This window comes from Arvicanthis niloticus, unplaced genomic scaffold, assembly GCF_011762505.2.
Source record: "Arvicanthis niloticus isolate mArvNil1 unplaced genomic scaffold, mArvNil1.pat.X S36, whole genome shotgun sequence".
Lineage (NCBI taxonomy): Eukaryota > Metazoa > Chordata > Mammalia > Rodentia > Muridae > Arvicanthis > Arvicanthis niloticus.
In genome coordinates, this window is record NW_023044984.1 from 294,128 (window position 1) to 438,306 (window position 144,179).

The 144,179-nt window shown below is 46.3% G+C and overlaps 1 pseudogene; it reads right to left on the reverse strand.

Annotated features, from left to right (window-relative positions):
* Window positions 1-46,824: 46,824 nt before the first annotated feature.
* Window positions 46,825-120,251, reverse strand: LOC117696085 (Y-box-binding protein 3 pseudogene; annotated as a pseudogene).
* Window positions 120,252-144,179: the final 23,928 nt, after the last annotated feature.

Genomic DNA, 144,179 nt, shown 5'->3' on the forward strand with positions numbered 1-144,179 from the left:
GGAATGACAGAATGCCATCAAGAGGGAGGAGAGAACAGAAGGGCATACAGGGAGAGGAGAATACAGTAGGGCATCAATAGACAGGAGAAGACAGAAGAGCCTCAAGAGAGAGGAAAGAACAGAAAGGAATTTGGAGAGAGGAGAAGACTAAAGGGCATCCAGAGAGAGGAGAGAAGAGAAGAGCCTCTCGAGGGAGGAGTATATAAGAGGGCATCCAGAGAGAGGAGAGGACAGAAGAGCATCCAGAGAGATGAGAATACAGAAAAGCATCCATAGAGAGAAGAGAACTGAAGGGCAACCAGAGAGATTAGAGGACAGAAGGTAATCCAGAGAGAGGAGAGGACAGAAGGTTATCTAGAGAGAGGAGAGGACAGAAGGGCATCCAGAGAGAGGAGAGGACAGAAGGGCATCCAGAGAGAGGAGAAGACAGAAGGGCATCCAGAGAGAGGAGCCTACAGAAGGGCATCCAGATAGAAGAGAGAAAATAATGACATCCAGAGAGAGGAGAGGACAGAAAGGCATCCAGAAAGAGGAGAGGACAGAAGGAACATCCAGAGAGAGGAGAGGACAGAAGGGCATCAGGAGAGAGGAGAGAACAGAAGGGAATCCAGAGAGAGGAAAAGGACAGAAGAGAATCTAGAGAGAGGAGAAGACAAAAGGGCATCCAGAGTGGAGAGAACAGAACGGCATCTGGAGAGAGGAGAGAACAGAAGGGCATCCAGAGAGAAGAGAGAACAGAATTGCATCCAGAGAGAGGAGAAGACAGAAGGACATTCAAAGAGATGAGAAAACAGAAGGGCATCAATAAAGAGGAGAAGACAGAAGGGCATCCAGAGAAAGGAGAGAACAGAAGGGAATTCAGAGAGAGGAAAGAACCGAAGAGCATATAGAGAGAGGAGAGAACAGAAGGGCATCCAGAGAGAAGAGAGAACATAATTGCATCCAGAGAGAGGAGAAGCCAGAAGGACATTCATAGAGAGGAGAGAACAGAAGGGCATCCAGAAAGAGGAGAAGACAGTAGGCCATCCAGAGAGAGGAGAGAACAGAAGGGCATCTGGTGATAGGAGAAGACTGAAGGGCATAGAGAGAGAGGAGTGGACAGAACAGCATCCAGAGAGAGGAGAGGACCGAAAAGGCATCCATAGAGCGGAGAGAACAGAAGGGCATCCATTGAGAGGAGAGGACAGAAGTCCTACCAAGGAAAGAATAGAACAGAAGGGCATCCAGAGAGAGGAGAGAACAGAAGGCCATCCAGAGAAAGGAGAGAACAGAAGGGAATCCAGAGAAAGGAAAGTATAGAAGGGTATGTGGGGAGAAGAGAAGAGAGAATGGCATACACAGAGAGGAGAAGACAGAAGGGCATCCAATGAGAGGAGAAGACAGAAGGGCATCAGAGAAAGGAAAGGACAATAGGTAATGTGGGGAGAGGAGAAGTGAGAAGGGCATCCAGAGAGAGGAGAGGACAGAAGGACATCCAGAGAGAAAAGAGAACAGAAGGGAATGCGTAGAGCGGAGAAGACTGAAGATCATTCAGAGAGAGGAGAGAACAGATCGTCTGGAGAGAGAATTGAATAGAAGGGCATTCAAAGAGAAGAGTGAACAGAATGGCATCCAGAGAGAGGAGTGAACAGAAGGGCATCCATTGAGAGGAGAAGACAGAAGGGTATCCAGACAGATGAGAGGAAAAAGGGTCATCTAGATAGAGAAGAAAACAGAAGTGCATCCAGGGAGAGGAGATTAAAAGGAAATCCAGAGAGAAGAGAGAACAGAAGGGCATCAAGAGTGAGGAGAAGCAGAAAGCCATCCAGAGAGATGAGAGAACAGAAGGGCATCCAGAGAGAGTAGAATACAGAAGGGCACCCAGAAAGAGGAGAGAACACAAGGGAATCCAGAGTGAGGAGAGAACAGAATTGCATCCAGAGAGAGGAGAAGACAGAAGGACATTCAAAGAGAGGAGAAAACAGAAGAGCATCCAGAAAGAGGAGAAGACAGAAGGGCATCCAGAGAGAGGAGAGAACAGTAGGGCATTCAGAAAGAGGAAAGAACAGAAGAGCATCTAGAGAGAGGAGAGAACAGAAGGGCATCCAGAGAGAAGAGAAGACAGAAGGACATTCAAAGACAGGAGAGAACAGTAGGGCATTCAGAAAGAGGAAAGAACAGAAGAGCATCTAGAGAGAGGAGAGAACAGAAGGGCATCCAGAGAGAAGAGAAGACAGAAGGACATTCAAAGACAGGAGAGAACAGAAGGGCATCCAGAAAGAAGAGAAGACAGTAGGCCATGCAGAGAGAGGAGAGAACAGAAGGGCATCCGGGGATGGGAGAATTCTGAAGGGCATACAGAGAGAGGAGAGGACAGAACAGCATCCAGAGAGAGGCGAGGACCAAAAAGGCATACAGAGAGCTGAGAGAACAGAAGGGCATCCATTGAGAGGAGAGGACAGAAGTGCTTCCAGAGAGCGGATAGAAGAGAAGGGCATCCAGAGAGAGGAGAGAACAGAAGGCCATCCAGAGAAAGGAGAGAACAGAAGGGAATCCAGAGAAAGGAAAGTACAGCAGGGCATGTGGGTAGAGGAGAAGAGAGAAGGGCATCCAGAGAGAATAGAAGACAGAAGGGCATCCAGAGTGAGAAGAGAATAGAAAGGCATCCAGGTAGAGGAGAGAACAGAAGGGCATCCAGAGAGAAAAGAAGAGGAAAAAACAGAAAAGCATCCAGAGAGAGATTAGAAGGGCATCCAGAGAGAAGAGAGAACAGAAGGGCATCTGGAGAAAGGAGAGAACAGAAGGGAATCCAGAGAAAGGAGAAGACTGAAGGGCATCCAGTGAGAGGAGAGGACAGACAGACATCAAGATATAGGAAAGAACAGAAGGTAATTCGGAGCTGGAAGAAGACTGAAGGGCATCCAGAAAGGGGAGAGGACAGAAAATCATCCAGAGAGAGAAGAGAAAAGAAGTGCATCCAGAGAGAAGAGAGGAGAGAAGGACATCTAAAGAGAGGAGACAACAGATGGGCATCCAGAGAGAGGAAAGACAGAAGGGCATCCGTAGAGAGAAGAGAACAGAAGAGCATCCAGAGAGAAAGAGGAGAGAAGAGCATCGAGGGAGAAGAAAAAACAGAAAAGCTTAAAGAGAGAGGAGATTAGAAGGGCATCTAGAGAGAGAAGAGTAGAGAAGGCCATCCAGATATAGGAAAGAACAGAAGGTAATTCATAGCTGGAAGAAGACTGAAAGGCATCCAGAAAGGGGAGAGGACAGAAGGGCATCCAGAGAAAGAAGAGAAAAGAAGTGCCTCCAGATAGAAGAGAGGACAGAAGGACATCTAAAGAGAGGAGACAACAGATGGGCATCCAGAGAGAGGAAAGACAGAAGGGCATCCAGAGACAGAAGAGACCAGAAGAGCATCCAGAGATAAAGAGGAGAGAAGAGCATCGAGAGAGAAGAAAAAACAGAAAAGCTTAAAGAGAGAGGAGATTAGAAGGGCATCTGGAGAGAGAAGAGTACAGAAGGGCATCCAGAGAGAGGAGAGAACAGAAGGGCATCCAGAGAGAAGAGAAGACAGAACGTTATCCATAGAGAGGAGAGAACAGAAGGCCATCCAGAGAGATGAAAGAACAGAAGGGCATCCAGAGAGAGGAGAATATAGAAGGTCAACCAGGGAGAGGAGAACACTGAAGGGCATACAGAGAGAGGAGAGGACAGAAGGGCATCCAGAGAGAGAGGAGAGAAGTGAAAGTCATCCAGAGAGAGGAGAATAGAAAAGGGCATTCAAAGAGAGGAGAAAAGAAAAGGCCATCCAGAGAGAGGAGAAGACAGAAGGCAAGCCAGAGAGAGGAGAGTACCAAAAAGCATCCGGGGAGAGGAGAAGACAAAAGGACATCCAGAGAGAGGAGAGGACAGAAGGGCATCCAGAGAGAAAAGGGAAATGAAGGGCATCTAGCGAGAGGAAAAAACAGGAAAGCATCAAGAGAGAGGAGATTATAAGGGCATCCAGAGAGAGGAGAAGAAATATGGGCATCAAGAGAGAGGAGAGGATATAAGGGTATCCAGAGAGAGGAGAGAAAAGAAGGGAATTAGGAGAAAGGAGAAGACTCAAGGGCATCCAGAAAGAGGAGAGGACAGACAGACATCCAGATATAGAAAAGAACAGAAGGTAATTCATAGCTGGAAGAAGACTGAAGGGCATCCAGAAAGGGGAGAGGACAGAAGGGCATCCAGAGAGAGAAGAGAAAAGAAGTGCCTCCAGAGAGAAGAGAGGACAGAAGGAGGAGACAACAGATGGGCATACAGAGAGAGAAGAGAACAGAAGAGCATCCAGAGATAAAGAGGAGAGAAGAGCATTGAGAGAGAAGAAAAAAACAGAAAAGCTTAAAGAGAGAGGAGATTAGAAGGGCATCTAGAGAGAGAAGAGTACAGAAGGGCATCCAGAGAGAGAAGAGAACAGAAGGGCATCCAGAGAGAAGAGAAGACAGAACGTTATCCATAGAGAGGAGAGAACAGTAAGGCATTGAGAGAGAGAAGAGGACACAAGAGCATCCAGAGAGAGGAGAATACAGAAGGGCAACCGGGTAGAGGAGAACACTGAAGGGCATACAGAGAGAGGAGAGGACAGAAGGGCATCCATAGAGGAGAGAGTACAGAAGGACATCCAGAGACAGAAGAGAACAGAAGGGCATCCAGAGAGAGAGGAGAGAACTGAAAGTCATCCAGAGAGAGGAGAATAGAAAAGGGCATTCAAAGAGAGGAGAAAACAGAAGGCCATCCAGAGAGAGGAGAAGACAGAAGGCAATCCAGAGATAGGAGAGTACCAAAAAGCATCCGGGGAGAGGAGAAGACAGAAGGACATCCAGAGAGAGGAGAGGACAGAAGGGCATCCACAGAGAGGAGAGGAAGAAGGGCATCCAGAGAGAAAAGGGAAATGAAGGGCATCTAGCGAGAGGAAAAAAACAGAAAAGCATCCAGAGAGAGGAGATTAGAAGGGCATCCAGAGAGAAGAGAGAACAGAAGGGCATCCAGAGAGAGGAGAAGAAATATGGGCATCAAGAGAGAGGAGAGGACAAAAGGATATCCAGAGAGAGGAGAGAAAAGAAGAGAAAGGAGAATACTGAAGGGCATCCAGAGACAGGAGAGGACAGATGGACATCCAGATATAGGAAAGAACAGAAGGTAATTCAGAGCTGGAAGAAGACTGAAGGGCATCCAGAAAGGGGAGAGGACAGAAAGGCATCCATAAAGAGAAGAGAACAGAAGAGCATCCGGATAGAGGAGAGAATAGAAGGGCATCCATAGAGAGGTGAGAACAGAAGGGCATCCGGAAAAACTAGAGAACTGAAGGGCATCCAGGGAGAGTAGAGAACAGAAGGGCATCCACAGAGAGGAGAGGACAGATGGACATCCAGATATAGGAAAGAACAGAAGGTAATCTGGAGCTGGAAGAAGACTGAAGGGCATCCAGAAAAGGGAGAGGACAGAGAGGCATCCAGAGAGAGAAGAGAAAAGAAGTGCCTCCAGAGAGAAGAGAGGACAGAAGGACATCTAAAGAGAGGAGACAACAGATGGGCATCCAGAGAGAGGAAAGACAGAAGGGCATAGAGAGACAAGAGAAGAGAAGAGCATCCATAGAGAGAGGAGAGAAGAGCATTGAGGGAGAAGAAAAAACAGAAAAGCTTAAAGAGAGAGGAGATTAGAAGGGCATCTAGAGAGAGAAGAGTACAGAAGGGCATCCAGAGAGAGGAAAGAACATTAGGGCATCCATAAAGAGGAGAGAACAGAAGGCCATCCAGAGAGACAATCGAACAGAATGGCATTCAGAGAGAGGAGAAGGTGGAAGGGCAACCAGAGAGGGGAGAAAACAGAAGGGCATCAAGAGAGAGAAAATTAAAAGGGCTTATAGAGAGAGAATAGAACAGAGGTGCATCTAGATAGAGTAGAAGACATAAGGGCATCCAGAGAGTGGAGAGAACAAAAGGACATCCAGAGATAGAATATTAGAAGGGCTTCCAGAGAGAGGAGAAAACAAAAGGGCATCCAGAGAGAGGAGAGAACAGAATTGGATCCAGAGAGAGGAAAAGGCAAAAGGACATTCAAAGAGATGAGAGAACAGATGGGCATCCAGAGAGAGGAGAAGACCATCCAGAGAGAGGATAGAACAGAAGGGCATGCGGGGGAAGGAGAATACTGAAGGGCATACAAAGGGAGGAGAGGACAGAAGGGCGTCCAGAGAGAGGAGAGGATATAAGGGCATGCAGAGAAAGGGGAGGACAGAAGGGCATCCAGAGAGAGGAGAATACAGAATGGCATTCAAAAAGAGGAGAGGAAAGAAGGGCATCAAGAGATAGGAGAGAACAGAATGCCATCCAGATAGAAGAGAAAACAGAAGGGCATCCAGAGAAAGAAAAGGACAAAAAGGCATGTGGGGAGAGGAGAAGAGAGAAGAGCATTCAGAGAGAGGAGAGGACAGAATGGCATCCAGAGAGAGAAGAGAACATAAAGGCATCCAGAGAGATGAGAGGACTAAAGGGCATATATAGAGAGAAGAAAACTGAAGTGCATCCAGAGATAGGAGATTAGAATGGAATCCAGAGAGAGGAGAGAAAAGAAGGGCATCCAAAGAGAGGAGAGGACAGAAGGGCATCCAGACAGAGGAGAAAACAGAAGAGCGTACTGAGAGAGAACAGAATAGAAGGGCATCCACAGAGAGGAGAGGACAGAAGGGCATCCATAAAGAGCAGAGTACAGAAGGGCTTCCAGAGATAGGAGAAAAAAGAAAGGCATCCAGAGAGAGAAGAGAACAGAAGGGCATCCATTGAGAGGAGAAGACAGAAGTGCATCCAGAGAGAGGAGAGAACAGCACAGCATCCAGAGCGAAGAGAACAGAGGGGCATCCATAGTAAGGAAAGGACAGAAGTACATCTGGGGAGAGGAGAAGAGAGAAGGGCATCCAGAGAGAGGAGAGAACAGGAGAACATCCAGAGAGAGAAGAGTACAAAAGGCATCCAGAGAGAGGAGAGAACAGAAGGGCATCCAGAGAGAGGAGAAGACTGAAGGGCCTCCTGAAAGAGAAGAACACAGAATGACATCCGAAGATAGGAGAGAATAGAAGGGCATCCAGAGAGAGAAGAGAAAAGAAGAGAATCCAGAAGGAGGAGAGGACCAAAGGGCATCCAGTGTGAGCAGAGATCAGAAGGGCATCCAGAAAGAGGAGAAGACAGAATGGCATCTGCAGAGAGAAGAAGAGTGAAGGGCATCCAAGGAAAGGAGAGGATAGAAGAGCATCCAGAGAGAGGAGAGAATAGAAGAGCATCCAGGGAGACGAGAAGACAGAAGGGCATCCAGAGAGCAGAGAAGGAAGGGTATCCACAGAGAGAGAGAAGAAAATTACGTCCAGAGTGAGGAGAAGACAGAAGGGCATCCAAAAAGAGGAAAGGAGAGAAGAGGATCTGGAAAGAGGAGAAGAAAAGTGCATCCAGAGGAGAAGAAAACAGAAGAGTATCCAGTAAGAGGAGAGGAGAGAAGGGCATCCAGAGAGAGAATACAGAAGGGCATTCTGAAAAAGGAGAACACTAAAGGACATCCAAAGAGAGGAGAGTATAGAAGGGCATCCAGAGAGAGGAGAGTAAAGAAGAGAAACTTGAAAGAGGGGAGGACAGAAAAACACCAAGAAGGAGGAGGAGACAGTATGGCATCTGGGGAGAGAAGAAGAGAGAAGGGCATCCAGAGAGAGGAGAGGACAGAAGGACATCCATAGAGAGGAGAGAACAGAAGGGCATCCAGAGAGACGAGAAAACAGAAGGGCATCCATAGGTAAGAGAGAAAAAAGGGCATTCAGATAATGGAGCGAAGAGAATTGCCTCCAGAGAGAGAAGACAGAAGGGCATCCAAAAAAAGTAGAGGACAGAAGGGCATCCGGAGAGAGGAGAAGAAAGAGGGCATCCAGAGGGAGAAGAGAACAGAAGAGAATCCAGTAAGAAAAGAGGGCAGAAGGGCATCCAGAGAGAGGAGAATACAGAAGGGCATCCAGAGAGAAAGAGAAAAGAAGGGCATCCAGAGACAGGAAAAAACAGAATGGCATTCAGGGAGAGGAGAAGACAGAAGGCCATTTAGAGAGAGGAGAGAACAGAAGGGCATCCAGGGATAGGAGAAGACAGAAGGGCATCATTAAAAAGGAGAGAACAGAAGGTCATCCAGAAGGGAATTCGTAGAGAGGAGAAGACTGAAGATCATCCAGAGACAGGAGAAAACAGAAGAGCATCTAAAGAGAGAAGTGAATAGAAGGGCATCCAGAGAGACAAGAGGACAGAAGGGCATCCAGAGAGAGGAGAGAACAGAAGGGCATCCAGAGAGAGGATTGAACAGAAGGGCATACATACAGAGGAAAAGACAGAAGGGCATCCAGAGAAAGAAGAGAACAGAACGACATCCAGAGAGAAGAGAGAGCAGAAGGGCATCCAGAGAGAGGAAAGGACAGAAGAGCATCTGGAAAGAGGATAGAACAGATGGCCATCCAGAGTGAGGAGAGAACAAAGGGCATCCGTGGAGAGGAGAAGACATAAGAGCATCTAGAAAGAGTAGAGGACAGAAGGGCATCCAGAGACATGAGAGGACAATGGGCATCTAGAGAGAGAAGAAACCTGAAAGGCATGGAGAAAGAGGAGATTAGAAGGGCATCCAGAGAGAGGAGAGAACAGAAGGGCATCCAGAGAGAAGAGAAGACAGAAGGGCATCCAGAGAGAGGATAAAACAGAAGGTCATTTAGAGAGAGGAGAATACAGAAGGAAATCTGGGGAGAGGAGAACACTGAAGGGCATACAGAGAGAGGAGAGGACCAAGCAGCATCCAGAGAGGAGAGAGTATAGAAGGACATCCAGAGAGAGAAGAGAACAGAAAGGCATCCAGAGAGAGAGGAGAGAACTGAAAGTCATCCAGAGAGAGGAGAATAGAAAGGGCATTCAAAGAGAAGAGAAAAGAGAAGGCCATCCAGAGAGAGGAGAAGACAGAAGGTAATCCATAGAGATCAGTGAACAGAAGGGCATCCGGGAAGAGGAGAAGACAGAAGGACATGCAGAGAGAGGAGAGGACAGAAGGGCATTCCCTGAGTGGAGAGGACAGAAGGGCATCCAGAGAGGATATTGTACAGAAGGACATCCAGAGAGAGAAGAGAAGAGAAGGGCATCCAGAGAGAGAGAGGAGAGAACTGAAAGTCATCCAGAGAGAGGAGAATAGAAAAGGGCATCCAGAGAGAAGAGAGAAGAGAAGGGCATCCAGAGAGAAGAGAAGACAGAAGGGCATCCAGAGAGAGGATAAAACAGAAGGGCATCCAGAGAGAGGAGAAGACATAAGGCCATCCATTGAGAATAGAAAACAGAAGGGAATACCGGGAGAAAAGAACACTGAAGGGCATCCAGAGAGAGGACAGGACAGAGCAGCATCCAGAGAGGAGAGAGCACAGAGGGACATCCAGAGAGAGAAGAGAACAGAAGGGCATCCAGAGAGAGAGAGGAGAGAACTGAACATCATCCAGAGGGAGGAGAATAGAAAAGGGCATTCAAAGAGAGGAGAAAAGAGAAGGCCATCCAGAGAGAGGAGAAGACAGAAGGCAATCCAGAGAGAGGAGAGAACAGAAGAGCATCCAGAGAGAGAAGAGAATAGAAGGGCATCCAAAGAGAGAAGAGAGGTCAGAAGGGCATCCTGAGAGAAGAGAGAACAGAAGGGCATCCAGAGAGAGGAGAATACATATGGGCATCAAGAGAGAGGAGAGGACAAAAGGGCATCCAGAGAGAGGAGAGAAAAGTAGGGAATTCAGAGAGAGGAGAAGACTGAAGGGCATCCAGTGAGAGGAAAGGACAGAAGGGCATCCAGAGAGAAAAGAACATAAAGGCATCCAGAGAGATAAGAGAACAAAAGGGCATCTAGAGAGAAAAGAAAACAGAAGTACATCCAGAGATAAGAGATTCGAATGGAATACAGAGAGGAGAGAACAGAAGGGCATCCAGAGAGAGGAGAGGACAGAAGGGCATCCAGACAGAGAAGAAAACAGAAGAGCATCCTGAAAGAGAAGAGAATTGAAGGGCATCCAGAGAGAGGAGAGGTCAGAAGGGCATCCAGAGAGAGCAGAATACAGAAGGAAATCCAGAGAGAGGAGAAAAAAGAAAGGCACCCGGAGAGAGAAGAGAACAGAAGGGCATCCATTGAGAGGAGAAGACAGAAGGGCATCCAGATAGATGAGAGAACAGCACGGCATTTAGAGCAGAGAAAACAGAAGGGCATCCAGAGAAAGGAAAGGACAGAAGTGCATCTGAGGAGAGGAGAAGAGAGAAGGGCATCCAGAGAGAGGAGAGGACAGAAGGGCATCCAGAGAGAGGAGAAGACAGAATGGCATCTGGGGAGAGAAGAAAAGTGAAGAGCATCCAGAGAGAGGAGAGGACAGAAGGGCATCCTGAGAAAGGAGAGAACAGAAGGGCATCAAGAGAGACGAGAAGACAGAAGGGCATCAAGAGAGAGGAGAGAAGGAATGCCATCCAGAGAGAAGAGAGAAGAAAATTGCATCCAGAGAACGGAAAAGACGGAAGGGCATCCAAAAAGAGGAGAGGACAGAAGGTCATCTGGAGAGAGGAGAAGACTGAAGGCCATGCAGAGGAGAAGAGAACAGAAGAGTATCCAGTAAAAAGTGAGGACAATACAGAAGGGCATCCAGAGAAAGGAGAGAACAGAAGGACATTCAGAGATAGGAAAGAACTGAAGAGCATCCAGAGAGAGGAGAGGACAGAACGGCATCAAGATATAGGAAAGAACAGAAGGTAATTCGGAGCTGGAAGAAGACTGAAGGGCATCCAGAAAAAGGAGAGGACAGAAAGGCATACAGAGAGAGAAGAGAAAAGAAGTGCATCGAGAGAGAAGAGAGGACAGAAGGACATCTAAAGAGAGGAGACAATAGATGGGCATCCAGAGAGAGGACAGACAGAAGGGCATCCAGAGAGATAAGAGAACAGAAGAGCATCGAGAGAGAAAGAGGAGAGAAGAGCATTGAGAGAGATGAAAAAACAGAGAAGCTTAAAGAGAGAGGAGATTAGAAGGGCATCTAGAGAGAGAAGAGTACAGAAGGGTATCCAGAGAGGGGAGAGAACAGAAGGGCATCCAGAGAGAGGAAAGGACATTAGGGCATCCAGAAAGAGGAGAGAACAGAAGGCCATCCAGAGAGACGAGAGAACTAATGGGCATCCAGAGAGAGGAGAAGGCAGAAGGGCATCCAGAGAGAGGAGAGAATAGAAGGGCATCAAGAGAGAATATTAGAAGGGCTTACAGAGAGAGAAGAGAACAGAGGTGCATCTAGATAGAGTAGAAGACAAAAGAGCATCCAGAGAGAGGAGAGAACAGAAGGACCTCCAGAGAGAGAATATTAGATGGGCTTCCAGAGAGGAGAAAATAGAAGGGCATCCAGAGAGAGGAGAGAACAGAATTGCATCCAGAGAGAGGAAAAGACAGAAGGACATTCAAAGAGACGAGAGAACAGATGGGCATCCAGAGAGAGGAGATAACAGAAGGGTATGCAGGGAGAGGAGAATACTGAAGGGCGTACAGAGGGAGGACATAACAGACGGGCATCCAGAGAGAGGAGAGGACATAAGGGCATCCAGAGAGAGGAGAGAACAGTAGGGCATCCAGAGAAAGAAGAATACAGAATGGAATTCAAAAAGAGGACAGGAAAGAAGGGCATACAGAGAGAGGAGAAGACACAAGGCCATCCAGAGAGAGGATAAGACAGAAGGGCATCAATAGAGAGGAGAGAACAGAAGGGCATCCAGAGAGAGAAAAAAACAGAAGAGCATCCAGAAAGAGGAGAGAACAGATGGCCATCCAGAGTGAGGAGAGTACAAAGGGCATCTGTGGAGAGGAGAAGACAGACGAGCTTCCAGAAAGTGTAGAGGACAGAAGGGCATCCAGAAAGTTAAGAGAACAGAAGGGTATCGAGAGAGATGAGAGGACAATGGGCATCTAGAGAGTGAAGAAAATAGAAGGGCATAGAAAGAGGAGATTAGAAGGTCATCCAGAGAGAGGAGAGAACAGAAGGGCACCCAAGGAGAAGAGAAGACAGAAGGGTATCCGTAGAGAGGTGCGAACAGTAAGGCATTCAGAGAGAGGAGAATACAGAAGGGCATCTGGGGAGAGGAGAACACTGAAGGGCATACAGAGATAGAGGAGAGGACAGAAGGGCATCCAGAGAGGAGAGAGTACAGAAGGACATCCAGCGAGAGAGAGAGAAGAGAACAGAAGGGCATCCAGAGAGAGAGGAGAGAACTGAAAGTCATCCAGAGAAAGGAGAATAGAAAAGGGCATTCAAAGAGAGGAGAAAAGAGAAGGCCATCCATAGAGAGGAGAAGACAGAAGGCAATCCAGAGAGAGCAGAGAACAGAAGGGCATCTGGTGAGAGGAGAAGACAGAAGGACATGCAGAGAGAGGAGAGGACAGAAGGGCATCCACAGAGAAGAGAGGACAGAAGGGCATCCAGAGACAAAAGAGAAATGATGGGCATCTAGGGAGAGGAAAAAACAGAAAAGCATCCAGAGAGAGGAGATTAGAAGGGCATCCAGAGAGAAGAGAGAACAGAAGGGCATCCAGAGAGAAGAGAAGACATATGGGCATCAAGAGAGAGGAGAGGACTAAATGGTATCCAGAGAGAGGAGAGGACAGATGGACATCCAGATATAGGAAAGAACAGAAGGTAATTCGGAGCTGGAAGAAGACTGAAGGGCATCCAGAAAGGGGAGAGGACAGAAAGGCATCCATAAAGAGAAGAGAACAGAAGAGCATCCGGATAGAGGAGAGAATAGAAGGGCGTTCATAGAGAGGTGAAAAAAATGGGCATCCGCAAAAAGGAGAGAACTGAAGGGCATCCAGTGAGAGGAGAGAACAAAAGGGCAACCAGAGAGAGGAGAGGACAGATGGACATCCAGATATAGGAAAGAACAGAAGGTAATTTGGAGCTGGAAGAAGACTGAAGGGCATCCAGAAAGGGGAGATGACAGAAAATCATCCAGAGAGAGAAGAGAAAAGAAGTGCATGCAGAGAGAAGAGAGGAGAGAAGGATATCTAAAGAGAGGAGACAACAGATGGGCATCCTGAGAGAGGAAACACATAAGGGCATCCATAGAGATAAGAGAACAGAAGAGCATCCAGAGAGAAAGAGGAGAGAAGAGCATCGAGGGAGAAGAAAAAACAGAAAAGCTTAAAGAGAGAGGAGATTAGAAGGGCATCTAGAGAGAGAAGAGTAGAGAAGGCCATCCAGAGAGAGGAGAGAAAAGAAGGTCATCCAGAGATAGGAAAGGACATTAGGGCATCCAGAAAGATGAGAGAACAGAAGGCCATCCAGAAAGAGGAGAAGGCAGAAGGGCATCCAAAGAGAAAATATTAGAAGGGCTTCCAGAGACAGAAGAGAACAGAGGTACATCTAGAGAGAGTAGAAGACAAAAGGGCATACAGAGAGAGGAGAGAACAGAAGGACATCCAGAGAAAGAATATTAGAAGTGCTTCCAGAGAGAGAAGAAAACAGAAGAGCATCCAGAGAGAGAAGAGAACAGAATTGCATTCAGAGAGAGCAGAGAACAGAAGGACATCCAGAAATAGGAGAATACAGAAGGGCATACAGAGACAGGAGAGAACAGAAGGGCATCCAGAGAGAGGAGAGAACACTATTGCTTCCAGAGACAGGAAAAGAGAGAAGGACATTCAAAGAGACGAGAGAACAGATGGGCATCCATAAAGAGGTGAAGACCATCAAGAGAGAGGAGAGAACAGACGGACAGGGACAGAAGAGCATCCACAGAGAGGCATCCAGAAAGAGGAGAGAACAGAAGGTCATCCAGAGAGAGGAGAGGACAGAAGGACATCCAGAGAGAGGAGAGAATAAAATTGCATCCAGAGAGAGGAGAATACAGAAGGCATCCAATAAGAGGAGAGGACAGAAGGGCATCTGGAAAGAGGAGAAGAAAGAAAGGCATTTAGAGGGAGAAGAGGACAGAAGAGAATCCAGTGAGAGGAGAGGACAGAAGGGCATCCAGAGAGAGGAGAGGACTGAAGGGCATCCAGAGGAAAGAGAAAACAGAAGGGCATCCAGCGAGAGGATAATACAGAAGAGCATCCAGAGAGGGAAGAGAACAGAAGGGCATACAGAGAAATGAGAGAACATAATTCATCCAGAGAGAGGAGAAGACAGAAGGGCATTTAAATATAGGAGAGAAATAAGGGTATCCAGAGAGAGGAAAGACTGAAGGCCATCCAGAGGGAGGAGAGCACAGAAAGGCATACATGGAGAGGAGAAGACAGAAGAGTATCAATAGAGAGGAGAGTAGAGGAGGGCCTCCAGTGTGAGGAAAGAACAGAAGGGAATTTGGAGAGAGGAGAAGTCTGAAGGGCATCCAGAGAGAGGAGAGGACAGAAGAGGAAACAGAGAGAGAAGAGAACAGAAGGGCATCCAGAGACAGAAGAGAAGAGATCGGCATCCTCAGACAGGAGAAGACAAAAGGGCATCCTGAGAGAGGAGATAATAGAAGGGCATCCAGAGAGAGGAGAAGACAAAAGGGCATCCAGAGAGAGGAGAGCACAGAAGGGAATCCAGAGAGAGGAGATAATAGAATTACATCCAGAGAGAGGAGAAGAAAGAAGGGCATTTAGAGGGAGAAGGGAACAGAAGAGAATCTAGTAAGAGCAGAGGACTGAAGAGCATCCAAAAGAGGAGAGGACCGAAGGGCATCCAGAGAGAGGAGAGAACAGAAGGGCATCCCGAGCGTGAAAATTACAGAAGAGCATTCACAGAGAGGAGAGAACAGAAGGGCATCCAGAGAGATGAGGAGACAGAGGCCATCGAGAGAGAGGAGAGAACAGAGGGTCATCCAGAGAGAGGAGAGAAAAGAAGGGCATCCCGGGAGAGGAGAACACAGAAGGACATCAATAGAGAAGAGAGGAGAGAAGGGAATCCAGAGAGAGGAAAGAACAGAAGGGAATTTGGAGAGAGGAGAAGACTGAAGGGCATACAGTGAGAGGAGTGAAGAGAAGAACATCTGGAGAGAGGAGTGACTAGAATTTCATCCAGAGAGAAGAGAGAACAGAAGGGCATCCTGAAAAAGGAGAAGTCAAAAGGGCATTCAGAGAGAGGAGAGAAGTGAACAGAAGAGAATCCAGTAAGAGGAGAGGACAGAAGGGCATCCAGAGATTGGAGAGGACCAAAAGGCATCTAGAGGGAGCAGAAAACAGAAGGGCATTTAGGGAGAGGAGAATACAGAAGAGCATCCAGAGAGAGGAGAGAACAGAATTGCATCCAGAGAGAGGAGAGAACAGAATTGCATCCAGAGAGAGGAGAAGACAGAAGGGCATTTTAAGATAGGAGAGGAAAAAAAGGGAATTAAGAGAGAGGAAAGACAGAAGGCCATCAAGAGAGAGAAGAGGACTGAAGGGCATCCAGAGGGATGAGAAAACAGAAGGGCATCCTGGAGAGGAGAGAACAGAAGGGAATCCAGAGAGAGGAGAGAAATGAAGTACATCCACAGAGAGGGGAAGAGAGGAGAGAATTTCATCCAGAGAGAGGAGAATACAGAAGGGCATCCAGAAAGAGGAGAGAACTGAAAGGCATCCAGAGAGAGGAGAGAACAGAATTGCATCCAGAGAGAGGAGAAGACAGAAGACCATGCAGAGATAGGAGAGGACAGAGGGCATCCCGAGAAAGGAGAAGAGAGAAAAACATCCAGAGAGGAGAGGACAGAAGGGCATCAGGAGAGAGGATAGAACAAAAGGGCAAACAGGGATAGAAAAAGACAGAAGGGCATCCAGAGAGAGAAGAGGACAGAAAGGCATCCAGAGAGAGGAGAAGACAGAAGGGCATCCAGCGAGAGAAGAGTACAGAAGGGCATCCAGTGAGAGGAGAGGACAGAAGGGCATCCAGAAAGAGGAGAGAACAGAAGGACATCCAGGGAGAGGAGAAGAAAGAAGGACATCCAGAGAGAGGAGAGGACAGAAGGTCATCCAGAAAGAGGCGAGAAAGGAAGGCCATCTAGAGAGACAAGAGAACAGAGGGGCATCCAAAGAGAATAGAAGACAGAAGGGCATCAAGAGAGAAAATATGACAGAAGGGAATACAGCGAGGGGAGAGTAACAAAGGAAATTCTAAGAGAGGAGAAAACTGAAGGGCATCCAGGGAGAGGAGAGAATTGAAGGGCATCCAGAGAGGGGAGAGAACATAAGGGCATTCAGAGAGACGGGAGAACATAAGGGCATGGAGAGAGAGGAGAGTACAGAAGGGCATCCAGAGAGAGGAGAAAACAGAAGGGCATCCAGAGAGAGAAAATGACAGAAGGGCATCCAGAGAGAGGAGAGGACAGAAGGGCTTCCAGAAAGACGACAGAACAGAAGGGCATCCGGTGAGAGGAGAAGACTGAGGGGAATCCAGAGAGATGAGAGAATAGAAAAGCCTCCGGAGAGATGAGAGAACAGAAGGGTATCCTGAGCGAGGAAAGTACATTAGGGCAACTGGAAAGAGGAGATAATAGAAGTCCATCGAGAGAGAGGAGACAACAGAAGGGCATCCAGAGAGATGAGTGGACAAATGGGCATCTAGAGGGAGAAGAAAACGGAAGGGCATCCAGAGAGAGGAGATTAGAAGGGCTTCCATAAAGAGGAAAAAACCAAAGGGCATCCAGACCGAAGGGGAACGCAGAATGGCATCAAGAGGGAGGAGAAAACAGAACTGCATCCAGAGAGAGGAGAATACAGAAAAAGATCCAGAGAGTGGAGAGAACAGAAGAGCATCCAGAGAGAGGAGAAGACAGAAGGGCATTTAAAGATAGGAGAGAAAAAAGGGCATCAAGATAGTGGAAAGACAGAAGGCCATCCAGAGGGAGGAGAGCCCAGAAGGGCATGCAGGTATAGGAGAAGACTGAAGGGCATCAATAGAAAGGAGAGGACAGAAAGGCCTCCAGAGATAGGAAAGAACAGAAGGAAATATGGAGAGAGGAGAAGACTGAAGGGCATACAGCGAGAGGAGAGGGGATGAGGGCACCTGGATAAAAAAGTGAATAGAAGGGCATCCAGAGAGAGGAGAGGACCGAAGGGCATCCAGAGACAGTAGAGAACAGAAGGGCATCCAGAGAGAGGAGAAAACAGAAGTGTATCCAGAGAGAGGAGAGAACAGAAGGGCATCTGGGGAGAGGAGAAGACTGAAGGGAATCCAGAGAGATGAGAGAACAGACAGTTATCCGGAGAGATGAGAGAACAGAAGGGTATCCTGAGGAAGGAAAGTACATTAAGGCAACCTGAAAGAGGAGAGAATAGATGGCCATCCAGAGAGAGGAGACAACAGAAGGGCATCCTTAGAGATGAGTGGACAAAAGGGCATCTAGAGGGAGAAGAAAACGGAAGGGCATCCAGAGAGAGGAGATTAGAAGGGCTTCCATAGAGAGGAGAGAACAGAAGGGCATCCAGAGAAAGGGGAAGACAGAAGGGTATCAAGAGGGAGGAGAAAACAGAATGGCATCCAGAGAGAGTAGAAGACAGAAGGGCATCCAGAGAGTGGAGAGAACAGAAGGGCATCGAGAGAGGAGAAGACAGAAGGTCATTTAAAGATAGGAGAGAAAAAAAGGGCATCAAGAGAGAGGAAAGACAGAAGGCCATCCAGAGGCAGGAGAGCACAGAAGGGCATAGAGTGAGAGGAGAACACAGAAGGACATCAATAGAGAGGAGAGGACAGAAGGGTCTCCAGAGAGAGGAAAGAACAGAAGGGAATTTGGAGAGAGGAGAAGACAGAAGGGCATACAGAGAGAGCAGTGAAGAGAAGAGCATCTGGAGAGAGGAGTGACTAGAATTGCATCCAGAGAGAAGAGAGAACAGAAGGGCACCCTGAGAAAGGAGAAGACAAAAGGGCATCCAGAGAGAGGAGAGAAGTGAAGAGAAGAGAATCCAGTAAGAGGAGAGGACAGAAGGGCATCCAGAGAGAGGAGAGGACCCAAGGGCTTCCAGAGTGAGCAGAAAACAGAACGGCATCCAGGGAGAGGAGAATACAGAAGAGCATCCAGAGAGTGAAGAGAGCAGAAGGGCATCCAGGGAGAGGAGAAAACAGAATTGCATCCAGAGAGAGGAGAAGACAGAAGGGCATTTTAAGTTAGGAGAGAAACAAAGGGAATCAAGAGAGAGGAAAGATAGAAGGATATCCAGAGAGACGAGAGGACAGAAGGGCATCCAGAGGGAGGAGAAAACAGAAGGTCATCCAGGAGAGGAGAGAACAGAAGGGAGTCATGAGAGAGAAGAATACAGAAGGTCATCCAGAGAGAGGAGAGAATTGAAGTACATCCACAGAGAGAAGAACAGAGGAGAGAATTGCATCCAGAGAGAGGAGAATACAGAAGGGCATCCAGAGAGAGGAGAGAAGTGAAGGGCATCCAGAGAGAGGAGAGACCAGAATTGCATCCAGAGAGAGGAGAAGACAGAAGGGTATTCCAAGAGAGGAGAGAACAAAGGGCATCCAGAGAGAGGAGAAGACAGAAGACCATGCAAAGAGAGGAGAGGACAGAGGGCATCCCGAGACAGGAGAAGACAGAAAAACATCCAGAGAAGAGAGGACAGAAGGGCATCTGGAGAGAGGATAGAACAGAAAGGCAAACAGGGATAGAAGAAGACAGAAGGGCATCCAGAGAGAGTAGAGGACAGAAAGGCATCCGGAGAGAGGAGAAGACAGAAGGGCATCCGGCAAGAGAAGAGAACAGAAGGGCATCCAGTGAGAGGAGAGGACAGAAGGGCATCCAGAAAGAAGAGAGAACAGAAGGGCATCCAGGGAGAGGAGAAGAAAGAAGGACATCCAGAGAGAGGAGAGGACAGAAGGTCATCCAGAAAGAGGCGAGAAAGGAAGGCCATCTAGAGAGACAGGAGAACAGAGGGGCATCCAAAGAGAATAGAAGACAGAAGGGCATCAAGAGAGAAAATATGACAGAAGGGAATACAATGAGGGAAGATTAACAAAGGAAATTCTAAAAGAGGAGAAAACTGAAGGTCATCCAGAGAGAGGAGAGAACTGAAGTACATCCAGAGAGAGGGGAAGAGAGAAGAGAATTGCATCCAGAGAGAGGAGAGAACAGAACTGTATCCAGAGAGAGGAGAAGATAGAAGGGCATTCAAAGAGAGGATAGAACAGAAGGGCATCCAGAGAGAGGAGAAGACAGAAGACCATGCAGAGAGAGGAGAGGACAGAGGGCATCCCGAGACAGGAGAAGACAGAAAAATATCCAGAGAGGAGAGGACAGAAGGGCATCCAGAGAGAGGAGATGACAGAAGGGCATCCAGAGAGAGGACAAGAGAGAAGGGCATCCAGAGAGAGGAGAGCACAGAAGGGCATCCAGAGAGAGGGTAGAACAGAAGGGCATCCAGAGAGAGGAGAAGACAGGAGGACATAGAGTGAGAGGAGAGGATAGAAGGGCATCCAGAGAGAGGAGATACAGAAGGGCATCCAGAGAGAGGAGAGAATAGAGGGCATCCGGAGGGATGAGAGAACAGAAGGGCATCCGTTTAGAGGAGAGAACAGATGGACTTCCAGAGAGAGGAGAGGACAGAAGGGCATCTGGAGAGATGAGAGAATAGAAGGTCATCCAGAGAGAGGAGATGAGAGTAGGGTATCCAGAGAGAGGACAAGAGAGAAGGGCATCAGGAGAGAGGAGAGAAAAGAAGTGCATCCAGAGAGGGGAGAAGACAGAAAGGCATCCAGAGAGAGGAGAAGATAGAAGTGCATCCAGGGATAAAATAGTACATAAGAGCACCCAAAGAGATGAGAGAACAGAAGAGCATACAGAGAGAGGAGAGGATAGAAGGCATCCAGAGAGATGAGAGAACAGAAGAGCATCCAGAGGGAGGAGAAATAGAAGGGCATCCAGAGACAGGAGAGAACAGAAGAACATCCATTGAGAGGAGAAGACAGAAAAACATACAGAGTGATGAGAGGACAGAAGGGCATCCAGAGAGAGGATAGAACAGAATGGCATCCAGAGAGAGGAGAAGACAGAAGGGCATCCAGAGAAAGGAGAAGACAGAAGGGAATCAAGAGAAAGAAGGGTACAGAAGGTATCCAGATAGAGGAGAGTACAGAAGGGCATCCAGAGTGAGGAGAGAACAGAAGGGCATTCGGAGTGAGGAGAGAACAGAAGAGCATCCAGAGAGGTGAGAGAACAGAAGGGCATCCAGATACAGGACAGAACAGAATGGCATCTAAAGAATGGATAGTACAAAAGGGCATCTAGAGAGAGAGGAGGACAAAAGGGCATCCAGAGAGAGGAGAAGACAGAAGGGCATCTAGAGAGAAGAGACAACAGAAGGGTATCCAGGGAGATGAGAGAACAGAAGATCATACAGAGAGAAAAGAGAACAGAAGGACATCCAGAGAAATGACAGAACAGAAGGACATCCAGAGAGAGGAGAAGATAGAAGGCCATCCAGAGAGAGGACAAGACAGAAGGGCATTCAGAGAGGGGAGAGAACAGAAGGGCATCCAGAAAGAGGAGAGAGCAAAAAGGCATCCAGAGAGAGGAGAATACATATGGGCATCCACAGAAAGGACAGGACAGATGGGCTTCAAGAGTGATGAGAGAACAGAAGGGCATCCAGAGAGGGCAATTAAGAAAAGGGCATCAAGAGAGAAGTGAGGACAGACGGGTATCCATAGAGAAGAGAAGTCAAAAGGGAATTCAGCGAGAAAAGAGGACAGCAGGGCATTCTGAGAAAGAAGAGAACTGAAGAGCATACGGAGAGAGGAGACAACAGAAGAGCATCCAGATGGAGGAGAGGACAGAATGGCATCCAGAGAGAGCTGAAGACAGAAGGGCATCCAGAGACAGGACAAGACAGAAGGGCTTCCAGACAGAGGAGAAAACAGAAGGGCATCCAGACAGAGGAGAAAACAGAAGGGCAACCAGAGAGATTGGAGAAGAGAAGGGCATCCAGAGAGAGGAGATGACAGAAGGGAATCCAGAGAGAGCACAAGAGAGAAGGGCATCCAGAGAGAGAAGAGAACAGAAGGGCATCCAGAGAGAGAAGAGAACAGAAGGGCATCCAGAGAGGGCAGAAGACAGAAGGGCTTCTAGGGATAGGGGAGTACATAAGGGAACCAAGAGAGATGAAAGAACAGAAGAGCATCCAGAGAGAGGAGATACAGAATGGCATCCAGAGAAAGGAGAGTATAGAATGCATCCCGAGAGAGGAAAGAACAGAGGGGCATCTGGTGAGAGGAGAGAACGGAAGGCCATCTAAAGAGTGGAGACGACAAAAGGGCAACCAGAGAAAGAGGAGGACAAAAATGCATCCAGAGAGAGGAGAAGACAGAAGGGCATCCAGAAATGAGACAACAGAAAGGTATCCAGAGTTATGAGATTACAGAAGTTCATCCAGAGAGAAGTGAGTGGACAAAAGGGCAAACAGAGATATGAGAGGAAAGAAGGTAATCTAGAGAGAGGAGAAAACAGAAGGGCATCGAGAGTGAGGAGAGGACAGAAGGCATCCAGAGAGAGGAGTGAACAGAAGGGCATCCGGTGAGAGGAGAGAACAGAAGGACATCCAGAGAAAAGGACATACAGAGAGAGGAGAGTACAGAAGGGCATCCAGAGAGAGGAGAGGAAAGAAGGGCACCCAGAGAGAGGAGAGAACAGAATGGCATCTGGTGAGAGGAGAGAACAGAAGGGCATCCAGAGAGAGGAGAGTACAGATGGGCATCTAAAGAGTGGAGAGTACAAAAGGGCATCTAGAGAGAGAGGAGGACAAATGGGTATCCAGAGAGAGGAGAAGACAGAAGGGCATCCAGAGAGAGGAGACAACAGAAGGGCATGGAATGAGGTGAGAGAGCAGAAGATCATACAGATAGAAAAGAGAACAGAAGGACATCCAGAGAGATGAGAGAACTGAAGGACATCCAGAGAGAGGACAAGATAGAAGGGCATCCAGAGAGAGGACAAGACAGAAGGGCATCCAGAGAGAGAAGAGAACAGAAGGGCATCCAGAGAGTGGAGATAACAGAAGGGCATCCATAGAGAGGTGAGGACAGAAGAATTCTTTGGCCAGGAAGATTTCTCTACTGGGGCACAACAGGCAAGTCAGCCAGCAGGCTACTATGACCAGGTCCGCCTCTGTGCCATTCAAGCCTGGAATAGGCTTACTCCACCTTCAGGGTCACAAGACCCTGCCCACTCCCTGCTCTCCCTTCATCAGAAGCCTGGAGAATCCCTATCTGATTTTATTCTCAGAACTAAAATGAGCTTAGAAAAATAATCTCCAACCCCACAGCTAGAGACCTTCTTCTTAAAACCATTTTTTGGGAAGGCATGACTTCTGAGTCTAGGGTAGCTTGCCAGGGTCTCCGGGAGAAGCATCACGATAGGTGGATTGTAGCAACCAGAGAAATAGGAACCCCATCAAATCAGGTCACATCCATAGCTCAGGCATTTGTGGCAGCAATAAAAACAGAAAAAAGTCTGCTTCAAATGTGGGGAGACAAGACATTGGAAGGATGAATGCCCTACAGCCTGCCATCCCTGGGGCCGGGAGACACAGCAAGATGGTGAACGCTCGCGTCCCCTGCCCTCGAGCTACAAAGCAAGGATGGCGGGGCCAACACCAGTGGCACCACGCTCCCACAGGCTGTGGCCAACACCAAGACATCTGTGGAACCCCCAGACCCGTCGCCTAAGAGCCCTGAGGCCAGCAGTGTGCCCCAGGCCCAGGCACCTGCCAGGCTGCTTGCAGGGAGCCCTGGAGGAGACACAGTCCCCAGGCCAGCCCAGGCCTCATCAACTCCCACAGGCAGCGGGGACGCAGAGAAAAGTGTTCTCGCCACCAAAGTCCTTGGCACTGTCAAATGGTTCAATGTCAGAAACGGATATGGATTTATAAAATGAAATGACACCAAAGAAGATGTTTGTACACCAGACTGCCATCAAGAAGAATAGTCCACTCAAGTATCTTTGTAGTGTGTGTGTTGGGGGGCACAAATTGTAGAATTTGATGTGGTTGTAGGAAAAGGGGGTCCTAAAGCACCAAATGTGACTGGCTCAGATGAAGTTCCAGTAGAAGGGAGCTGCTATGGTGCTGATCGGCGCCGATATGGCAGGCGCCGTGGACCTCCCCATAATGTTGGTGAGATTAGACAGATGAAAGATGAAGTCCCCCAGGGAACAAAACTCCTGGTCAATAGGAATCCAACCTACTGCCCAAGGTTCCGCAGGGGACCTGCTCACCCATGCATGAGCCCATATCGTTCCCTACAGATGGTAGAGGACACGGAAAGAGCCAGCTCCAAGTGTTTCCCCCCTAGTTGTTGCCCACAGAAAACCTCTCCACGAAACTCCAGGACAGTGAATAATCCCCAGCCTAGTTCACAAGACTAGGCAGGCTACTTTCTGTCTCCCCCTCTCTTTCTCCATGTGTTCCTTGTTAGCTTCTTCTAATTTTTAGCTACCACTAGCTCCTGCCTAGTTCAAAAAACTAGGCCCCACTCTTTCTCCATGTGTTCCTGGTCAACTTCTCTACTTTAACTCCTCCTCCTCTTTCTCTCTGTCTCTTCCTCTCCACGTGCTCTCCAGCTCAAGGGCAAGATGGCATCGACCCCTTAGCCTCCACTTTGCCCATCCCCCAGCTCCACAGAGAGGGCTCCTTCACAGACAACAGCTGTCTTTTAAGTCACAGTGCCTGCTGTGACCCTCCTAAGACTCCTTCCTTAGGTGAGAGATTCGTACAGTCTTTCACTCTCTGACTCTTGGCTCTCCTATCAAGCCTATGTGTCTCTCCCTATAAACTTTCTTCAAGTTAGCCTTTTGATCCTTCTCTACAATTAAAATTTCTAAGAAAAAGAAAGGTGGAATACAGGTCCTCTCTGCCAGAGCACCCAGACGCCACATTGCAGAGCAAGGCTTCTCCCCACTGCTTCTAAACCTGCCATAATTCTTCTTCCCAACAGGAGGGCCTGCAACAAACTTTCCTGTTTTTCAACCAAAAATTTTTCCTTTTCTTTCTAACAGGAACACCTAGAGCAACAATGCTTGTGTTTTTCAACCAAAATTTTTGTTATTTCCTTTTATTTTAATGCTGCATTTTCTCTCTAATATTCATGACATATGTCCAACATTATTTTTTCAACCTTTAAAATTTTTTCAAGGTTTAAAACCCATCTAATTTCCTCCCACAGTTTAAGTCAACATGCTGATCACCATTTTTTTGAATCTTAAATAACAACTAATTTCTTTTACAGACAAACTGTTGCTGCCAATCCCAGATACAAAATTAACATTGTTTTTCTCCCTTGGCCATCCAAAAAGAGACTCAAAGATACCTTCCAGGACTAAACTTTCCTCAAACACCTTTGCTTTTCCAGGATCTTAATGACAGGCCATAAGGTACTTGTTCCCAAGCAATTTAATGCTCAGTATCCAGCCTACAGACATCTCCCTGCCGGAGATGCTGCTTCCCTACTGTGATTATCCTACAGGTATACCCACAGATCTACCAGAGTCCAGCCATCCTCTGGAACCTGCCTGAGATGCCAAACTACATTCTCCCAGCCACCTCATCTGACTGCAGGCTCCAGAGACAGGCTGAGATCCAGTGACAATGCCACCTCCTGGAACCTGCCAAGCTGCCTTCTTCCAGCCATCTCATCAGACTGAAGACCCCAGAACATGCTGAGATCCAGAGACCCACACCAGGCTCCAGAGATGCACGCCAGAACCCAGAGACTCTCACTACAGAAGACATATCCAGATCTTCCAGCTACAAATGAACTTTTTTGCCAAAGTCACATAGCTAAAGTTACATGTTAGTGAGGGAAGCATAATGTCTATTTAGATTAATCAGATGTTACTACCCTCAAACTGTACCACCTGTGTTCAATTGCTTCTATTATCCATTGCCTTCCTAACCCCCATTCACAACTTCCCTCACCCTTTGTCTTAATTGTGCCACACCCTATGGCCTTCATAGTGTTTTATTTTGACCACCTCATCCAAAATTTTCACTAAAAAACAGTGAGATGTTGGGCCGTGAAGACATGGTTTAGACATAGCCTGGTTGAATGAGCTTTGAACCCAGGAGACCCTTTAAGGGATGGTAGGCTGTTCAGCTCTGTACCTAGGCCCCCTTGATGGAGCGCTGGGTTTGAGATAGCCGAGGGACCCAACAGGACATTGCCTGTCTGGGACAACACATTATCTCCCAGCGATCCTGGATTCCAGAGTACTTCCATGTGGTCCACATCTCTCATTAACATAGAGTTTCCCCTCCTTTTATGAAAGAAAAGAGGGTAGGATGTTGGGCCTAACACGAGGTCTAATCTCCATTCCACCTTCAACCTTCAGTCATGTACACAGGTGGTGGGTGCTAACAGGCCCTAGAGAGATTTACATACTAATGAGGTACCTGAAAGCCAGAGGTGGAGCCATTAAACATTCCTCCACAGCCCCTCCCTCCTCTCTCCCCTCCCCTTTAAACTCAGGTCGAACCTGGGTTTATGGGGATATGCATCTAGATCCATCCACAATCTGCCATGTGAATAAAACACTTTTGGAAACCCAAGGGCTTCCTCGTGTGTTGGTGCCCCGCCACTATGAGGAACCATGAGGAGCCAGGGAGAGGCTTTTAGTTAATGAGCAGCCAGGCCCAACTTCTAGCTGGAGGAACCCAGAGCGTTCCCAGCCGAGGACCCACAGCATGGCGGAGGAACCGTGGGATCCCCAAGCCCTCCTTCCCAACAAAAGGGCATTCTGAGAAAGGAGAGAACAAAAGGGCATACGGAGAAAGGAGAGAACAGAAGAGCATCCAGATAGGGGAGAGGACAGAATGGCATCCAGAGAGAGCTGAAGACAGAAGGGCATCCAGAGACAGGACAAGACAGAAGGGCATCCAGACATAGGAGAAAAAAGAAGGGCATCCAGAGAGAGGAGAAAACAGAAGGGCATCCGGAGAGATTAGAGAAGAGAAGGGCATCCAGAGAGAGGAGATGACAGAAGGGCATCCAAGAGAGGACAAGAGAGAAGGGCATACAGAGAGAGAAAAGAACAGAAGGGCATCCAGAGAGGGGAGAAGACAGAAGGGCATCCAGAAAGAGGAGAGTACAGAAGGGCTTGCAGGGATGTGGGAGTACATAAGGGCACCCAGAGAGATGAGAGAACAGAAGAGCATCCAGAGAGAGGAGATACAGAAGGGCATCCAAAGAGAGGAGAGGATAGAAGGCATACCGAGAGAGGAGAGAACAGAGGGGCATCAGGTGAGAAGAGAGAACGGAAGGCCATCTAAAGAGTGGAGAGGAAAAAAGGGCAACAAGAGAAAGAGGAGAACAAAAATGCATCCAGAGACAGGAGTTGACAGAAGGGCATCCAGAGAGAAGAGATGACAGAAGGGTATCCAGAGATAGAAGATTACAGAAGTGCATTAAGAGAGAGAGAGGAGAGGCGAGAAGGACAAACAGAGAGATGAGAGGAAAGAAAGGAATCTAGAGAGAGGAGAAAACAGAAGGGCATCCAGAGTGAGGAGAGGATGGAAGGCATCCAGAGAGAAGAGTGAACAGAAGTACATCCGGTGAGAGGAGAAAACAGAAGGACATCCAGAGAGAGGAGAGGACAGAAGGGCATCCAGAGAGATTAGAGGACAGAAGGGCATCCAGAGAGAGAAGAAGACAGAAGGGCATCCTGTGAGAGGAGAGAAGAGAAGGACATCCAGAGCGAGAAGAGTACAGAAGGGCATCTAAAAAGTGGAGAGTACAAAAGGGCATCTAGAGAGAGAGGCGGACAAATGGGCATCCAGAGAGAGGAGAAGACAGAAGGGCATCCAGAGAGAGGAGACAACAGCAGGGCATGCAGAAAGATGAGAGAACAGAAGATCATAGAGATAGAAAGAGAACAGAAGGACATCCAGAGAGATGAGAGAACAGAAGGACATCCAGAGAGAGGAGAAGACCGAAGGACATCCAGAAAGAGGAGAGAACAATAGGGCTTCCAGAGAGAGGAGAATACAGAAGGGCATCCAGATAGAGGAGAAATCAGAAGTGAATCCAGACAGAGAAGAGGACAGCAGGGTATGCAGAGAGAGAAGAGAAGAGAAGAACATCCATTGAGAGGAGAAGACAGAAAAAACATACAGAGCAAAGAGAGGACAGAAGGGCATCCAGAGAGAGGATAGAAGAGAAGGGCATCCAGAGAGAGGAGAAGACAGAAGGGCACCCAGATAGATGAGAGGACAGAAGGGTATCCGGAGAGAAAAGAAGACTGAAGGGAATCAAGAGAGAGAAGGGTACTGAAGGGCATCCAGAGAGAGGAGAGAACAGAAGGGCATCCAGAGTGAGGAGAGAACAGGAGGGCATCCAGAGCGAGCTGAGGACAGAAGGGCATCCGGAAAGAGGAGAAGACAGAAGGGCATCCAGAAAGAGAATGGTACCGAAGGGAATCCAGAGAGAGGAGAGAACAGAAGGGCATCCAGAGAGGGGAGAGAACAGAAGGGCATCCAGAGCGAGCTGAGGACAGAAGGGTATCCAGAGAGAGGAGAAGACAAAAGGAAATCCAGAGAGAAAAGAGGACAGAAGGGAATTCTGAGAAAGGGGAAAACAGAAGGGCATACGGAGAGAGATGAGAACAGAAGAGCATCCAGATAGAGGAGAGGACAGAATGGCATCCAGAGAGAGCTGAAGACAGAAGGGCATCCAGAGACAGGGCAAGACAGAAGGACATCCAGACAGAGGAGAAAACAATAGGGCATCCAGACAGAGGAGAAAAGAGAAGGGCATCCAGAGAGATTAGAGAAGAGAAGGGCATACAGAGAGAGGAGATGACAGAAGGGCATCTAGAGAGAGGAAAAGAGTGAAGGGCATTCAGAGAGAGGAGAGAACAGAAGCGCATCCAGAGAGAGGAGAGAACAGAAGGGCATCCAGTGATAGGGGAGTACATAAGGGCACCCAGAGAGATGAGAGAACAGACAAGCATCCGGAGAGAGGAGATACAGAAGGGCATCCAAAGAGAGGAGAGGATAGAAGGCATCCCGAGAGAGGAGAGAACAGAGGGGCATCCAGTGAGAGGAGTGACTGGAAGGCTATCTAAAAAGTGGAGAGGACAAAAGGGCAACCAGAGAGAGAGGAGGACAAAAGGGAATAAAGAGAGAGGAGAAGACAGAAGGGCATCCAGAGAGAAGTGACAAAAGAAGGTGATCCAGAGATATGAGATTAAAGATGTGCATCCAGAGAGAGATACGAGTGGACAGAAGGGCAAATAGAGAGATGAGAGAAAAGAAGGGAATCTAGAGAGAGGAGAAAACAGGAGGGCATCCAGAGAGAGGAGAGGATAGAAGGCATCCAGATAGAGGAGAGAACAGAAGGGCATCCGGTGAGAGGAGAGAACAGAAGTACATCCAGAGAGAGGAGAGGACAGAAGGGCATCCGGAGAGAGGTGAGGACAGAAGGATAACCAGAGAGAGTAGAAGACAAAAGGGAATTCAGAGAGAAAAGAGGACAGAAGGGCATTTTGAGAAAGGGGAGAACAGAAGGGCATACAGAGAAAGGAGAGAACAAAAGAGCATCCAGATAGAGGAGGGAACAGAATGGCAGCCAGGGAGAGCTGAAGACAGAAGGGCATTAAGAGACAACACAAGACAGAAGGGCATTCAGAGAGAGGAGAAGACAGAGGGGCATCCGGTGAGAGGAGAGAACAGAAGGTCATCCAGGGAGAGAAAAGGACAGATGGACATCTAAGAGTGGAGAAAACAGAAGGACATCTAAAGAGTTGAGAGGACAAAAGAACATCTAAAGAGAGAGGAGGACAAAGGGCATCCAGAGGGGAGACAACAGAAGGGCATCCAAAGAGATGAGAAAACAGAAGATCATACAGAGAGAAAAGACAACAGAAGGACACCCAGATAGAGGACAAGACAGAAGGGCATCCAGCGAGCAGAAAGAAAAGAAGGGCATCCAGAGAGGAGAGAAGACAGAAGGGCATCCAGAGAGATGATAGAACAGAAGAGCATCCAGAGAGAAGATAAACAGAAAGGCATCCAGAGAGAGGAGAGAACAGAAGGGCATCCAGAGAGAGGAGAAGACAAAAGGGCATCTAGAGAGAAAAGAGGACAGAAGGGCATTCTGAGAAAGGAGAGAACAGATGGGAATATGGAGAGAGGAGAGAACAGAAGAGCATCCAGATAGAGTAGAGGACAGAATGGCATCCAGAGAGAAGAGAAGACAGAAGTGCATCCAGAGACAGGACAAGATAGAAGGGCATCTAGACAGTGGAAAAAACCTAAGGGCATCCAGAGAGAGGAGAACACAGAAGGGCATCCGAAGAGATGAGAGAATGGAAGGTCATCCAGAGAGAGGAAATGAGAGAAGTGCACCCAGAGAGAGGACAAAAGAGATGGGAATCCAGAGAGAGGAGAGAAAAGAAGCACATCCAGAGACGGGAGAAGACAGAAAGGCATCCAGAGAGAGGAGAAGATAGAAGGGCATCCAGGGATAGGAGAGTACATAAGAGCACACAAAGAGATGAGAGAAGAGAAGAGCATCAGGAGAGAGAAGAGAACAGAAGGGCATCCTGAGAGAGGAGAGGATAGAAGGCATCCAGAGAGATGAGAGAACAGAAGAGCCTCCAGAGAGAGGAGAAACAGAAGGGCATCCAGGGAGAGGAGAGGAAAGAAGTCATCCAGAGAGAGGAAAGAACAGAAGGGCATCCAGTGAGAGGAGAAACAGAAGGGCATTCAGAGAGAGGAGATAATAGAAGGCATCAAGAGAGAGGAGAGAACAGAGGGGCATCCGGTGAGAGGAGAGAACAGAAGTGCATCTAAAGAATGGAGAGGACAAAAGGGCATCCAGAGACAGAGGTGGACAAAAGGGCATCCAGAGAGAGGAGAAGACAGAATTGCATCCATAGAGAAGAGATGACAGAAGGGGATCCAGAGAAATGAGAGTACAGAAGTGCATCCAGAGAGAGGACAGGACAGAAGGGCAAACAGAGAGATGAGAGGAAAGAAGGGAATCTAGAGAGAGGAGAAAACAGAATGGCATCAAGAGGGAGGAGAAAACAGAAGAACATCCATTGATAGGAGAAGACAGAAAAACATACAGAGCAAGGAGAGGAAAGAAGGGCATCTAGAGAGAGGATAGAACAGTAGGGCATCCAGAGAGAGGTTAGAATAGAAGGGCATCCAGAGAAAGGAGAAAACAGAAGGTCATCCAGAGAGAGGAGAGGACAGAAGGGCATCCGGAGAGAGGAGAAGACAGAAGGGCATCCAGAGAGGAGAGAAGAGGAGGGCATTCCGAGAGGGGAGACAACAGAAGGACATCCAAACAGAGGTGAGGACAGAAGGGTGTCCAGAGAGAGGAGAAGACAAAAGGGAATCCAAAGAGAAAAGAGTTCAGAAAAACATTCTGAGAAATGGGAGAAGAGAAGGGCATATGGAGATAGGTGACAACAGAGGAGCATCCAGAGAGAGGAGACGACAGAATGGCATCCATTGAGAGCTGAAGACAGAAGAGCATTAAGAGACAGGACAAGAAAGAAGGGCATCCAGACAGAGGAGAAAACAGAAGGGCATCCAGAGAGAGGAGAAAACAGAAGGGCATCCGGAGAGATTAGAGAAGAGAAGGGCATCCAGAGAGAGGAGATGTCAGAAGGGCATCCAGAGAGAGGACAAGAGAGAAGGGCATGCAGAGAGAGGAGAGAACATAAGGGCATCCAGAGAGGGGAGAAGACAGAAGGGTATCCAGAGAGAGGAGAGAACAGAAGGGCATCCAGGGATATTGGAGTACATTAGGGCACCCAGAGAGATGAGAGAACAGAAGAGCATCCAGAGAGAGAAGATACAGAAGGGCATCCAGAGAGAGGAGAGAATAGAAGGCATCCTGAGAGAGAGGAGAGAACAGAGGGGTATCCGGTGAGAGGAGAGAACGGAAGGCCATATAAAGAGTGGAGAGGACAAAAGGGTAACCAGAGAAAGAGAGAAGGACAAAATGGCATACAGAGAGAGGAGAAGACAGTAGGGCATCCAGAGATGAGATGACAGAAGGGGATCCATAGATATGACATTACAGAATTGCATCCAGAGAGAGAGGAGAGGACAGAAGGGCAAACAGAGAGATGAGAAGAAAGAAGGGAATCTAGAGACATAAGAAAACAGAAGGGCATCCAGAGAGAGAAGAGGATAGAAGGCATCCAGAGAGAGGAGAAAACAGAATGGCATCCCGGGAGAGGAGAGCACAGAACTACATCCAGAGAGGGGAGAGGACAGAAGGGCATCCAGAGAGAGGAGAAAACAGAAGGGCATCTGGTGAGAGGAGAGAACAGAAGGGCATCCAGAGAGAGGAAAGGACAGAAAGGCATCTAGAGAGAGGAGAGAACAGAAGGGCATCTAAAGAGGGGAGAGGGCAAAAGGGCATCTAGAAGAGAGAGGAGCACAAAGGGCATCCAGAGAGAGGAGAAGACAGAAGGGCATCCAGAGAGAGGAGACAACAGAAGGGCATCCAGAAAGATGAGAGAACAGAAGATCATACAGAGAGAAAAGAGAATAGAAGGACATCCACAGAGAGAAGACAGAAGGGCATCCAGAGAGAGGACAAGACAGAAGGGCATCTAGAGAGAGGAGAGAACATAAGGTCATCCAGAAAGAGGAGAGAACAAAAGGTCATCCAGAGAGAGGAGAATACAGAAGGGCATCCAGAGAAAGGAGAGGACAGATGGGCATCGAGAGAAGCGAGAGAACAGAAGGGCATCCAGAGAGTGGAGAAAACAGAAGAGCATCCAGACAGTGAAGAGGACAACAGGACATCCATAGAAAGGAGAGAAGAAAGAACATCCATTGAGAGTAGAAGACAGAAAAACATCCAGAGCCAGGAGGGTACACAAGGGCATCCAGAGAGTGGATAGAACAGAAACGCATCCAGAGAGAGGAGAAGACAGACGGGCATCCGGTTAGAGGAGAGAACAGAAAGGCATTCAGAAAAAGGAGAGAACAGAAGGTCATCAAGAGAGAGGAGAAGACAGAAAGGAATCCAGAGAGAAGAGAGAACAAAAGGGCATCCAAAGAGAGGAGAGAGTAGAAGGGCATCCAGAGAGAGGAGGAGATAGTAGGGCATCCAGAGAGAGGATAGAACAGAAGGGCATCCGGAAAGAGGAGAGCAAAGAAGAGCATCCACATAAAATAGTACAGAAGGCCATACAGAGAGAAGAGAAGACAGAAGGCATCTAGATAGAGGAGAGAACAGAAGGGCAGGCAGAAAGAGGAGAGAACAGAAGGGCATCCATTAAAGGAGAAGACAGAAGTGAATGCAGAGAGAGAAGGGAACAGAAGAGCATTCGGAGAGAGGAGAGAACAGAAGTTCATCAAAAGAGAGAGTAAATGACAGAATGTCATCCAGAGAGAGTAGAGAACAAACATGAATCCAGAAAGAGGAGAAGACAGAAGGGCATCCAGAGAGAGGAGGGGACAGAATGGCATCCAGTGAGAGGAGAGAACAGAAGGGCATCCAATGTTAGGGGAGAATAGAAGGGCATCCAGAGAGAGGAGAAGACAGTAGGGCATCCAGAGAGAGGAAAAAACAGATGGGCATCCAGAGAGAGGAGAAGACAGAAGGGAATCCGGTGAGATGAGAGAACAGATGGGCATCCAGAGAGAAATAAGGACAGAAGGCCATCTAGAGAGAGGAGAGAACAGAAGGGCATCTAACAAGTGGAGAGGACAAAAGGGCATCTAGAGAGAGAGGAGGACAAAATGAATCCAGAGAGATGAGAAGACAGAAGGGCATCCAGAGAGAGGAGACAACAGAAGGGCATCCAGAGACATGAGAGAACAGAAGATCATATAGAGAGAAAAGAGAACAGGAGGACATCCAGAGAGAGGAGAAGACAGAATTGCATCCAGAGAGAGGACAAGCCAGAAGGGCATCCAGAGAGAGCAGAGAACAAAAGGGCATCCAGAAAGAGGAGAGAACAAAAGGACATCCAGAGAGAGGAGAATACAGAAGAGCATCCAGAGAGAGAAGAGAACAGAAGGGCATCCAGTGAGAGGAGCAGATAGAAGGCATCCAGAGAGAGGAGAGAACGGAAGGGCATTCAGTGTGAGGAGAGAACAGAAGGGCATCCAGAGAGAGGAGAAGACAGAAGGACATCCAGAGAGAGAAGAGGACAGAAGGGCATTCTGAGAGAAAAGATGATAGAATGCATCCAGAGAGAGGAGAGAACAGAAGGACATCCTGTGAGAGGAGAGAACAGAAGGACATCCAGAGAGAGGAGAGGACAGAAGGGCATTCAGAAAGAGGAGATGACAGAAGGGCATAAAGAGAGACGAGAAGACAGAATGAAATCCATTGAAAGGAGAGAACAGAAGGGCATCCAGAGAGAGGAAAGGACAGAATAGCATCTCGAGAGAGGAGAGTACAAAAGGGCATCCAGAAAGAGGAGAGAACAAAAGAACATCCAGAGAGAGGAGAGAAGAGAAGAACATCCATCGAGAGGAGAAGACAGAATAACATCCAGAGCCAGGAGAGAACAGAATGGAATCCCGAGAGAGAATAGAACAGAAGGGCATACAGAGAGAGGAGAGGACAGAAGGGCATCCGGAGACAGGAGAAGACAGAAGGGAATCCAGAGAGAGAAGGGTACAGATGGGCATCCAGGGAGAGGAAAGAAAAGAAGGGCATCCAGAGAGAGGAGAGAACAGAAGGGCATCCAGAGTGAGGTGAGGACAGAAGGGTATCCAGAGAGAGGAGAAGACAAGAGGGAATCCAGAGAGAAAAGAGGACAGAAGGGCATTCTGAGAAAGGAGAGAACAGAGGGGCATATGGAGAGAGGAGAGAACAGAAGAGCATCCAGATAAAGGAGAGGACTGAATGGCATCCAGAGAGAGGAGAGGATAGAAAGGCATCCAGAGACAGGACAAGACAGAAGGGCATCTAGACAGAGGATAAAACCTAAGGGCATCTAGTGAGAGGAGAAAACAGAAGGGCATCCAGAGAGATGAGAGAATGGAAGGTCATCCAGAGAGAGGAAATGAGAGAAGAGCATCCAGAGAGAGGACAAGAGAGAAGGGCATCCAGAGAGAGAAGAGAATAGAAGCGCATCCAGAGAGGGGAGAAGACAGAAAGGCATCCAGAGAGAGGAGAAGATAGAAGGACATCCAGGGATAAGAGAGTACATAACAGCACCCAAAGAGATGAGAGAACAGAATGAGAATGAGAGAGAGAGAAGAAAACAGAAGCGCATCTGGAGAGAATAGAGGATAGAAGGTATCCAGAGAGATGAGAGAACAGAAGTGCATCCAAAGAGAGGAGAAACAGAAGAGCATCCAGAGAGAGAGGAGAGGATAGAAGGCATCCAGATAGAGGAGAGAATAGAAGGCATCAAGAGAGAGGAGGGAACAGAGGAGCATCCTGTGTGATGAGAGAACAGAAGGACATCTAAAGAGTGGAGAGGACAAAAGGGCATCCAGAGACAGATGAGGACAAAAGGGCATCCAGAGAGAGGAGAAGACAGAAGGGCATCCAGAGAGAGGAGACGACAGAAGGGGATCCACAGATAAGAGAGTACAGAAGTGCATCCAGAGAGAAGAGAGGACAGAAGGGCAACCAGAGAGATGAGAGAAAAGAAGGGAATCTAGAGAGAGGAGAAAACACAAGGTCATCCAGTGGGAGGAGAAAACAGAAGGGCATCCAGAGTGAGGAGAGGATAGAAGGCATCCAGAGAGAGGAGAGAATAGAAGGGCAACTAGTGAGAGGAGAGAACAGAAGGACATCCAGAGAGAGGAGAAGACAGAAGGGCATCCATAGAGAGGAGAGTACAGAAGTGCATCCAGAGATAGGAGAGGACAGAAGGGTAACCAGAGAGCTGAGAGAAAAAAGGGAATCTAGAGAGAGAAGAGAACAGGAGGGCATACAGAGGGAGGAGAAAACAAAATGGCATCCAGAGAGCTGAGAGAACAGAAGAGCATCCAGGGAGAGGAGAAACAGAAGGGCATCCAGAGAGAGGAGAGGATAGAAAGCATCCAGAGAGAGGAGAGGACAGAAGGGCATCCAGAGAGAGCAGAGGACAGAAGGGCATCCAGAGAAAAGAGAGGACAGAAGGCATCCAGAAAGAGGAGAGAACAGAAGGGCATCATGTGAGAGGAGAGAACAGAGGGACATCCAAAGAGAGGAGAGGACATAAGGGCATCCAGATAGAGGAGATGACAGAAGGGCATAGAGACAGAGGAGAAGATAGAATGACATCGGTGAGAGGAGAGTACAGAAGGGCATCCAATGAGAGGAAAGGACAGAAAGGCATCTCGAGAGAGGAGAGAACAGAAGGGCATCTAAAGAGTCGAGAGGACAAAAGAGCATCTAGAGAGAGAGGAGGACAAAAAGGCATTTAGAGAGAGGAGAAGACATAAGGGAATCCAGAGTGAGGGGACAACAGAAGTGCAGACAGAAAGATGAAAGAACAGAAAATCATACAGAGAAAAAAGAGAACAGAGGGCATCCAGAGAGATGAGAGAACAGAAGGACATCCATAGAGAGGAGAGAACAGAAGGGCATCCAGAGAGGGGAGAAGACAGAAGGTCATCCAGAGAGAGGAGATACAGAATGGCATCCAGAGAAACGAGAGTATAGAAGGCATCCCGAGAGAGGAGAGAACAGAAGGGCATCTGGTGAGAGGAGAGAATGGAAGGCCATCTAAAGAGTGGAGAGGACAAAAGCTAAACCAGAGAGAGAGGAGGACAAATATGTATCCAGAGAGAGGAGAAGACAGAAGGGCATCCAGTGAGAGGAGAGAACAGAAGGACATCTAGGTAGAGGAGAGAACAGAAGGGCATCTAAAGAGTGGAGAGGACAAAAGGGCATCTAGAGAGAGAGGAGGACAAAAGGGCATTCAGAGAGAGGAGAAGACAGAAGGGCATCCAGAGAGAGGAGACAACAGAAGGGCATCCAGGAAGATGAGAGAACAGAAGATTATACAGAGAGAAAAGAGAACAGAAGGACATCCAGAGAGATGAGAGAACAGAAGGACATCCAGAGAGAGAAGACAGAAGTGCGTCCAGAGAGAGGAGAGGATAGAAAGCATCCCGAAAGAGGAGAAAACAGAGGGTCATCCGGTGAGAGGAGAGAACAGAAGGCCATCCAAAGAGTGGAGAAGACAAAATGGTAACCAGAGCGAGAGGAGGACAAAAGGGCATTGAGAGAGAGGAGAAGACTGAAGCGCATTCAGAGAGAGGAGAAAACAGAAGAGCATCCAGACAGAGAAGAGGACAACAGGGCATCCAGAGAGAGGAGAGAACAGAAGAACATCCATTGAGAGGTGAAGACAGAAATACATACTGAGTGAGGAGTGGACAGAAGGTCATCCAGAGAGAGCAGAAGACAGAAGGGCATCCAGAGAGAGGAGAGGACAGAAGGACATCCGGAGAAAGGAGAAGACAGAAGGGAATCAAGAGAGAGAAGGGTACAGAAGGGCATCCAGAAAGAGAAGGGTACAGAAGGGCATCCAGAGTGAGGAGAGAACAGAAGGGCATCCAGAGAGGGGAGAGAACAAAAGGGCACCCAGAGAGAGGTGAGGACATAAGGGTATCCAGAGAGAGGAGAAGACAAAAGGGAATCCAGACAGAAAAGTGGACTGAAGGGCATTCTGAAAAAGGGGAGAACAGAATGGCATACGGAGAGAGGAGAGAACAGAAGAGCTGAAGACAGAAGGGCATCCAGATAGAGGAGAAAACAGAAGGGCATCTAGAGATAGGAGAAAACAGAAGGGAATCTGGAGAGATTAGAGAAGAGAAGGGCATCCAGAGAGAGGAGATGACAGAAGGGCATCCAGAGAGAGGACAAGAGAGAAGGGCATCCAGAGAGAGGAGAGTACAGAAGGGCATCCAAGGATAGGGGAGTACATAAGGGCATCCTGCGAAATGAGAGAACAGAAGAGCATCCAGAGAGAGGAGATAAAGAAGGACATTCAGAGAGAGGACAGAACAAAAGGGCATCCAGAAAGAGGAGAGAAAAAAAGGCCATCCTGAGAGAGGAGAATACAGAAGTGCATGCAGAGAAAGGAGAGGACAGATGGGCATCGAGTTAGGAGAGAGAACAGAAGGGCATCGAGAGAGAGGAGAAGAATAAAGGTCATCCACACTGAGGACAGAACAGAAGGGCTTCCAGATAGAGAAGACAGATGGGCATCCAGAGAAAGGAGAGGACAGATGGGCATCTAGAGAGACGAAAGAACAGAAGGGTATCCAGAGAGAGGAGAAAACAGAAGGGCATCCAGATAGAGAAGAGGACAGAAGGGCATCCGGAGAGAGGAGAAGACAGAAAGGCATATAGAGACGAGAAGACAGAACGGCATCCAGAGAGAGGAAAGGTCAGAAGGGCATCTCAAGAGAGGAGATAATAGAAGAGCATTCAGAGAGAGAAGAGTACAGAAGGGAATCCAAAGAGAGGAGAGAAAAGAAGGGCATCAAAAGAGAGGAGGAAACAGAAGAGCATCCAGAAAGAGGAGAGGACAGAAGAGCATATAGAAAGAGGAGAAAACATAAACAAAATCCAGAGAGAGGATAGTAGAGAATGGCATCCTGAGAGATGATAGAACAGAAGGGCATCTGGAGAGAGGAGAGAACAGAAGGGCATTCAGAGAGAGGAGAGGATAGATGGGCATCCAGAGAAAGGAGAGAACAGAAGGGCATCCAGAGAAGGTAAAGAACAAAAGGGAATCTAGGGAGAGGAAAGAACAGAAGGGCATCCAGAATTAAGAGAGGACAGAAGGGCATCCAGAGAGATTACAAACAAAGGGGCATCCAGAGAGAGGAGAGCAGAGAAGGGCATCTGAAGAGAGAAGAATATAGAAGTTCATGCAGAGGGAGAAGAGTACAGACAAACTTGCAGAGAGAGGAGAGCACAGAAGGACATACAGAGAGAGGAGAGTACAGAAGGTCATCCGGAGAGAGGAGAGAACAGAAAGTCATCCACACAGATAGAGGATAGAAGGGCATCCTGAGTGTGAAGAGAACAGAAGGGCATCCAGAGAGATGGAGGAAAGAAGGGCATTCTGAGAATGGAGAGACGAGAATGTCATCCAGAGAGAGGAGAGAACAGAATGGCATCCAGAGAGAGTAGAAGAAAAAAAGGTCATCCATACATAGGAGAGGACAGAAGGGCATCCAAAGTTAGGAGAAAACAGAAGGTCATCTATTGAGATGAGCAAACATAAGATCATCCAGAGAGAGGAGAGGACAGAAGGGCATCCAGAGAGAGGAGAAAACAGAAAAACATCCAGAGAGAGGAGAGGACAGAAGGGCATCCAGAGAGAGGAGAAAACAGAAAAACATCCAGAGAGAGGAAGGGAAAGAAGGGCATCCAGAGAGAGGAGAAGCCAGAATGGAATCCAGAGAGAGGAGAAGACAGATGGGCATATGATGAGAGGAGAGAACAGAAAGGAATCCAAAGAGAGGACAAGACAGAAGGGCAACCAGAGAGAGGAGAGGACAGAAGAACATCCAGAATGAGGAGAATACAGAAAAACATACAGAGAGAGGAGAGGAGACAAGGGCATCTGGAGAAAGCACAGAACAGAAAGGCGTCAGAGAGAGGAGAGAACATAAGGGCATCCAGAAAGAGAAGAAAACAGAAAAACATCAAGAGATAGCAGACGACAGAAGGGCATCCGGAGAGATGATAGAACAGAAGGGCATCCACAGAGAGGATAGAACAGAAGGGGATCCAGAGAGAGGAAAGACAGAAAGGCATTCATACAGAAGAGAGAATCAAAGGCATCCAGAAAGAGGAGAGGACCGAAGGGCATCCAGAGAGAGGAGTGACCCGACCTGCAGGCCCTAGGTTATTCGTGAGGGATGAGGAGGATTGCAACCTGGAAGAACGGGAGAGAGAGAGAATGGACTCAAGGAAGCAGATGCTTATCAAGAGTCATATATTTGGGCACCAAGTGCTTATTTATAATACATTTTTCAAAGGGAGGGGTAAGAGGGATCCAGGTGATGGGAAAGTACAGTATCTTCTCGGACTGTGCCCTGAAACAATGGCGGTCCAACTGCCTACTTCAAAAGATACGGTATACTGCTTTACATCTAAAAACCTATTTGTAACTATCAAGCAGAACCTTGTGGTTGCTAGGGAGATGAAGCTGCAGGAGACATTGTGCAGGTGGGGAGAAGTAGGGGGTGAGGGTAAGAGGCAAGGGTCCTGGCTTCTGACATTTTACCCTTCTCTGTTTAGATGAAGAGGGCATCCTGTGATCAATCCCAACTACATGAGTTTAGAATTTGGAGGTCAAATTGTGGGGAGGTCTTAGACGAGTTCATAACCCCAAGACATTAATGTGAGACGAGTCATGTTGATGGTCGAAGGCTTTAGGCTATTGACAATGGGCAACATCAAGGGACCCCGAGGTGGATGAAAGGAGGGTGAGGACCCTGCCTTAGGCTATGTAGGCTGCACCCACTCCCAGCACCACGCACTCCTTTCCAGCTGCATTGGGTGGGCCCCTGGGAAGTGGACCTACAATAATCCCATCATTGGGCTAACTCACAGCCATCCTAATCCCTGTGTGAATGTCTAGGTTATCAGCCATTTGTCATTTGGGGTGTAATATTGTCATAATGGAAGACTCCCCGGTATTAGAGGGCCATATCAAAGCCAGGCCTTAGTTCAAGGAAAAGGCCAATTTTTGTCAGGATGATCAAGAGGCCAGGCTCCCTAGTGAGAGAAATGAGGGCAGAGCCAGGTATGCCAGGAACCTTTCTTGAGGGTGTGGAAATCTAGGGGTCGGCCATAGGGGGGGTGCAGGGGGATGGCAGTTGTGCCTGTCTCCGGCAGAGTCACTTCTGGATCTCCCTCAGTCTTCAGTTGATGGTAATGAACTTCAACCGGCTTCTTAATGGCAGCATCAATCTGGTTCTTAACAAAACTTGTGAGACGGTTAAAGGCCCAAAAGACAAAAGCAATAAAATACCAACAAAAGGTCCTAATAAACTAGGCAATAGGGTAGTAAGCCAAGGTGAAGTAGAGAACCAATTTTGATACCATGATTCTTGTTGTTCTCTGTCTTCTTTTCTTTCCTCTAAACTCTTTTTGACCTTGTCCAGGCTATTTTGGACAAGGCCTGTCTTATCAGAGTAAAAGCAACATTCTTCTCTGAGGGCTACACAGAGACCCCCTTCCTTAAGGAAGACAAGGTCAAGTCCTCTCCTGTTCTGTAACACCACCTAGGAAAGAGAAGCCACAGAGTCCTTAAGGTCTTGTATTCCTTCTCTCAAATTATTTAAATCTTTATCAATGAGAGACTGAAGATGGGCATAATGATTATTGGAGGTGACTAGAGAAGCAATGCCCATTCCTGCGCCAACAGCGCTGATTCCTAATATGACAGACAACATAAGGGCTGTCAGAAACTCTCGTTTGCTCCTAAGAGAAGGACCTTGATCTAGAATATTAAGAAAAGACTCTGAGTCATGAATAAGAAAATGAGGAAGAATGGTAACAACTACACAATAATCTCTGGTCCTTAAAAATTCAAAATTGGAAATATATAATGTCAATCCAGTGGCACAGGCAAAATATGTACCATTGGATGCAATGGTATATAAAAAGGTATTATTTAAAATCAATATCTGATTGCAAATAGCGACCAAATCTTGGGGGGGGGAAGCATAGAGGGCCCCAAAAGGCAGAGGCCCATGCCCGAAATGGAACCAAGAGTGAGACCTCCCTCAGGTGAAGTGGCCCATAATAAAAAATTGCTATTATCAGAAAAGAAGGGAGGGGTAAAAACAGCTATTCTCTCATAAAAAGGGTGAGTAGGTGAAAAACAAATCCAACATTCTCGATATTGATATTCACTGGTATTATGAATAGCTTCAAAGGAGGCATTTGCCAAAGAAATAATAAGGTCAGCAGAATTGGGAGGACCCGCAGGTATAGTGGGCTGGGATAAGGTAACCTGGGGGGAGGTGGGGAGAGATAAAATGGCTGGAGCAATAGTTCCAGGCCTGGTGACGGGCTTGGCCAGTGGCCGAGGGTGCTGTAGGGCAGGATTAGGGCCCACAGCAGCAACATTTTTATTAGGGATACTCTTAAGGAGCTTAATTCTAAAAATGAGTCCCGGGTCTGAGCAGGTGAGTGAAAAGGTCGAGAATTCTCTTAAACGTAGACACCATTCATACCCTTGGCCTGTCCAGTCTTTACTCTTTCCTACATCTGTAAAGGATATAAGAAGAGGAACACACCATTTGAATGCACACCAGGATCTAAATGGTTGGGCGGTCTTAATTCCTAGTTTATCCTGTAAATATGTATGTAGAAACTTTCTCCTTAAAGTGATATAATCCCAGGAAGAATGGGGTCTCCAATATGCATCTCCTCTGGTTTCACAGCCCCAGGATGCACAATAATTATCAGAGCTATAGCCACATTTATAATTTTGAGAGCGACCACGGTGAGTAGGCCCAGGGCATACATAAAGGCCAGATGGATCATTGGCCAAGGAGACTCTCCTATCAAAGGAATTACATCCTATAAGGTGGCCATCATAATTGGGGTTAGGTGCATCAACAGGCTGACGTTGGAGCCAATAATGAGAGGGGGTCCCCCAATCTGCACTGGCTCCCAGGGCAAGAGCACAAAGATCCACCTCTAAAGAGGGCCATGAAGGCTGGGTTCCAAGTGAAGATCTGGAATTAACAATGTCTCCTGCTTGATTTATTATGACCCAAGTAAAGTTATAAATATGATATAGGGAGTGTTCGGATTTAATACTCACAGTTGGATAAATCTGAAGTATGAGCAGAAGGACTAGGAGAAATAAGGCGACTGGATACATCTTTCTGAAAGGAAGCACAGTTAAGAACCATTCTCAGGGGGTATCCCTGGGGGAGAGTTAGCCAACTTTACCAGTCTTTCTGGTAGCCATCTGGCGTTTTGTTCCTTTGAATCATATATGCACGTGTGTCCCTTCCCCCAGATAAAGACTGGGTCAGGACCATTCCACTTATATGTCAATGGATCTTTCCACATGACTTTGGCATAGGAGTCTGCTGTAGTAGGATGCCAGAACCTATCTGCTGCAGACTTTCCTTTTTCATCAAGGGTCAAAAAGTGAGAACAAATAGTGCATGATTTAACAAAATTTTATGATTCCCCTTTTGTGGGTATAAAATGCCCCCTGAATGTTGTAATTTTAAGAGCATGTTCTTTAAGGTCTGATGTGCCCTTTCTACAATGCCTTGTCCTTGGGGGTTATATGGAATACCAGTGACATGTTTAATATTAAGCTGGGCACAGAACTGTTTAAAGGAGATGCTGGTATACCCAGGGCCGTTATCAGTCAAGTATCTTAGGTATGGGCATAAAGGCAAGGCAGGAAATCATATGACTAATAACATTTTTGGTAGCCTCACCAGATTGTAGTGAGGCACAAAGAAAACCACTAAAGCTATCAATAGAAACATGTATATATTTAAGCTTACCAAAAGGGGCAAAATAAGTAACATCCATTTGCCATATCTCTCCTGGGGTAAGGCCACGAGAGTTAACCCCTAAATGTAGTTCAGGTAGGAGGGTGAGACATCCCTGGCACTGACGCATTATCTGGCGTGCCTGTTCTCTGGTAATAGAGAACATCTGTCGGAGGGTATGGGCATTTAGATGATGCAATTGGTTGGGTTTTTTGTGCCTGTTGTATAGGTTCAGAAGGCAAGGCCAAGGTCGCCAAGACAAGTGGAGACCCTCGGGTGGCCCTATCAACGAGGTCATTTCTTTCACTTAAGGGTCTAGGAAAACCAGAGTGGGCACATATGTGACCCACAAAGAATGAATGGGACCTAGCCAAAATTATTTCTTGAAGCTCAGAAAACAGGGGGGAAGCGTGGGTAGACGGCCTTATAAAGGGAACGGTCTCTAACAAAGGCACTGATTGAGCTACATATGCACTGTCAGTAAAAAGATTAAAGGCACAATCTGGGAAGGTCTTAAAGACTTGAATAACAGCAACCAATTCTACCAACTGTGCTGAGGAAAATTTGGTCTGAAACTTAGAGACCTGTCCACCTATATTAAAGGCTGCAACCCCAGAGGAGGATCCATCTGTAAAAATCAGTGGTGCTTGAGGAATGGGAATGTTCTTAGTCACTTTAGGGAAAATCACCGATTGGTGTTCAAGGAACTGTACAAGTTTGTCAGAGGGACAGTGGTTATCTATCTTTCCCTGAAATGAAATACAGTTAATAGCCCAATCATCTGAGGTCTGAAGTAGCCACCGAACTTGAGCAGCATCATAGGGAACGCTGACAAGGTCAGGATCTTTACAAAAAAGCTTCAGGGAGGTCTCTCTTCCCATCCTTATGATCTGTGCCACCAAGGAGGGATAAACAGGTAGCACTTTAGAAGGGGTGGCAGGCAAATGAAGCCAATATAAAGGTTTAGTCTGCCACAATAATCCCGTGGGGGCAAACACAGTGGGAAGAACCAATAGCCACAAGAGGGAGGTTGGAGAATAATAGGTAACAGTTTGTTGTTGAATGGCTTTCTCTATGAGCTTAAGGGCAGAGGTGGCCTCAGGGGTTAAGGCTCAAGGGGAGGAGGGGTCAGAATCTCCTCGAAGAATATCAAATAGAGGCTTAAGTTCTCCAGTTGTTAATTTTAAATAAGGGCGCAGCCAATTTATGTCTCCCAAGAGGCGTTGAAAATCATTAAGTGTTTGTAAGGAATCTTTTCTAAGTTCAATTTTTTGAGAGAGAACCTCAGAGGGATGAAGCTCAAAACAAGAATAAATGTGGGGGCTGTGGCTGGACCTTCTCGGGGGCAATCTGCAGCCCGAGGTCTTGGAGGGCAGTTACCAACTCCTGGCCCATCCTGAGCAAGGAGGTCTCATCAGGGCTAGCCAGAAGAATATCATCCATATAATGTATAATATATCCATATAATATATAACTCAGGGTATTTAATGCGAAAAGGATCGATGGCCTGAGCCACAAACTTTTGGCAAAGGGTGGGACTATTGGCCATGCCTTGAGGTAGGACTCTCCACTGAAATCATGGAGATGGCCCAATGCAATTAACAACGGGAAGGCTAAAGGCAAAACGTTTACATTCCTCTGGGTGTAAGGGGATGCAGAAAAAGCAATCTTATCAATAACCATTTTATTGTAACCCTTAGGTATTGCCACGGGGGAGGGGAGGCCAGGCTGGAGGGCTCCCATTGGGACCATAGTCTTATTAATTTCTCTGAGGTCCTGGAGCACTCTCCATCTGCCCCCTTTCTTTTGTATAACAAAAATGGGTGTATTCCAAGGAGAAGCGGAGGGAAAAATCGGCCAGCATCTAATTGTTCCTGCACCAACTACATGGCCGCGCAAAGTTTGTGTTGAGGGAGGGACCATTGGTTGACACAGACAGGGGAATCTGACTTCCAGGTGATCTTATCTGCCTGGCGTGCAGGAGGAGCAATGGTCCTTAGGAAAAATTTGAATCATAACCTAGTCCTGAGCGTGAGGTCTTAGGTGTAATTGCAATTGGGGTGGGGATCCCTTGGTTTCATCTGCCCAAGCCTTGTCCAGGGATGAACCCCTGGTCCATCATCTGGTGGGTAACAATTGCAGAGGGGCTAAACATAAGAACTCCCATTTGACTCAATATATCTCGACCCCATAAGTTTATAGGGAGGCCAGGTACAATGAATGGTCTAACATGTCCAGTATTACCCTCAGGATCCTCCCAAGTGAGCAATTGGGAGCTTTGAAGGGTGTTGTTGGACTGGCCAATGCCCTGAAGGTGAGTTAAAGAAGGCTGGCAGGGCCAAGAGGAGGGCCAAAAGGCCTGTGAAATAACTGTGGAGTCGGCTCCTGAGTCAAGAATGCCCTCAAAGGTTCTGCCATTAAGTTTAAGTTTTAATTGTGGGTGCTCTTGTGAAAGTTTTTGGACCCAATAGACATCAGAGGACCCCGGTGTGGAAGCACCCCGGGACAGGCCCAAAGAGGGTGTGGAGGTGTCTAATGGAAGGGGAAGGGCCTGTGCAAGTCGCTGCCCCTGGCGAATGTGAAGGGGCCCTCTGGAGCTAGTGGCCAATACTTTAATTTCTGCAGAGTAATCGTTATCAACGATTGAAGGAAAGATGGTAATGCCTTGGAGTGTGGCAGAAGCTCTGCCCAGAATAAGATAATAAGTCTGGGGTGGGGGAGGCCCAAAGACACCAGTAGAGATTATCTGAACTCCTTCTCCAGCTTCTAATATTGTATTGGAGGAGGCACAGAGGTCCAATCCTGCACTCCCTGGCATAGCCCTACAAAGGGCTGAGGCTGGTTTGGGAGCTGTTGATGGAAGGTTTGATGTGGCCCTGCCTGGCTGTTCCCCGAGGCCAGCAGGGAGGAGGCTGGCTGAGGGGCCCGAGGCTGGCCCTGCATCCTGTTTCCCTGAAGGGGAGGGAGGCTATTGCCCAAAATATCAGTTTTGGAATGGCAGGCAGTAGCCCAATGTTTGCCTTGCCTGCAGCGAGGGCAAAGGGTCGTTGGAAGTGAATGCTCCCCCCTCCATTGAGGTGGGGGCTGAGCCATGGGTTTACCCTGAGGGCACTGTTTAGCAAAATGACCCAGTTGACCACATCTAAAACAGGTGGATACATTTGCCCCACTATTAGTGGCTGAAGTGGCTGCTCCCACAGCCAGATTGATGGCTTGTGAGACCCTCTGGGCAAAGGGATCTACATCCTTGCAAATACGAATCATCTCATCCAAATCCCTATTTTTATATTTCCCTTGAAGGGCAGCCCTACAGGCAGAATCAGCATTTTCATAAGCAAGCTGCTGAAGAAGTTTATTGTCTCCTTGGCCAGGCCCCAAGGACGTCTCAACTGCCTCCAGGAGGTGGGCAACAAATTCTGGAAATTTTTCCCGATTGCCCTGAATGATCTTAGTCAATAGGGAAAGGACGAAGCCTTTCATGGGAATGGCTCTCCAGGCACCCATAGCTGCTGAGGAAGACTGAGCCAAGAGACCCAGAGAAAATTTTTGCTGTATTTGGTTAGAGGCATATTTCCCTCAACCTAGGAGTTTGTCAAGTGTCCATTTATTGGAGGGCGAGCATAAACTTGAAAGATCGACTTGCACAATCAGCCTGCCAGGAGAGAAATTGTCCCCGAGTTAATACGGCCTGGGCAACTGTCAACTACTCATTGGGTGTTAAATAGCCACCTGCCCCAAGGCTTTCAAAAAGGGAAAGAGTGAAGGGAGCATTGGGCCCATAATTCCTGACAGCCGAATTTAATTTTTCTAACTGCTTAAAGCGGAGTTTTTTATAGAATGTAGGAATCTCCGCAGGGTCCACATTTACAGCTTCTGTCCCAGCTCCAACCTCATCCCCACTTCCATCCTCTGGCTCTGTGTCATCCTCATCTCCAGAAGTCTTAGCCTCGGTCCCCAATTGGGAGCAGGAAGGCTGAGAAGGTTTATGAGAGGAACGTGAAGAGGAAGGGGGCACGGGTCGCAAAGAAGAAGAAGGAGCTGCAGGCGTGTGACTGTGTGAACACTGAGTACTAGACCAGGAAGAGGGAGGGAGCGGTGGGGTCTGTGAGGAGCTAGAATCAGGAGCTGCGGGGGTCTGGGGAGGGATACCTTGAGACCGAGTGACAGGGAAAACCAAACATTGAGAGCCCTGCGCAGGAGAAGAGGAAAAACAAAGGGTTGAGAGCTGTGAAATTTGCTCCTGAAGGTGGAGGATCTCTGCCAAGTCATGAACCTGGGAAGAAAGGTGATTTTTTATTTCAGAGAGAAAAACAGGCAGGGTAGCAGGGAAAGGCAAAACCACAGAAGTAGGGAGCAATGTGGAAACTGAGGGAACTGGCGTTAGCGTGGGAACGGCAGTAATGGCAGGATGCAAAGGCTGTGAATCAGAAGTGGCAGTTTGGGCTGGAGTGGCCGGGGCAGGGCACGCTGAAGCTTCAGCTGGAGGGGCGGCGGCAGGGCACGCTGAAGCCGCAGCTGAAGGGGTGAGGGCGGAGACAAAGCAAGTCGGGTGGGGAGAGGGCAAATGCTGTGCAGCAATGGTAACAGCGGCGGGAGATGGAGGCGGGGGTGGGGGGAAACTCCAAGAAGCTGGTGAAGGCGAACACAGAGGTGGGGGCTTCCGAAGAACAGGATTACAGTAGGAAGTTTGAGAGTGAGGGATGTAAGGATTGCCAGTGGCTAAAGGCACATATTGTGGGGGCAAAGGAGCCATGGGCACAGAACTATGACAAGGGCGCACAGGTGAGGCCGGGGAGAAGAATCCAAAGCCGACAAATCAGGATAAATATGAGGAGAATCGGACGAGGAGGGAAGCTGAGACTCATGAGGCATATCAATAAGTGTAAAAGGAACAGAGGCCTGAGATGGCGGGCAGGAGAAACCAGCAGAGCCAGGACATGATTGTGATAAGCAGTATTCTGCAACCGAGAAGAGCTGGTGCTTACCCGAATCTTTGTCTGCATCCTCAATAACGTCCCTAATAATACCCCAGAATGAAAAAATTGTTGGATTAACTGCACCATCACCTTCACATTTAATTTTTTCATTTAGTTCAGGACCCACTTTTTGCCACTTCTTAGGGTGTATGACAGGACCGTCAAGCATAAACCAAGGACACTGTTCATCAATAAACACAAAAAAATCAATAAGATCTTTTTTCTTAACCCTAATTCCTCTCTCTCTGAGACTTTGTTTGAGGTCCTTTATAAAGGATGCCTCCTTCGACAATGAATGGCCCATTCTTATGGGATGGAATGAAACTTACCCTGAGGACAACAGGTCACGGGCGATGATCCTGTGTCACTCAATATAACGTGCGCACATCTTCTGCCAAAGCTCCGTCCAGAGGAATCCCCACATGATAGAACAAAAGGGCATCCAGAGAGAGGAGGAAACAGAAGATAATTCAGAGAGAGGAGGGAACAGAAGAAGATCCAGAGAGATGAGAGGACAGAAGAAAATCTAGAGAGAGTAGAGAAAAGAAGGGCATCCAGAGAGTGGAGTGAACAGGGAGCATCCGTAGAGAGAAGAGAACAGAAGGGCAATCAGAGATATGAGAGGACAGAAGGGAATCCAGAGAGAGGAGAGGACAGAAGGGCATCGGAAGAGAGGAGAGAAGAGAAGAGCATCCAGAGAGAGGATAGTACAGAGGGCATCCTGAGACAAGAGAAGACATAAGGACATCCCAAGAAAGGAGAGGACAAAAGGGCATCTGGAGAGAGGAGAAGACAGAAGGAAATCAAGAGACAGAAGCATACAGAAGGGCATCCAGAGAGATGAGAGGACAGAAGGGCATTCAGAGAGAAGAGAACAGAAGGGCATCCAGAGAGAGGAGAAGAAATAAGGGCATCCGGAGAGAGGAGAGAACAGAAGGGCATCCAGAGAGAGGACAGAACAGAAGGGCATACAGAGAGAGGAGAAGACAGAAAGGCAACCAGAAAGTGTTGAGGACAGAAGGATATCCGGAGAGAGGAGAGAAGAGAAAGGCATCCAGAGAGCAGAGAAGACGGAAGGGCATTCCATGATAGGAGAATACAGAAGGGCATCCCGAGAGAGGAGAGAACAGACGGGCATCCATAGAGATGAGAGGACAGGAGAGCATCAATAGAGAGAAGAGATCAGAAAGGCAACCAGAGAGATTAGAACACAGAAGGGAATCCAGAGAGAGGATAGAAGGGCATCCAAGAGAGGAGAGGACAAAATGGCATCCAGAGAGAAGAGAACAGTAGGGCATCCAGAGAGAGGAGAAGAAATAAGGGCATCCAGAGAGAGGAGAGAACAGAAGGGCATCCACAGATAGAACAGAACAGAAGGGCATAAAAAGAGAGGAGAGGACAGAAGGGCATCCACAGAGAGGGAAAACAGAAGAGCATGGGGCGAGAGGAGAAGACAGAAGGGCTTCCAAGGAGAGGAGAGAACAAAAGGGCAAGTAGAGAAATTAGAGAACAGAAGATCATCCAGTGAGAGGAGAGAACACAAGGGCATCCATCAAGATGAGAAGACAGAAAGGCATCCGGAAAGATTATAGAACAGAAGGGCCTCCAGAGATAGGAGAAGACAGAAGGACATTCAGAGATAGGAGAGGATAGAAGGGCATCAGGAGAGAGGAAAGAACAGAAGGGCCTCCAAAGAGAGGAGAAGATAGAAGGGCATCTAGAGAGAGGAGAAGACAGAAGGGCATTCGGGTAGAGGAGAGAAATGAAGGGCCTACAGACACAGGAGACTACAGAAGTGCATCCAGAGAGAGGAAAAGACAGAAGGGCATACAGAGAGAGGGAGGACAGAAGGGCATTCCGAGACTGGAGAGAACAGAAAATCATCCAGAGAGAGAAGAGAAGAGTAGCGCATAAAGAGAGAGGAGAAGAAAGAAGGTCATCCAGACAGAAGAGAGAACAGAAGGGAATCCAGAGAGAAGAGAAGACAGAAGAGCATCGAGAAAGAGGAGAGCACAGAAGATGATCCAGAGACAGAAGAGAACAGAAGGGCATCCAGAGAGAGGGGAAGACAGAAGGGAATCCAGTTATAGGAGAGGACAGAAGGGCATTCAGAGAGAGGAGCAGAGAGAGATGAGAGGATAGAAGAAAATCTAGAGAGAGAAGAGAACAGAAGAGCTTCCAGAGAGAGTAGACGACAGAAGGGCATCCAGAGATAGGAGTGAACAGAAGGGCATCCAGAGGGATGAGAGAACAGAAGAGCATTCAGAGAGAGAAGAGATCAGAAGGGCATCCAGAGAGAGGGAAAGACAGAAGGGCATCCAGTTATAGGAGAGGACAGAAGGGCAATCAGAGAGAGGAGCAGACAGAAGGGCATCCAGAGAGAGGAGAAGACAGAGAACATCCAGTGAGAGGAGAAACAGAAGGGCATCCAGAGAGATGAGAAGACAGAAGGGCATACAGAGAGAGGAGAGGACAGAAGGGCATCTGGAGAGAGGAGAGAATAGAAGAGCATCCGGAGAGAGGGACGACAGAAGTGCATCTTGAGACTGGAGAGAACCGTAGAGCATCTAGAAGGAGGAGCAGAAAGAAGGTCATTCAAAAATAGGAGACAACATAAGGTCATTCAAAGAGAGGAGAAAACAGAAGGGCATCCAGAGACAGGAGAGGACAGAACGGTATACAGAGAGAGGAGAAGACAGAAAAACATTTATACGAAGATAGAACAGAAGAGTATCCAGAGAGAGGATGAAACAAAAGATCATCCAGAGAGAGGAGAGAACAGAAGAAGATCTAGAGAGATGAGAGGACAGAAGAAAATCTAGAGAGAGTAGAGAAATGAAGGGCATCAGAGAGTGGAGTGAACAGGGAGCATCCGTAGAGAGAAGAGAACAGAAGAACAAACGGAGATATGAGAGGAGAGAAGGGAATCCAGAGAGAGAGGAGAGGACAGAAGGGCATCGGAAGAGAGGAGAGAAGAGAAGAGCATCCAGAGAGAGGATAGGACAGAGGGCATCCTGAGACAGGAGAAGACATAAGGACATCCCAAGAGAGGAGAGGAGAAAAGGGCATCCAGACAGAGGAGAGGACAGAAGGGCATCTAGAGAGAGGAGAGAATAGAAGGGCATCCCGAGAGAGGTGAGGACAAAAGGACATCCAGAGAAAGGAGAGGACAGGAGGGCATCCAGAGAGAGGAGAGAACAGAAGGACATGCAGAGAGAGGAGAAGATAGAAGGGCATCCAGAGATAGGAGATTACAGAATGGCATCCGGAGAGAGGAGCGGACAGAATGGCATCCAGATAGAAGAGAGTAAATGAGGGCGTCAGTAGAGAAGAGAGAACAGAAGGGCATCCAGAGAGAGGAGGAAACAGAAGATCATCCAGAGAGAGGAGGGAACAGAAGAAGATCCAGAGAGATGAGAGGACAGAAGAAAATCTAGAGAAAGTAGAGAAAAGAAGGGCATCCAGAGATGGAGCGAACAGGGAGCATCCATAGTAAGAAGATAACAGAAGGGCAAACAGAGATATGAGAGGACAGAAGAGAATCCAAAAAGAGGAGAGGACAGAAGGGCATCTGGAGAGAGGAGAGAACAGAAGAGCATCCAGAGAGAGGATAGGACAGAGGGCATCCTGAGACAGGAGAAGACATAAGGGCATCCCGAGAGAGGAGAAGACAAAGGGAATCCAGAGAGAGGAGAGGACAGAAGAGCATCCAGAGAGAAAAGAGAACAGAAGGGCAACCACAGAGAGGAGAAGACATAAGGGCATCCAGAGATAGGAGAGGACAGAAGGGCATCCGGAGAGAGAAGCGGACAGAAGGGCATCAAGATAGAAGAGAGTAAAGGAGGGCATCCAGAGAGACGAGAGAACAGAAGGGCATCCCGAGAAAGGAGAAGACTGAAAGGCATCCAGTGTGAGGAGAGAACAGAAGTGCATCCAGAAAGAGGAGAAGACAGAAGAACATCCAGACAGAGGAGAGAACTGAAGGGCATCCAGAGATATGAGAGTACTGAAGAGCATCTACAGTGAGAAGAGAACAGAAGAGCAAAGAGAGTGATAAGAGGACAGAAGGGAATCCAGAGTGAGGAGAGGACAGATGGCCATAGAGAGAGAAGAGAGGACAGAAGGCCATCCAGAGAGCGAAGAGAACAGAAGGGCATCCAGAGAGCGAAGAGAAGAGAAGGGCATCTGGAGAAAGGAGAGAACAGAAGGGCATAGAGAGAGAGAGGAGAGAACACAAGGGCAAGTATAGAAATGATAGAACAGAAGATCATCCAGTGAGAGAAGGGAAGGGCATCCAGAGAGATGAGAGGACAGAAGAAAATCTAGAGAGAGGAGAGAACAGAAGGGCATCCATCAAGATGAGAAGACATAAAGGCATTCAGAGAGATTAGAGAACAGAAGGGCCTTCAAAGAGAGGAGACGACAGAAGGGCATTCAGAGATAGGAGAGGAGAGAAGGATATCAGGAGAGAGGAGAGGACCAAAGGGCATCCAGAGATTAGAGACACAATAAGGACATCCCGAGAGAAAATAGAACAGAAGGGCATCCTGAGAGAAGAGAAGACTGAAGGGCATCCACAGAGAGAAGAGAAGAAAAGGCATCCAGAGTGCGGAGAAGTCATAAGGGCATGCAGTGAGAGTAGAAGACAGAAGGGCATCCAGAGATAGGAGGGAACAGAAGGGCATCCAGAGAGATGAAAGAACAGGAGAGCATCCATAGAGAGAAGAGAACAGAAGGGCAACCAGATATATGAGAGGGCAGAAGGAAATCCAGAAAGAGGAGAGGACAGAAGGGCATGCAGAGAGAGAAAATTACAGAAAGGCATCTGGAGAGAGGAGAGACCAAAGGGAATCCAGAGGGATGAGAAGACAGAAGGGCATCCAGAGAGAGGAGAGGAAAGTAGGGCATCCAGAGAGAGGAGAGAACAGAAGGGCATCCAAAGAAAGGAGAGGACACAAGGGCAATTAGAGAAATGCGAGAACAGAAGATCATCAAGTGAGAGAAGAGAACACAATAGCATCCAGAGAGATGAGAAGACAGAAGAAAATCTAGAGAGAGGAGAGAACAGAACGGGAACCATCAAGAGGAGAAGGCAGAAAGGCATCGAGAGAGGGAGGAGAGAATTTGAAGGACATCCAGAGAGATGAGAGAACAGGAGAGTATCCATAGAGAGAAGAGAACAGAAGGGCAACCAGAGATATGAGAGGACAGAAAAAAATCCAGAGAGAGATGAGAGGACAGAAGTGCATCCAGAGAAAGGAGAGAACAGAAGGACATCCAGAGCGAGGATAAAACAGAAGGGCATACAGAGGGAGGACCGACCAGAAGGGCATCCAGAGAAAAGAGAGAACAGAAGGGCATGTAGAGAGAGGAGAACACCAAAATGCATCAATAGAGAGATGAAAACAGAAGGGCATCCGGAGAGAGGAGAAGACAGACGGGCATCCAGATAGATGAGAGGAAAGAAAGGCATCTTGAGAGAAGAGAACAGAAGGGCATCCAGAGGAAGGAGAAGAAATAAGGGCATCCCGAGAGAGGAGAGAACATAAGGACATCCAGAGAGAGGACAGAACAGAAGGGCATACAGAGAGAGGAGAAGACAGAAAGTCATCCAGAGAGAGTTGAGGACAGAAGGATATCCGGAGAGAGGAGAGAACAGAAGGACATCCGGAGAGAGGAGAGAACAGAAGGGCATTCAGAGAAAGGAGAGAACAGAAGGGCACCCAGAGAGAGGAGAAGACAGAAGGGCATTCAGAGATAGGAGAGGACAGAAGGGCATCAGGAGAGAGGAGCGGACCATAGGGCATCCAGAAAGTAGAGACAAAATAAGGGCATTCAGAGAGACAAGAGAACAGAAGGGAATCCAGAGAGAGGAGAAGATTGAAGGGCTTCCAGAGAAAGAAGAGAAGAGAAAGGCATCCAGAGAGCGGAGAAGACAGAAGAGCATTCAGTGATAGGAGAAGACAGAAGGGCATCCAGAGAGAGGATAGAACAGAAGGGCATCTAGAGAGATGAGAGTACAGGAGAGCATCAATAGAGAGAAGAGAACAGAAATGCAGCCAGATATTAGAATACAGAAGGGAATCCAGAGAGAGGAGAGCATAGAAGGGCATCCAAGAGAGGACAGAAGGCATCCCGAGAGAGAAGAGGACAGAAGGGCATCCCAAGAGAGGAGAGGACAGAAGGGCATCCAGAGATAGGAGTGACAGAATGGCATCCAGAGAGAAGAGACCAGAAGTGCATCCAGAGAAAGAAGACAGAATGGCATCCAGAGAGAGGAGAGGAAAGAAGGGCATCAAGAGGGAGGAGAGAACAGAAAGCCATCCAGACAGAGGAGAGAACACAAGTGTATAAAAAGAGAGGAGAGGACAGAAGGGCATTCACAGTACAAGGGAGAAAAGAAGAGCATCAGGAGAAATGAGAGGGCAGAAGGGCAATGAAGGAGAGGAGAGAACACAAGGGCAATTAGAGAAATGAGTGAACAGAAGATCATCCAGAGATAGAAGAGAATAGAATGGCATTCAGAGAGATGAGAGGACAGAGGAAAATCTAGAGAGAGCAGAGACCAGTAGGGCATCCATCAAGAGGAGAAGACAGAAAGGCATCCAGAGAAAGGAGAGAACAGAAGGGCCTGCATAGATAGGAGAGGACAGAAGGGCATCCGGAGAGAGGAGCAGACAGAAGGGCATCCAGATAGAAGAGTTAAAATAAGGGCATCCCGAGAGACGAGAAAACAGAAGGGCATCCAGAGAGAGGAGAAGACTGAAGGGCATCCACAGAGAGGAGAGAACAGAAGGGCATCCAGAGAGATGAGTGTACAGGAGAGCATCCATAGAGAGAAGAGAACAGAAAGGGAACCAGAGAGATTTGATGACAGAAGGGAATCCAGAGAGAGGAGAGGACAAAAGGGCATCCAAGAGAGGAGAGGACAGAAGGGCAATCAGAGACAGGAGAGGACTGAAGGGCATCAAGAAAGAGGAGAGGACAGAAGGGCAACCAGAGAGAGGAAAGAACAGAAGTGCATGAAGAGACAGGAGAAGACAGAAGGGCATTCAGAGAGAGGAGACAACAGAAGGGCATCCAAAGAGAAGAGAACAGAAGGGCATCAAGAGAGATGAGAAGACAGAAGAGCATCCAGAGAGAGGAAAGTACAGAAAGGCATCCAGAGAGAGGAGAGACCAAAGGGCATCCAGAGAGAGTAGAAGACATAAGGGCATCCAGATAGAGGAGAGGAAAGTCGGGCATCCAAAGAGAGGTGAGAACAGAAGGGCATCCAGATAGTGGAGAGAATTGAAGGGAATAAAATGAGAGGAGAGGACAGAAAATCATCCAGAGAGAGGAGAGAACAAAAGGGCATCCAGATATCGGAGAAGACAGAAGGGCATCCAGAGAGAAGAGAAAAGAAAGGCATCCACAGAGAGGGGATAACAGAAGAGCATCGGGAGAGAGGAGAGAACAGAATCCCATCCAAGGAGAGGAGAGAACACAAGGGAGGGTAGAGAAATGAGAGAACAGAAGATCAACCATTGAGAGAAGAGAACAGAAGGGCATCCATCAAGATGAGAAGACAGAAAGGCATCCAGAGAGAGGAGAGAACAGAAGGGCATCCAGAGAGAGTAGAAAACAGAAGGGAATCCAGAGATAGGAGATGACAGAAGAGCATCCAGAGAGAAGAGAATAAAAGGGCATCCAGAGAGAGGAGAAGACAGAAGGGCATCAAGAGAGAAGAGAAGACAGAAGGCATCCAGAGAGTGGAGAGGACACAAGGTCATCCGGAGAAAGGAGAAAGTAGAAGTGAATCCAGTGAGAGGGGAGAATAGAAGGGCATCCAGAAATAGGAGAGGACATAAGGGTATCCACAGAGAGGAGAGAACTGTACGGCATCCAGAGAGAGGAGAAGACAGAAGGGCATACAGAAAGAGGGAAGGACAGAAGTGCATTCGGAGTGAGGAAAGAACAGAAGGGCATCCAGAGAGAGGAAAGAACAGAAGAGCATCCAGTGAGAGGAGAGGACAGAAGGGCTTCCAGATTGAGGAGAATACAGAGAAGCATCTAGAGAGAGGAGAGGACAGAAGGGCATCTAGAAAGAGGAGAAACCAGAAGGGCTTCCAGAGAGAGGAGTGGACAAAAGGGCATCCGGAGAGAGGAGAAGACAAATGGGTACCCAGAAAGAGTAGAGTACAGATGGGTTTCCTGAGAGAGGAGAGGATAGAAGGGCATCCAGAGAGAGGAAAAACAGAAGGGCATCCAGAGAGAGAGAGAGAGAGAGAGAGAGAGAGAGAGAGAGAGAGAGAGAGGCATTCAGAGAGAGAGAGAGAGAGAGAGAGAGAGAGAGAGAGAGAGAGAGAGACAGAAGGGCATTCAGAGAGAGGAGAAGAAGAAGGACATCCAGAAAGAGGAGAGGACAGAAGGCATCCAGAGAGAGTAGAGACCAGAAGGGCATCCAGAAATAGCAGAAGACAGAAGGGCATCCAGGGAGAGGAGAATACAGAAGGGCATCAGAGAGAGGAGAGGACAGAATCATCCAGAGAGAGGAGAGGAGACAAGGGCATCTGGAGAGAGCACAGAAAAGAAAGGCGTCGGAGAGAGGAGAGAACATAAGGGCATCCAGAAAGAGAAGAAAACAGAAAAACATCAAGAGATAGGAGATGACAGAAGGGCATCTGGAGAGATGATAGATCTGAAGGGCATCCAGAGAGAGGAGAGAACAGAAGGGGATCCAGAGGGAGGAAAGACATTCATACAGAGGAGAGAACCAAAGGCATCCAGAAAGAGGAGAGGACCGAAGGGCATCCAGAGAGAGGAGAAGACAGAAGGGCATCCAGAGAGAGGGAAGGACAGAAATGCATCCGGAATGAGGAGGGAACAGAAGGGCATCCAGAGAGAAAAGAGAACAGAAGGGCATCCGGAGATAGGAGAAGACAGAAGGGCATCCAGAGAGAGAAGAGTACAGATGGGCATACAGAGAGAGGAGAGGCCAGAAGGGCATCCATAGAGAGGAAAAACATAAGGGCATCCAGAGAGATGGAAAGACAGAAGGGCATCCAAAGAGAAGACAGAAGGGCATCCAGAGAGAGAAGAGGAAAGAAGGCATCCAGAGGGAGGAGAGGCCAGATGTGCATCCAGAAAGAGCAGAAAACAGAAGGGAATCCAGAATAGGAGAATATAGAAGTTCATCAGAGAGAGGAGAGGACAGAAAGGCATCGAGAGCGAGAAGAGAACAGAATGGCATCCAGAGAGAGAAGACAAAGGGTATCCAGAGAGAGGAGAAGACAGAAGAAAATCCAGAAAAAGGAGAAGACAATGGGCATCCATAGATATGAGAGTACCCTATGGCTTCCAGTGAGATGAGTGAACAAAAGCATATCCAGTGAGAGAAGAAAACAGAATGGCATCCAGAGAGATGAAAGCACAGAAGGGAATCTAGAGAGAGGAGAGAACAGAAGGGCATCAAGAGAGAGAAGAAAACACAAGGATATCCAGAAAGAAGAGAGGACAGAAGGGCATCCGGAGAGAGGAGAGAACAGAAGGTGATCCAGAGAGAGTAAAGACAGAAGGGCATTCATGTAGGGGAGAGAACAAAGAAATCCAGAGAGAGGAGAACACCAAAGAGCATCCAGAGAGAGGAGAGAAAAATGGTCACTCAGAGAGTGGAAAGAACAGAAGGGCATCCAGAGAGAGGAGAGGACAGAAGAGCATCCAGACTGAGAAGAAGACAGAAGGGCATCCAGAGAGAGGAGAGGACAGAAGGGCATCCAGAAAGAGGAGAAGGCAGAAGGGCATCCAGAGAGAAGAGAGAACAGAAGGTAATACAGAGAGAGGAGAGGACAGAAGGGCATCCATAGAGAGGAGAGGACAGAAAAGCTTCCTGAGTGAGGAGAGAACAGAAGGGCATCTGGAGAGAGGAGAGAACATAAATTCATCCAGAAAAAGGAGAGGACAAATGGGCATCCTGAGAGAGGAGAGAATAAAAGGGCATTCAGAGAGTGGAAAGAACAGAAGGGCATCCAGAGAGAGGAGAAAACAGAAGGGCATCTGGAGAAAGGAGAAAATAGAAGGGAATCCAGTTAGAGGAGAGAACAGAAGAGCATCCAGAGATAGGAGAAGACAGAAGGGCATCCACAGAGAGGAGAGAATCTTAGGGCATCCAGAGAGAGGAGAAGACAGAAGGCATCTGGGAGAGGAAAGAAGAGAAGGGCCTCAAGAAAGAGAAGAGAACAGAATAGCATCCATAGAGAGTTGAAGACAGAAGGTCATCCAAAGGGAGGAGAGGACAGAAGGTCCTCAAGCAAAAAGGGAAGACAAAAGGGTATCCCGAGAGAGGAGAGAACAGAAGGGCATCCCGAGGAAGAAGAAAGAAGTTCATCCAGACAATGGAGAGGAATGAAGGTCATCCAGAAATAGGAGAGAACAGAAGAGCATCCAGAAAGAGAAGAAGACAGAGGGGAATGCAGGGAGAGTATAATACAGAAGGGCATCAGAGAGAGGAGAGGACAGAAGGGAATCCAGAGTGAGGAGAGCACAGAAGTGCATCCAGAAAGAGAAGAATACTGAGGGACATTCAGAGATGAGAGGTCCGAATGGCATCCGGAGAGAGAAGAAAACAGAAGGGCATTTAGAGTGAGGAGAAGACAGAAAGGCATCCAGAATGAGGAGAGAACAGAAGCGCATCAAGAGAGAGGAGATTACAGAAGGGCATCCAGAGAGAGGACAAGACAGAAGGGCATCCAGAGATATGAGAGGACAGAAGGGCATCCACAGAGAGGAGAGAACCATAGGGCATCCAGAGAGAGAAGAAGACAGAAGGGCATCCAGAGAGAGAAGATGACAGAAGAGCATCCAGAGAGAGGAGAGAACAAAAGGGCATTCAGAGAGAGAAGACAGAAGGGCATCAAGAGAGATTATATACCAGAAGGGCATCTGGAGTGAGGAGAGAACATAAGGGCATCCAGAGAGATAGAGGACAGAATGGGAACAGAAAAAGGAGAGGATAGAAGGTATCCAGAGAGAGGAGATACCAGAAGGCCATCCAGAAGAGCAGAAGACAGAAAGGCATCCAGAGAGACGAGAATATAGAAGGGCATCAGAGAGAGGAGAGGACAGAAACACATCGAGAGCAAGAAGAGAACAGAAGGGCCTCCAGAGAGAGGAAAAGACAGAAGGGCAATTAGATTGAGGAGAAGACAGAAGGGCATCCAGAGAGAGGAAAGAACAGAAGGTAATACAGAGAGAGGAGAGGACAGAAGGGCATTCAGAGAGAGGAGAGGACAGAAAAGCTTCCGGAGAGAGGAGAGAACAGAAGGGCATCTGAAGGGTATCCAGAGAGCGAAGAGAAGAGAAGGGCATCTGGAGAGATGAGAGAATAGAAGGGCATATAGAGAGAGGAGAGAACAGAAGAGCATCCAGAGAGAAAAGAGGACATAAGGGAACCACAAAGAGGAGAAGACAGAAGGACATCCATATAGAAGAGAACAGAAGGACATTCAGATATAGGAGAGGACAGAAGGGCTACCAGAGAGAAGAGTGGAGTGAAGGATATCCAGATAGAAGAGAGAAAATAAGGGCATCCCAACAGAAAGAACAGAAGAGAATCCAGAAAACGGAGAGAAGACAAGCGCATCCAGAGAGAGGAACAGAAAGAAGGTCATCCAGACATAGGAGAGAACAGAAGCACATCCACAGAGATGAGAAGACAGAAGGGCATCGAGAGAGAGGAGAGGACTGAACGGCAACCATAGGGAGAAGGAAAAAGAAGATCATCGAGAGAGAGGAGAAGACGGAAGGGCATCCAGACATAGGAGAAGACAGAATGGCATCCAGACAGAGGGGAAGACAGAAGGAAACCCGGAGAGAGGAGAAAACATAAAAGCCTCCGAAGAGAGGAGAGAACAGAAGATCATCCAGAGAGAAAAGAGAAGAGAAGGGCAACCAGAGATAGGAGAGGACAGAAGGGAATCCATAAAGAGGAGAGGACAAAAGGGCATCTGGAGAAAGGAGAGAACAGAAGATCATCCAGAGAGAGGATAGAACAGAGGGCATCCTGAGACAGGAGAAGACATAAGGGCATCCCGAGAGAGGAGAAGACAAAGTGAATCCAGAGAGAGGAGAGGACAGAAGAGCATCTGGAGAGAGGAGAAGACAGAAGGGCATCCAGAGATAGGAGAGGACAGAAGGGCATCCAGAGAGAGGAGCGGAAAGAAGGGCATCAAGATAGAAGAGAGTAAATTAGGGCGTCCAGAGAGACGAAAGAATAGAAGGGCATTCAGAGAGAGGAGAAGACTGAGAGGCATCTAGTGAGAGGAGAGAACAGAAGGGCATCTGGAAAGAGGAGAGAACAGAAGATCATCCAGAGAGAGAAGACAAGAGAAGGGCATCAAGAGAGATGAGAGGACAGAAGAAAATCTAGAGAGAGAAGAGAACAGAAGGGCATGGGGGGAGAGTAGAAGACAGAAGGGCATCCAGAGATAGGAGGGAACACAAGAGCATCCAGAGAGATGAGAGAACATGAGAGCATCCATAAATAGAAGAGGACAGAAGGGCAACCAAAGATATGAGTGTACAGAAGGGCATCCAGAAAGAGGAGAGGACAGTAGGGCATCTGGAGAGAGGAGTGGACAGAATGGCATCCAGATAGAAGAGAGTAAATGAGGGCGTCCAGAGAGAAGAGAGAAGAGAAGGGCATCCAGAGAGAGGAGAAGACTGAAAGACATCAAGTGAGAGGAGAGAACAGAAGAGCATCCAGAGAAATGAGAAGACAGAAGGGCATACAGAGAGAAGAGAGGAAAGAAGGGCATCTGGAGAGAGGAGAGAAGAGAAGGGTATCCGGGGAGAGGGAGGAGAGAAGTGTATTTGAGACTGGAGAGAACTGAAGAACATACAGAGAGAGGAGCAGAAAGAAGGTCACTAAAAAAGAGGGGTGAAGAGAAGGGCATTTACAGAGAGGAGAAGACAGAAGGGCATTGAGAGAGAGGAGAGGACAGAATGGCATACAGAGAGAGGAGAAGACAGAAAAACATCCAGATGATGATAGAACAGAAGGGCTTCCAGAGAGAGGAGGAAACAGAAGATCATCCAGAGAGAAGAGAGAATAGAATGGGATCCAGAGAGATGAGAGGACAGAAGAAAATCTAGAGAGAGTAGAGAAAAGAAGGGCATCCAGAGAGAGGAGAGAACAGAGAGCATCTATAGAGAGAAGAGAACAGAAGGGCAACCAGAGATATGAGAGGACAGAAGGGAATCCAGGGAGAGGAGAGGACAGAAGGGCATCTGGAGAGAGGAGAGAAGAGAAGAGCATCCAGAGAGAGGATAGGACAGATGGCATCCTGAGACAGGAGAAGACATAAGGGCATCCCGAGAGAGGAGAGGATAAAGGGCATCAAGAGAGAGGAGAGGACAGAAGAGCATCCAGAGAGAGGAGAGAACAGAAGGGCATCCAGAGATAGGAGTGTACAGAAGGGCATCCGGAGAGTGGAGCAGACAGAAGGGCATCAAGATTGAAGAGAGTAAATGATTGCGTCCAGAGAGACGAGAGAACAGAAGGGCATCCAAAGAGAGGAGAAGAGTGAAAGGCATCTAGTGAGAGGAGAGAACAAAAGGGCATCCAGAGAGAGGAGAAGACAGAAGGGCATCCAGAGTTATGAGAGTTCAGAAGAGCATTTATAGTGAGAAGAGGACAGAAGGCCAAAGAGAGAGATAAGAGGACAGAAAGGAATCCAGAGAGAACAGAGGACAGAAGGGCATATAGAGAAAGGAGAGAACAGAAGGTCATCCAGAGAGAGAAGAAGACAGAAGGCCATCCAGAGAGTGGAGAGAACTGAAGGGCATCCACAGAGCAGAGAGAACAGAAGGGCATCTGGAGAGAGGAGAGAACAGAAGGGCATATATAGAGAGGAGAGAACAGAAGAGCATCCAGAGAGAAAAGAGGACATAAGGGAACGACAGAGAGGAGAAGAGAGAAGGGCATCCAGAGAGAAGAGAACAGAAGGGCATTCAGATATAGGAGAGGACAGAAGGGCTACCGGACAGAGGAGTGGACAGAAGGACATCCAGATAGAAGAGAGAGAATAAGGGCATCCAGACAGACAAAAGAACAGAAGGGCATCCAGAGAATGGAGAGAAGAGAAGCGCATCCAGAGAGAGGAGCAGAAAGAAGGTCATCCAGACAGAGGAGAGAACAGAAGCACATCCACAGAGATGAGAAGACAGAAGGACATTGAGAGAGAGGAGAGAACCGAACAGCATCCATAAGGAGGAGGAAACAGAAGATCATCCAGAAAGAGGAGAAGAAGGAAGGGCATCCAGACATTGGAGAAGACAGAATGGCATCCAGACAGAGGAGAGGACAGAAGGACATCCAAAGAGAGGAGAAAACAGAAGGGCATCCGGAGAGAGGAGAGAACAGAAGATCATCCAGAGAGAGAAGAGAAGAGAAGGGCATCCAGAGAGATGAGAAGACAGAAGAAAATCAAGAGAGAGAAGAGAACAGAAGGGAATCCAGAGAGAGTAGAAGACAGAAGGGCATCCAGAGAGATGAGAGAACATGAGAGCATCCATAAAGAGGTGAGGACAGAAGGGCAACCAGAGATATGAGAGACCAGAAGGGCATCCAGAGAGAGGAGAGGACAAAAGGGCATCCGGAGAGAGGTGCGGAATGAACAGCATCCAGATAGAAATGAGTACATGAGGGCGTCCAGAGAGAAGAGAGTACAGAAGGGCATTAATAGAGGGGAGAAGACTGAAAGGCATCCAGTGAGAGGAGAGAACAGAATGGCATCCAGAGAGAAGAGAAGACAGATGGGCATACAGAGAGAGAAGAGGACAGAAGGGCATTTGGAGAGAGGAGAGAAGAGAAAGGCATCTGGAGAGAGGGAGGACAGAAGTGCATCTTGAGACTGGAGAAAACCGAAGAGCATCAAGAGAGAGGAGAAGAAAGAAGGGCACTCAGAAAGAGGAGAGAACAGAAGTTCATTTACAGAGAGGAGAAGACAGAAGGGCATCGAGAGAGAGGAGAGTGCAGACCGGCATACAGAGAGAGGAGAAGACAGAAAAACATCCAGACAATGATAGAACAGAAAGGCACCCAGAGAGAGGAGGAAACAAAACATCATCCAGAGAGAGGAGAGAACAGAAAGGGATCCAGAGAGATGAGAGGACAAGAGAAAATCTAGAGAGAGTAGAGAAAAGAAGGGCATCCAGAGAGAGGAGAGAACAGGGTGCATCCATAGAGAGAAGAGAACAGAAGGGCAACGAGAGATATTAGAGGACAGAAGGGAATCCAGGGAGAGGAGAGGACAGATGGCCATCTGGAGAGTGGAGAGAACAGAAGAGCATTCAGAGAGAGGATAGGATAGAGGGCATCCTGAGACAGGAGTAGACATAATGGCATCCCGATAGAGGAGAGGACAAAGGCCATCCATAGAGAAGAGAGGAAAGAAAGGCATTAAGAGAGAGGAGAGAACAGAAGGGCATCCAGAGAGAGGAGAAGACAGAAGGGCATCCAGAGATAGGAGGGGACAGAAATGCATCTGGAGAGAGGAGCAGACAGAAGGGCATCAAGATAGAAGAGAGTAAATGACGGCATTCAGAGAGACTAGAGAACAGAAGAGCATCCAGAGAGAGGGGAAGACTGAAAGGCATCTAGTTAGAGGAGAGAACAGAAGGGCATCCAGAGAGAGGAGAAGACAGAAGGGCATCCAGACAGAGGAGAGAACAGAAGGGCATCCAGAGAGATGAGATTACAGAAGAGCATCTATAGTGAGAAGAGAACAGAAGGGCAAAGAGAGAGATAAGAGGACAGAAGGGAATCCAGAGAGAAGAGAAGACAGAAGGGCATCCAGAGAAAGGAGAGACCAGAAGGGCTTCCAGAGAGAGAAGAGTACAGAAGGGCATCCAGAGGGAGGAAAGGACACAAGGGCATCCAGAAAGAAGAGAAGACAGAAGGGCATTCAGAAAAAGGAGATGACACAAGGGCATCCAGAGATATGAGAGTACAGAAGACCATCCAGAGAGAGAAGAGAACAGAAGGGCATCCAGAGAAAGGAGAAGACCGAAGGGAATCCAGAGAGAGGAGAGGACAGAAGGGCCTCCAGAGAGTGGAAAGAACCGAAGGGCATCCAGAGAGTAGAGAAGACAGAAGGGCATCCAGAGAGAGGACACGACAGAAGGGCATCTGGAGAGAGAAGAGAACAGAAGGGCATATAGACAGAGGAGAGAACAGAAGAGCATCCAGAGAGAAAAGAGGACATGAGGGCAGCACAGAGAGGAGAAGACAGAATGGCATCCAGAGAGAAAAGAACAGATGGGCATTCAGAGATAAGAGAGGACAGAAGGTCTACCGGAGAGAGGAGTGGACAGAAGCCCATCCAGATAGAAGAGAGAAAATAAGAGCATCCTGACAGATGAAAGAACAGAAGAGCATCCAGAGAATGGAGAGAAGAGAAGCACATCCAGAGAGAGGAGCAGAAAGAAGGTCATCCAGACAGAGGAGAGAACAGAAGTGCATCCACAGAGATGAGAAGAAAGAAGGGCAACGAGAGAGAGGAGAGGAGTAAATGACATCCATAGAGAGGAGGAAACAGAAGATCATCCAGAGAGGAGAATATGGAAGAGCATCCAGACATAGGAGAAGACAGAAAGCCATCCAGACAGAGGAGAGGACAGAAGGACATCTGGAGAGAGGACAGAACAGAATGTCATCCAGAGAGAGAAGAGAACAGAAGGGCATCCAGAGAGATGAGCTGACAGAAGAAAATCTAGAGAGAGAAGAGAAGGGCATTGGGAGAGAGTAGAAGACAGAAGGTCATCCAGTGATAGGAGAGAACAGAACAGCATCCAGTGAGATGATAGAACATGAGAGCATCAATAAGAGGAGAGGACAGAAGGGCAACCAGAGATATGAGAGTACAGATGGGCATCCAGAGAGAGGAATGGACAGAAGGGCATCCTGAGAATGGAGAAAACGGAAGGACATCCAGAGAGAGTAGAAGACAGAAGGGCACCCAGAGAAACGGGAGACCAGAAGTGCATCCAGTGAGAAGAGAGTAGAAAAGGGAATCCCGAGGGAGAAGAAGACACAAGGGCATCCAGAGAGAAAAGAAGACAGATGGGCATCCAGAGAAAGGAGAGGACACAAGGACATTCAGAGAGATGAGAGAACAGAAGATAATCCAGAGAGAGAAAAGAACAGAAGGGCATCCAGAGAGATGAGAGGACAGAAGATCATCCAGAGAGAGAAGAGAACAGAAGGGCATCCAGAGAGATGAGAGGACAGAAGAGAATCTAGAGGGAGGAGAAACAGAAGGGGATTCAGAGAGAGAAGAAGACAGAAGGCCTCCAGAGAGAAATAGGAAAGAAGCACATCCAGAGAGAAGAGAGGTACAAGAGCATCCAGAGAGATGAGAGAACAGAAGCGCATCCTGAGAGAGGAGAGGACACAAGGCCAATTAGAGAGATGAGAGAACAGAAGTTCATCCACTGAGAGGAGAGAAGTGAAGGGCATGCAGAGAGATGAGAGAACAGAAGATCATCCAGAGAGCGAAGAGAAGAGAAGGGCATCCAGAGAGATGAGAGGACAGAAGAGAATCTAGAGACAGGAGAGGACAGAAGGGAATCAAGAGAGGAGAAGACAGAAGGGCATTCATAGAAAGGTGAAATCAGAAGGCCATCCAGAAAGAGGAGAATACAGAAGGAAATTGAGAGAGGAGAGGAGAGGACAGAAGGGCATTCGGAGAGAAAAGAGAACAGAAGGACATCCAGAGAGAGGAGACAACAGAAGGTCATCCAGAGGGAGGAGAAGACAGAAGGGCATACAGAGACAGGAGAGGATAGAAGGGCATCCAGAGAGAGGAGAAGACAGAAGGGCATACAGAGACAGGAGAGGACAGAAGGGCATCCAGAGAGAGGAAAGAACAGAAGGGCCTCCAGAGAGAGAAGATAGAAGGGCATCCAGGGAGGAGAAGACAGAAGGGCATCCAGATATAGGAGAGAAATGAAGGCCATACAGAGAGAGGAGACAATAGAAGGTCATCCAAAGAGAGAAGACAGAAGGGCATACAGAGAGAGGGAGTTCAGAAGGGCATCCAGAGACTGTAGAGAACAGAAAATCATCCTGAGAGAGGAGAGAAGAATTGCACATAAAGAGAGAGGAGAAGAAAGAAGGTTATCCAGACAGAGAAGAGAACAGAAGGGCATCCACAGAGAGGAGAAGACAGAAGGGTATCAAGAAGATACCATCCACAGAGAGGAGAGGACAGAAGGGCATCCAGAGAGAGGAGAGAACAGAAGAGCATCTAGAGAGAGAGAGGACACAACGGCATACAGAGAGAGGAGAAGACAGAAAAACATTCAGAGAGAGGATAGAACAGAAGGCAATCTGGAGAGAGGAGGAAACAGAAGGGCATCCGGAAAGTGGTGAGGACAGAAGGGCAACCAGAGTAAGGAGAGAACAGAAGAACGTCCAGAGAGAGGACAGAACAGAAGAGCATCCAGAAAACGGAGAGGACAAAAGGGCATCCAGAGAGAGGATAGAACAGAAGGGCATCTATGGAGAGGAGAAAACAGAAGGGCATCCAGAGAGAAGAGAAGACACAAGGGCATCCAGAGAGAGGAGAGGACAAAAGCGGGTCAAATGAGAGGAGAGACCAGAAAGGCAAACAGAGAAAGGAGAAGACAGAAGGACATCCAGAGAGGAGAGGACAGAAGAGCACCCAAGAGAGGAGAAGACAGAAAGAAGGGCATCCAGAGAGATCAGAAGACAGAAGGATATTCAGAGATAGGAGAGGACAGAAGGGTTACAGGAGAGAGGAGAAGACAGAAGGGCATCCAGATAGAAGAGAGAAAGTAAGGGCATCCAGACAGACGAGAGAACAGAAGAAAATCCAGAGAGAGGAGAGAAGAGAAGCACATTCAGAGAGAGGAGCAGATCCAGACAAAGGAAAGAACAGAAGCTTATCCACAGAGATGAGAAGAAAGAAGGGCATCGAGAGAGAGGAGAGGACAGAATGGCATCCAGAGAGAGAAGGAAACAGAAGATCATCCAGAGAGAAGAGAAGACAGAAGGGCATCCAGACATATTTGAAGACAGAATGGCATGCAGACAGAGAAGAGAACAGAAGGACATCCGGAGAGAGGAGAGAACAGAAGGGCATCCAGAGAGAGGAGGAGACAGAAAGGCATCCAGAGAGAGGAGAGAATAGAAGGGCATTTAGAGAGAGGAGCAGATAGAAGGTCATCCAGAGATAAGAGAAGACAGAAGGGCATCTGGAGAGAGGAGAGCAAAGAAGGGCATCCAGAGAGTAGAGGGCACTGAAGAGCATCCAGAGAGAGGAGAGGACATAAGGGCATCCATAGAGAGGAGAAGACAGCAGGACATCAAGATAGAGGCTACAGAAGGGCATGCATGAGAGGAGAAGTAGAATGGCATCCAGAAAGATGAAATGACAGAAGAGAATCTAGAGAGAGGATAGAACAGAAGGGCAAAAAGAGAGAGGAGAAGACAGAAGAGCATCCAGAGAGAAGAGAGGACAGAAGGGCATTCAGAGAGAGGAGAGGACACAAGGGCATCCATAGAGATGAAAGAACAGAAGATCATCCAGAGAGAGAAGAGAACAGAAGGGCATCCAGAGGCATGATAGGAAAGAAGGTCATGTAGAGAGAGGAGAAGACAGAAGGGCATCCACAGAGAGTTGAAAACAGATGGGCATCAAGAGAGAGGAGAAGACCGAAGGGCATCCAGAGAGATGAGAGGACAGAAGAGCTTCTCGAAAGCGGAGAGATCAGAAGGGCATCCAGAGAGAAGGGAAGACAGAAGGGAATACAGAGAGAAGAGAAGACAGAAGGGCATACGAAGAGAGGAGTGGACAGAAGTACATCCACAGAGTGGAGAAAACAGAAGGGCATCTGGAGAAAGGGAGGACAGAAGGGCATCCTGAGCCTGGAGAGAACAGAAAATCATCCAGACAAAGGAGAGAAGAATAGCGCATACAGAGAGAGGAGAAGAAAAAAGGTATTTCAGACAGAGTAGAGAACAGAAGGGCATCCACAGAGAGGAGAAGACAGAGGATCATCGAGAAATAAGAGAGGACAAAATTGCATCCAGAGAGAGGAGAGAAAAGAAAAGCATCTAGAGAAATGGGAGGACAGAAAAGAATATAGAGAGAGGAGAGAACAGAAGGGCATGTAGAGAAAGGAGAAGACAGAAGGGCATTCACAGAGAGGTGAAAACAGAAGCACATAAAGAGAGGAGAAGACAAAAGAGCATCCAGAGAGTGGAGAAGACAGAAGGGCATCCAGAGAGATAAGAGAACAGAAGAGCATCCAGAGAGATGAGAGGATAGAAGGGAATGAAGAGAGAGGTCAGAACAGAAGGGCATGTAGAGAGAGGAGAAGACAGAAGGGCATCCATAGAGAGGTGAAAACAGAAGGGCATCCAGAGAGAGGAGAAGACAGAAGAACATCAAGAGAGATGAAAGGACAGAAGAGCATCCGAAGAGAGGAGAGATCAAAAGGGCATCCAAAGAGAATGGAAAACAGAAGGACATCCAGAGACAGGAGAGAAAAAAAGGGCATCGAGAGAGAGGAAAGAACATAGGGACTCAAGAGAGAGGAGAAGACAGAAGGGCATCCAGAGAGAAGAGAAGACAGTAGTACATCCAGAGAGAGGAGAGGGCACAAGGGCATCCAGAGAGATGAGATAACAGAAGAGCATCCATAGAGAGAAGAGGACAGAAGCACATCCAGAGAGAGGAGAGGACAGAAGGGAAACTAGAGAGAGGAGTGAACAGAAGGGCATGTAGAGAGAGGAGAGAACAGAAGGGCGTCTGTAGAAAGGGAGGACAGAGGGGCATCCTGAGACTGGACAGAACAGAAAATCATCCAGACAGAGGAGAGAAGAGTAGCACATACAGAGAGAAGAGAAGAAAAAAGGTCATCTAGACAGAGGAGAGAACAGAAGGCCATCCACAGAGAGGAGAAGACAGAAGAGCATCGAGAGATAGGAGAGGACAGAAGGGCATCTGAAGAGAGGAGAGATCAAAAGGGCATCCAAAGAGAATGTAAGACAGAATGACATCCAGAGACAGGAGAGGACAGAAGGGCATCCAGAGAGAGGAAAGAACAGTAGGGCCTCCAGAGACTGGAGAACACAGAAGGCCATCCAGAGAGAAGAGAAGATAGAAGAGCATCCAGAGAGTAAAGAGGACACAAGGGCATCCAGAGAGATGAGAGCACAGAATAGCATCCATACAAAGAAGAGAACAGAAGCGTATCCAGAGAGATGAGTTTACAGAAGGGAATCTAGAGAGAGGATAAAACAGAAGGGAGGGTAGAGAGAGGAGAAGACAGAAGACATTCACAGAGAGGTGAAAAGAGATGCGCATCCAAAGAGAGGAGAAGACAGAAGGGCATCCACAGAGAGGAGAGGACTCAAGGGCATCCAGAGAGATAAGAGAACAGAAGAGCATCGAGAGAGAGGAGAGGACACAAGGGCAATTAGAGAGATGAGAGAACAGAATATCATCCACAGAGAGATGAGAGAACAGAAGATGATAAAGAGAGAGAAGAGAATAGATGGGCATCCAGAGAGATGAGAGGATAGAAGAGAATCTGTGGGGAAAAAGGCTTGAGGATCCCAGGGTTCCTCCCGCCATGCTGTGTGTAGTCGGCTGGGAATGCTCTGAGTTCCTCCAGCTGGAAGTTGTGGCTGGCTGCTCATTAACTAAAAGCCTCTCCCTGGCTCCTCACGGTTCCTCATAGCGGCACGGCCCCAACACACGAGGAAGCCCTTGGGTTTCCAAAACTGGTTTATTCACATGGTGGATCGTGGATGGATCTGGATGCATACCCCTCAAACCCAGGATCGCCCTGAGTTAAAAGGGGAGGGGAGAAGCGGGGATGCGCTGGGGAGGAATGTTTAATCGGCTCCACCTCTGGCCTTTAGATACCACATTAGTATGTAAATCTCTCTAGGGCCTGTTCATGCCCTCCACCTGTGTACATGACTGAAGGGTGGAGGTGGAATGGAGATTAGACCTCGTGTTAGGCCCAACATCCCACCCTTTTTTCTTTCATAAAAGGAGGGGCAACTCTGTGTTAATGAGAGATGTGGACCACGTGGAAGTAGGCCTAGGAACAGGGCTAAAATCCTACCGTCCTTAAAAGGGTCTCCGGGGTTTAAAGCTGGTTCAACCAGGCTATGTCCAAACCATCTCTTCACGGCCCAACATCTCACTTTTTTTGTGAAAATTTTGGATGAGGTGGTCAAAAGAAAACACTATGTAGGCCATAGAGTGTAGCATAACTAAATCAAGGGTAATGGGATTTGAGGGTAGGGTTTGGAAGGCAGGGAATCATTGAAACAATTTAATACAGGTTGTACAGTTTGAGGGTAATGACATCTGATTAATCTAAATAGGCATTATGTTTTCCTCACTAACATGTAACTTTAGCTATGTGACTTTGGCAAAAGAGTTCATTTGTAGCTGGAAGATCTGGATCTGTCTTCTGTAGTGAGTATCTCTGGGTTCCGGCGTGCATCTCTGGAGCCTAGTGTGGGTCTCTGGATCTCAGCATGTTCTGGGGTCTTCAGTCAGATGAGATGGCTGGAAGAAGGCAGCTTGGCAGGTTCCAGGAGGTGGCATTGTCACTGGATCTCAGCCTGTCTCTGGAGCCTGCAGTCAGATGAGGTGGCTGGGAGAATGTAGTTTGGCATCTCAGGCAGGTTCCAGAGGATGGCTGGACTCTGTTGGATCTGTGGGTATACCTGTAGGATAATCGCAGGAGGGAAGCAGCATCTCCGGCAGGGAGATGTCTGTAGGCTGGATACTGAGCATTAAATTACTTGGGAACAAGCACCTTATGGCCTGTCATTAAGATCCTGGAAAAGCAAAGGTGTTTGAGGAAAGTTCAGTCTTGGAAGGTATCTTTGAGTCTGTGTTTGGATGGCTGAGTGAGAAAAACAATGTTAATTTTGTATCTGGGATTGGCAACAACAGTTTGCCTGTAAAAGAAATTAGTTGTTAATTAAGACTCAAGAAATGGTGATCAGCACGTTCACTTAAACTGTGGAAAGGAATTAGATGGCTTTTAAACCTTGAAGAAATTATAAAGGTTGAAAAAAATAATGTTGGACATATATCACTAATATTAGAGAGAAAAGGCAGCATTAAAATAAAAATATAACAAAAATTTTGGTTGAAAAACACAAGCATTGTTGCTCTAGGTATTCCTGTTAGAAAGAAAAGGAAAATTTTTTGATTGAAAAACAGGAACGTTGCTGCAGGCCCTCCTGTTGGGGAGAAGCAGTATGGCGGGTTTAGAAGCAGTGGGGAGGGTCCTTGCTCTGCGATGTGGCGTCTGGGGGCTCTGGCAGAGAGGACCTGTATTCCACCTTTCTTTTTATTAGAAATTTTTATTGTAGAGTAGGATCAAAAGGCTAACTTGAAGAAAGTTTATAGGGAGAGACACATAGGCTTGATAGGAGAGTCAAGAGTCAGAGAGTGAAAGGCTGTAGGAATCTCTCACCTAAGGAAGGAGTCTTAGGAGGGTCACAGCAGGCACTGTGACTTGAAAGACAGCTGTTGTCTGTGAAGGAGCCCTCTCTGTGGAGGTGGGGTATGGGCAAAGTGGAGGCTAGGGGGTCGCCACCATCTTGCCCTTGAGCTGGAAAGCACATGGAGAGGGAGAGAAAGACAGAGAGAAAGAGGAGGAGTTAAAGTAGAGAAGTTGACCAGGAACACATGGAGTCTTTTGAACTAGGCAGGAGCTAGTGGTAGCTAATAATTAGAAGAAGCTAACAAGGAACACGTGGAGAAAGAGGGGGGAGACAGAAAAAACCTGCCTAGTTTTGTGAACTAGGCTGGGGATTACTCACTGTCCTGGAGTTTCGCGGAGAGGTTTTCTGTGGGCAATAACTGGGGGGAACACTCTTGGAGCTGGCTCTACCACCTGTAGGGAACGATATTGGCTCGTGCGTGGGTGAGCAGGTCCCCTGCGGAACCTCGGGTGGTAGGTTGGATTCCGATGGACCAGGAGTTGTGTTCCCTCGGGGACTCCATCTTTCATCTGTCTAATCTCACCAGCATTATGGGGAGGTCCACGGCGCACAGCACAGCGGCTCCCTTCTACTGGAACTCCATCTGGGCCAGTCACATTTGTTGCTTTAGGACCTCCTTTTCCTGCAACCACATCAAACTCTACAATTTCTCCCTCCCCCACATTACACAGATAATTGCGTGGATTATTCTTCTTGATGGCAGTCTGGTGTACAAACACATCTTCTTTGGTGTCATTTCGGTTTATAAATCCATATCTTTTTCTGACATTGAACTGTTTGACAGTTCCAAGGACTTTGGTGGCGAGAACCTTTTTCTCTGCGTCCCTGCTGCCTGTGGGAGGTGATGAGGCCTGGGCAGGCCTGGGGGCTGCGTCTCCTCCAGGGCTCCCTGCAAGCAGCCTGGTGGGCGCCGGGGCCTGGGGCACACCACTGGCCGCAGGGCTCTTAGGCGCCGGGTCTGGGGGTGTCACAGATGTCTCGGTGTTAGCCACAGCCTGTGGGAGCATGGTGCCACTGTTGGTGGCCCGCCAGCCTTGCTCTTGTAGCTCGAGGGCAGCGGACGCGAGCTTTCACTGTCTAGCTGTGTCTCCCAGCCCCAGGGATGGCAGGTTGTAGGGCATTCATCCTTCCAATGTCTTGTGTACCCACATTTGAGGCAGATTTTTTTCTGTTTTTATTGCTGCCACAAATGCGTGAGCTATGGATGCGACCTGATTTGATGGGGTTCCTATTTCTCTGGTTGCTACAATCCACCTATCATGATGCTCCTCCCGGAGACCCTTTCAAGCTAGCCTAGACTCAGAAGTCATGCCTTCCCAAACAATGGTTTTAAGAAGAAGGTCCCTAGCTGTGGGGTTGGAGATTTTTCTTTCTAAGCTCATTTTAGTTCTGAGGATAAAGACAGATAGGGGTTCTCCAGGCTTCTGATGAAGGGAGAGCAGGGAGTGGGCAGTGTCTTGTGACCCTGAAGGTGGAGTAAGCCTATTCCAGGCTTGAATGGCACAGAGGCGGACCTGGTCATAGTAGCCTGCTGGCTGACTTGCCTGTTGTGCACCAGTAGAGAAATCTTCCTGGCCAAAGAGTTCTTTAAAACCCCATGGAGTATCATCTTCCCTTCCCTGGTTTTGCCTGACTTGCTGAAAACACTCATCACGATAGTAGGCCTCCCATTCTAGAAACATTGGATCAGGAAGGGCAGAACGGCAAATATCTCTCCAATCTTGGGGAGTGTTTAAATTGGCAATATGGCTGTGTAGGAGGGATTTTGTCCACAGTGCATGAATGTCATCTTCCTTCACTGCCTGCCTGAGTTCTTTTAGGTCGGGGGCTTGGACTGGGTACCAATTAAGTGGTTTAGCTCGAGTAGGGTGGATATTAACTGGGAATGTTCAAGCAGTTTGGGTTTTATCTATGGATTTTGAAGGACTTCTACTTTTGTGGCTAAGAGGAGGGGGAGGGGACTTATCTCTCTTTGGTTGGGAGGTAAGAGGGAAGGCAGGGGAAAGCTCCTTTGGTATTTTAATGGAGCCTTGCCTTTGGATGGGGGAGGGAGGGACAGGAGGAGCACATGGTTTCATTTCCTCCAAGGCATAAGGTGGGAGGGGTGGGTATATGTATTTTATCTCTCTTATTAGTTGGGTAAGGGCCTTAAGGTCTGAAACAAGGTGATTTTTGGGACCTTGGTCTTTGGGTTCATTTAACTGAGGGGCCCCAGGAGCTGTGTTGTTCTCAGTCTGTCTTATTTTCGATGGTCCTATACATTGCCGAATTGCAGCTAAGATAGGCAAAAACTCACAAGGGGGGTTTTATCTCTGTTTTTGATAAGGGAAGCTACTTTGCTCTATGAGTCTGGACTGTAAATATTATCCTCTGCCATGCATGGTTCTATCTGAAGAACTTCTTCCCAAAACAAGGAGGCTTGCTTTTTGCCTATTCTTATTTCATGGGTCTTTAATAGGGAGTATATTTGCCTGGCCTGGGGTGAACATTTACTTGAGGTGGAGTTACTCATGATAGAAAAAGAGGAGAAACACCTTGTCCAATGGGAACGTTCCCTTGGCCTATTGGCTTTCAGGGATTCCACAATGGTCCAAGAGCGCCAAGCCTTCCCGCATATTTAAGAACTGGCAGCCACCCTTATGGGTTTTAAATGGCTGCTGCATCACCAGATTTTTTTTGTTTTAGAGAGTCTAGATAGAGTCTTTGCCAACGCCTGTTGAGGGCTGTCGGGATTTAAGCAGAGGCCAGGGAAGCTTTGAACCAGCACCAGAGAATGGCCATGGCCAGGAGGTAGCAAAAGCTCCCTTGGCTTACTTAAATCCACACGATGGCTTCCGACTGAAACACAGGAGGGAAAAAGAAATTGCTTGTTTCAAGAGTTCGGGGCTTACCCTTCCTGCGGTATTAGTAGCTGCATGGTTGTGTGGCTTCCAAGGCCCCACGTTGGGCGCCAGATGTGGGGAAAAAAGGCTTGGGGATCCCAGGGTTCCTCCCGCCATGCTGTGGGTAGTCGGCTGGGAATGCTCTGAGTTCCTCCAGCTGGAAGTTGGGCCCGGCTGCTCATTAACTAAAAGCCTCTCCCTGGCTCCTCATGGTTCCTCATAGTGGTGTGGCCCCAACACAGAAGGAAGCCCTTGGGTTTCCAAAACTGGTTTATTCACATGGCGGATCATGGATGGATCTGGATGTATATCCCTCAAAACCAGGATCGACCTGATTTAAAAGGGGAGTGGAGAAGAGGGGAGGAGCTGGGGAGGAATGTTTAATCGGCTGCACCTCTGGCCTTCAGATACCTCATTAGTATGTAAATCTCTCTAGGGCCTGTTCACACCCTCCACCTGTGTACATGACTGAAGGGTGGAGGTGGAATGGAGATTAGACCTCCTGTTAGGCCCAACAAGAACCTAGAGAGAGGAGAGAACAGAAGGGCATCCATAGAGATGAGAAGATAGAAGGGCATCCAGAGAGAAGATAAGACACAAGGGTACCCAGAGAGATGAGAGAACAGAAGAGCATCCATAGAGTGAAGAGAACCAAAGGACATCCTGAGAGATGAGAGCAAAGGAGGGAATCTAGAGAGAGGAGAGAACAGAAGGGCATGTAGACAGAGGAGAACAGAAGGACATCCAGAGAGAAGAGAAGACACAAGGGCCTCCAGAGAGGAGAAGACAGAAGGGCATTCACAGAGAGAAAAACAGAAGGGAATCCAGATAGAGGAGAGAACAGAAGGGCATCCAGGAAGAGGAGAGGACACAAAAGAATCCATAGAGATGAGAGAACAGAAGAGCATCCAGAGAGAGGAGAGGACACAATGGTATCCAGAGGGATGAGAGAACAGAAGATCTTAAAGAGAGGAGATAACAGCAGGGCATCCAGAGAGAGAAGAGAACAGAAGAGCATCCAGAGAGATGAGAGGACAGAAGAGAATTTAGAGAGAGGAGAGAACAGCAGGGCATCCTGAGAGAGGAGAATACAGAAGTGAATCCAGAGAGAAGAGAGGACAGAAAGGCTTCGAGAGGGAAGAGAGGACACAAGGGCATCCAGAGAGATGAGAGAACTGAAGAGCATCCATAGAGAGAATAGAACAGAAGTGTATCCAGAGAGATGAGAGAATAGAAGAGGATCCAGAGAGATAAAAGAACAGAAGGGCATCCAGAGAGATGAGAGGAAAGAAGGGAATCTAGAGAGAGGAGAGAACCGAAGGGCATCCAGTGGGAGCAGAAGACAGAATGGCATCCACAGAGAGGAGAGGACAGAAGGGCATCCTGAGTGTGGAGAGAAGAGGTCATCCAGAGAGGAGAGAACAGAAGGGAATCCAGATTGAGGAGATGACAGAAGGGCATCCAGAAAGAGAAGAGGACAGAAGGGCATCTAAAGGGAGGAAAGAACAGAAGGGCATCCAGAGAGAGGAGAAAACAGAAGAGCTTCCAGAGAGAGGAACGAACAGAAGCACACGCAGACAGAGGAGAATACAGAAAATTATCCAGAGAGAGGTGAGGACAGAAGGGCATCCTGAGAGAGGATAGAACACAAGGGCATCCCGAGAGAGGGTTGGATAGAAGTGCATCCAGAGAGAGGAGAGCACAGAAGGTCATCCAGACAGGAGAGAATATGTTCCATATGCATCCATAAAGAAGAGAAGACAGAAGGTAATCAAGAGAAAAGCGAGAACAAAAGGGCGTCCAGAGAGAGAAGAAGACAGAAAAGCATCCAGAGATGGAGAGTACAGAAGGGCATCCAGAGAGAGGAGAAGACAGAAGGGCATCCATAAAGAAGATAGTACAGAAGGGCATCCAGAGAGAAGAGAGAACAGAAGGGCATATGGACAGAGGAAAGAACAGAAGGTCTTCCAGAGAGATGGAGGACAGAAGGGCATCCTGAGAGAGGAGAGAACAGAAGGGCATCCAGAGAGAGGAGAGAACACAGAAGGGAATCCACAGAGAGGAAAGTATAGAAGGCATCAAGAAAGAGAAGAAAACAGAAGGGCATCCGGTGAGAGTAGAGAACAGAAGGACATCCATGGAGAGGAGAGGACAGAAGGGCATCAAGATAGAGGAGATGACAGAAGGGCATCCAGAGAGAGGAGAAGACAGCAGGGCATCCTGTGAGAGGAGAGAACAGAAGGGCATCCAGAGAGAGGAAAGGACAGAAGGGCATCTAGAGAGAGGAGAGAACAGAAGGGCACCTAAAGATTGGAGAGGACAAAAGGGCATCTAGAGACAGAGGAGAACAAATGGTCACCAGAGAGAGGAGAAGACAGAAGGGCATCCAGAGAGAAAAGAGTACAGAAGGGCATCTGGAGAAAGGAGAAGACTGAAGGGCATCCACAAAGAAAATAGTAGAGAAGGGCATCCAGAGAGAAGAGAGAACAGAAGGGCATATGGACAGAGGAGAGAACAGAAGATCTGCCAGAGAGATAGTGGGCAGAAGGGCATCCTGAGAGAGGACACAACAGAAGGGCAACCAGAGAAAGGAGAGGACAGAAGGGCATCCAGAGAGAAGAGAAGACAGAAGGGCATCTGGTGAGAGGAGAGAACAGAAGAGCATCCAGAGAGAGGAGAGAACAGAAGGGCATCTAAAGAGTGGAAAGTACAAAAGGGCATCTATTGAGAGAGGAGGACAAATGGACATCCAGAGAGAGGAGAAGACAGAAGGGCATCCTAAGAGAGGACGCAATAGAAGAGCAACCAGAGAAAGGAGAGGACAGATGGGCATCAAGAGAAACGAGAGAACAGAAGGGCATCCAGAGAGAGGAGAGGATAGAAGGGAATCAAGAGAGAGAAGGGTACAGAAGGGCATCCAGAGAGAGGAGAAGACAGAAGGGCATACAGAGAGAGGAGAAAACAGGCCATCCAGAGAGAGGAGATGCACAGAAGGGCATCCTGGGAGAGAAGAGAACAGAAGGGCATCCAGAGAGAGGAGAGTGCAGAAGGGCATCCAGAAAGAGGGGAAGACAGGCGGGCATCCAGATAGAGGAGGGAACAGAAGGGCATCCTGAGAGAGGAGAGTACAGAAGGGCATCTGGAGAGAGAAGAGGAAAGAAAGGCATCCATAGAGAGGAGAGGCCATTATAACATTCAGAGAGGAGAGAAAACAGAAGGGCATTTAGAGGGAAGAGAAGACAGAAGGGCATACAGAGAGAGGAGAGGACAGAAAGACATCTGGATAGAGGAGAGAACAGAAAGGAATCTGGAGAAAGGAGAGAACAGACAGGCATCTGGAGAGAGGAGATAACAAAAGGGCATCTAGAGAGAGGAGAAGAAAGAAAATCATCCAAGCAGAAGAGGGAACAGAAAGGCATCCACAGAGAGGAGAATACAGAAGGACATCCAGAGATAGGAGAGGACAGAAGGGCCTCCAGAGAGAGGAGAGAACAGAAGGGCATCCAGAGAGTGGTGAAAACAGAAGGGCATCTGGAGATAGGGCAGGACAGAAGTGCTTCTGGAGAAACGAGAGAACAGAAGGGCATATAGAGAGAGGAGAGAACAGAAGATCATCCATAGAGTTGAAAATCAGAAGGCCATCCAGAGATACAGGAGGAGAGACCGGCATACGGAGACAGGAGAAGCCTGAAGGGCATCGCAAGAGAGAAGAGGACAGAAGGGCATCCAGAGAGAGGAGAGGAGAGAAAGGCATCTAGAGAGAGGAGACTACAAAACATCATCCATAGAGAGAAAAATCAGAAGGGCATCCAGAGATAGTAGAGGACAGAAGGGCATCTAGATAGAAGAGAGAAAATAAGGAAATCCCATGAGATGAGAGAACAGTAGGGAATCCAGAGATAGGAGAAGAATGAAGGGCATCCAGGGAGAGGAGAGAAGAGAAGGGCATCCAGAGAGCAGAGAAGACAGTAGGGCATCCAGAGAGAGGAGAAGACAGAACACATACAGAGAGAGGAGATAACAGAAGGGCATCCATACGGAGAAGAGAACAGAAGGGTAACCAGAGAGATTAGAGGACAGAACGGCATCCAGAGAGAGGAGAGGAGAAAAGAGCATCCAGAGAGAGGAGAGGAGAAAAGTGCATCTAGAGAGAGGAGAGGCCAGAAAGGTACCCAGAGAGAGGAGAAGGCAGAAGTGCATCCAGAGAAAGGAGAGGAACAAAGGGCATCCAGAGAGAAGAGAAGACAGAAGGGCATACAGAGACAGGAGATGACAGAAACATATCCGGAGAGAGGAGAGAACAGAAGGGCATCGAGAGAGAAGAGAGGACAGAAGAGAATCTAGAGAAAGGGGAGAACAGAAGTGCATCCAGAGAAAGGAGAAGATAGAAGAGCATCAAGAGAGAAGAGAAGACAGAAGGGCATCCAGATAGAGGAAATGACACAAGGGCATTCAGAGATATGTCAGCACAGAAGAGCATCCATAGAGAGTAGAGAACAGAAGGGCATCCGGAGAGATGAGTGGACAGATGGGAATCTAGAGAGAAGAGAGTTCAAAAGGGCATGTAGAGAGAGGAGAAGATAGAAGGGCATCCATAGAGATGTGAAAAAGAATGGTATCCAGAGAGAGGAGAAGACAGAATGGCATCCAGAGAGATGAGAGGACAGAAGGGCATCCGGAATGAGGAGAGATAAGAAGGCCATCCAGAGAGAGGAGAGGACAGAAGGGCATCCGGAGAGAGGAAAGAACAGAAGTGAGATTCCAGAGAGAGGATAGAACAGAAGGGCATCCAGAGAGAGGAAAAGAGAGAAGGGCACCCAGAGAGAGGAGAGGACAGAAGGACATCAAGAGAGAAAAGAGAAGAGAAGGGCACCCGGAGAGAAGAGTGAACAGAAGGGCATCCAGAGAGAGGAGAGAAGAAAAGGGCATCCAAAGAGGTGATAACTGAAGGGCATTCAGAGTGCTTAGAAGACATAAGTGCATCCGGTGAGAGGAGAGAACAGAAGGGATATCCAGAGAGAGCACAGAACAGAAGGGCATCCAGAGAGAGGAGCGAACCAAAGGGCATCCAGAAAGAGGAGAAGACAAAAGAGCATCCAGATAGAGGAGTGTACAGAAGGGCATACAGAAAGAGTAGAAAACAGAAGGGCATCTTGAGAGAGGAATGGAAAGAACAACATTCATAGAGAGGACAGGCCAGTATGGAATCCTGAGAGGAGAGAAAACAGAAAGGCATTTAGAGAGAACAGAAGACAGAAGGGCATACAGAGAGAGGAGAGGAGAGAAAGACATCTAGAGAGAGGAGAGAACAGAAAGGCACCTGGAGAGAGGGGAGAGCAGACAGGCATCTGGAGAGAGGAGAGAACAGAAGGGCATCCAGAGAGAAGAGAAGAAAGAAGGTCATCCAAGCAGAAGAGAAAACAGAGAGGGACCACGGGGAGGAGAAGACAGAAGGACATCTGAGAGAGGAGAGGAAAGAAGGGCATTCATAGAGTGGAGAAGACAGAAGGACATCAAAGATAGGAGAGGACAGAAGGGCCTACAGAGAGAGGAGGTAACAGAAGGGCATCCAGAGAGTGGAGAAAACAGAAGGGCATCCAGAGATAGGACAAGACAGAAGGGCTTCTGGAGAGAGGAGAGAACAGAAGAGCATATAGAGAGAGGAGGGAACAGAAGATCAACCATAGAGGAAAACCAGAAGGGCATCCAGAGATACAAGAGGAGAGAAGGGCATCTGGAGAGAGGAGAGAACAGAAGGCTATCCAGAGAGATAGAGGACAGAAGGGCACCCTGAGAGAGAGGAGAACAGAAGGACATCCAGATAGAGAAGAAAAAAGAAGGGCATCCAGAGGGATGAGTGGACAGATGGGAATCTAGAGAGATGAGAGTACAGAAGGTCATGTAGAGAGAGAAGAGAACAGAAGGGCATCCAGAGAGAGGAGAAGACAGAAGGGCATCCAGAGAGAGGAGAGAACAGAAATGCATCCAAAAGAGGAGAGGACAGAAGGGCATCCTGAGAGAGAAGAGAACAGAAGGGCATCCAGAGAGAAAAGAGAACAGAAGAGCATCCATTGAGCGGAGAAGACAGAAGGGCATCCAGATAGAGAGGAGAGGACAGAAAGACAACCAGAGAGAGAAGAGAAGGGCATCCAAAGAGAAAAGAAGACAGAAGGGCATCCAGAGAGAGGAGAGAAGGAAAGGGCATCCAGAGAGCAGGGAAGACAGAATGGCATTCAGAGAGAGGAGAAGACTGAAGGGCATCCCGAGAGAGGAGAGAAAAGAAGGGCATCCAGAGAGCAGAGAAGACAGTAGGACATCCTGAGAGAGGAGAAAACAGAAGGGCATCCAGAGATAAGAGAGGACAGAAGGGCATCTAGAGAGTAGACAAGACAGAAGGGAATACAGAGAGAGGAGAGGACACAATGGCAGCCAGAGAAATGAGTGGACAGATGGGAATCTAGAGAGAGGGGAGTACAGAAGGGTGTCCACAGATATGAGATGACACAAGGGCATCCAGAGAGAGGAGAGAACAGAAGGCATTTCCAGAGAGAGGTGAGAACTGAAGTGCAACCAGAGAGAGAAGAAGACAGAAGGGCATTCAGAGAGAGGAGAGCACAGAAGGACATATGGAGAGAAAAGAGAACAGAAGGGCATACAGGAGGAGAGAACAGAAGGGCATTCATAGAGAGGAGAGGCCAAAATGGTATCCAGAGGGAAGGGAGAACACAAGAGCATCCAGAGAGAGGAGAAGACAGAAGGTCATCCAGAGACAGGAATGGACAGAAGGGCATCCAGAGAGAAGAGATGACAGAAGGGCATCTGGAGAGAGGAGAGGAAAGAAGAGCATCCAGAGAGAGGAGAGTACAGAATGGCAATCGGAGAGCAGAGAAAGCACAAGAGCATTTTGAGAGATGAAAAGACAGAAGGGCATACAGAGAGTGGAGAAAACAGGTCATCCAGATAGAGGAGATGGACATAAGGGTATTCTGAGAGAGAAGAGATCAGAAGGGCATCCAGAGGCAAGAGAGAACAGAAGGGCATCCAGAAAGAAGAGAAGACAGGAGGGCATCAAGCTAGAGGAGGGTACAGAAGGACATCCAGAGAGAGGGAAGACAGAAGGGCATCTGGAGAGAGGAGAGGAAAGAAGGGCATCCATAGAGAGGAGAGGCCATTATAGCATCCAGAGAGGAGAGAAAACAGAAAAGTATTTAGAGAGAAGAGAAGACAGAAGAGCATACAGAAAGAGGAGAGGACAGAAAGACATCTGGAGAGAGGAGAGAACAGAAAGGCATCTGAAGAGAGGAGAGAACAGACAGGCATATGGAAAGAAGAGAGAACAGAAGGGCATCCAGAGAGAGGAGAAGAACGAAGGTCATCCAAGCACAAGAGAGAACAGAAGGGCATCAACTGAGAGAAGACAGAAGGACATCCAGAGATAGGAGAGGACAAAAGGGCCTCCAGAGAAAGGAGAGAACAGAAGGGCAACCAGAGAGTGGAGAAAACAGAAGGGAATCCAGAGAGAGGACAGGACAGTAGGGTTTTTGTAGAGACGAGAGAACAGAAGGGCATATAAAGAGAGGAGAAAACAGAAGATCATCCATAGAGAGGAAAATCAGAAGGACATCCAGAGATACAAGAGGAGAGAAGGGCATCTGGAGACAGGAGAAGCCTGAAGGGCATCACGAGAGAGGAGAAGACAGAAGGGCATCCAGAGAGAGGAGAGTACAGAACATCATCCATAGAGAGGAAAAATCAGAAGGGCATCCAGAGATAGTAGAGGACAGAGGGGCATCTAGATAGAAGAGAGAAAATAAGGACATCCTGAGAGATGAGAGAACAGAAGGGAATACAGAGATAGGAGAAGACTGAAGCGCATCCAGAGAGAGGAGAGAAGAGAAGGGCATCCAGAGAGCAGAGAAGACAGAAGGGCATCCAGAGAGAGGAGCAGATAGAACACATCCAGAGAGAGGAGAGAACAGAAGGGCATCCATGGAGAGAAGAGAACAGAAGGGCAACCAGAGAGATTAGAGGACAGAATGGCATCCAGAGAGAGGAGAGGAGAAAAGAGCATCCAGAGAGAGGAGAGTCCAGAAGGGTACCCAGAAAGAGGAGAAGGCAGAAGATCATCCAGAGAAAGAAGAGGAACGAAGGGCATCCAGAGAGAGAAGAAGACAGAAAGGAATCCGTAGAGGGGAGAGACCAGAAGGGCATCGAGAGAGAAGAGAGGACAGAAGAGAATCAAGAGAGAGGAGAGAACAGAATTGCATCCAGAGAGAGGAGAAGAAAGAAGGGCATCCAGAAAGAAGAGAAGACAGAAGGGCATCCAGAGAGATGAGTTGCCAGATAGGAATCTAATGAGAAGAGAGTACAGAAGGGCATGTAGAGAGACGAGAAGACAGAAGGGCATCCATAGAGAGGTGAAAAAGAAGGGTATCCAGAGAGCAGAGAAGACAGAATGGCATCCAGAGAGATGAGAGAATAGAAGGGCATCCGGAGAGAGGAGAGAACAGAAGGGATATCCAGAGAGAGTATAGAGCAGAAGGGCATACAGAGAGAGGAGAAGACAGAAGGGTATCCAGAGAGAGGAGAGGACAGAAGGACATCCAGAGAGAAAAGAGAAGTTAACGGCGTCCAGAGAGAGGAGAGAACAGAAGGGCATCCACAGAGTGGAGAATACAGAAGGGCATCCAGAAAGAGGAGAGGACAGAAAGGCATCCAGAGAGAGGAGAGAAAAGAAGGGCATGCAGAGAGCAGAGAAGACATAATGGCATCCAGAGAGAGGAGAATACTGAAGGGCATCCAGAGAGAGGAGAGAAGAGAAGGGCATCCAGAGAGCAGAGAAGACAGAAGGGCATCCAGAGAGTGGAGAAAAACAGAAGGGCATCCAGAGAGAGGAGAGGACACAAGGGCATCTAGAGAGAAGAAAAGAAAGAAGGGAATCCAGAGAGAGGAGAGGACACAAGGGCAGCCTGAGATGAGTAGACAGATGGGAATCTAGAGAGAGGTGAGTACAGAAGGGCGACCAGAGAGATGAGAGGACAGAAGGGCATCCAGAGAGAGGAGAGAATAGAAGGGCAACCAGATAGAGGAGAATACCGAAGGGCATCCCGAGAGAGGAGAGAACAGAAGGCATATCCAGAGAGAGGTGAGAACAGAAGGGCATCCAGAGAGAGGAGAAGACCCAAGGGCATCCAGAGAGGAGAGGACAGAAAGGCATCTGGAGAGAGGAGAGAACAGAAGGGCATCAAGAGAGATGAGAGGACAGAAGAGAATCTAGAGAAAGCAGAGTACAGAAGGGCATGTAGAAAGAGGAGAAGACAGAAGGGCATCCAGAGTGATGAGAGGACATAAGCGCTTCCAGAAAGAGAAGGGATAAGAAGGGCATCCATGGAGAAGAGAGGACAGAAGGGCATCCAGAGAGAGGAGAGAATAAAAGGGCATCCAGATAGAGGAGAATACCGAATGGCATCCAGATAGAGGAGAGGACAGAAGGGCATCTAGGGAGAGTCGAGAACAGAAGGGCATCCAGAGAGAGGAGAAGACAGAAGCACATCCAGAAAGATGAGAGGACAGAAGGAAATCTAGAGAAAAGAGAAAAACAAGGGCATGTAGAGAGAGGAGAAGAGAGAAGGGCATACAGAGAAACTTGAAAACAGAAGGGCATCCAGAGAGAGAAGATAGAAGGGCATCCAGAGAGAAGAGAAGACAGAAAGGCATCCAGTGAGAGGAGAGGTCAAAAGGGATACAGAGAAAGGAGAGTAATGAAAGGCATCCGGAGAGAGTCGAGAACAGAAGAGCATCCATGGAGAGAAGAGTACAGGAGCCCATCCAGAGAGATGGGAGGACAGAAGGGAATCTAGAGAGAGGAGAAATAGTAGGACATGTAGAGATAAGAGAAGAGAGAAGGGCATACATAGAGAGGTGAAAACAGAAGGGCATCCAGAGAGAGGAGAAGACAGAAGGGCATTCAGAGAGAATAGAAGACTGAAGGGCATACAGAGAGAGGAGATGACAGAAAGGCATTTGGAGAGAGGAGAGAACAGAAGGGAATATAGAAAGAGGAGAGAACAGAAGATCATCCATAGAGAGGAGAAATCAGAAGGGCATACAGAGATAAGAGAGGAAAGAAGGGTTTCCGGAGACAGGAGAAGACTGAAGGACATCGCGAGGGAGGAGAGAACAGAAGGGCATTCAGAGAGGAGAGAATAGAAGGGCATCCAGAGAGAGGAGAGAACTGAAGATCATTCATAGACAAGAAAAATCAGAAGGGCATCCAGAGATAGCAGAGGAAAGAGGGGCATCCAGAGAGAGGAGAGAAGAGAAGGGCATCCAGAGAGCAGAAAAGACAGAATGGCATAAAGAGAGAGGAGAAGTTTGAAAGGCATCCAGAGAGAGGAGAGAAGAGAAGGGCATCCAGAGAGCAGAGACAACAGAAGGGCATCCAGAGAGATGAGAAGAGAGAAGGGCATACAGAGGGAGGAGAAGACAAAAGGGAATCCAGAGAGAGTAGAGGACACAAGGGCAACCAGAGAGATGAGAGAACAGAAGAGCATCCATAGAGAAGAGAACAGAAGAGCATCCAGAAAGATTTGTGGACAGATGGGAATCTAGAGAGAGGAGAGTACAGAAGGGCATCAGAGAGATGAGATGACAGGAGGGCATCTAGAGAGAGGAGAGTACAGAAGGGCATCAGAGAGATGAGAGGACAGGAGGGCATCTGGAGAGAGGAGAGAACAGAAGGGCATCAAGATAGAAGAGAATACCGAAGTGCATCCAATGAGAGGAGAAGACATAAGGGCATCCGGAGAGAGGAGAGAACAGAGGGCATATGCAGAGACAGGTTAAAACAGGAGGGCATCCAGAGTTGAGAAGACAGAAGGGCATCAAGAGAGAGGAAAGGACAGAAGGACATCCGGAGAGAAAAGAGAAAAAAGGGCATCCGGAGAAAGGAAAGAACAGAAGGGCATCCAGAAAGAGGAGATAACCCAAGGTCATCCAGAGAGCTGAGAAGACATAAGGGCATCTGGAGAGAGGAAAGAACAGAAAATAATCCAGAGATAGGACAGAACAGAAGGGCATCCAGAGAGTGGAGAAGACAGAGGGCATCCAGAGAGAGGAGAGGACAGAAGGGCATCCAGAAAGAGGAGAGAACAGACAGGCATCTGGAGAGAGGAGAGAAAAAAAGGGCATATAGAGGGAGGAGAGAACGAAAGATCACCCATAGAGAGGAAAAACAGAAAGGCATCCAGAGATACGAGAGGAAAAAAAGAGTATCCGGAGACAGGAGAAGACTGAAGGGCATCGGAAGAGAGGAGAGGACAGAAGGGCATCCAGAGAGAGGAGAGGATAGAAGGGCATCCAGAGAGAGGAGAGTACAGAACATCATCCATAGAGAGGATAAATTAGAAGGGCATCCATAGATAGTAGAGGACAGAGGGGCATCTAGATAGAAGAGAGAAAATAAGACATCCCAAGAGACGAGTGAACAGAAAGGAATCCAGAGAGAGGAGAAGACTGAAGGGCATCTAGAGTGAGGAGAGAAGAGAAGGGCATCCAGAGAGCAGAGAAGACAGAAGGGCATCCAGAGAGAGGAGAAGACAGAACGCATCCAGAGAAAGGAGAGAACAGAAGGGCATCCATAGAGAAAAGAGAATAGAAGGGCAACCAGAGAGATTAGAGGACAGAACGGCATCCAAAGAGAGGAGAGGAGAATAGAGCATCCAGAGAGAGGAGAGGTCAGAAGGGCATCCAGAGAGAGGAAAGAACAGAAGGGCATCAAGAGAGAGGAAAGGACAGAAGGACATCCGGAGAGAAAAGAGAACGGAAGGGCATCCACAGAGAGGAAAGTACAGAAAGGCATCCAGACAGAAGAGAGAACAGAGGGGCATCCAGAGAGAGAAGACAGAATTGCATTCAGGGAAAAAAGAGAACAGAAGGTCATCCGGAGAAAGGAGAGAACAGAACTTCATCCATAGAGAGGAGAAGACAGAAGGGAATCCAGAGAAAGGGGACGACAGAAGGGCATCCAGAGAGAGGAGAAGACAGAAGGGCATCCAAAGAGAGGAGAGAATAGAAGGGCATTCACTGATAAAAGAAGACAGAAGGGCATCCACAGAGAGGAGACAACAGAAGGGCATCCCGAGGGAGGCAAGAACAGAAGCACATCCAGAGAGATGAGAGGACAGAAGGGAATCTAGAGAGACGAGAAGGAGAAGGGCATGTAGAGAGAGGAGAAGAGAGAAGTGCATATAAAGAGAAGTGAAAACAGAAGGGCATCCAGAGAGAGAAGAAGACAGAAGGGCATCCGGAGTGAGGAGAGGACAGAAGGACATCCGGAGAGAAAAGAAAACAGAAGGGTATCCTTTAGAGAGGAGAGAAGAGAAGGGCATCCAGAGAGAGGAGAGAACCAAAGGGCATCCAGATAGAGGAGAAGTCAGAAGGGCATCCAGAGAGAAGAGAAGACAAAAGGGCATACAGAGAGAGGAGATGACAGAAAGGCATCCGGAGAGAGGAGAGAACAGAAGAGCATCGAGAGAGATGAGAGGACAGAAGAGAATCTAGAGAGAGGAGAAAACAGAAGTGCATCCAGAGAGAGAAGAAGACAGAAGGGTATCCAGAGAGAAGAAAAGACAGAAGGGCATCCAGAGAGAGGAGAGAACACAAGGGCATCCAGAGAGCTGAGAGAACAGAAGAGCATCCATAGAGAGAAGAGAACAGAAGGGCATCCAGAGAGATGAGTAGGCAGATGAGAATCTAGAGAGAGGAGAGTATAGAAGGGCATGTAGAAAGAGGAGAAGACAGAAGGACATCCATAGTGAGGTGAAAAAAAATGTTAACCTGAGATCAGAGAAGAAAGAAGAGCATCCATAGAGAGAAGAGGACAGAACAGCATCCAGATAGATGAGTGGACAGATGGGAATCTAGAGAGAGGAGAGTACAAAAAGGCATGTAGAGAGAGGAGAGTACAGAAGGGCATCCATAGAGAGGTGAAAAAGAAGAATATCCTGAGAGCGGAGAAGACAGAAGGGCATCCAGAGAGATGAGAGGACAGAAGCACATCTGGAAAAGGGGGAGAAAAAAGGACATACAGAGAGAGGAGAGGACACAAGGGCATCCAGAGAGAGGAGAGAATAGAAGGGCATCCAGATAGAGTAGAATACCGAAGGGCATCCAGAGAGAGGAGAAGACAGAAGGGAATAAAGAGAGAAAAAATGACAGAAAGGCATCTTGAGAGAGGAGAGACCAGAAGGGTATCGAGAGAGATGAGAGTACAGAAGAGATTCTAGAGAGAGGAGAGAACAGATGTGCAACCAGAGAAGAGAAGAATGAAGGGCATCCAGACAGAAGAGAAGGCAGAAGGCAATCCAGAGAGAGGAGAGGACACAAGGGCATCCAGAGAGATGAGAGAACAGAAGCGCATCTATAGAGAAGAGAACAGAAGGGCATCCAGAGTGATGAGTGGACAGATGGGAATCTAGAGAGAGGAGAGTACAGAAGGGCATGTAGAGAGATTAAAAGACAGATGGGCATCCAGAGAGATTCGAGAACAGAAGGGAATCCGAAGATAGGAGAGAACAGTGGGGCATCAAGATAGAGGAGAATACCGAAGGGAATCCAAAAAGAGGAGAAGACATATGGGCATCCAAAGATAGGAGAGAACAGAAGGCATATCCACAGAGAGGTCAGAAATGAAGGGCATTCAGAGAGGGGAGAAGACAGAAAAGCATCCAGAGAGAGGAGAGGACAGAAGGACATAGGAGAGAAAATAGAACAGAAGGTCATCCGCAGAGAGGAGAGAAGAGAAGGGCATCCAGAGAGATGAGAGAACAGAAGGGCATCCAGAGAGTTGAGAAGACATAAGGGCATCTGGAGAGAGGAGAGAACAGAAAGGAATCCAGAGAGAGGACAAAACAGTAGGGCATTCAGAGTGGAGAAGACAGAAGGGCATCCAGAGAGTGGAGATGATAGAAAGAAATCCAGAGAGAGGAGAGAACAGACGGGCATCTGGAGAGAGGAGAGAACAGAAGGGCATCCAGAGAGAGAAGAAAGAAGGTCATCCAAGCAGAAGAAAGAACAGAAGGGCATCCACAGAGAGGAGAAGACAGAAGGACATCCAGAGATAGGAGAGGACAGAAGGGCCTCCAGAGAGAGGAAAGAACAGAAGAGCATCCAGAGAGTAGAGAAAACAGAAGGGCATCCAGAGAGAGGACAGGACAGAAGGGCTTCTGGAGAGAGGAGAGACCAAGAGATCAACCCTAGAGAGGAAAATTCAGAAGGGCATTCAGAGATACGAGAGGAGAGAATGGAATCCGGAGACAGGAGAAAACTGAAGGGCATCACGAGAGAGGAGAGGGCAGAAGGGAATCCAGAGAGAGGAGAGGGCAGAAGGGCATCCAGAGAGAGGAAAGAACTTTAGGGCATCGAGATAGAGGAGAAGACAGAAGGGAATGCATAGAGAGGAGAGAATGGAAGGGCATCCACAGAGTGGAGAGGAAAGAAAGGCATCCAGACAGAAGAGAGAAAGAGGGGAATCCAGAGAGAGAGAGAAAACAGAATTGCATTCAGAGAAAAAAGAGAACAGAAGGTCATCTGGAGAGAGGAGAACACAGTATGTCATCCAGGGAGATGAGAGGACATAAAATATCCAGAGAGAGTAGAGGACAGAAGGGTATCCAGAGAAAAGAAGAGAGAAAGGCATCCAAAGAGAAGAGAGGACAAAATGGCATACAGAGATTTGAGAGAACAAAAGAGCATCCATGGAGAGAAGAGTACAGAAGTGCATCCAGAGAAATGAGAGGACAGAAGGGAATCTAGAGAGAGGAGAAAGCATAGGGCATGTTGAGAGAGAAGAGAGAAGGGCATACATAGAGAGGTGAAAACAAAAGGGCATACAGACAGAGAAGACAGAAGGTCATCCAGAGACAAGAGAGGACAGAAAGGCATCCGGAGAGAGGAGAGAACAGAAGGGCACCCAGAGAGAGGAGAAGACAGAAGGGCATCCAGAGAAAGGAGAGGAATAAAGGGCATTCAGAGAGAGGAGAAGACAGAAGGGCATACAGAGAGAGATGACAGAAAGGCATCCGGAGAGAGGAGAGAACAGAAGTGCATCCAGATAGAGAAGAAGACAGAAGGGCATCCAGAGAAAAGAGAAGACAGAATGTCATCCAGAGAAAGGAGAGGACACAAGGGCATCCAGAGAGATAAGAGAACAGAAGAGCATCCATAGAGAGAAGAGAACAGAAAGGCATCCAGAGAGATGAGTGGACAGATGGGAATCTAGAGAGAGGAGAGTACAGAAGGGCATGTAGAGAGAGAAGAGAAGACAGAAGGGCATCCATAGAGAGGTGAAAAAAGAAGGACATCCAAAGAGTGGAGAAAACAGAAGGGCATTCAGAGAGATAAGAGGACAGAAGGGCATCCAGAGAGAGGAGAGATCAGAAGGACATCCACAGAGAGGAGAGGACAGAAGGGCATACAGAGAGAGATGACAGAAAGGCATCCGGGGAGAGGAGAGAACAGAAGGACATCGAGAGAGATGAGAGGACAGAAGAGAATCTAGAGAGAGGAGAGAACAGAAGTGCATCCAGATAGAGAAGAAGACAGAAGGGCATCCAGAGAAAAGAGAAGAAAGAATTTCATCCAGAGAAAGGAGAGGACACAAGGGCATCCAGAGAGATGAGAGAACAGAAGAGCATCCATAGAGATAAGAGAACAGAAGGGCATCCAGAGAAATGAGTGGAAAATGGGAATCTAGAGAGAGGAGAGTACAGAAGGGCATGTAGAGAGAGGAGAAGACAGAAGGGCATCCATAGAGAGGTGAAAAACGAAGGGTATCCAGAGAGTGGAGAAAACAGAAGGGCATCCAGAGAGATGAGAGGACAGAAGGGCATCCAGAGAGAGGAGAGATCAGAAGGGCATCCACAGAGAGGAGAGGACAGAAGGGCATCCAGAGAGAGGAGAGAACAGAAGGGCATCCAGATAGAGGAGAATACCGAAGGGCATCCAGAGAGTGGAGAAGACATAAGGGCATCAGGAGAGAGGATAGAACAGAAGAGATACCCAGAGAGAGGACAGAACAAAAGTGCATCCAGAGAGAGGAGAGGACAGAAGGACATCCGAAGGGAAAAGAGAACAGAAGGGCATCCAGAGTTAGGAGAGAAAAGAAGGGCATCCAGAGAGAAGAGAGAACAGAAGTGCATCCAGAAAGAGGAGATAACAGAAGGGCATCCAGAGAGATTAAAGGACTGAAGGGAGTCCAGAGAAGAGAAGACAAAAAGGCATCCAGAGAGAGGAGAGGACTAAAGGGCATACAGAGATTTGAGAGAACAGAAGAGCATCCATGGAGAGAAGAGTACAGAAGCACATCCAGAGAGATGAGAAGACAGAAGAGCTTATGGAAAGAGGAGAGAACAGATGGGCATATAGAGAGAGGAGACAACAGAAGATCATCATAGAGAGGAAAAAAAAAAGAAGGGCATCCAGAGATACGAGAGGAGAGAAGGGCATCCTGAGACAGGAGAAGACTGAAGGGCATCATGAGAGAGGAGATTACAGAAGGGCATCCAGATATAGGAGAGGACAGAAGGGCATCTGGAGAGAGGAGAGAACAGAAGATCATCCATAGAGAGGAAAAATCAGAAGGGCATCCAGAGATAGGAGAGTACAGAGGGGCATCCCGATTGAAGTGAGAAAATAAGGACATCCCAAGAGAAGAGAGAACAGAAGGATATTTAGAGAGAGGATAAGACAGAAGAGAATAAAGAGAGAAAAGATGACAGAAAGGCATCCGGAGAGAGGAGAGAACAGAAGGGTATCGAGAGAGATGAGAGTACAGAAGAGATTCTAGAGAGAGGAGAGAACAGATGTGCATCCATAGAAGAGAAGAATGAAGGGCATCCAGACAGAAGAGAAGGCAGAAGGAAATCCAGAGAGAGGAGAGGACACAAGGGCATCCAGAGAGATGAGAGAACAGAAGCGCAGCTATAGAGAAGATAACAGAAGGGCATCCAGAGTGATGAGTGGACAGATGGGAATCTAGAGAGAGGAGAGTACAGAAGGGCATGTAGAGAGATTAAAAGACAGACGGGCATTCAGAGAGATTCGAGAACAGAAGGGAATCCGGAGATAGAAGAGAACAGAAGGGCATCCAGATAGAGGAGAATACAGAAGAGAATCCAGAAAAAGGAGAAGACATAAGGGCATCCGGAGAGAGGAGAGAACAAAAGGCATATCCAGAGAGAGGTCAGAACAGAAGGGTATCCAGAGGAGGAGAAGACAGAAGGGCATCTAAAGAGAGAAGAGGATAGAAGGACATCCGGAGAGAAAATAGAACAGAAGGGCATCCGTAGAGAGAACAGAACAGAAGTGCATCCAGAGAGAGGAGATAACCAAAGGGCATCCATAGAGCTGAGAAGACATAAGGGCATCGGGAGAGAGGAGAGAACAGAAAGGAATCCAGAGAGAGGACAAAAGAGTAGGGCATTCAGAGTGGAAAAGACAGAAGGGCATCCAGAGAGAGGAGATGATAGAAAGACATCCAGAGAGAGGAGAGAATAGAAAGGCATCCGGAGAGAGGAGAGAACAGACGGGCATCTGGAGAGAGGAGAGAACAGAAGGGCATCCAGAGAGAGGAGAAGTAAGTATGTCATCCAAACAGAAGATAGAACAGAAGAGAATCCATAGAGAGGAGAAGACAGAAGGACATCCAGAGATAGGAGAGGACAGAAGCCTCTCCAGAGAGAGAAAACAGAAGGGGATCCAGGAAGTGGAGAAAACAGAAGGTCATTCAGAGAGAGGACAGGACAGAAGGGCTTCTGGAGAGAGGAGAGAACAGAAGGGCATATAGAGAGAGGAGAGAACAGAAGATCATCCATAGAGAGGAAAAACCAGAATGGCATCCAGAGATAAGAGAGGAGAGAAGGGAATCCGGAGACAGAAGAAGACTGAAGGGCATCGTGAGAGAGGAGAGGACAGAAGGGCATCCACAAAGACGAGAGGACAGAAGAACATCAAGATAGAGGAGAGAACAGAAGGGCATCCGGAGAGAGGAGAGAACAGAAGGGCATCCACAGTGATGAGAGGACAGAAAGGCTTCCAGACAAAATAGAGAAAGAGGGGCATCCAGAGAGAGAAGACAGAATTGCATTCAGAGAAAAAATTGAACAGAAGGTCATCCAGAGAGAGGACAAGACAGAAGGGAATCCAGAGAGAGGATGGGACAGAAGGGCATCCAGAGCGAGGAGAGTACAGAAGGGCATCCAAAGAGGAGAAGACAGAAAGGTATCCAGAGAGAGGAGAGCATAAAAGGGCCTAAAGAGATTTGAGAAAACAGAAGAGCATCCATGGAGAGAAGAGTACAGAAGCATATCCAGAGAGATGAGAGGAGAGAACAGAATCTAGAGAGAAGAGAAAGAAAAGGGCATGTATAGAGAGAAGAAGAGAGAAGGGCATACATAGAGAGGTGAAAACAGAAGGGCATATATAGAGAGAAGACAGAAGGGCATCTGGAGAGAAGAGAGGCCAGAAAGCCATCCGGAGAAAGGAGAGAATAGAAGGGCACCCAGAGAGAAAAGACAGAAGAGCATCCATAGAGAGGTGAAAAAGAAGGGAATTTAGAGAGCAGAGAAAACAGAAGGGCATCCAGAGAGATGAGAGGATAGAAGGGCATCCAGATAGTGGAGAGATCAGAAGGGCATCCAGAGAGAGGAGAGGACAGAAGGGCATCCAATGAAAGGAGAGAATAGAAGGGCATCCAGATAGAGGAGAATACCGAAGGGCACCCAGAGAGAGGATGATTCATAAGGGCATCCAAAAAGAAAAGAGAACAGAAGGGATATCCAGAGAGAGGACAAAACAAAAGGACATCCAGAGAGAGGAGTAGACAGAAGAGCATCCAGAGAGAAAAGAGGACAGAAGGACATCTGGAGAGAAAAGAGAACAGAAGGGCATCCTGAGAGAGGAGAGGCGAAATGGGCATCCAGAGAGAGGAGAGAACAGAAGGGCATCTAGAGAGAGGACAGAACAGAAGGGCATCAGGAGAGAGGACAGAACATTAGTGCATCCAGAGAGAGGAGAGAACAGAAGGGCATCCATAGAGAGAAGAGTATAGAGGGGCCATCAGAGATATTAGAGGACAGAAGGGCATCCAGAGAGAGGAGAGGAGAAATGGGCATCCAGAGAGAGGAGAGAACAGAAGGGCATCCAGAGAGAGAAGAGGACAGAAGGGCATCTAAAGAGAGGAGAAGAAAGAAGGGCATCCAGGGAGAGGAGAGAACAGAAGGGCATCCAGAGAGCAGAGTAGACAGAAGGGCATCCAGAGAGAGGAGAAGACTGAAGGGCTTCCAGAGAGAGGAGAGAACAGAAGGGCATCCAGAGAGCGAAGAGAATAGAAGGGCAACCAGAGAGATTAGAGGACAGAAGGGTATCCAGAGAGAGGAGAGGAGAAATGGCATCCAGAGAGAGGAGAGAATAGAGGGGCATCTAAAGAGAGAAGAGAACAGAAGGGCATCTAGAGAGAGGACAGAACATTAGGGTATCCAGAAAGAGGAGAAAACAGAAGGGAATCCAGAGAGAGGAGAGTACAGAACAGTATCCGGAGAGAAGAGAGAATAGAAGGGCATCCGGAGAGAGCAGAGAACTGAAGGGCATCCACAGAGAGGAGAGGACAGAAAGCCATCCGGACAGAGGAGAGAAAAGAGGGGCATCCAGAGAGAGAAGACAGAATTGCATTCAGAGAAAAAAGAGAACAGAAGTCATCAGGAGAGAGGAGAGAACAGTACAGTATCCATAGAGAGGAGAAGACAGAAGGTAATCCAGAGATAGGAGAGGACAGAAGGGCCTCCACAGAGAGGAGAGAACAGAAGGGCATCCAGAGAGTGGAGAAAACAGAAGGTCATCCAGAGAGAAGACAGGACAGAAGGGCTTCTTGAGAGAGGAGAAAACAGAAGGGCATATAGAGAGAGGAGAGAACAGAAGATCATCATAGAGAGGAAAAATCAGACAAGCATCCAGAGATAGGAGAGGAGAGAAGGGCATCCGGAGACATGAGAAGCCTGAAGTGCATCGCAAGAGAGGAGAGAACAGAAAGCATCCAGAGAGAGGAGAGGACAGAAGGTCATCCAGAGAGAGGAGAGTACAGAAGATCATCCATGGAGAGGAAAAATCAGAAGGGCATCCAGAGATAGTAGAGGACAGAGGGGCATCCAGATAGAAGAGAGAAAATAAGGACATCCCGAGAGACAAGAGAACCGAAGGGAATCCAAAGAGATGAGAAGACTGAAGGACATCCAGAGAGAGGAGAGAAGAGAAAGGCATCCATAGAGAGGAGAAGACAGAAGGGCATCCAGAGAGAGGAGAGAACAGAATGGTATCCATAGAGAGAAGAGAACAGAAGGGCAACCAGAGCAATTAGAGGACAGAACGGAATCCAGTGAGAGGAGAGGAGAAAAGGGCATCCAGAGAGAGATGAGAGAACAGAAGGGCATCTAGAGAGAGGACAGAACATTAGGGCATCGAGAGAGAGAAGAAGACAGAAGGGAATCCAGAGAGAGGAGAGGACAGAAGAAATATCCGGAAAGAGGAGAGAACAGAAGGAAATCCGGAGAGAGAAGAAAACGGAAGGGCATCCACATAGAGGAGAGGACAAAAAGGCATCCGGACAGAAGAGAGAACAAAGGGGCATCCAGAGAGAGGAGAGGAAAGAAGGTCATCCAGAAAAGGAGAGAACACAAGGGCATCCAAAGGGATGAGAGAACTGAAGAGCACCCATAGAGAAGAGAAGACAGAAGGTAATCCACATAGAGGAGAAGACAGAAACACATCCAGAGAGAGGGTAGGACAGATGGGTATCCAGAGATAGAATAGAACAGAAAGGCATCCAGAGAGAGGAGAAGACAGAAGGGCATCCAGAGAGAGAAGATTACAGAAGGGCATTTGGGAGAGAGGAGAAGACCAAAGGGCATCCAGAGAGAGAAGAATGAAGGGCATCCAGAAAGAGGAGAGTACAAAAGGGATACCAGAGAGAGGTGAGGACAGACAGGCATACAGAGAAAGAAGACCAAAGGGCATTCAGAGAGAAAAGATGACAGAAGGGCATCTGGAGACAGGAGAGAACAGAAGGGCATCCAGAGAGAGGAGAGGAAAGAAGGGCAACCAGTGAGAGGAGAGGAAAGGAGGGCATCCGGAGAGAGGATATAACAGAAGGGCATCTGCAGAGAGGATAGAACAAAAGGGCATCCAGAGAGAGGAGAGGACAGAAGGGCATCAACAAAGGAGAGAACAGAAAAGCATCCATAGAGAGAAGAGAACCAAAGGGCATCCAGAGTCAGGACAAGACAGAAAGGCATCCAGAGAGAGGAGAGATCAGAAGGGCATCCAGAGAGAGGAGACGACAGAAGGGCATCCAGAGAGAAGAGAAGGCAGAAGGGCATCCATGTATTGCAGTGTACACAAGGGCATCCAAAGAGATGAGAGAACAGCAGAGCATCCAGAGAGAGAAGAGTACAAAAGAGCATCCACAGAGAGGAGAAGACAGAAGGGCATCCAGAGAGAGGAGAAGACAGAAGGGCATCCAGGGATAGGAGAGTACACAAGGGCATCCACAGAGATTAGAGAACAGAAAAGCATCCAGAGAGAGGAGAGGACAGAAGGACATCCAGAGAGAGTATAGAACAAAAGGTATCCAGAGAGAGGAGATTACAGAAAGGCTACCAGAGAGAGGAGAGGACAGAAGGGCATTGGGAGAGAGGATAGAAGGAAATGCATCCAGAGAGAGGAGAGGACAGATTGGCATCCAGATAGAGGAGAGTACAGAAAAGCATCCGGAAAGAGGAGAGACAGAAGGGCATCAGAGAGAGGAGAGGAAAGAAAGTCATCCAGAAAAGGAGAGAACACAAGGGCATCCAGAGAGATGAGAGAACTGAAGAGCATCCATAGAGAGGAGAGGGCAGAAGGGAATACACAGAGACGAGAAGACAGAAAAACATCCAGAGAGAGGGGAGGACAGAAGGGCATCTGGAGAGAGGATAGAAGAGTTGGGCATCCAGAGAGGGCAGAGGACCAAAGGGCATCCAGAGAGAGGAGAGGATAGAAAGGCATTCAGAGACGAAGAACAGAAGATCATCCAGAAAGAGTAGAGGACAGAAGGACATCCAGAGAGAGAAGACAGAAAAGCATCCAGAGAGAAGAGGACAGAAGGGCATCCAGAGAGAGGAGAGGACAGAAGGGCATCCGGAGAGATGAGAGAACAGTATGGCATCCAGAGAGAGGAGAAGACAGAAGGGCATCCAGAGAGAGGAGAAGACAGAAGGACATCCAGAAAGAGGAGAGAACAAAAGGGCATCCAGAGAGAGAAGAAGACAGAAAAGCATCCAGAGAGAGGAGATTACAGAAGGGCATCGGTAGAGAGAAGACCAAAGGGCATCCAGAGAGTGGAGAGTACAAAAGGGATACCAGAGAGAGGTGAGGACAGATTGGCATATAGAGAAAGAAAAAGACCGAAGGGCATCCAGAGAGAAAAGAGGACAGAAGGGCATCTGGAGACAGCAGAGAACAGAAGGGCATCCAGAGAGAGGAAATAAGAGAAGGGCATCCAGAGAGATGAGTGGACAGAAGGGGATCCAGATAGAAAAGTGGACAGAAGGTCATCCAGAGAGAGGAGAAGACAGAAGGGTATCCAAAGAGGAGAAGACAGAATGGCATCCAGAAAGAGGAGAGAACAGAATTGCATCTCTAGAGAGGAGAGAACAAAAGGGGACCTAGTGAGAGGGGAGGCCAAAAGTGCATCCAGACAAAGGATAGGACAGGAGGGAATCCGAAGAGAGGAGAGAACAGAAGAACATCCAGAGAGACGAGAGGACAGAAGGGCATCTATATAGAAAAGAGGACAGAAGGGCATCCAGAGAGGAGAAGACAGAACAGCATCCAGAAAGAGGAGAGAACAGAATGTCATCTCTAGAGAGGAGAGAACAAAAGGGCACCTAGAGAGAGGAGAGGCCAAAAGTGCATCCAGACAGAGAAGAGGACAGGAGGGAATCCGGAGAGAGGAGAGAACAGAAAAACATCCAGAGAGAGGAGAGGACAGAAGGGCCGCGAGATTGAGGAGAAGACAGAAGGGCTTCCAGAGTGAGGATAGGAGACAAGGGCCACCAGAGAGATTAGAGAATAGATGAGGATCCAGAGAGAGAAGAGAACAGAAGGGCATCCTGAGAGATGAGAGGAAAGAAGGGCATCCAGAGAGAGGAGAGGACAGAAGGGCCTCAAGAGAGAGGAGAGAACAGAAGGGCATCCAGAGAGTGGAGAAAACAGAAGGGCATCCACAGAGAGGACAGAACAGAAGGGCTTCTAGAGAGAGGAAAGAACAGAAGGGCATATAGAGAGAGGAGAGAACAGAAGATCATCCATAGAGAGGAAAATCAGTAGTGCATCCAGGGATACTAGAAGAGAGAAGGGCATCCGGAGACAGGAGAAGACATCGAGAGAGAGGAGAGGACAGAAAGTCATCCATAGAGAGGAGAGTACAGAACATCATCCATAGAGAGAAAAAATCAGAAGGGGATCCAGAGATAGTAGAGGACAGAGGGGCATCCAGATAGAAGAGATAAAATAAGGACATCACAAGAGATGAGAGAACAGAAGGGAATCCAGAGAAAGGAGAAGACTGAAGGGCATCCAGAGAGAGGAGAGAAGAGAAGGATATCCAGTGAGAGGAGAAGACACAAGGGCATCCAGAGAGAGGAGAGAACAGAAGGGCATACATAGAGAGAAGAGAACAGAAGGGCTACCAAAGAGATTAGAGGACAGAACGGCATCCAGAGGGAGGAGAGGAGAAAAGGGCATCCAGAGAGAGGAAAGGACAGAAGGGCATCCAGAGAGAGAGGAGAGAACAGAAGGGCATCTAGAGAGAGGACAGAACATGAGGACATCCAGAGAGAGTAGAAGACAGAAAGGAATCCAGAGAGAGGAGAGTACAGAAGAAATATGCGGAGAGAGGAGAGAACAGAAGGACATCCGGAGAGAGGAGAGAATGGAAAAGCATCCACAGAGAGCAGAGGACAGAAAGGCATCCAGACAGAAGAGAGAAGACAGGGGCATCCAGAGAGAGAAAACAGAATTGCAATCAGAGAAAAAAGAGAACAGAAGGTCATCTGGAGAAAGGAGAGAACAGAATGGCATCCATATAGAGGAGAAGACAGAAGGGAATCCAGAGAGAAGCGAGGCGAGAAGGGCATCCAGAGAGAGGAGAAGGCAGAAGGGCATCCAGAGAGAGGAGAGAGTAGAAGGGCATTCTGAGAGAAGTGAGAACAGAAGGGCATCCAGAGAGAAGAGAAGACAGAAAGGCATCCAGTGAGAGGAGAAGACAAAAGGGAATACAGAGATTTGAGAGAACAGAAGAGCATCCATGGAGAGAAGAGTACAGAAGCGCATCCAGAGAGATGAGAGGACAGAAGGGAATCTAGAGAGAGGAGAAAGAGAAGGGCATGTAGAGAGAGGAGAAGAGAGAAGGGCATACATAGATAGGTGAAAAGAGAAGGGCGTCCAGAGAGAGGAGAAGACAGAAGGGCATCTGGAGAGAGGAGAGGACAGAAAGGCATCTTGAGAGAGGAGAGTACACAAGGGCATCCAGAGAGAGGAGAAGACAGAAGGACATCCAGAGAAAGGACAGGAACTAAGGGCATCCAGAGACAGGAGAAGACAGAAGGGTGTTGTGGTAAATCTCTTGCCCATAGGGAGTCCATAGAATAAAGACACAAGTCAATAAATATCAAATGAATGCTGCATGCCTAGATTGGGCATGTTTACCATTAGATTACACTGTTCCCTGGATATGAGAGCTCTTAACAACTTGAGGTTTCCTTGGTCAAGGTCTCCTTCGTCTTCTCCCCTTCCTCCAACTGCCAACCTCCTCTGCTTCCACCAACTACCAACTCTCTCACTCCAAAGCTTTCCTGGTCTTATCCTCTTTCCCTGCCTCTGGCTCCTCCCACTCCTCTTCCACTGCCCAATCACTGGCTTTAGCCTTTTTTTAACAAATTTGATTGGACAGAAGGTTTACAAGATTCACTCCTCCTCTCAGTCCCTCCCAGGAGTGGAATTACCATGACAACAAGAGGCTAGGGCTATCCACCACATATCCACCACCAATGAAAACCTTAAATTTGAATAAAATAAATTCCATATCAATGTAAGAGATTATAATTTCAACCTTGTAACTATCATAAAGATTTCTTACCAATGTAAGATATAGCTTTTTGTCCAATAATTTTTTTTCTTTTCACATATTAATTGAACTCTAATTATATTACCATGTTGTGATTGTTGAAGTACAAGATAAACCTAACACCCAGTCCCTCATTTTTGCTAACTAAATAGAATGTCGCCATCTCTCTCAATTAAAAAAAAACTTAGTTCTGAACCTGGCTTATGTCCTGTCTTCAGAATGAATAGCATCTGAAAACCATCCTCTCAAAGTAAATAGCCTGGGTTGGCTTTGAGATTATAAATCTTCAACCCCATCAGAAATCCAGAATGACTCAGTTAAATAAAGATATGGAAATCACAAAGCGTGGCTTCTAAAACTCAACCAATTAAAATAGACCACTGAACATCTAGAGAGTTCCTTATTTCAAAATGTTGGAGCATCTGGTCTTCAGCCTTCTGGCCCAGGATCATCTGACAGACCTAGTAATGCAGAATTACTAAGGGCTGATTACTCTATCTTGGCAGATATAATCAGTTGACTATTCCACAAGTGTGTTTCTTTTTTGCACAATATTTCGTCTGTAGATGAAAAGAGGCAATTCTTGCCTAGTGGCTGTCACACCACAACTGGAGTAACTCCAAAGATGCTCAATTTCTTCTTAGAATCCAAGACTGGGAAGCTGTCAGGATCAGATAGGTCTCCAATAAAATAAATGTTTATATAAGAATGGTTGTGACGTCAATTCTATGGATTTCTGACGTTTTTGAAAATCAACTATGTAAGGCAATCTGAACAGTTGTCTGTTCATTCCTTTCCACTATTTCTAATTAAAATCTAGAAAACATCCTAACAGTAAGCAATGAGCCATGCAATTACCGTAGGCCTCTAACTCACAAGCCAACCATCTCAAATCAAGTGTTTTTTTTTTTTTTATTAAAAAGGACTGGGTCTAAGCCTTGTATTTCTAAATAAGATATATAAGTACAATGCTTACATGAGAGTAATATATTAATCCCACTTTTGTATTAATAAGAAACTCACACCAGTGAAAACCTTAAATTTGTATAAAATAAATTCCATATCAATGTAAGAGATTATAATTTCAACCTTGTAACTATCATAAAGATTTCTTACCAATGTAAGATATAGCTAATGTATATATATACATATATATATATACATATATATGTGTGTGTGTGTATGTATATATACATATATATATATATACATATATATATGTGTGTGTGTGTATGTGCATATGTGTGTGTAAATATACACACACACACATATATATATACATATATACATATATACATATATATATACATATATACACATATATATACATATATACATATATACATATATACATATATACATATACATATACATATACATATACATATACATATACATATACATATACATATACATATATATATATTTAAAACTGGATCTAAGCTTTGTATTTCTAAATGAGTTATACAGTCACAATGCCTATATAAGAGTAAAATATTAATCCCACTTAATTCCTGAGATTTAGCTCTCTAATTCCCTTCCTGTCTGAAGCTACATTTGTAAAGCATTCCTTAAATTACAACACATGTATAATTTACAAAGTAACCAGAACCATCCACCCCAACATAAGGAACTGGGGCAATGATCTCCTTTTGTCTGCTTCCAGCTGAATTGGGGGGAAGAATTCCCATCTGGGGGCCCAAAGGGAAACAGGAAAATTGGCTTAGTCAAAGGAGAGCTAACTGGCATCATTTGCCATGAAGTCTCTATGTACGGAGAAAGTTCATAGTTTAGCTGCCACCATAACTGTTACAGTAAGAAAGGCTGGACAGGCAAGCTAGCTGTTCTGGAAAAGTTCTGGAAGCAAGTCCTTAAAAGAAGCAGCTTCGATGCAGTTGCAGTAGAATCAAGCACGAAGCTGGAATAGGAGATCCCAGAGACTCAGCATCACCAAGTATAAATCAAGCTAGGGCTGAGTTTCTCTTCTTTCATCCTGTAACATATAAAACTTAAAAGCAACAGGTAGTTTTATAAAATACATTCACGTGGAACATATAGGGCACAAAGTTTTGTCAATGAAGATCAATAAAGAAAGGCCACTGCCCTCTTCAGTTTAGTTTGATTACTTAATCAAACTATATATAACTTATATACATGCCCTCAGAAAGGATGGCATGTATTAAGTCATGAGAAATTATTACCCAATCAAATGTTCTTGGCTTTGTATTGACATTTTAGTCCCAGCCAGTTAAGTCCATATAAGAGACATAACACCATATATACATCACCCATTTGGTTGGTTGAGTTAATCTCCCTTTTCTTCTGTGTCGACTAGTGCTTCAGGGGGTCTCCCTTTGTCATTTCTGATCTTTATCATTTTGGAAGGAACCCACAGCTTTTCTTTTCCTGTGGAAACATAAACATAACCTCTCCCCCAGCGTAATACATTTCCCATGTTCCATTCTGATGTCATAGTATCCTTAATATAAACAGGTTGATTTAGTTGAGTAGTTTTTTCCACCATCCAATGTCTCTCAGCAGCTGTGTTGTTTTGTTCATTAGCATTTAAAACATTTAAGTTTAATAAAGCAATATATAATCCATCTTTGGGGGTTCTTATTGATTCCTTTTGCCTATTAAGCATCCCCTTTAAAGTTCGATTAGATCTCTCCATTTTTAGGCACTCTTCCTTCTTCTGTTCAAGAGCAATTTCTAAGGTCTTGAGCTGTGAGTCCTTTTTTAGTCCTGAGGAAACCAGGGAAGAAGCATGCTCTTTGGGATCCAAGAGAGAAGTCTCCTTCTCTGAGAGGTCTCCTTGCAGTAGGCTGACTTTTTCTTTCAAGTCTTTAAGATCTTTTTTGTGGGTATCAATCTCCTTTTGCTTCTCTCGCTCATCTCTGTCCCGCTGTTACTTTAAATATTCAATTGTCCGCTCTTTGTCTGCAAGAGCCACCTTCAGCATTGTCAGAGCTGTGTCCATGTTAGTTGTGTCCACCTGCAGACACTTGACTTGCTCTTTCAAGCTGCTCATCTGCTTCTCTTTATCTCTTAGTTGTTCCTGAAGATTTTCTATCTTCTTCTGGAGAACATTGACCATCCGCTCCTTCGTGTCCAGCATGTCCTTGAGGTCGTGTATCTCTCCAGTTTGTGTGCCCTTCTCCTCAGTCATAACTGATCTCAGAACATCTGTTTTTGAAGCAGTGACATTTAACTGTCCTGAGGAAGAGAATTCTCCCTTTCTGGCATTGGGGCCTGCGAGAGGCCCTCCTAGAAGTTCTTTGGCAGTGTATTGCCCCATTTGTCTGTTGTTGCTCTACATTCCCTGGTCAGATGTTGGCCTTTGCCACATCTTTGACATATTCCAGAAGGCCTAGGCCCCCATTTTGTATCATTTTGATTTGTCCTGTAGTCATTTCTGAGATGACCCCACTTACCACAATTAAAACATTTGAAATCTTGTTTCATCTCTAGGTTTCTCTTGCAGCTTTTCCTATTACCATCATATCAGCTGAGTGATATCCAACATCAGCTGTGTATCTAATCCACTCATCTATTGATGCTGACCTTGCCTTCTGTGGTCTGATTACTTCCTTGCATTCAGCAGTTGCATTTTCAAAGGCTAAAGACTCAATTATTGCTTTTCTTGCTACTGAATCTGATATACTCCTTTCGACAGCTGAGGTTAGCCTTTGTAAAAAAGTCAGGGAAGGTTTCTTTTGGCCCTTGTATGACTTGAGTAAATGGTTCAAGTCTCTTCCCGGATTCTGCAACTTTGTCCCAGGCATTTAAGGCTGATAATCTGCACAATGCCAGAGTTTCTTCATCATATACAGCCTGCACCTCTATTTCAGGAAAATGACCTTCACCAACCAGTTGATCTATGGAAATCTCTCCTCCTCTGGCTCTATTTTGTCGTGCTATCTCCCTCGCCTCATCTCTCCACCATGCAACCCATTGTAAATTTGTGGCAGGTTCTAATATATCTTTCGCTATATCTTTCCAGTCTTGGGAAATTATTCTATTTTTAATAGCCCAAGAAGCCAGAATTTGTTTAACAAATGGTGAGTGCATACCAAAATTAGTGACACTTTCCTTAAATTTTCTTAGATCTAACACATCCACAGGTTGCCATTCAAATTCCTCATAACCCTGTGGGTAAACAATGTTTGGAGGTCTTTGTTGTACAGTAACTGGATAGACCAACGTGTGTTTTCTAATAACCCTTGGTTGATTTTCTCTAGCTTCTTCTGTCTTTACCTCAGTATTTTCCTCAACTGAAAATTTAAATTCCTCCCTTAAGGTTTGTATCTACAATTCATAGTTCTCCTTTTGTTGCTCTTTCTGTTCCTTGAGTTCCTGTAGTCTCTTTTCCAAGGCAAGGAATTTTTTATCTAGGGCCCTGACTTTTGAGAAGACATAGCAAATCAAGAGAATACATATTGCAATACTGATAAATGATAAGGTATTCCCTAAGTTGATTCCTGTCAAACCATTTGAAATATCATCATATAAAGCCAAAAAGCTATCCATTGTTTTATCATCTTTAAGTATTAAAAATGTTTCTTTTTTATATTAAAAAATTATCTGATCTGGAACCCTCAATTCACTTTTTCTAACTGAAAACTACCTCGCAGGTAGTTACGTTCTAGGATCACCAGTCCCTCCTTATAATTTGTTACTATAACCCTTATATGTTTATTGTCTGGCTCTCTTAACTCAGAGCAGCCTGTAATTTACTCCTTGCATCTTTAAAGCCTTTTACATTTATTTATCTGTGTCTATTCACTTTTTTTAACTTAATTTTTAAATTTTTTAATTTAAATGACCTACTGGTCTGGCTACAATTAATTTTGTTTCACTTTTGAACTCTCGGAACACCCTTCTTTCAGTTTTCACAGGGCAGTGAACAAACCCAGCTGTAAGCTGAGTGCTGCTCCTGACCTTTGGCCTTAGTTCTCTGTCTGGGGGTTGGGGAAGCTTTTGTTCTTTGTAACTTTTTTTTCTTTGTAGGTCCTCAGACCCATTCAGCTTTCAATACACTTTCATCTCAAGTTAGTTGAGTTCTAAATAATAAGTTGGGCACCAATTTGTTGCAGTAAATCTCCAGCCCATAGAAATCTCATTCAATGAAGACAAGAGTCAGTTAAATTCAAATGAATGCTGCATGCCTAGATTGGGCAGATTTACCATATAACTACACTACTCACTACTGAGATCCATTCATTCGTGCCTGTGCTGCTGGAGACTACTCCAGGCCCTGAAATATGATGGACTTCTAAGCCGATATACTTTGCCCCTAAGTTTTAAAAAATTGTTTTAGACTAATTTTACTCCATGTGTTTCACTAACATGTATGTTTATATACTAACTCTGAGCCTAGTGCCCTCAGACTGTAAGAGAAGACCTTGACACTGCAGCTATAGATGGTTCTGAACACCATGTGGGTGCTGGAAACTGAACCCAGGTCTGCAGCAAAAACAACAGGGCTCTTAACCATTGAGTCATCTCTCCAGCCCCAAAGTCTCTGCTTTTAATAAAATGTTCTAGAAAAAGAGGCCATGAAGAGACTGGGAATATGCAGGGGAGTTTGAAGGGAGAAAAAAAACAGAGGGAAAGTATGTAATCATTTTATAATTAAAAATTTAAATATTTTAAAATGTATTTTAAAATTAAAATAAAGTACTTTTATAATGTGAGAGGCAGAAGAGGGCAGATCTCTAGGAGTTCAAGGCCAACCTTGTCAACATAAGTTCCAAGACAGGCAGGCTTACACAGAGAAACCCTGTCTTGAAAAACAAAATAGGCTGGGCAGTGGTGTTGCACGCCTTTAATCCCAGCACTTGGGAGGCAGAGGCAGGCAGATTTCTGAGTTCAAGGCCAGCCTGGTCTACAGAGTGAGTTTCAGGACAGTCAGGGCTACACAGAGAAACCCTGACTCAAGGAAAAGAGAGAGAGGGAGGGAGGGAGGGAGAGAGAGAGAGAGAGAGAGAGAGAGAGAGAGAGAGAGAGAGGGGGGGGGTTGGGGAGCTGTCTGACAATAGTTTTTCTTTTTGTTGTTGTTTTTTTAAAAAAAAAAAAAAACAGGGTTTTTCTGTGTAGCCCTGGCTATCCTGGAATTAATTTGTAGACTGGGCTCACAAATGGGCCTGCGTCTGCCTACCTAGTGCTGGAATTAAAAGTGTACCATGCCCAGCTGATACTACACTCTTAAAATCCCAGTCCTAAGAGCTGAGGTAGTTCAAGGCCAACCTGGACTATATGATAATATCCCATCTCAGGATAGCAGCCAGGCATGAAGTACCTGGAAGAAGAAGAAGCAGGACTATTAGAAACTCAAGGTCCTGCTGGGCATTGGTGGTACATGCCTTTAATCCCAGTACTTGGGAGGCAGAGGCAGGTGGATTTCTGAGTTTGAGGCCAGCCTGGTCTACAGAGTGAGTTCCAGGACAGACAGGGCTACACAGAAAAACCCTGTCTCAAAAAAAAAGACTGTTTCAGGAAGGTTGGTGAACAGCCAAAAGGAATTTTGAGTAGAATGACACCATCCTGGGTGATGGCTGCCACAATACAATCAACACAGAGGCAGGGCTTCCCAGACTACTCCAGGGATGAACATCAATTTTTAGCCCCAACCTCAGAGCCCAGTGCAATCTGCAAGGAGCAGAGCTGAGGAGGCAGGCAGCTTTAGGTTCACACTGATCAGAAGTGTGTGACCTTTGCGTGAGCTTGGCTTGATCACATGGTCTTCATGCACTTCCTTATCTTTCAAAGGAGATTGTACAATGGATGGACTAGGGGAGATCATGAAGGCAAAACACTTAGCATGGCACCTGGCGGACGATGCACACAGCCTCTTCTCCGTTCTTCACATTCTGTCTGACTGTCCTGAGATCATTCATCAGAAATGGCAATTTACCTCTGCCACATAGCTGTACCTCTCAGAAGAGTTGACAGGAAGTGCAGGGTGAACTCAGGTCAAGGCAGTGAGAAGCTGGGTGAGCAGGAATTCTGGTGGGAACCTTGACAGAGAACAGAGCTTTATGTTCTTCTCATGAGGTCCCCAGTGCACTCAGACTCACTCTAGCTGAGCATTAGAAGTGAAGAAGCAGGGGATGGTGGCAAAGTCTGCTACAGCAGCATTCAGGAGGCTGAGGAAGGGACTGTGAGTTTATGGCAAGCTTAGATTTCACAGTGAGTTTGAGGCCAGCCTGGCTACATTAAAGGTGCATGCCACTACCTTGTCAGAGTTTAAATCTCTCTCTCTCTCTCTCTCTCTCTCTCTCTCTCTCTCTCTCTCCCTCTCCCTCTCCCTCTCCCTCTCCCTCTCCCTCTCCCTCTCCCTCTCCCTCTCCCTTTCCCTCTTTTTCTGTGTATGTGTGTGTATGTGTGTGAGAGAGAGAGAAAGAGGGAGAGAGAGACAAAGAGAGAGAAAGAGAGACTGACTATGCACACAAAGGTATGTGTGACTGTTGTGGCCTGAGCTGCCCCACGTTGGGGTCCAAAAATGTTTCGAGCCGCTCTATCCCACGTTTGGGGGCCAAAATGTCATGGACCACTCTGTCAGTGTTGGAAACCTCACTGCCAAAAGCCGTGGGGGCTAAGTTGTTAGAGCCTGCACTGCCCCAAGCTGCTTCGGTCCATGGGTTGGGGTTCAGCAAGAGAGAGTGAGGACAGACTAGAAGAATGGAGACCAGACAGAGTGTGATTCAATCTCATTTATTCTTCAGTCTCTCTTCCTAGTCCAAGTATCTAGTCTTGAGTTCCTAGTCCCTAGTCCCTAGTTCCTAGTCCCTAGTGCCTCCAAATTCCAAGTTCTTTCTCCAAGTGCTAAGTGCCAAATGTCTAAATGATCTACCAAGTGCCTAATAACTAACTCCAAGTTGTACTGTGTCTGTTGTCTGGTACTCTCAAGTGTCTTCTACCACCTTCCTAATTCCTACTCCAAGAGTCTGATTCTCTTCTGTTTGCCTCTCACCTTTTATATGTCTCACTTCTAAGCCACGCCTTTAAGTCATGCCTTTAAGTCATGCCCTTAGGCCTTGCTCTAAATCTGATCTCTAAGTCATGGCCTTAAGTCTCAACTCTAAATCACACCTTTAAGTCTCACACACCCAAGGGAAAATCCTGTGTATCCAAAGCAAGATGTTATGAGAGTGTGCTCAGCTGTTGTAGGCTATTGTAATCAAGTCCCTTATCAGGATATATGGCTCAAGATGGCTGCAAAGATGATAGCCGTTTTCTGTTGGCTCCCCACATGTGACCGTGGAGGTCAGAAGAGGGTGTTGGATTCTCTGGAGCTAGACTGACAGGAGGTTGTGAGTCACCTAACATGGGCTGAAACTCCAACTTAGCCTGCTGCAAGGGCAGCAAATGCCCTTTAATTGCTGAGCCATCTCCCCAGCCCTCGTTTGGAGTTCTTGTCTTTAATCTTTCAAGTATAATCTTATATTTTGTATGTGGTTTCTCCTGTCCCATTTCTCACCACCTAACCTTGCAGGACAGAACAGACAGTAAACTCTTTAGCCTCCAAACCACCACAGAGGTTACACTGGTCACTATTCCTTTTCTCCTCTCCTCTCCTCTCACCTCAGCTCACACACCCCACCCCCACCTCCACTATTTTTTGTTTGTTTTATTTTGGAGATAGGGTCTCTCCAAGCCCAGGCTGGCCTCAAATCCTTCATTTGGCTGACGATGACTTGCACCCCTGATCCTCCTGACTCAACATCCAAGTACTAGGATTGCCACACGCACCATCATGCTTGCTGCTGTGTGCAGTTATAGCACACTCCTGTTGCTTGCTGCCATTTTCACAGCTGACAGCACCTCCAGCTGTGTCCCACACTAAGGTTTCACTGCAGGTCATGGAGAGAGAGATAGAGAGAGAGAGAGAGAACGCATGTGGTGATAGATTAAAGCAAGCTCAACAACTATTGCAAGGTACTCAAATTCAGGTCTAAGCTCGGCAACTAGCTACCTGCATAGTCTTGGGTAAGTTGTTTTATCACCCCAGCCTTAGTGTCCTTACCTGCAAAATGAAAAGGTCAAAACAGATGCCTCAGTTGATGCCTACAGCTCTGTTACTCTAGTCTTCCAAACCGGCTACCGATCACTGGCAGGAGACTCAGCACATTCCAAGTTTACTTAGAAAGCTAAGGGAAGGGCAATGTAAGCTAGCAAAGGCTGAGACAGCTTCTAATGTAACACTACAGAGGGCTCAGAAAGAAAGTCCCTACACTACAGAGGGCTCAGAAAGAAAGTTCCTACACTACAGAGGGCTCAGAAAGAAAGTCCCTACACTACAGAGGGCTCAGAAAGAAAGTCCCTACACTACAGAGGGCTCAGAAAGAAAGTCCCTACACTACAGAGGGCTCAGAAAGAAAGTCCCTACACTACAGAGGGCTCAGAAGGAAAGTCCCTACACTACAGAGGGCTCAGAAGGAAAGTCCCTACACTACAGAGGGCTCAGAAGGAAAGTTCCTACACTACAGAGGGCTCAGAAGGAAAGTTCCTATACTACAGAGGGCTAAGAAAGAAAGTTCCTACACTACAGAGGGCTCAGAAAGAAAGTTCCTACAATACAGAAGTCTCAGAAAGTTCCTACGAAGGCATCTAATGGAGACTGCATGTTCTTCAATGGAAGACAGGCTCCACTGCCCCTTGGGAAACCTGTCAAGGGGATTGGTAATATAGGAAGCTTCATCAGGGAGTGAGGAATCTGGGGATTGTGGGATTGCTGTGGATGTTCATGACATGTGCTGATCAAGGAAACACTTTGGAGAGCTTGGGGATTAGAAAGTGGCTTTGGTCTTGTCAAAAAGGAAGGTTTGCACCACAGACAGCAACTCCAAGACACAAGAAGAGAGCTCAGACTATGTCTGTGACAAGGACTTCAGAAGAAGTGACTTTAAGAAGTTTCTATTAATTAATACTTCTATTTTCACAAACTCCTGAAAAAAAAACCTAAAGCATTTTTAGATTGCATTACTAGGAGTCAAATATAGAACAGGGGAGCAGAGACTTGGCAGTCAGAAATATCTAGAATGAGGTATTAGAACTTAATGAACATCAGCTAACCAGGGACACCTGCAAAGATTCAGTCTGTCTCCTCAAAACCAAGGCCAGAACACGATGAAGAGAAATGGAGGGCAGCCACAAGGAGATGCTGCTGGTGCCAGCTTCAGCTCTGGAAAGGGTTAGCTCACAAAGCTGCTAATCTGTCACTTGGCTCCCTGTTGTCACTTGGTAGACACTACCACACTCCACCCTGCACAATTCTTAGCACACCCTCGGCCTCTCAATTTGAATGTCATGTCCCTCAGTAGAACTTTCTGACCTTGGGAGGCATTGGATCGTGCTATTAAATGAGCCAGCATTTGCCATTGGCTTAAGGAATACTTCTCTAACATACTTTCACTCCACAAGGACATGGGACATGCTTCCAGTGTCTAGCACTGAAACTGACATACAGCTAGCCACAACTGGCAGATGACCATTGTGTTTAAGAGTCCACTGACCATTGGCATCTTTCAACTTTCCAATGAGATGATCTTTGTATAATCCAGAATCTGCATTAGTATGTCTGGTATTCAGAACACCTATGTCAGACTTAAAGTCAACCAGACCTCAGTGCCTTTCTCACTGACCATGGGCTCTGCTTAGGAAACTGACTACACCTGGCATAAGCTTTACACATCGAAGGGAGTTGATTGCCCTCTATATCCTAGTGTTATTCATAAGGTAGAAAAGTATGCAACCATTAAAAGATCCCTCTAGAAAGATGGGAGCAGCCATACATTCCTGTACTCTTCGCTAAGAACAGGTAAAAATCGTAGACATTTTATATAAAGTATGAATTCTAAAACCTCTGAAGGATAGAGAGACTAAAGCAGGTGAGCTAAGGTCCTTGGGACCAGAGGAATGGCGTGCTAGTGAGTTCTGGGGATTCTTTTGCCAAGACCTGGAGTTGAAGTGTCTCTAGGTGTCTAGAGAATGCCATGAGGTACAGACAGAAGCCCTGTGGAAAGCTGAGTCTCACTAACAAAGGATACAGTGAAGAGGAAGCTAGCAAACAGAAAAGCTTCAGGCAATAACTACTCAGCTAAACACCCATGGGGGCAGGGCATCTCCTGCCCTAGGCAAGACTGAGGAAACTTTGTAAGTGAAATATGACCATGGAAATAAAAGGCTTAGTGCCTGAGGCCAACAGCTGGATGGAGGCGACAGAAGAAAAATCAGTGACTGAGGGACCGGCCACAGGAGGCACAATGACTGAGGGACCGGCTGGAGGAGGCAGAGGCCTTGTGCTCACAGGTAAGCACTAGGGGATCTGGAATGTTACAAACACAGGGTTGCACCTTTAACGGAGGGGATGCATAACCTGTTATCCACTCAGAAGGCTGGGAGTGGACCTGTTAGCAGCCTGGTGAGCTCTGTAGTATCTGTGTAGCCAAGACCCCACAGAACCTTCCCCCAGACCTGTACTGTGAGCTTGTTCTCAATCTACAGAACTCATCTTTATGGACGGAGTCACATGTAATTTACAAAGAATTTTGATGTAGTCATGTCCAATCTTCACTCAGCTCACTCTTGAGTTATTTATCACTAGAAAAGTTTTTTTAAACCAATTGTGTTGTGCTTAAATATGCCTAAAATAAACAAATCAGGGTCAGACTCCCTAAGTTTGAACACTGGCTACTAAGTCGCGCTGAACTGAACTCCTGCAGACTTGCTTAGCTGCCTGTGGTGGTCACAGAGACCAGTGTTGAGACTCTTGGAGCCAGACAGGCAGCAGTTACTGCCAAGCTTGATGACCTTTGTCCAATTCCCAAAGCCACATGGTGGAAGGAGAGAACCAACTCCTAAAAGCTAACCTACACACACACACACACACACACACACACACACACACACACCATGGCATACATGTGCCCACATATATACACATAAATAAATATTGTAATTTTTAAAAGATCACCCAATCTGAGTGGTGTGTGTGTGTGTGTGTGTGTGTGTGTGTGTGTACCCGTGTGCATGCTTACACACTCGCGTATGTGTATACTTGGGGTGGAGGAGACTTGAGGAAGGACTGGGACACAGGACTATGGTTGAATGGACCTATTGGACTAAAAGATCAATCAGAAGAACAGTCATGCTGAGAAATGACATGAAGAATAGGAAGCATGTTGGCTGGAGCCCCAGCAAGGTGGGAGTCTGAGACAGGATGATTGAGAATCTGGTATAAGCCTAGCCTGGGCCACACAGCCAGTCCTGAATTCAAGAAGCATGCAAAGCACAAACAGCAAATATGGCCCCTCCCCCAGTCCACTGAACTGAGTGAAAATGAAGACATCATGCCAGAGTTTGCAGACACAGATGCAATGCTGAGGAGACAATCCACAGCACTGGCTGCACAGAAGAGTCTGCAATTGTAACTCTATCTCAAGAACCCAGAACAAAGGGCCAAATAACTCCAGGGCAAACAGGAAGAAGGAACTAATAATGATAAGGACAAATGTGAAGTTGCCAAGCCAGCAAATGGACACTAACAGGGAGTACGTGCTCATGGGAGGACTAGGCTGCTTCAGCTTCTTCCTGGGAGGCAGCATGGCTGAGAAGTGACAGGAAAGATCACACTAGATCCTGCTGTGAAACAGTGACCTTACTGAGCACTACACCCATGCAGGACTGTGATCATTGACCCCTCACACTCGGGGCTGAGGTATGAGGTAAAAGGCCAGCACCCTCTTACGGTGGAAATGGCCAATACATTAAAATGTTTGAAACATTAGGCATGAAAGTTTGCATTCCTATCCCAGGAGAGTGTAAGTGATCAAGGACTATCCACTAACTTGAGGCTTGGAGGCAGCCACTAATATAAGCTAAACTTCACAGAGCATCTGAACACTGGGCATTTGAATTAACTCCCCACTGTTTCCAATGTCAATACTGGACTTAAATTTTCTTTTTTTCTTTTTGTTGTTGTTATTTATTTTGCTGGATTTTGTGTTTGTTTGTTTGTTTTTTGAGACTGCTTTTGTATAGCCCAGGCTGTCCTGGAACTTACCTTGTAGATCAGGCTGGCTCACAGAGATCCACCTTAAAGCTGTGTATCACCATTGTTCAGGCTTTTTGTTTTGCTTTTTAATGGAGTTTAGTTTAGTTTAGTTTAGTTTAGTTTAGTTTAGTTTAGTTTAGTTTAGTTTAGTTTAAGTTCAGTTCAGTTTAGTTTAGTTTTTTGAGACAGTGTTCCTCTGTAGCCCTGGCTGGCCAGAACTCCCTCTGTAGACCAGGCTGTTCTCAAACTCACAGAGCTCCATCTGCCTCTGGGTCCTGAGCACTGGGAGGACAGTGCTCACCACTGCCCTGCAGTTTTGCTGTTGTCTGCTGGTGGATTTGAGTTTTCTGCAAAGGCGTTCTTCCCTCAAAGAAGAAGGGATGTCCAGCCATGTCAAAGATGTTAACATTGATTTCTCTGTCTCTGATTTGGACCCTGAAATATTCAGATGGAAACAATATCAAAGGTTGTGTTTTTGCACTGACATTTATGGATTTTAAAAGGAAACAAGAGTGACATTTCCAGAGGTTTCTGCATCCTCTTCTTAACTCCAGATAATCCTTACAACAGTAGCGAGCAAGCTGGCCAACAAACCCACCTCCTGGTTTGGAACACATAATCCTTGAGTAAGCACCCATCTTCCACCTCGGATACTTCAGTGCACTACCCTGAACCAACAAGTTGCCCCCACTTACAAAAGGATCATCCCAGCTGAGCTTGTCATGAGGGTGGGGGTCATAAGACCCCTGTTTGTATGTAACTCTGACTTAGGGGAAGCCCTCATCCCAGGTGGGTAAAGACTTTCTGGTGCCAACCTTTTGCAAGAGGAGCACCCACACCACAGGTGACCCCTCACCTGTGTAAGCAAAATAAACTGGTTGGTTCCCTAGGTAGAATCTTGCTTTAGTTAGTCATGGAGACCTTGAGAGGTGGGGCAAACACTCTTTACTTCTTCCTTGGGAAGGAATTTCAGAATACTCATCACAAGATAATCACATTTTAAAAAATTAGTAATAAACAAAATAGCCTATTGAATAAGTCCAATTCACCCTGTCTCAACAGACAAACAAACCAGTCCCAACTCTGTGGCATTATACAGCCATTGCCATCATTAGACAAGCTGTGGGCACAGCTGCCTGAACAGAACGCCCCCCACAGCACTGACGAGCTCCTATGCTCTGAAGTAGAAAACAGGAGAGAAAAGATAGAGACATGTGGGTTTCAAATGAAGAACTTTGTAACTCTCAGGCAATAGCTACCAAGTTCATATGTTAAATTGTGGAAAAACATCTCCTGCTGCTTTCAATTGAAAATGGTGATAGAATTTATACGGAACTCTTGGGTTCTACTTTGCCACAGATCTGAACTACTTTAATGCAGTCTAGGACATATGTTAACTCGACCCTGCCCTTCATGCAAACTGACATTCTGCTGTAGATATACCTCACCAATTTTATCTGCCTTCTTGAATATTGCCTTCATATTCTGATATGAAAATTTTCACCTCTAAGTATATCAATATTTATTGAGCAATCGGCAGGGAGAAGCACTGTACTGGGCCCTTGGATAAAACATATAAAATCCCTTTTTACAGGACTTATTTTTGGATGCAGGATATAAAGAAATAAACTTTGACTGACCAGGAAAAAGTTTTCCTCCCTGATGGCTGCCTTACACAGTACCAGAAGATGGTATGCAGGATGCTGAGGGAGAAAAGAGATCATGACCTCCTTTAGTGGTGGAACCTACATGCTACAGTGCAAACCTGCCTGGGAAGACACGTCCACTGGTGTAATAGTGGCATGGCAGTTATGAAGTGTGGTGGTTTGAATAGAAACGGCCCCCAGAGATTCATGTGTTTGAATGCTTAGCCCTAGGGAGTGACACTATTAGGAGGTGTGGCCTCATTGGAGGTGTGGCCTTATTAGAGGAGGTGTGTCACTGTGGAGGCGGGGCTTTAAAGTCTTAAATGCTCAAGCTACACCCAGTGTGACAAACATCCAGTCTCCTGCTGCCTTCAGATCAAGATGTAGAACTCTCGGCTCCTCCAGCACAATGTCTGTCTGTACACTGCCATACTTCTTACCATGCTGATAATGGACTAAACTTCTGAACCTGTAAGCCAGACCCAATCAAATGTTTGCCTTTATAAGAGTTGCCTTGGGTGATTAATTTTTACCCGAAAGAGAAAAAAGAAAGGAATTCTCAGGGAAACTTCTCTTCCCTGGATGTCAATTGTTATTCATCTTATTTGTAATTGGGCCTGGTTTTGTGGAGGTATCTATTTAATTCATTAATCTTTTTGGTGGGCATTTAGTTGTGCCTTCTGTGGTATCAAACAGTCATATCAATCCTCGGCCCCATATAGGAACTGGGTCCTGGCCATTCCATTTAAGGGTAAGAGGGTCCTTCCATATAGTTGTGGCATAGTTTTTATTGGTCTGAGTGATGCCAGAGGCAATCAGTGGCATATTTGCTGTGAGCTTTCAGTTTTAGAAAGTTAAGAGTAAACAAGGCATGCTCCTTACACCCTCAAAGAGTCACAAAGACACTATTTAAAGAAATATAATTCATTATTAACAATCTCTTTTATCAAAGGACTATTATAAAATAGCCAACAATTAATCAATCTATATAATATATCAATTAGAGAGAGCTTCTTCTACTTTTTGTAAAATTACTCCTCTTTTGTCAATTAATTGTTGAGGGAAATTAAAATTTGCATCTCTCGTGGCCTTGGAAAGGGCCACAAGTTCCACCACACTATCGGTGGTTCTAGCCATGCAGCCTGGAGAAGGCGCAATACTCTCCAGCTCCCTGATACCACTAATACACATGATATTTGTACAATTCATATCCAATAAACAATTTTAGGACAGTCAAAAAAAGATTTGCATCTCTCTTAAGAATATTAAACATAGACATAAATTCTTTTGTGAAGAGCTTAAAATAACATCTTAACCAATAAGCATCTCCTGGAAACTTTTGAAAATCGTTTGAAATAAGTAAACTACCTTTCTTTTTTTGTTTTGTTTTTGTTTGTTTGTTTTTTGCCAGACCAATTATCTGGTATTTCTTTTATTGGATATTTTACGTATTTACCTTTCACTGTTATCTCCTCTTCAAAGTTAATCACATATGATGTCTGCTATTAGGAGTTCTAGTCCCGAGGCTGGCCGCCGGACTTGGACTTATACTACTCAGACCTCTAATGGGACTTTGACAAGGACATCAAACAGCCATAGATTGACATCACTAATTTGAAGAAATCCCTCGTTTCACTGTCTGATGTGATCCCCAAAAATTCCAAAGGACTTTATTGGACCTGATTTTCTCTTTTACAATAGAAAAGATGTGTACAGCTCTAGACTGTGTACAGCCCTTAAAGAAGAATGCTGCTTTTACATAGACAAAACAGGGATGATTAAAGAGAGCATGAAAAGGCCAGAGAAGGTCTTGAGAAAAGACAGAGAGAGAGAAAAAGGAGAGCTTGTACAAGAATTGGTCTTCAGTCTCTCCATGATTGTCAACCCTACTTCCTTCTGTCTTGGGTTATTATTAATTGGGTTATTTTTGCTTATTTCTTTTGGTCCCTGGGCCCTAAATAGGCTGACTAACTTTGTGAAACAACAGATAGATAATCTGATACCAAAATCTATTCAGATACATTATCATATTAGCTATGAAGGACCATGAGACTCTAGATGAGGTTGTTACTCTATCTAGGGTGTTCCCAAGTCCCATCTCTATCCAACCTAAAAGAGAGGGCTTCTGCCCCTAGACCAAGCAGAGAGGGGGCCACCCAGAACCCCCTCTGTCTGGTGATCTGAATTCTTGCTTAGGCTGCGAGGCTAAGCACTGCAAGGGAATATAAATAAAAGTTAAAAATATGTTTCTGGGTTCCCTGAGGGACAAGCCTGACTGCATAGGGGTTGATGTCAAAAGTATCTCCTCTCCAGGAAAAAGACATAGGGATGGGTATGGCCCTTATGCCTCCCTAGACAACGACAGGAGGACTGGACCCATTACAAGGTCCCCTTTAATTACTGGAGGTCAGGCCTCTATCCCCGCCTTGATAAGATTAGAATCGCCACAGCCCTTCTATACTTGGAGAAGGGAGGAGATGTCAGGGGCAGCCCTGCCTATACACTGAAGGCCTAAAATCAGCCATAAGCCTAAAATCAGCAATAGGTCTGACTTACATGCCTGCTAACACAAAGTCTTGGGTCTCTATGGAAAAACACTGAAACAGAGGGCTATAAGCTATTGTAAACAGGCAGCTTTTGTGGGAATCTACCAGCCTGAGTAGTCATAGACCTTGTAAATAGGCAGCCTTGGCGGATAGTACCAACTTAGATAAGGACAAGTGAAGCATAGGCAGACTCATAGTGACCTGACCCCTGAACCTTCACCCAGTTGATACCCTGTTCTGAAAGATATCTGTACTCCCTCTGAACACCTATGTGCCTGTGTCATCCCCTTCCCCACATCCTGCATTTTTGTGTTTATAACCCCTGTGTTAAAAAGTAAAAATTATGATTTGATAAAAAAATAAATAAATAACATACAGTGTACCCCTGGTTCTGCTGACTTAGCTCCTGAGAATCTATTTTCTTGTTCTCAGAAATACTTTGAATTATAAAACATTATTGTGGTTTGTATTAGTATGCCGGGTAAAATAATTTTTATTGATCTCATTTTTAAACTTTGAAGTTTGTAATGAGTTAAAATGTCCTTCAACATAATTATGGGTCATATTTATTTTCATATTGTAAAATGCTAGTTAATCTGTTGAACATTTTTAAAAACTGGATTCCTTTTTGAGAATTTCATATATGAACACTGTATTTACATAATTTTCCCCTTTCTCTCCTTCTTCCCACTCTTCCCACCCCCATACTTTTTAATTATCTTTTATTTAATTATTTAATTATCATTTATATATGTATACATGTATAAGTATATATGTTTATATAAATAAAGCTTCTTTATGAAAAAATTTTAAACCTCTGAATTTGCACATTAAAAATAAAATGATTCTGAAATTTAAAAAAAGAGTTGCCTTGGTCATGGTGTCTCTTCACAGCAATAAAAATCCAACTAAGACATGAAGGTAACCAACCACTTTAGGATTATGTATGAAGCCTGGGAAGATGCATGCAAGAGGGGAACTCTTGGTTTTGTTTTGCTCAATGTCATTCTGTCAAACTGCCTTCTTGATATATGTTTAGACCCATAGAATTGTGTTGCTTTCAACTTTGGTCAGAGAAGCTTCTGCAATGAGTAATTAACCAGAAATGCAAAGCTGGTCAAAGCATCAAGTATAAATGACTATGAATGCTTAATTATTGATGGTCTTCTCTATCAGCCTTGACCAAGACAGTTCAGGGACACCAAGTAAGAGGTGACAGAAAGAGTGAAGGAGCTGACAAGAGGGGAAGAGAGTTATGAACTGCTGGTTCTGGTTATGGCAGGGCTACTGTACACATCAACTCACAAAACCTGGGGTTACCTGGACAAGACCAGGTCAAGCCAGTAAAAATTCCAGCATTGATAAAGGACCCTTGGGGCCCCATCCTTGGTGGAAGACCTGCTGGCAGTTGGAGGCTGCTGAGGGAAGGAGAGTATCGTTTGGGGTTGTGACCACCAGTAGGTTGTCCATGGGAGTGGATGGCCTCACACCCATGCAGAGATGGAAGTAATGGTGGGTGGATAGAATCCAAATATATTATACAAATGCATAAAACTTTCAAAGAATGAAGAAAAATAATAGCAAAAATGATACCCCTTTCTCAAAGTCAGGGATATTAAACATATGCAAATAATACACATCCTAGCAAGCATCACAGACAATACAGAAAACTCTAACATGTGTGTCACATAGAAAGGTCCTCACTGATCAAGAGGCACTCAGAGGCTGAAGGCGTGAAAGTCTGTGTTTAAGAAATGTGCTTTGTCCTGACGTTGGCGGTGCTTTTCTTGTTGCTCTCTCTCTCTCCAACCATTCCTAATTCAAACAAATTCCCACTTATCCCCAACGTCACTGTTCTCAGATCTACATGCTGGATTCCAACAAGCTATGAAGATCATAAGCCAACAAAAGAAAAAAACAGCCTAAAATCACACTTGCTGGTCAGACCTGCTTGTACCTGTCTGTCCTAAGATGCTCCAGCTGCCAGTCAGGCTTTGTCTTGGCCTGCTCATTGCTGCCAAGCCTGCATCTAAAACCAGGTCTGGCCTGGCAGGCACCTAACACACCAGCTGGCTGACAGGATGGGACCACACACCTGAAAAAGTCCCTTAGTCCTGTTTTCTCTGGTTTATCTTCAATGCCTCTACGTCAGTGTAACCCATGCACATGCTCTGAAGTAGATGCAGGCTATCTTAGGACACAGTCTGAGCATCTGTGGAATGCAAAGGCCAGAGGAACAATATACTTACTTTGTGACTCCATAGTCAATCCCACTTATTATGCCAGGTATTTAGACACAAATCTCTTCTCACAGTAGCACATTATAATGCAGCTCTAGAAAGTCAAAAGTGCATGCTTTTAGTAATATATACTGAACCTCTTGTAAATAAGCACATTTCTTCACTAGGTTTTTCTCAGTCACCCCAATGAAAATGGAAGAGGTTTCAAAAGCAACAACTGGCTGAGGAGGCAGTGGATGCCCAGAGAAACAGAAGCATCAACAGATCAAAGCCAGCCTCAACCACATGAGACCTTGACTCAAAACTAAAACAAACCTCCGAAAGACAAGAAGAAAACAAAAACTATAATGTACCTGAAACAAGTATAAAAAGTGATGGTTTTATGTCTTTGGTTTAAGAGGGTTCCTGGCTGACCTGGAACTTGCGATGTAGATCAGGTTAGCCTTAAACATGTCTCTGCCTCCCCAGTACTAGGATTCAAAGCACATGCCACCAAACAGGCCACAAGTGATGACTTAAAAGAAGAAAACCTAACTCTCACCTTCATACTAACTATGGACCTGTTTTCAGTTGTATTGCCCATCGCTGTGATCTTGTCTTCTGCAGATCTTTCCCAGCCTTACGACGTCAACCCCATTCAAGTATTCACATCTAGCCTTACTCCCTCCCAGATCCTTGTGTCTAAGTGTCTACTGGATGGTGTCTACTCAAACATCCTGCCATCGTCTAAGTCAACATGTCCCCAAATGACCTGAGGACAAATGACAGTAGCCAGTCTTGCCTATGTCTAGCTCTGCTAATCAAGCCATGATTGCCCCAGTGAAAAAGGATCAAAATATTAACATCAGATTTGATTCAGTGCCTAAGTGTTCAAGTCTACATTATAATTATCTTTAGTGCCAATATCCAAAAGCAAAAACACACATGAACGAAATATATTACATCTACATAATAGAATACATTTCTATGGTATGAAGAACATACTGATATATGCCAGAGCAAAGATGTACCTTATGCAAATTACACAAACTATAAGTAAAAGAAGCCTGTAGTAGAGGATCATGTAGTATATGGATCCATTCATATGAAATGGCCAAAATAGGCAAATCCATAGAGGCAGGAAGTGGGTTAATGGTTAGGGGAAATAGGGAGAGCCTATTTAGGGAGAGCCTGTAAATTGCTGGGGGATTTTCCACTCCATGGGATGATGAAAATATTCTACAATTGATCATGGTAATGGTTTCTAACTCTGAATGAAATGAAAATCAGTGAACTCTATTTCTGAAACCAGTGAACTCTATGTGAATTCTATCACATGAAGCCTTTTATTTTAAACTTTTTATTTCATTTTTACCTGTGTATGTGTATATGTCTGTAGCTATATGCACATGTGAATGCAGGTGCCAGTAGAATACAGAAGAGGGTATCATATCCCCTAGAAAGAGATACAGGCAGTGGTGAGCCACCCAATTGGATGCAGTTGTTGGGAACTGAACGCTGGCCCTCTGCTAGAGTGGCAAGTGCTTCTAACTGCTGAGCTAGCTCTCAGCCCTCAGTAAGCCTTATTTAATTCAAGAAATTTTAAGGTTTTCAATCTTTGGGTACTCACTTTCCCCACTTCAGCGTTGCCCATGGAGATGACTTTGATGCAGTGGGACTTGGCGGGCTCCTTCAGTTTAGGCACACTGGGCTCCATTGCCCCTCTGCCAGGGCTGCGGTTTCTGGTGTCCTTATGCACCCAGCCAGCCTGTCTCTCAGGCCTCCTTGCCCAAAGAAGGAGCTGCTGTGCTGCAGCTCACCATCCCCACCACTGCCTGGCTGGGGATGGACAGGAGCAGCTGGGAAGCAGCGAGCTTCTGCAGAGGGAGAGTGGAATCTTGCAATGACAGTGCACCAGGCGCAGGCAATTGGGGTTTCTTTGCCTGGCTCCAGAATTGGTCTGCATTTGGCGGCAGAAATAGAGTGGCTGTCACGGGGAGTTATTGAAATTTGGTGCAAGGCCCAGTCATGCCAAAGGCTTTTTTTTCTGGGATCTTCTCAGATGGGCGCCCCTGCTGCCATCCTCCTGTCTGTCAATACAATGACCTCTCAGTTTCTGCAAGGGACTGATCCCAGGATCACAGTAGATTCTGCGGATGTCCCAGTCACCTAAAGATGGTGTCCAGGCAAACGCTTTAAGCCTAGCACTCAGTAGGCAGAGGCAGGCAGATCTCTCTGAGTTCAAGGCCAGGTGGAAATCCTATTGTGAAATCCTATTTCAAATAAATATATAAAAACCTTTATGTGTAAATTTTATATGTATAAAAATCTTTACGTAACTTATGCACATCCCCAACCTATTTATGTCCTCTCTATATTATTTGTCCCACTGTCTTAGGGTTCCTAAGATGTGAAGAAACACCATAACCAAAGCAACTTGGGGAGGAAAGTGTTTAACTTGGCTTACACATCACTGTTAATCATCAAAAGAAATTAGGACAGGAACTCAAATAGGAAAGGAGCCTGGAGACAGGAACTGATGCAGAGTATGGAAGGGTACTTCTTAGTGGCTTGCCAATCATGGCTTTCTTTGTTCAGCCTGCTTTCTTCTAGAAGTGAGTTTTCTTGGCTTCCACCCCAAACCCAATATAGCCAGCATGACTACTAAATACAAGGTGAACACTATTACAATGTAAATGTCATTACTATGTAAATAGTTTGTTATTCTATTGTTGCCCTTTAGGGAATAATCACACACACAAAAAGGCACCTGTTTAGTTCACAACACCACCTCCCAGATTGTTCTTAATGGACTGTTGCTTCAATCTTCAGACAGCCTGCAAAAGCAGGGGGCCACCTGCAAGATTTCTTTTGTTCATCTAAGAAGGTGACATCAGATGAAAAGAGGGAGTCCAACCCTGGTTCTGGAAAAGGACTCTTTCCTTGTTGAAAACCAAAGTTGCCTGTTGGAGCAGAGGCAGCAGGAAGTGGGGGTGGGACGTTAGTTTTCCCCTCTCTAGCCTAGGTCCAATGGCCCCCATCCTCAGCAGGAAAGCTCAGGCTGGCTAGTTCTTAAGGTTGGTCCAGCTCTTCGAAGGTGTGAGATTCCAACAGCTGCCGACATCCAGGCTTAGCCCAGAATCTTGTTCTCTTTCCGCTTACCTGACAAGATAAGATAGAATCATAAATTCCACGATAACTTATTATAGAAAGCAACTGTTTGAATGAAAGTCAGTCTGACAGACGCACTATTCTGTTAGTCAATAATTTCAGCTACAGATGTACCTAGAGCTTGACAAATGATTGTCTAGTGCCCTGGGGAAAGGCTGACAATTTTTCAGTAGTCACAAGGTGAAGGTGTCTTCTTCCACACACAGTGCTTTAAACATCTTAAACCAAGTCTGGAAGACACAGTGAAGGCTGGAGTCCTCAGCTGTTACTGTAAGTCAGTTTCAGGCATGTTTAGTTTAAAATATTAAATGCTTTTTTTTTCTGGGAAAAAAAGATAGACCCTATTCTGATAATTGACATACAATGTAATATGTTACCATGGGAAGTACTGTGGGAGCGGACTAGCTGTGGGTTTCTGGCCCCATCTGAGGTTATTTCTCAGTTGCCGGTGAAATGAGCCAAATTCAAGCCAGACTAGAATATATTAAAGGCAGGTTCATTGGGAAGCTGCTCTCAGGCAGGTGAGTTCACTGGCCCCAAGAAAGGAAGCCAGGGAAGCTACCATGGGGAGAGAAGGAGGAGGTGTAGGAGAAAGAGAGGAAGGGCAGGGTGAGAAAAGGAGTAGGAGGAGGAAGAGGAAGAGGAGAAAGAAGAGCAGGAAGAGAAGGAAGAGAAGGAGGAGAGAGTGCTCCAGCACAAAATGTCTGGATGATACACGGAAGAGCTTCTAGGGAAAGGGCAGCCCAGCCCTTGGGATGGAAAGTTCAGGGTTGGGGACAGGGTATGCCAGTTAGGGACTGAGGAAATCTGGGAAAACCTGGAGGCCAGATCTGCTATGATCTGTAAAATTTGCACCTCAGTCCCTTGGACTCTGACCAAACAGGTAATAAATAATAATCCTCTAGGCATGGTGGTACACACCCAAGGCAGGCAGATGTTTATAGGTTTGAGGCTGGCCTGGTCTCTGTCAAGTTCTTGGCCAGTCAGGGATACAGAATGAGACCTTGGCTCAATAAAAGAGTGAATGGTACTGGATGTGGTGGCATAGGTCTTTAATGGTAACATTTAGAAGGCAGAGGTAAATGGATCTCTGTGAGTTCAGGACCAGCTTGGTCTACATAGTGATTTCCAGGATAGCCAGAGCTGCATGGTCATCTCCTTCTTTACAAAAGCTTGTAGCTATCTGCAATTATGTTTTTAATTTCCAAACATTTAAAAAATGTTTAAATACACATTTTATGTAGCTAAAGATTTAGTATTACATTTCATCTTTAAAATTATTTTAAAATAGTTTAATGAAGAAAAGTTTAGGAACAACACAAAGAATAAAATTTACAAATCTTTCTAGAGCCATCATTTGCCAGATAGATGGTGTTCACTATTTGTACATACATGCACACACGTTTTCTCAGTCATTTGAAATTAGTTTCCAAACTTTTCAAATCCATAAATAATTCAAAATGTATTTCTAAGAACAGGAACTTGGTCTTACATAGCAATATTACATGTATCAAAATCAGGCACTATGGAACCAGCAAGATGCCAAAGTGGGCTAAGGTGCCCACTGCCAAACCTAAGCTCGATGCCCAGACCCCACATAGTGGAAGGAGCGAACCAACCCCACTAGTTATCCTCTGACTTCCACACAGACTCTGTGCCATAGGTACACACATGACACACGTGCACACAAATTAAATGTAAAAGGACTTTATAAAATCAGGAAATACTGCCAGGCAGTGGTGGCGCACACCTTTAATTCCAGCATTTCGGAGGCAGAGGAAGGCGGATTTCTGAGTTCGAGGCCAGCCTGGTCTACAAAGTGAGTTCCAGAGCATTCAGGGCTACACAGAGAAACCCTGTCTCGAAAAAACGAAAAAAACAAAAGGTAGAAACGCAACATTTAAACAGCACTGTTCGATTGCCCCATGATTTTCAAGCTACACTGAGATCTCCACAGTCTCTCAGCGAGTTCACAGGCAGATTATCTGCTGGGTTCAAGGTAAACAAAATGAATCACAACTACAAAATGTACTGCTTGGTGCTGTTTGAAATTCTAACAGCAGATGGGGCCACATCCTTTGTCTGGGCCATATGGGAGTTGAGATTTAGGTAGCTGTGTTGTTGGTTTTTTGTTTGTTTTTTGTTTTTCAAGAAAAGGGGGGAACAGGAACTCAATCTGATAGAGTTTGCTTGAGAGATGCATTTGTATTTGAATGGGTACTAAATTATTAGGGTATAGGTATTTAATGAGTGAGTTGTTTGTACCTAGGTATTTCTTTGGGCCAGTACACAATGTTTGTGTGTGTGTGTGTGTGTGTGTGTGTGTGTGAGAGAGAGAGAGAGAGAGAGAGAGAGAGAGAGAGAGAGAGAGAGAGAGAATGAGACTGAGATTAAAAGAACCATGAACAAAGAAAACTAGGAAAGCTTGACTTAATACATAGTTCATACTCAAATTTCATGTGTGTGCATGTCTACATGTATGCGCACCCTGGGGATGGGGTTGGAATTTGCTATAGAGGTTGTGTTCACTATTTGTACATATATGCACAAACATTTTCTCAGTTATTTGATTTACGAACTTCCTGAATCCTTCAGTATGTATTTCTAAGAAATACTTCCAACCTCTATCTTCCCTTTGAGACAGGATCTTTCACTGAACTTGCTCATTGACTGGTCAGACTTGCTGGCCAAATAATTCTGGGGACTCCACACCTGGGTACTGAACAGAGCCTATTCTAGGCAGCACACCAAACCTCTTTTGTTTTACCGTTTTCACCACTTTTGAGCATTTTCTTGCTTTTTGGCATAACAAACATTTCCCAATTCCTGTCTTCTTTTCAAGCAGTGTGGCAAATACAGCCAAGTCTTAGGTGTGCTCGTCCAAACCAACATGCCTTTGCTTTTGGCTCCTCCTGTTGACTGGGGTAAACACACACACACACACACACACACACACACACACCTGAATCTGTACTGTAAACATTCTATGCATCATTTTGGTATAACAGAATGCATTCTGGTGGTCTCCCTTACAGGAAGAATCTGGCTTCCCAGGCGTATTTGGTCATTTACAATACATACAAAGTTTTTTTCAGAATTGCTAACCCATCATTTCAAAAAGGGAATTCTTTGTGCTAGAATTCAGTTTTTAGAATTTATTTACAACTCTTGTCCTAAGCTGACAGATACCATTATCATATAGGTTCTCAGGGTAGTTGAGTTTGTTTATTTTTTCTATCTCCTTCAATGTGACTTAAGTTTTTTTTTTTTTTTTAAATAGAGTTGGGTAATCCCTGGAGATACAGCTCAGCAGTTACAAGCACTGTCTGCTCTGCAGTGGGCCTGGGTTCAGTTCCCACGGCAGCTCACAGCTGTCTGGAACTTCAATGCTCTGCCCCAGAACTACATCCTAGGATTCATTTTCTTGAGTGACATAGCACTAAGTGATATGACCTCATGCTCTTTTTTTCATAGTTTAAATATTGTTACACTGAGTTCATAAAATCATTTTGAAATTTTGGTTTGCTTTCTGAATTTTGGAATCAAATCTGTGACAAAATTCGTACATTTGCAGAAGTAATGGAATGAACAGTCCGTGTACCCATTTCCCAGCCTCAGCATACCAACATGTGAGCATTTCATGTACCCATTTTTCCAGCCTCAGCATATCAACATATGAGCATTCCATGTGCCCATTTTTCCAGCCTCAGCATAGCAACATGTGAGCATTCCATGTGCCCATTTCCCAGCCTCAGCAGTGCCAACGTGTGAGCATTCCATGTACCCATTTCTTAGCCTCAGCAGTACTAACATGTGAGTATTTCTTGTACCCATTTCCCAGCCTCAGCAGTGCCAACGTGTGAGCATTCATGTACTCATTTCCCAGCCTCAGCAGTACTAATATGCGAGTATATCTTGTACCCATTTTCCAGACTCAGCAGTCCTAACATGCGAGCATTCCATGTACCCATTTCCCAGCCTCAGCAGTGCTAACATGCAGCCATTTTTGATTCATCCTCTCACTCCTAGGTTATTTTGAGGCAATTGTTCATGGCCATAAATCGTTCATTATATATGTTTAAAATGCAGAGCTCCTGAACACAAGCACAGCATCACTGGTCCATTATGGACATTCTGGAAGACAGAACTCAGAGATGGTTTCTAAGGAATGTCCGCACCTCCTCTGGTTTACTCATCAACACCAGTTTAGGTGCTGCTTTAACAGGACCTTTTCAAATTACTGAGACAAGTTCTTAACATAGACCCAGTGATCTAAATAAATGGAATCACATAGTAGCAATCCTCCTGTGGCCAACCTATTCCCCTCAGTGTCATAGCTTGAAAGTCCTCCTTTAGTAGTCTCACAGCAGGACTGTAGTCTTTGAGAGGCAGAGAGACTATGATTCCTCTCCTGTGCATCTGGAAGGTCTTGGTATTAGTGACGTTACACCACCTCTTAAACTTGGTCATGAAAGGCAATGCACGAGCCTTTAGGCTTCTTATAATGCCCACCCTTGGGATTCAGCCACCAGACAAGAAGTCCTCAAAGATCATGGAGAGGACTAAGGAGGCAGGAGCCAAAACTCCCACACCCATCACCCAAAGCTGAGCTCACATACGACAAGCAGCCTTCCTTGTCAGCCCTGGGATTGGGCCATCTTGGAAGTGCCAGGGAATGAAAGTCTGATGCCAATAAGTAGTGAGATATAGTAGGCAGGCAGGCAGGCATGACAAGTGACTGTAACACTGACAGAAAATTGCCACTAACCCACCAAGGAACTGGAGCCCAGGACAAGGCACCAGGTCCTGGGAGGCATCCTGGGGTGCTAGAGCCCAGTGAGAACCTGCCTCAGTATATAAGAGAGTGAGGAACACACTTGATCACTGAGGGCCTGCCTCAGTGTATAAGAAAGTGAGGAACACACTTGAGGTCAGTCTCCACATGCATGTGCACACATGGACCTACACATATGTCAGTATGCATACATACATACAAAAAGGAAAAGACTGGAGGTCATCCTTTTTCTAGCATTGGCAGAATGGGTAAACTGTGTCATATACAGATTGGGTCTCTCACTGGAAATGCTTGAGAACAGAAGTGTTTTAGAGTTTGGAGTTTTCATTAAATATATTATTAAAATTATGAGTATATGTACATGTGTTTGTGTGTGTGTGTGTGTGTGTGTGTGTGTGTGTGTGTGTGTGTGTGTATGTGTTTGCATGCATGTCAGTACAAGGTACCCTAAAAAGCCATAGGCATTGGGTAACCCTGGAGACGGAGTTACAGGTAGTTGTGAGCCACCTGAGTGAATGCAGCGAATCAAACTTGGGTCCCCTGCAAGAGCAGTGCATGATGAGCCATCTCTCCAGCCTCAGGTTTTTTATTTTGTCTGGGTTTATTTGTGAGTCTTTTTTTTAAATTATATTTAAAAAATTATATTATTATATATAATATATGACATTTCTTGTGGGTGGGACCCAAGCCTAAACATGGAATTCATTTATATTTCATATATATTTTGTACACACAGCCTGAAGGTATGTGTGTGTGCTGTATGAATATTTGTTCAAGTGTGTGCAAATCTATCTGTATGTGTGCATGTGCTTGTGAAGGCCAGTGGTCCACACTAACTGTCCTCCTCAGTTGCTCTCCACCTTATTGGGGACAGTGCCTCTCACAGAGTCTGGAACTCATAGATTCAGCTAGGCTGACTGGCCAGGTTCCTCCAGGAGTCTACCTGCCCCTCCCTCTACTGCTGGATTTGCAAGCTCTCACTCTGAGCACAGCTCTGACATGGATGCTGGGAACAGAAACTCAAGTCCTAGGTCCAGAGACCCAGCTCAGTGGTTAAGAGGACCCAGGTCCAGTTCACAGCATCCACAGTGGCTCTGTAACTGTCTGTAACTCTAGTTCTAAGAGATGCAACACCCTCTTCTGACCTCACAGACACCAGGTGTGCACAGGCGTGCACAGGTGTGCACAGTGCTTACACTTACATGCAGGCAAACACCCATCCACATAAAATCAATAAATCTAAAAAAAAGTTTTTAAACTCAGGTCCTTGCACTTCTGCTGCAAACACATGACCAAGTGAATCATCTCTTGGTCCCCAAAGATAATTTTATACACTACTCTAACTAATAATCATATGCCAGAGAGTAAGCTCATAGTATGAAGCTTTCCACTTGTGGTTTCATATCAGTGCTTAACAGGTTTGGGATTTCAGAGAATTTTAGGTTTGGGAATATTTGGAGTATAGATGCTCAGCCTATATATTTACAATACTATTGCTCTTTTTGTTTGTTTGTTTGTTTTAGAGAGGGTCTCACTCCATAGAGGATAGCCTGGAACTTGTTATATAACCCCAGGCTAGCCTCGAACTCTCATTAACTTTCCTGCCTCTGTCTTCTGAGCGCTGAGATTACAGATGTGACCACGACCCAGGCTTGCAATTCTATACTGTTGCTAGTTATTACTACCTCCACTGTTAGGCATCTCATAAGTATAATGTCGAATTTAAAAAAAGTTAAACACAAATGAATCTGTTTTGTCATGTAAAGTTTAAGACAAACTAAACTCACCCACATGTGAGGAATATGGTTCTCTGGGGACAGCGGGTGACAAGAGTTTATGATTGCTGGCCATGTTCAATTTGTGTTGTCAGTGTTGTTGCCTGCCTGCCTTCCTTCCCTCTTTCCCTCCCTCCCTCCTTTCCTCTTTCCCTCCTTTTTCTCTCTGTTATTTTAACAGTATTAAATTGTGTAGTTGAAGCCAATTTTAAACTTCTTTTGATGCTCCTGCCTCAGTGTCCCCCATGCTGCAATTGAAGACCTGTACCACCAAGCCTGGCATGCTTTATATCTTAATCTGGGTGTGGTTACACAGATGTATTCACCTTGTGAGAACACATGGTTTGACACTTTAGTGTATGATGCTCCAATTCAAAACCATTTACAGAAACAATTTCTACCTAATTTTCATAAAATTTTGAAAGAAGACTGGGCCTGATGTTTGTCCCTGCTCAGAGTTTCTCATGCTGTTCTTGTAATAGGTCTTGGTGTCCATGGAATCCAGACAGAGACAGTGTGGAAATAAGAATGGATCAGAGCCTGGGAAGTACAGTCTATGTAACCAAAACAGACTCTCTGGACAAGACTCCCCCCTGGGTTCTGTTCCCACTCAGCCTCAGAAAGATCCCTGCCAATGGGACTCATCACGTCTGGATCACTTCCACCTGTCAATATTTATGCCCCTAGACCAATTCCAGCCTGCTCTGTCTGTTACTGCCTTCCCTTTCACCCAGTCAAGCAACATCCCAATAGAAATCTGAAATTAAAGAGGTCTGCTCTACATGAAGGATTCTTCACACCTCATTAACTGGATGTGCTATGTTGGAACTTCAGCTCTAACGGAGAAGAAGCTAAAGGCCTTAGAATTGCCACAGTGAATGCTCAGGGCCCATGTGTTAAGCACACACTCTTTCCTCAGGAGAGTACCTTAGAGCTTATTAATTCCTGTTTTAAACTTACTTATAGCACCTTGCTGTTCGATTTTTCTGGGTCTACCAAAAGACACATTAGAAGTGGGTGGGTGAAATTCTCTCCTGGGGGTGTGTGTTAACCTGGCTTTGCTATGTATGAGACATGTTCTGGATGTATGTGGGTGTGAATCCGTGTAGGCAAGTACACACTTGGTGTCTGTGTATGCCATTGTGTTGGTTATAACAGACGTGTGTAAAATTGCTGTACACACTTTCGTCTTGTGTATCTGTCAGTTTTGTGTGTGTGGACTATCTGGGTGGTATGTAAGGACATTTGTGAATGAGTTTGTCACTTTGTGAGTTTATGTAAGTGTGTGAAATGGAATGCAAAATATGCAAATGAGAACTTACATGGTTGTGACTGGGGGGGAAGACATGAGAGAGCATTTCTGCCATTATTTATTTGTGCTAAACCATCAACTTCCATGTGGATTTACAGAGGAAAATCTGAGAGCAAAGTTTTCAAGTCATATGGCTGAGCCATATGGAATTGCCTTTCTGTGGGCTAAAAACTAGTTAACTATTCAGTGATTTATGTCTGAGTCGACTTCATCAGTATGTGCACACACGCATACCCGAGCGCAAGTTAGCGTGGCCTCTGTACCACATCAGCATCCTCAGTATCAGAACTGAGAAGGAGATGAGCGTCACATGGTAGACCTAGAAAGCAGCTTAATGGGAGTCTTGAAGGAAAGAGAAGCTGTAGAAAGATGGACAGTCTGCAACAGAAAGTCGCAATAGGGGAGTAGTGGGCAATGAGGTTCTGTGGGGAGCCAAGAGAAGGTGGCTATCATCCTTGTAGCCATCTTGAGCCATATACCCTGAAAGAGACTTGTTTTCAACAGCCTACAACAGCTGAGCACACTCTGATAACATCTTGCTTTAGATACCCAGGATTTTCTCTTGAGTGTATGTGACTTAAAGGCGTGACTTGAGAAGTCAGACTTATAAAAGGCGAGAGGCAGACAGAAGAAAGGGACAGGAAAACTTGGAACTTGGAGGCACTAGGGACTAGGAACTCAAGACTTGGGACTTGGACTTGGAACAAGAAACCTGGAAAGAGAGAAAAAGAGAGACTTGAGAATAAACAGGACTGAATCACACTCTGTCTGGTCTCCATTCTTTGAGTCCGCCCTCACTCTCTCTCTCTTGTTGAACCCTGACCCAAGGACCGGAGCAGCAGTGCAAACTTTGACAATCCAGCTCCCAAAGCTTGGGGCAGTGCAGGTTCCAACATTTGGCAGAGTGGTCCCCAACAAGGTTCCAAGTTTCTTCCTCCAGGAAACCATTTCTGACCCCTGTTTTGCATCCATGGGTTCCAAGATTGCTTCTGTAACCCCTGGGAACTTCCTCTCCAATGGTCCTGGTCACAATGTAGTGTAATTGTTATTTCATTAGGCTGTCTCCTTCCCTAGGCAGCAAACTCCTGCAGAGCAAACGCCCTGCTTCTCCCTTGTTCATTCATATTCCAGGCACAAGCCTTGCTGCAGGATACAAATTCAGCTCATATTTTCTGAGTTGAACGTGTAAGAGAAGATAAATTTTACTGAGGGACATTAAAGAATGCCTAAGTAAAGAGAGAAACTCTGCTCTTTGTCAAAAAGAAAAAAATTAAAATTACAGAAATGTCAGTGTGTGGGGTTATGGATTCAATTCCTAGCACACAAATCCTCAATGGATAAGTAAACAAACATTACTTCCTCTTGATCTACAAAGTTGATGCTATTATAAGCACAAAAGGACACTGACAAGATGATTCTACGTTTTGCATGAAGAACAAACTTTCGATAATGGTTAATATATGTCTGAAAAGGGACATGTTGGGGAAGCATATCAAGATATCAAGACACATTTTAACCCCTTCAAGGGTAGGTGAGGATTCATCATTTGTGTATTCAGCACCTGCATGGTCACGCTCCTCCTTGTCTGTCCTCTCTCAAGTACTGCTGCTCCTGAGCACGAGGCTCTGCCCCATCTACCGCATCTCCTCCCAGAGTTCCGGCTGTCGCCTCTGCTGCCTTGGCTCTTTCTAGTTTCCTCGCCTTTAATTCACCAACTCCAGTCTTTACACCAGCTACTGATCAATTTCATTTGTGTTGTTGTTGCTGGTGGAGCTGTTTGTACCATATGATGTCACCTATAGCCTATATAAGGGGAAGTAGACAGGAGTGGTCAGCATCAGCCACAGGGAAGCCTCCCAAGTCTCTTCAAATGCTGCAGTTCTCTTGAGTGTACTTTGAAGATCTAACAGGAAGCCTGCCAGAGACACTTGACACTCACCCAGCCTTTGTGAGGCCCTGAGGAAACTCAATGGGTTCAGTAATGGCCTTGGAGTTACTGGTGCGCAGGCTGTTTTGCTTCTCTTGGCCTGCTTAATCATTTGTTCCTGCAAACAAAAGACTGGCCAATCAGGAAACAACCATGCCTGTCAGAAGAGGTTCAGAGGCATTAGGATACCACCTTAAATAGCTGGTAAAAGAAAAGGAAGCCACTCCATGTCATGGATAAGGAGCTATCCATCAGATTTGGGATGGACAAAGGGAAAAGGCAAGATTTGAAACAGCATGTGTGGTTTTCCTTCTTTAATCTAAGAATATGTATATTGTGGTCCTGATCAAACAGATACTCTGAGAGTTGTAGGATCTCTGAAGAGAATGACTAGAATTTGGAGATAATGGTATTGGATACCTGTAATCAAACCTTGGGAGGTTGAGTCGGGATTGACACAAGTTCAAGGCCAGACTGAGCTACACATTGAAGCCCAGTCCCCCCCCCCCCAAAAAAAAAATCTGGTTGTGCTTGTAATCCCAGCTTCAAGAGGTGGAGGGAGGCAAGATGATCAGAAGTTCAAGGTGATCCTTACCTATATAGTAAGTTCAGGCCAGCTTGGGCTACAGTAGCCCTGTCTCAACAACAACAACAACAACAACAACAACAACAACAACAACAACACAATGGCAAAGCATTGTGGATATGCTTTTCATTGAACATAATTTTGGGTTTTTTTTTTTCATTTTGTTTGTTTTTTGAGACAGGGTTTCTCTGCAAAACAGCTTTGGCTGTCCTGAAACTCCCTCTGTAGACCAACCTGGCCTCAGATTCACAGAGATGTACCAAAATTCTATTTCCTGAGTGCTGAGATTTAAGGCATCTTGCATAGTGATTGTTTAAAGAAAAAAACCCTAGTGTTTAAAAGAAAACAATAAGAAATAAAGATATTTTAAACAAACAGTAAGTCAGGACGGCAAAGAGCAGACTTTTGATTTTTTGTGCTATATCTTAGGAGATCAAAAGAAACAGCAGCAGGCAACAGACTGCTCCTCATTCAGGCAACAGTGAAATGCAATTCAGTTCAGACCTTCTAACCTGACCAGGTAGACTTTGGATTTCAGTGTGTGAAGCAGAGGAGACATGAGTCCAAACCACCACTGCAAAAACCTCTGGAAAAGATGCCCATGTCCAGCTTACCTTTGAGAGAACAAATTGCTCAGAGCTTGCTATTACAGAAGGAGAACCAACCTAATAAACTCATGAAACCAGGGAAGCAAAACCATTTCCTTGTGCAGTTGCAAACCAGACAGCAGTTTTTTCCCTGCTTCTGCCAGAATGGAGTGGAAGCCTGGAACCTCTGCTGGCTTCCTGTGGAGACCACATCAAGGGGGGCACTGAACTGCTGCTTCAGACTACTGGGCACCAGAAACTAGAGGGGTGCTCCAAAAGAACAAGGGCAAGGATTTTAGAAAAGTGCTCGAATTCTGGTCAACACATGCCAAGATACTGCCATAAGAATAGAAAGTCTTAGGGCAGTGGTTCTCAACCTGTGGGTCACAACCCCCTTCGGGTTGTATAGCTGCTATTTACATTATGGTTTGTACCAGTAGTGAAATTACAGTTATGAAGTAGAAAAAAATTAATTTTAGGGTTAGTGTCACTACAACACGAGGTATTGTATGAAAACGTCATAGCTTAGGAAAGTTGAGAACCAGTGTCTTAGAGGCTGAGAAATATCCTCAAGCCAGGCACCCACCCCAGCGTTTCCCCTGCAGGGGAGTTGGGCTTCACAATAGAAAGCATATTAGGTTGGTATGAAGCTTCCTGACTCTCAGAGGAGTGTTCAAATTCATAACCATGTGTTGTCAAGAAGAGGAAAATAGATTCAGTCATGTGTGGAGTGGGCTATTTCAAGGCATTTAGGGGACAGGCCTGAGAGACCAGGGGCACTTTGGTGAAAGTAATGTAAGAAGAGTAAAATTTTTGACTAAATGTATTTAATAAAGGCATCACAATCTCAAGAGCCCCACTGAACTCTCATAACTGGTGTTTTTTTTTCAGGGCTATAGAAATGACAAACAAGATGGCCCTTAGTGGGGAAAAAGGACAGGTGGAGAAAATATAGCTCAAGCAGCAATAAAAAATGGCATAGACACATCTCTGCCCCTGAAGCTGGATCTCAGAGCAACAGTTTCCAGCACACTGGCTGTTGTCCAGGAGACCTGGGGACAAGGAAGTTCCCATTAGAGACGCTGCAGTGTGACTTGCTTTTTGTGACAATGTGGCCACTCATACTTTGGCCACTTTTCTGGTCCCCATTTATCAGCCCTGTCTGGACATCAGGAAACTGGCAGGTGGCTTCACATTTGTTTTAGCCATGGCAGAGAGCCAGCTAGTCAGAGCTTATCTAGTCAGAGCCTGCAGACTTGAGGACATCACCCAGTGGATATACTCTGTCTTATATATGACAAAGCAACCTCTATAGAGTCCCCCATTGCTCAGTGTTAAGGGTTCCAGACACACACTATAAATAACTAAAATCTGGTATCAGCCTTAGAGTCTTGCAAAGAGAATTGTACTCTCCAGATTGTATAAATAGGTTGTGTAGCTGTGGAAGGACAGGGGCCGGCCTACATTGATGTGTTTTACCTTTTATAAAGCACCACAAATATTTTACAGGGTTGGGGAGGGAAAGAGTAGGAACAGGGAGGAGACAAAGAATCAAGAGGAAGGGTTGAATGTGATAAAATTTGCATGTCCTTAAAATATTTGTTTTTCTGACTTTATTTAATAGAGTATGACTCCACACAAAGACTAGGGACCATGGAACTCAAGTTCACCTTCAAGCTATATCAGATCCTTGGATGCAGTTGGGATTAAAATCCAGAGGCATGGCTACAGAGAAACATACAAGTTCAGTAGGAAACATACAAGCCTAAGAACCTGAGTTTGGATCCCTAGAACCCAAAGTCAGACTCAGTAGCCCGGAAACTACACTCTCAGCAATATGGGAGTTGGACACAAGAGAATCTCTCTCAATTCATGGGCCAGCTGGCCTGGTGCATGCAATAGCAAGGAGAGACCCCTCCTCAAACAATGTGGAGAGTGGGGACCAACATGGAAATGTCCCCTGACCTCCTCATGACACAGGAGCACTCTCACTGATAAACACACACAGCTCTTGCATGCTCATATGCGTGCAAACACATACACACACAGACATACAACGCACATCATACATGTACCTTCACAGAGATTCCTTATAAGTTAGAAGCAATATTTCACATTTTAAAAATACTTATTGAATGAGTAAAGCATAAGTGAAATATTACTGAGAACCAAGCGGGGAGAGGAAAAGAGATGAGAAACAGGCAGTGAATGTATTGAAAGAATAATTACGGTTTCATAGCAGTATAGTACCAAGTGGGCAAGTCACCTGGGAAGAGGAGAGACTGGAAAAGGACTGAGATAAACAAGAACAGCTGAGGAAAAGTAAGAAGTAACTTTATGCATAGGCCAGAAAGCATGTTAGTGCACTACTCTCTGAACGATTAACTCCATGTCGACCAAACAGAGCCTTCGGTTTTCACTCAGCACACACATAAGTCAATATCTATTTACTTGGTAGGAACTATAGTGGGTGCTAAAAATCAGTTGTAAATAATGTACAGTACGTGATGATGTGAACACTAAGGCATATTACCAATTACAGGACCTATAATTACAACATCCTTTATAGTCGTGGTCCATGCTTCCTTTCAGAGTAATATCAAACGGACTGCTGGGCTGATGGAGAAAGACTGTGGAGCGGAGGCCATAGGAAAGAGGTCTTTACAGAGGTGAAGCACACACTCTGGTTCCCTTGCTCTCCCTCTTCCTTCCCAGGCTTCACTCTCCTGCCCTGCTCCTCTCCCTCCCACTCTTTCTTCCTTTTGCTGCGTGTGCCTCCACAGTTTGAGTCACAGGCTGCCTCCAGCCTTGAAGGCGTGATCACTAGTCAGGGATGTGGGCACAACCTTCCTCTGGCTGGCTGGGGACATCTGGGGAGCTCACAGGGAAAGAGTTCAAGCAGCTGGCACAACCTGTGTGCTTCAGAGTTGTGGAGACCAAAGGCAGTGACGCAAGTAGCAGCAGTGACCAAGCCAGAATCGTCACTGGCTGCTGATGCAGATGCTGATGCAGATGCTGATGCAGAAGCTGATGTAGATGCTGCTGCTGCTGGTTATGCAGGGAGGGAGGAGCAGCAGCCATCCTGAGACTCAGAATGTGCCTGCACTAAGCAAGGGGATGAATGGAACAGCTGCGAGGCTAATGACATCCTCAGGGTGTCACCGGGGACAGGCAGGACATAAAGGGCCAATTCACCACCTGCAGCACCCATAACAACCTTCATCTCCCCTCCTCTCTGTCTCAGTTCTCTGTGCCCCGTCACCCCTGGTTAAGGAGCTCCCTGGCCCTTCTTAACATCGGAAGTGAGGGAGTACTCTGGAATCCCTTTGCTCACATTGTATCAAGGAAGGTCTCAGAGGAGACCTCTGGACTGCTCTGAATCCTTCAGCACAAAGGCGATGGGGAGGCTTTGGTTTCTCCTGGGCTCGGAGCTTCACTCCTGGTTGCCTTGGGGCAGACTTTTGAAACTTAGGTCTGTCGTCTTTTGCATCTTCTTTAACTAACAGTCCACATCAGAACTGGGAGTAAAGGGGACACAGGGCTGGGATTGGGGCTCAGTTGATAAAGTGTTTGTCTAGTACATAAGAAGTTCTGGGTTGGATCCTGCCAGAGCTGGGCATGGTGCTGGGCGTAGCTGTGTGGGCTACAAGAATCCATATCTTTTTGTTACTTGGGGGGTTTTTGTTGTTGTTGTTATTGTTTTGGTTTCTTGAGACAAGGTTGTTCTATATAGCCTTGGCTGTCCTAGAACTTGAGCTCTAGACCAGGCTGCTCTTGAATTCAGGGATCCTCCTGTCTCTGCCTCCAGAGTGCTGGGATTAAAGGCATGTCCCCCTTCAACCCCAAGCTTCTTATTGTTTTGAGGCAGAGTCTCACTATGTAGCTCTAACTGTCCTGGGACTCATTATATAGACCAGGCTGTCCTCGAACTCACAGAGTGTCTCTGACTTCAGAGTGCTGGGATTAAAGGTGTGAACCACTATGACCAATGAGATACTATCTTCTAAAAAAAGAGTGGTGGTTGTTGTGGGGGTGGTAGTGGTGGTCCTTGTGATGGTAGTGGTGTCTGCAAGACCTGGAAAGGTGTGGCCTCTTACAGTTGCTAGAGCTGTAACTCCAGGTTACAGGATGGACTCTAGAAATGGTCTGAGGAAATAAACTCTTCTTATTTCCTTCCATATGTCTGCATCATTCAGAGGCAGAGTTCTGCCTCTTCCCTAGGGATGGAAACCTTTGGCAAGTATTTGAAAAATGGAAGTCCAAGCTTTTAGGACCTAGGGGAGGAAGGTGAATGTGACCATCTCTCCACCCAAACACAGATACCTAAAGGCTGGACTCAGAACAGTCAGTGAAATTGCATAGTAACTGCGGTTTATCCAGCTGTCCCCCGCTTTTCCATGTCTGGCCCCCATCTTTTTGCACTGCTTTCCTCTTCAGATTTACTTCTGCCCAGGGAAGTCTGTGCTCTATGTACTCCCGGCCAGAGACAGCAGCTCCAGGACCAGACCTTAGGAGCATGAGCTCATATTTTCAAAAGCCTTCTTTGTCATTCCATACTTCCCAACTTTGGTTCTCATGGGTCAGTTCCTCCTAGCTAGTAGTTAAGAGAAAAGTGTCTAATTAACCTAATTCAAATTACAGCCATGAAAACTACTCTCCTTAAAGAGCTTGGCCATTTCCCCTCCTAAAAAATCCCCATGTAGGATACTCAGCTGGGCTAGCAGGGCACAATCCTGTCTGCCCCACTTCTCTCTCTGACAGGGTCTCGCTCTAGTCTGATTTACTTTGGAACTTGCTTGTAGCACATAGTCCAGACTTTTTCTTAGTTCTTAAAATATCTTCCTACCTCTGCATCCAGAGTGCAGGGTGGTGCTAAGGGCTGTACACCATCACAGCCCACCAAAAATGTGGTACATATTACTACCATACATCAGTAAGACATACTATAAAACTTTAGGAGAAGTCTAGAATCTATCCTGATTAAGGGTGCTCATAAGGTCACCTGACACTGTAAACTCAGGGGCTGTTGAACCACTACCATATGTAACCACTACCCCTCCCTCTCCTCATGAGTCTGAATGTCCAGGGCCAGAAGTCGATTGCTGTGAACCTCAGAAGAAAGGGGATGTGGTGGCCATGTGTGTTGAGGAGGGGTTTAGTGGACCGTGGGAACAAGTGACAACTCTGGCTATTTACCATTCTCAGCGTACTTTCTGAGTCTGGTTTGCTCCTTTGGAAGAGACTCAGGATCATGAAGATAAGCATGGAGCCCCAAATATACTCTCTCCTCCATCTAAGGCAGGTAAGAGACAGCCTAGACAGACTCTGTCTTCCTGGCTGGCACCAGAGTTCTGGGTAATGGTGGGGAGTGCTGGAGATGAAATTGAGGGCTCCAGAGATGGTGTGGTGCAAGCCTCTACACGTTTTTCAAGGAGCAGGAAAGAAGCCAGGTAAAGACGGGATGGTGCACATCCTTAGTCCTAGAACTTGGGAGGCTGAAGCAAAAGGATCTCCAGATGGAGGTCAGTTTAGGGTATATGGTATGACTGGAGGCCAGCCTGAGATAGAAGGCAAAACTGTCTCAAAAGCTTAAACTTTTTTTATTACATGTATGTATGTATGTATGTATGTATGTAGTATATAGGTACGTGGGTGTATGTGAGCACAGCAGCATATGACAGTGGCATGGAGACAAATTGAAAGAGCAAGTTCAGTTCTCTTCTTCCACAATGTGGGTCCCAGATATTGAACTCAGGTTGTCAGGCTTAGCAGCAAGAGCCTTTTAGACAGAGCCCTCTTGCTGGCCTAAATATCTCTCTCTCTCTCTCTCTCTCTCTCTCTCTCTCTCTCTCTCTCTCTCTCTCTCTTTTAAACAAAAGATAAAATGAAAACAAAATTTTGATCCAATTTTGTTTGCTTGCTTAACCAAGTACAGAATGTTCTAGAATGCTTATAAGATTCTGTCTTCTTTAAAGTAAGGATGGGATTTGTTGACTTAAGGTATTTCCCAGGTGTTTGGGTTTGGATGTTTAAATAATGTCATTAGTTCTATGGATTACTCTGCCCTTAAATGGGCTTCATTTCAGATAAGTTCTCACTAGGCCTCAGAGGAGATGATTTGTGAATGGAAGCTTAAGGCCAGGAAAGAGTCAGATGAGGTTGGAAGGTGTGCATTCAGGGGTTGGTGGGGTAGAGACTTTAAGGGGTGCACACAGAGATGAGGCTGAACTGGTAGGAAGGAACCCAATTGCAGAGTCCAGTGACAGGCTTGTAGATCCCAGTGTGTCCCTGAAGGATCTGAGCAGAGCATGAACATGTCCAGATCTGCAATTGCACTCTGGCAGCAGACTGACTGTGGGGAACCCAAGTGGAGGCAGGAAGAAGTCAGAAGTCTGCTGCAGGAGAGTGCCTTTTATTGACCAGTTAACTTGGGAGCAAGGTCTGCACAACTAAAGCTGCTGTATTTGAGAATTCACTCTTGGGTCAACCAGATCTAGGGCTACAGAATTTAGCAGTTGAATACATAGTAGCACCAAACCAAGCCCAACACAGCAGGACCCACCTGAAGTGAAGTTAGTAAAGATTATAGTGGCTCATAGTGTCGGAAATCTTTTTAGTTTTATTTTTTGTTCATTCTTAGTGAACTTCACATCATGCTCACCAATCCCATTCACCTGCCTCCTTCACCTGTCCATCACCCTTGCAACCTCCCTCAACAGAGAAAAAGAAATCTCATTGTGGAAGCTGTAGTGTGTCAAAGTGTGTCCCTTAGTTTACACTTTTGTCCACATGTCTTTGCTTGCAAACGTTAGTTGCAATGAGTCCTTTGTCTGTCACAAGGCCTTCTTTGGCTTCTGCTACACCATCAGTACTGGAACCTCACTGGAACTCCTCTGGGATATCCTGTTGTTACCCTGTGTCATGGAGATCCTGCAGCTTTGGATCTGCAGGACCATCTCTTATACACTACAGCAATTCATGGATGGGATAGACGTTGGAGTGCACCAATTCAAAGCCCTGTCTGGGCCTACGAGGTATCTGAGCTGGTCAGCCTGCTGACTCTCCTGTACCAGAGCAAGTTTTCTTGCCCCTATCCTGGCTGACACATCCAATGTAGCAGAAAAAAATTTAAATATTTATTTTATGTATATGAGTACTCTATACATTTCAGAAAAGGGCATCAGATCCCATCTCATAACCATTACCGATGGTTATGAGCCATCATGTGGTTGCTGTGTATTGACTCAGAATCTCTGAAAGAACATCCAGTGCTCTTAACTGCTGAGCCATCTTCTCTTCAGCCCTGTAGCAGAAATCTTCCCAAGCTTAATTGACCCCCCATGAGAGGTCAGGAGCTTACCTGCCAAATCAGAACCTAAAGTGCTAGAGTTTGCTCCTGGCTCCACATGGAGCAGCCAGGAGGGAAGGGAGTTAGCACCCCTGGGGCTCTTCCTTGGAAACAAAAGACTGGAGCAGGCATGCTCTGAGGAACCTTTTCTAGGCTTGTGGTCCTGGTCATCTCTCTTCACTAATGTCACTGACAGCCACCTGAGCTAAGTGATGATGAGATTTTTCATGTCTGCCTTTCCAGTCTCTCAGGCTCAATTTTGTTTCCCATCTCTTCCTGGACAGTCTCTCTTGAGAGGCCATTCTTGGCCCGACAAGGTCCTTAACTGAACACTCACTTTAGATGCTGCAGCTGTTGTTGTCCTGCCAGTTCCTGACCTGTCTGCCCTTGACTTCCTGAGAGCTTCTTCCAGACTCTTGGCTATTGCTTTCTATTAATAACTCTTCTGAGATTTATGTTATAAAGCTAGCACATTTTTTAATGGTAGAAAAACTTTGAAACTATGTGGAAGGAAAAATCTTTATCTTATTCACAATTCCATTATTTATTAGCAGCCACCATTAACATTTCTTGAATGGGTATGGAGCTCTGTGTGTGCTGACCAGTGGACTCTCCTCACACACATGACGAGAGTACTATGATTGTTTTTACTCAATAACATAGCTTAAGCACTCTTTTATGGAGGAATGGGCAGATTGCTGCCTTCTGTCATTTTTTTGATTGAGTGTGTGTGTGTGTGTGTGTGTGTGTGTGTGTGTGTTGGTATTTTTGATCCTGAGAATGAACCTAGGCCCCACACATACTGGGTAAATACCTTAACCCTGAGCCATGACTCCACTGATAATTTTTTTTCACAGAATTTTACAAGATTTGGATGTCATTATGGTATTCATGTTATATAGCCTTCAATATTTTAAACATATTAAACACTGGATAAACATAGCATTAAAATGAAATATAGGGAGACTGGAGAAATGGCTTAACAATTGAGAGCAATGGTTCTTCTAGTGGACCTGGGTTGGGTTCCCAGCATCCATGTGGTGACTTTGACTTAACACCATGTGTAACTCCAGTTCTGGGAGATCTTGCCCTCTTCTAGCCTTTGAGGGCTCCTGCATGTATGTGGTGCACATAAAGTCATGCTAGCACACACACATGCACATAAAAATAAACCCAAGTTGAAATTAAATACAAATGTGTTTATATCACTATTTGTGGGTCTTTATAATTGAAAAAATCAAGATTTTGTAAAAGAATTTCCCCAATAACAGTAATACTTTGTCTACACTGTCATACTTTGATGGAAGGCTGGGCAGGTCCACTTTGTGGTGCTGGTGGGACTCAGAGTATGTATGAGTAAGAGGACCATAAGAGAGAGCCAAGTGGAGAAAAATGAACCAAAAGTAATGGGGGCTTGGCCACATGTGCAACTCCTTTAAAGCCTTCTCTTCTTCTCCTCCTCCTCCTCCTCCTCTCCTCCTCCTTTTTCCCTCCTCCTCCTCCTCCTCCCCTCCTCCTCCTCCTCCTCCTCCTCCTCCTCTCCTCCTCCTCTTCTTCTTCTTCTTCTTCTTCTTCTTCTTCTTCTTCTTCTCTCTTCTTCTTCTTCTTCTTCTTCTTCTTCTTCTTCTTTGTTGTCTTCTTTTTTGCTAAAGCTAAATAAGCAAGTGTGGTTTTAATATTTTGTTCTGGTGGAGCAGACAGAGAGCACACAAAGAAGGGGGCACACAGCAGAGACAATCACTCAGGAGGGAGCATTCTAGGACCTTTAAAAACAAAACCCAGTACTAATTATAATCATTTTTCAGTATCATTAAATTAATGCAAAAGCATAGTTAACACTTGACAGACAGGTATTTTTAAATACTTCCAAGATGAATCTTACCATCTGCTTATTCCAGCTTCTAATAATTTGATCCAAAAAGTTCAAACCACTTAATTCACCTTCATAGCTCCCTGGGAAGATAAGAGAAAGTACCCGTCTCCTTGTGATGACTTCCTCCTGTATGTATGTCCACACAGTTATTTATAAACTCCACTTGACAGAAAATGAATCCACTTATTAGTTAACTAACCTCTATGAACTTGATTTTAACCTTTACTACTGGGTCTATCTTTGCTTGAAATTTCTGCTTATATACTCCTTGTTTTTCTACATTTTTCCAGATATACATATTCCAACAATCGTCACACTTACTCTTTTTTAAGCATATGTATATATGGCTATTTATTAGTCATTCTATCATTATGCTATAATTTACTTAATAATTTCTCTTTATTTGAGAGCTCTGGGCATTGCATCTAAGGTATTCAAATATTGTAAATAATACCACAAATTCGTTATTGTACAAATAAGGATTTTTTTCTCTTGAAATCTATTTTCAACCCACTGATGCTGGCTTTCAGTTGCAATATGTCAAATTTTTTCATCTTCTAGGTAGACAATGGAGCCACTAAGATGTTTGAATTTGCCTTCATCTGTTTTCATTGGTTTGTATTTAGTCGTATTTCATATTTTCTAATATGAAACTACCCTTGTTCCTGGCCATTTGACAAATAGCCAAGGCTTGCCCCCATAAAATGTGGTGAACTCTATTTTAAGGAATATAAGCCATCATAGACTACCTCTGTCATGAATAAATCATCTTTACTTTCTGTGGTCTTTATTCTTGGAATGATTCAATTATGTTATTGTATCTGGTGTATCCTGAAACGTTCAGAAGGAAAGTAGCAGAACTCACCTTGTGAACTCTTCCCAATGGGTTCCATGGCCTCTGGAAACTTCCACCTCAGCTCCACAATCCCTGCCACCTGAGGTTTTATTCTCAGGGTGAGAAGAAAGCCTATGGCTTATGGCCAAGGTGGCACCTGAGATAGCCCTTTGGGAGCACACTGGTTTTCTCCTTCACTGTTTGCTTTAAAATAGTCATTATTTAAACCTGATATTCCATAGTATCTCAGGTTTAAGTCTCAGGTTGTTCCTTAGGCCATGTGGTTGGAGAGCAGAGCTTCCTGTGGATCTCAGGGAGAAGGAGGCAAGTGCCTTAGACACTTGCTCTTTCTTTCACTGTCCTGGGCCAGATTCCAGCACTACACAGTTCCCTGGCTAGAGGTAAATCTTGCTTCCAAACAATCTTTATGGCTTGTAGTAAAGTGTTTCTGACTTTGTGTGTGTGTGTGTGTGTGTGTGTGTGTGTGTGTGTGTTTATGGTGTGTGGTGTGGGGTATGTGTGGTGTGTGGGGGTGTGTGTGCATGGTGGGGGTGTGGGGATATGGGTGTGTGTGTGGTGTGTGTATGGTGTGTGGTGTGTGGGTGTGTGTGTGATGTGGTGTGTGTGGTGTATGTGTGGGGGTGTGTGTGGTGTGTGTGTGGGTAGTGTATGTGTGTGTGGAGGGTGTGTGTGGGGGTGTGTGTGTGACTCTCTGTCTATCTGTCTGTCTGTTTGTCTGTTGATCCTTCCGCGATGCTTGCTGGAATCTGAGGTCTGGCTGAATGGTTTGTCCTAGCAGCTGTGGTAGGGAGGACTGAGGCTGTGGTCACTCTGCTGAGCCCAGTGACTGCTCCTGGAACTGAGTTTTTTGCTTGGGTTCCACAGAGGCTATGGAACATGTGACCTGGGGTGATAGCTGACAGTGGCCCTGGAGAGGCTGTGAGATCCTGTGGGCCTGAGCATGGGAGTGCTGGAGGGGAGGGGGAGAAAGTGAGGCAGCATCAGATGTTTCTCTGCTGCCTGCTGCTAGGCTTCACAGAAGGGACTCAGGAAAACTTTTAAAGAAAAGGATAGATGGTTTAAGGGGAAGGTTCTTTTTTTTTTTTTTTTTTTTTTTTAAGGCATCATCTCACTCTTTAGCCCAGGCTGTTCTCAAACTAAAACAATCCTTGTTTGTTTGTGGTTTTGTTTGTTATTTTTGATTTTTGAAACAGGGGTTCTCTGTATCCCTGGCTGTCCTGGAACTTACTCTGTAGATCAGGCTGGCCTGCCCAAAGATCTGCCTGCCTCTGCCTCCTGAGTACTGGGATTAAAGGTGTGCTCCACCCTACCAGGCACAATCCTTCTTCAGACTCCAGATTGCTGGGACTCCAGGCATGAGCCACCATGCCTGACTGGCAAGTATAATTTTTTAAAAATAAATGAAAACCAAATTG